Source organism: Salvia hispanica, chromosome 4 (genome assembly GCF_029641045.1).
Source record: "Salvia hispanica isolate PSC_SH4W2 chromosome 4, Shi_PSC_v1, whole genome shotgun sequence".
Classification (NCBI taxonomy): Eukaryota; Viridiplantae; Streptophyta; class Magnoliopsida; order Lamiales; family Lamiaceae; genus Salvia; species Salvia hispanica.
Genome location: NC_142695.1, coordinates 53162968 through 53286228, shown reverse-complemented (window position 1 = coordinate 53286228; position 123261 = coordinate 53162968). Strand labels below are relative to the sequence as shown.

General features: G+C 35.5%; 12 protein-coding genes and 2 pseudogenes across 21 annotated transcripts; 3 read left to right on the top strand and 11 right to left on the bottom strand.

Annotated features, from left to right (window-relative positions):
* Nucleotides 1-13011: 13011 nt before the first annotated feature.
* On the bottom strand, nt 13012-15295 carry LOC148929426 (protein NRT1/ PTR FAMILY 5.5-like). 3 transcript variants are annotated; one of them, XM_089069958.1, is made up of 5 exons: nt 15152-15295; nt 14991-15046; nt 14669-14705; nt 14388-14602; nt 13012-14270 (listed from the first exon to the last, which is right to left on the bottom strand). In XM_089069958.1, exons 3-5 carry the CDS (start codon nt 14691-14693, stop codon nt 13125-13127), a joined length of 1386 nt encoding a protein of 461 aa, XP_088926084.1. In that variant the 5' UTR covers nt 14694-14705; nt 14991-15046; nt 15152-15295; the 3' UTR covers nt 13012-13124. The 3 variants fall into 3 exon arrangements, with proteins under 3 accessions (XP_088926084.1, XP_088926083.1, XP_088926085.1); XM_089069957.1 differs by having other exon boundaries at nt 14991-15256; XM_089069959.1 differs by lacking the exons at nt 14669-14705; nt 14991-15046; nt 15152-15295 and having other exon boundaries at nt 13012-14292; nt 14388-14524.
* A 3703-nt stretch (nt 15296-18998) lies between these two features.
* Nucleotides 18999-21470, bottom strand: LOC125197022 (protein NRT1/ PTR FAMILY 5.5-like). Of its 2 annotated transcripts, none has more exons than XM_048095713.2 (4): nt 21277-21470; nt 20621-20674; nt 20344-20558; nt 18999-20265 (listed from the first exon to the last, which is right to left on the bottom strand). In XM_048095713.2, the coding sequence occupies exons 2-4, from the start codon at nt 20649-20651 to the stop codon at nt 19129-19131; spliced, it is 1383 nt and encodes a 460-aa protein (XP_047951670.1). In that variant the 5' UTR covers nt 20652-20674; nt 21277-21470; the 3' UTR covers nt 18999-19128. The 2 variants fall into 2 exon arrangements, with proteins under 2 accessions (XP_047951670.1, XP_047951671.1); XM_048095714.2 differs by lacking the exon at nt 21277-21470 and adding an exon at nt 20780-21233.
* A 2316-nt stretch (nt 21471-23786) lies between these two features.
* On the bottom strand, nt 23787-25697 carry LOC125197070 (protein NRT1/ PTR FAMILY 5.5-like). 2 transcript variants are annotated; one of them, XM_048095769.2, is made up of 4 exons: nt 25561-25697; nt 25448-25484; nt 25163-25377; nt 23787-25071 (listed from the first exon to the last, which is right to left on the bottom strand). In XM_048095769.2, exons 2-4 carry the CDS (start codon nt 25470-25472, stop codon nt 23896-23898), a joined length of 1416 nt encoding a protein of 471 aa, XP_047951726.2. In that variant the 5' UTR covers nt 25473-25484; nt 25561-25697; the 3' UTR covers nt 23787-23895. The 2 variants fall into 2 exon arrangements, with proteins under 2 accessions (XP_047951726.2, XP_047951725.2); XM_048095768.2 differs by having other exon boundaries at nt 25448-25674.
* A 378-nt stretch (nt 25698-26075) lies between these two features.
* On the bottom strand, nt 26076-27676 carry LOC125197072 (uncharacterized). Its single transcript, XM_048095770.2, has 3 exons — nt 27561-27676; nt 26990-27457; nt 26076-26911 (listed from the first exon to the last, which is right to left on the bottom strand). Exons 2-3 carry the CDS (start codon nt 27426-27428, stop codon nt 26226-26228), a joined length of 1125 nt encoding a protein of 374 aa, XP_047951727.2. The 5' UTR covers nt 27429-27457; nt 27561-27676; the 3' UTR covers nt 26076-26225.
* An 806-nt stretch (nt 27677-28482) lies between these two features.
* LOC125194085 (protein NRT1/ PTR FAMILY 5.5-like) lies at nt 28483-30883 on the bottom strand. 2 transcript variants are annotated; one of them, XM_089069749.1, is made up of 5 exons: nt 30675-30883; nt 30515-30557; nt 30197-30248; nt 29912-30126; nt 28483-29820 (listed from the first exon to the last, which is right to left on the bottom strand). In XM_089069749.1, the coding sequence occupies exons 3-5, from the start codon at nt 30219-30221 to the stop codon at nt 28669-28671; spliced, it is 1392 nt and encodes a 463-aa protein (XP_088925875.1). In that variant the 5' UTR covers nt 30222-30248; nt 30515-30557; nt 30675-30883; the 3' UTR covers nt 28483-28668. The 2 variants fall into 2 exon arrangements, with proteins under 2 accessions (XP_088925875.1, XP_088925874.1); XM_089069748.1 differs by having other exon boundaries at nt 30197-30233.
* A 489-nt stretch (nt 30884-31372) lies between these two features.
* Nucleotides 31373-32228, bottom strand: LOC148929425 (uncharacterized). Its single transcript, XM_089069750.1, has 3 exons — nt 32038-32228; nt 31827-31963; nt 31373-31718 (listed from the first exon to the last, which is right to left on the bottom strand). Exons 1-3 carry the CDS (start codon nt 32162-32164, stop codon nt 31377-31379), a joined length of 606 nt encoding a protein of 201 aa, XP_088925876.1. The 5' UTR covers nt 32165-32228; the 3' UTR covers nt 31373-31376.
* Nucleotides 32229-33016: 788 nt separating this feature from the next.
* On the top strand, nt 33017-33662 carry LOC148929424 (uncharacterized; annotated as a pseudogene).
* A 4723-nt stretch (nt 33663-38385) lies between these two features.
* Nucleotides 38386-40353, bottom strand: LOC125194087 (protein NRT1/ PTR FAMILY 5.5-like). Its single transcript, XM_048092109.2, has 3 exons — nt 40092-40353; nt 39807-40021; nt 38386-39635 (listed from the first exon to the last, which is right to left on the bottom strand). Exons 1-3 carry the CDS (start codon nt 40132-40134, stop codon nt 38475-38477), a joined length of 1419 nt encoding a protein of 472 aa, XP_047948066.2. The 5' UTR covers nt 40135-40353; the 3' UTR covers nt 38386-38474.
* A 3633-nt stretch (nt 40354-43986) lies between these two features.
* LOC125192451 (uncharacterized) lies at nt 43987-73585 on the bottom strand. Of its 4 annotated transcripts, none has more exons than XM_089057145.1 (4): nt 73356-73583; nt 73220-73273; nt 72320-72939; nt 43987-44500 (listed from the first exon to the last, which is right to left on the bottom strand). In XM_089057145.1, the coding sequence occupies exons 1-4, from the start codon at nt 73393-73395 to the stop codon at nt 44123-44125; spliced, it is 1092 nt and encodes a 363-aa protein (XP_088913271.1). In that variant the 5' UTR covers nt 73396-73583; the 3' UTR covers nt 43987-44122. The 4 variants fall into 4 exon arrangements, with proteins under 4 accessions (XP_088913271.1, XP_088913270.1, XP_047945982.2 ...); XM_089057144.1 differs by having other exon boundaries at nt 73214-73273; nt 73356-73582; XM_048090025.2 differs by lacking the exons at nt 72320-72939; nt 73220-73273; nt 73356-73583 and adding exons at nt 45193-45827; nt 46245-46304; nt 46385-46637.
* On the bottom strand, nt 48301-49285 carry LOC125191751 (glutathione S-transferase T3-like). The gene is made up of 2 exons (XM_048089164.2): nt 49233-49285; nt 48301-49136 (listed from the first exon to the last, which is right to left on the bottom strand). The coding sequence occupies exons 1-2, from the start codon at nt 49234-49236 to the stop codon at nt 48649-48651; spliced, it is 492 nt and encodes a 163-aa protein (XP_047945121.2). The 5' UTR covers nt 49237-49285; the 3' UTR covers nt 48301-48648.
* A 1544-nt stretch (nt 73586-75129) lies between the features above and the next one.
* LOC148929423 (transcription factor MYB10-like) lies at nt 75130-76763 on the bottom strand. Its single transcript, XM_089057147.1, has 3 exons — nt 76494-76763; nt 76003-76132; nt 75130-75755 (listed from the first exon to the last, which is right to left on the bottom strand). The coding sequence occupies exons 1-3, from the start codon at nt 76630-76632 to the stop codon at nt 75299-75301; spliced, it is 726 nt and encodes a 241-aa protein (XP_088913273.1). The 5' UTR covers nt 76633-76763; the 3' UTR covers nt 75130-75298.
* A 12090-nt stretch (nt 76764-88853) lies between these two features.
* LOC125192663 (uncharacterized) lies at nt 88854-90439 on the top strand. The gene is made up of 2 exons (XM_048090284.2): nt 88854-89141; nt 89774-90439. The coding sequence occupies exons 1-2, from the start codon at nt 88962-88964 to the stop codon at nt 90275-90277; spliced, it is 684 nt and encodes a 227-aa protein (XP_047946241.1). The 5' UTR covers nt 88854-88961; the 3' UTR covers nt 90278-90439.
* Nucleotides 90440-106689: 16250 nt separating this feature from the next.
* LOC125196395 (nucleolar complex-associated protein 3) lies at nt 106690-111971 on the top strand. 2 transcript variants are annotated; one of them, XM_048094889.2, is made up of 13 exons: nt 106690-107008; nt 107093-107262; nt 107358-107527; nt 108128-108336; nt 108438-108540; nt 108682-108845; nt 109189-109327; nt 109514-109690; nt 109758-109885; nt 110135-110455; nt 110882-111021; nt 111110-111207; nt 111287-111971. In XM_048094889.2, exons 1-13 carry the CDS (start codon nt 106851-106853, stop codon nt 111758-111760), a joined length of 2451 nt encoding a protein of 816 aa, XP_047950846.1. In that variant the 5' UTR covers nt 106690-106850; the 3' UTR covers nt 111761-111971. The 2 variants fall into 2 exon arrangements, with proteins under 2 accessions (XP_047950846.1, XP_047950845.1); XM_048094888.2 differs by having other exon boundaries at nt 106691-107008; nt 107355-107527.
* A 6131-nt stretch (nt 111972-118102) lies between these two features.
* LOC125196281 (auxin-responsive protein SAUR71 pseudogene) lies at nt 118103-118747 on the bottom strand (annotated as a pseudogene).
* Between the last annotated feature and the right edge of the window lie 4514 nt (nt 118748-123261).

The following is a 123261-nucleotide window of genomic DNA, read 5'->3' as shown; positions in this document are numbered from 1 at the left end:
GATTATAAAAGATTTAATTATCCAGTAAATTAAATACCAACAGAATTTAATTAAGCCTTTAATCTGCACTAAGGCTAAGGATAATTAATGAAAAACCATAACTTAAATATCTAAGCGATAATTACGAACTAAGTTTGTATATGGTCTCCATTGATTGGTCCACAACTTATGAAGCTGATTTCTAATATTATCGCCACCCATGCTGTGGGGACATTAATCCTAAGAAATAGCGAGTTCATATAGGTGGACTTCTCATTTGTAAATAGTATGGACTAGAAAGTAGTTTCCAATATTATCGCCACCCATGCTGTGGGGACAATAATCCTAAGAAATTACAAGTTTCAGAAGTTCAAACAGAATTTACGAGATAGCTTGGTCTTGTTATCAGCACATGAGCATTGTTATGGAAGTGTGTTGTAGAAACGAGATTCTGTAATGCTAAATCTGATGGTCGTGCTTAGGCAACATTTGGCGGCCATGCCGTGCTGCGGTCTCTGGACTATTCGTCGGTGTTGTGACCAGTAAAAATGTTAAAATTTTAATGCGTATTGACCTCTGCTTGAGGGTACAAAATTTTAATTTTACAGTTGTGAGAACTTGAAAAGTTTTATGGTTTAATCTACTCAATTTCTTCACATAAGTTTATGACAAATAGTAAATATTCTGTTTTGCAGTGCAACCTAAATCGTCAACATGTCTATTAATCCTCTTTCTGCAATTCTTAAAGAAAATAAACTCGAGGGCCAAAATTACATAGAATGGAAACAAAATTTGGACATCGTTCTCACGGCTGATGAGTACAAGTTTGTGCTCACTACTCCTCGGCCCCCAGTGCCGGCGGCTAACGCCGCGCAGGCAGCGCGAGATGCCCATAGACGGTGGCACAAGGCGAATGAGATGGCTAAGTGTTATATGTTGGCCTCTATGTCAACAGTGCTTAGAAATCAGCATGCCGCCATGACAACTGCCACCGAGATTTTGGAAAATCTCACGAATCTCTTTGGTACTCAGAATCGAACGGCTAAGTCTCAAGCCTTTCGGAGTATCATGTGCAAGTCTATGAAGGATGGCTCGTCTGTGAGGGACCATGTCCTCGAGATGATGAGCCACCTCAATCAAATTGAGGTATTGGGAGGCGTCATTGATGCCGAGTCCCAAGTTACTATTATCCTTCAGAGTCTGCCCCCTAGCTTCCGGCAGTTCAAGCTCAACTTTGAGATGAACAAAAGGAATTACACCTTGGCTGAGTTGTTGACTGAACTTCAGTCGGCTGAAGATCTCATGAACCAAGCTAAGGCTGCGATGGTTAGTTCGTCACATCGTTCCTCTGGCCCTAGGCCTGGCGCAGGAAAGAAGAAAGTGACAAACCAGGTCGCACCCAAAGATGCTAAGGGAAAGAAAACGAGGAGGTCGGGAAAGAAGCAAACCGAAAAGTGTTTCAAGTGTGGAGAGAAGGGGCATTGGAAGCCAGATTTCCCTAAAAGGAGCAAGGCTACAGGTATGCACCAGGCTCTAGTTGTTGAGTCATGTTTGGCTTCGACTTCTTCTCATACTTGGGTTATTGACACTAGAGCTACTGATCATATTTGTTTTGATCCTGACTTAATGCAGGTGACAAGACGGCTATATGATGGAGAGATCGAAGTCCAGCTGGGCGACGCTACTAAAGTGGCGGCCGTTGCAGTGGGAGACATTTATTTGCGTTTTAGTAGTGATAGATTTTTGATTATGAAGAATGTTTTGTTGATACCTTCTTTTAGAAGAAATTTAATTTCAGTTTCTAAATTGGTTTTTGATGGATATTCGATTTCTTTTAATGACAGTTGTGTTATTAAGAAAGATGGTTCTTATATCTGTCGTGGTATCATGGAAAACAATCTGTACACAATCATATCTACACAATTTAATAATCGCAAATTAGAACTCAATAATGCATCGAAAATTTCTGAGAAAAGAAAAGAACCTTCAAGCTCAATGAACGAAACGTACTTATGGCACCTTAGACTTGGTCATGCCAACCAAAGGAGGATTCAAACTCTCGTGGATCAAGACCTTCTTAAAGGCCTAGATACTGAATCATTTTCCACGTGTGAATCCTGTTTGGAAGGCAAGATGACTAAGAGACTTTTTAGGGTGAAAGGTAATAGGGCCAAGGAAGCACTGGAACTCGTTCATACTGATGTGTGTGGACCAATGTCAACCGAGGCAAGGGGCGGCTATCGGTATTTCATCACTTTTATTGATGATTACTCAAAAGTTGGATATGTTTATTTGATGCGCTTTGAGTCTGAAGCTTTTGACAAGTTCAAGGAGTTTAAGGCTTATGCTGAGACGCATCATGGAAAACGTATCAAGAGCCTGCGATCTGATCGCGGAGGCGAGTACCTCAGTGCCGAGTTTTTGGACTACTTATCAGTAGAGGGAATTGAATCCCAAACGACTGCGCCGGGCACACCTCAGCAGAATGGCGTAGCTGAAAGAAGGAATAGGACCTTGTTAAACATGGTCTGATCGATGATGAGTTATGCACGACTGCCCATTTCGTTTTGGGGACATGCCTTGCTTTCCGCAAGTCATATCTTAGACAATTTACCGTCAAAATCTGTTCCTGCTACTCCATATGAGTTGTGGACTGGGCGTAAGCCCAATCTAGAACATCTCAAGATATGGGGGTGTCCAGCTCATGTTTTGGAAAAGGATCCAACTAAGCTGGGCTTAAGGACAGAGGTATGTTTGTTTATAGGGTACCCCAAAGGTTCGAAAGCTTATGAATTCTATAGTCTCCGAGACAAGAAAGTCATTGTGAGTACTCACGCGACATTCTTAGAGGAAGACTTTGTTATGAATCATAAACCCAGCAGTGAGGTAGCTCTTGAAGAGCTTACTTCAGTCACAAGTTCCATTAACCAAGAACAAGTACCTGTAGTACAACCAATTCCCGAACCTTCAACTTCTATACCTAATATTGTAGTGCCGCGTCGCAGTGGGAGGGTCTCTCATGAGCCCGAAAGGTACATTGGTTTGGGAGAATCTATGGATCACTCCTCGGACAGTAGTGTACCAGATCCCTGGAATTTTGCAGAGGCGCAGGCGGATATCGATCATTGCGAATGGGTGAAAGCAATGGATTCAGAACTACAATCTATGATAGACAAAGACGTCTATGATTTGTCCGTCCTACCCGAAGGCTGTACTGCCATTGGGAGCAAGTGGATATACAAACGTAAACGTGGACCCGATGGACGAGTTAAAGTCTTTAAAGCAAGACTAGTGGCTAAGGGGTATACCCAAAAGGAAGGTGTCGACTACGACGGGACCTTTTTCCCCAGTGGCCATGCTCAAATCGATCCGGATACTGTTGTCTATAGCAGCTTACATGGATTGGGATGTGTGGCAGATGGACGTTAATACTGCGTTCTTGAACGGTAGTCTTGAGGAGACCATCTACATGGAACAACCCGAGGGTTATGCCGTCAAGGGCAAAGAGCACATGGTTTGGAAGCTTAAGAAGGCCATTTATGGTCTCAAGCAAGCATCTAGATCATGGAATCAGTGCTTCGACCAAACTGTTCATAAGTTTGGATTCGAGAAATGCCCTAACGAAAGCTGCGTGTACAAGAAGGTAGAAAAAGGGAATATGGTGTTCTTAGTTTTATATGTAGATGACATTCTTCTAATTGGAAACAATAAAAAGATGTTGTCATCAGTTCGAACTTGGTTGTCAAACCAGTTCGAGATGAAGGATATGGGAGATGCGGGTCACATCCTAGGTATCAAGGTCCTTAGGGATCGTGAGAAAAGGACGTTGTGCTTATCCCAAGAACACTACATCGACACTGTACTTAGTCGTTTTAGCATGCAAGATGCCAAGAAAGGTTTCTTACCTTTTAGACATGGCATCCATTTATCTCAAGAGATGTGTCCCAAGACAGCATCTGAGATAGCAGAGATGAGAAGGATACCATACGCTTCGGCAGTTGGTAGTCTCATGTATGCTATGCTTTGTACAAGACCTGATATTTGCTTTGCTGTTGGCATGGTAGCAAGATATCAATCAAATCCTGGCCAAGGACATTGGACTGCAGTAAAGAACATACTCAAGTACCTTAAACGGACTAAGGACTATGTTCTAGTTTACAAAGCAGGCGAGCTGTGCCCTTTGGGATATACTAATTCAGACTTCCAAGCTGATCAGGACTCGAGGAAATCTACTTCTGGTTATGTGTTTACCTTAGGAGGTGGAGCCGTAATTTGGAAGAGTGTAAAGCAGAAATGCATTGCAGACTCTACCATGGAAGCCGAATATGTGGCCGCTTCGGAGGCTGCAAAGGAGGCTGTATGGCTCAAGAACTTTCTTATGGACTTAGGTGTGGTTACGAATCTGCCCAAGAGCATCATCATTTATTGTGACAATTCTGGTGCTGTGGCTAATTCGAAGGAACCAAGAGCTCACAGAGCAAACACATTGAGAGGAAGTATCATATCATCAGAGATATAGTGCAGAGAGGAGACATAGAAGTGGTCAAGATTGCGTCAGAGAACAACCTGACAGATCCTTTTACTAAGGCATTGGAGGTCAAACCGTTTGAGCGCCATGTGGAAGGAATGGGAGTTCGACTCGCTCGAGACCTCAACTCGCTTTCAGTATAAGTGGGAGAATTAGACGTAGTGCACATTTTTTTTGTATACTCGAAAGCTGTTTTGAGTATAAGTGGGAGATTGTTAGAGTTTGTATACTAGAAATCACCTTTCGAGTGATTGAATACTGTTAAAACTCTCATTTTATTTTCCAAATGAATAAACAGATTATTTTTGTCATAATGTTGTTATATTTTACATTTAATGGATGTTAATTGCATATTTAAATGTATAAGTAATTTAACAAAGTCTAAGTCTTTGTTTTAGTAGACCGGTTGTGGGCGTCGTCCACTTTAAGGTAACACGGTCAGTTCTAAACAAAGAAAAAGAATAATTTCACAACCTAGATAGGCTTAGACTACCTATCGTGAAAGGTTGCAATGTCAGTCCGATTATTTCTAAGCCTTACTGAAATAAGATGACGTTGGTGTGGTATAGCACTGAATGGATCTAACAGCGAGACAGTCTTTATGCTATCTACTGAAAGACGAGGTCTCGTAAATTATTTCTCAATCAATGTACGTTAGCATTGAGCATACGGTATTGATTATGCACTACTTTGACTTACCAAATGGTGCGGGTTTTTCGCAACCCAATAAGCCTGGTATATCGGGTAGTGGTGATTAATATCTAGCGGTGCTAGGATTGCTATTATGTTGAATCGTGCGCGAGGTGAGTCTCGTTTGATAACATCCTCAAGAGAAGCTTGAAATAAGGTTTTATTATTCGGAACCTAGCTAGTTGGAGTTTAATTACTCTATGAATAATAAATAAGATTTTCTTGCCGAGTCCTCTCTTGGAATAAATAAGATATTAGTTAATTAAGTCCATAGCAGGCAATAATTAATTAATGGATGTTTCTATCTTAAGCGCGAGAAATAAATATAATTTATTGGAAACCCAAAGTACTTGTAATTTCGGATTTGGATGGGGAGTGCAGTATTACTTCTGTAGTGGCTGCTCGTAATATTCCAATTTTAAGCTAATATTAAATTGGGTTTAATTTAATTAGTAAAAAGCTAATTGGAGGAGCCCATATCCAAAGCCTTCCATAGATCCCTGTCTGGGCCCAATATGTGACTTATTATAAATAGGAGAATAAAGGAGACAAAAAATACACTTAATTTTTTCTCAAAATTTTCGGCCCTCTCTATTCCTAGTAGAGGTCGAATTTTTCTCCTCCGTGGGAAAGGATGTCTGTCTTCTCTATTTAAGTCTTAGTGCGCTGGTGAGATCAGCCCACCCTGATATCAGTTCACAGTCCGGGAACCAGTCAGAAGATCCGTGGTTTTGTACTGAAGATCTTCACGTGGAGAAGGCGCTAGCCATCTTCGATTCTTTGGAGAATCATCAAGGTATAATGGCTAAACCTTAGAATAGCATGTTTTAGGTTTCTATTAATTTAAAGCATGTTATTATTTGAGTTATCAACATGATACGTGAGATAATTACGCGAATAGAATTTGTCTAAATAATCCGCTAAATAGACCTGATTATTATGTAATTGATTTCTGCATGCGCTTCCGCTGCTAGTTCCTTCAGAGTTGGGGTTGAAACGTGTGAAGTCCTTTTATGTATGGAGTGAAAAAATGGATAAAATAAGGAAGCTGTCAAAAACATCTGACTGGGTGAGTTGTGATTGTCAAAACACCCGACCGGATGTTTTGTCTAGAATCCGCAATTCGCTTGAAAACGCCCGGACGGACGTTTCTTCGGATGGGAAACGCCCGACCGAGCGATGTCTCTGTCTCTTTATGTGCATTTCCAGCCAGAACGCCCGGGCGTGTATTTCTTCGCCAAGAAAACGCCAGGGCGAGCAAAACTTCTCTATTGTCCCGTTCAATTCCGTTTAAGCTCATTTTAGACCTGTTTTTGCATCAAAGCTTCAACACACTTGTTAGCTCTAAAAATAGCAAATACGTGGATGAAACTGTGCCTCAAATAACTCAACAACTTGTGTTAATCACCCACCTAAACATCCTAAGCTATGAGTTTGTTAGACACCAACTTAATTTTAATCAATATTTAATAATTTTAATCATATATTGATTGTATAACATGATTTATTTCTGAATTAAATATACATCTAATGTAGGACTAATATAATTTTCATTTATTTATTTGAAAACAATCATAATTAACTAGAAAATTTAAACAAAAATACTCTTATATAAATGCTTCAAACGGGTGAGTTGTAGTTGAAAATAATGGATAGCGAGTCACAGACGTATTATAGTACGGAGTATAACGTTTTGATAAAAAGTTTACAAATAAACCCTTTGTCCAGAGACTACTGGAGATATTTTTAAAGTCCAAGGATTATGGGCGAGATAAATCTATAGTCCAGGGACTATTTTTGTAGTTCACTCTATTTTGTAAACTGGACTATTTAAAAGTTAAATAAAATATTTTAATATTTTTTTAATAATAAAATAATAGTATATCAATATTCAAATATCCTCTATTGATTGTGAGATTAATTTTTACAAGTATTAATATCTCAAAAATATTTTAAAATTATTTAATTATAAAAAGTTGAAGAAGAATTTTTTCTTGCTTATCACAAAATTAAGTGATAATGTTGAAGGTCAAATTACATTTAAAATTCGTCAAAAATTAATACTATAGTAAAGATATCTATAAAAGATTATATGTTAAGTGCATTTGTCTTTTCAAGAAAAGGAAAAGACACATCTAACTCGAGTTGTCGGTAAAAAAAATGGTCCTCAAAATTTAGATTTTAATCATTTTTTATTTTTTGAAACATTTCAGCACATATTTTATTACTCCTATTTAAAACTACTTATTACTCTCTCCGTCCCCTGATAATTGTTCACTTTGGTTTTGACACAGATTTCAAAAAATAGAGGGAATATCTTTGTATTCACGAACTTTGTCAAAGTACCATTTTAGGTGCGTGAACTTTGAAAATATCATTTGAGATCCGTGAATTATGAGGTAATATCAATCGAAGTACTTTTTACTATTTCCAAATTTTTTGGGACTAAAATACCCTCAACGCCTTGAAGGATATATATTTTTGTACTCCTACTAAACTTAGTACATACTCAAATCATTATAGATATTTTTTTTTATAAATTTTCTAAATATAGTTTGACATTTAATAGTATTACTTAATTGTGACATGCCCTAAATATTCCTTCTTCAATTATAATTTAAGAATTTTAAAATATTTTTGTGATATAAATACTATGTAAAAATTTTATGTCATATTTTGATTTAACTAATCTAAGGTCGTACTATTTTGTAAACTACACTATCAAAATATGACATTAATTTACTAGTAATCATGTCTTAAAAATATTTTATAATTCTTTAACTATAAAAAAAAATGAAGATTGCATGTCATAAAATTAGAAAATTCGTAAAAAATACTATATAGTAAAGATACCTAAAAAAAATTGAGTATGTGTTAAGTTTACAAAAATATATAACCTTCAAGACATTGAGGGTATTTTGGTCCAAAAAAATTGGAAATAGTAAAAAAGTACTTCGATTGATATTAACTCGTAGTTGACAGAACTCAAACGATATTTTTAAAATTTACGGACCTAAAATGATAGGTTGACAAAGTTCGTAAACCATAAAAAAATGTTCCCTCTAAAAAATAAAATGAAAAGTGGATTGAAAAAATTAGCGTAATAGATGTCTCAATTGTATATATTACTAGTTTTATAATAAAATGTAAGTGGAATTCGGGACGAAGGGACAATGTGGCTAGTGGGTATAAATATTAGTTATAAATACTCCATCTGTCCCATTGAAGATGACTCACTTTCTATTTTAGGTTGTAGCACTCAAGATGACCTATTACCTCAAATGGAACACCTTTTATCTCTATTGTATTCCCTTTCTCTTACTTTACTCTTTTTTACTAACACAAAACCCGTGCCGCCCATGGAAGTGGTCATCTTCCTTGGGACGGAGGGAGTACTCTGCAGGTGCAGCGCCTAACAAGTGTTAGAGCATCCGCATCGCTGTCTCGATGCGGGCTCGGACTCGTCTCGGCGAGACGAGCCTCCATTGAGACAGCGATGCGGCACTCCCGTTGCGTCCCGTGGCCCTCCGCCTCGATGAAGCTGGCGAGCCAGCTCGCCACGCGCCAGCGCCAGGTGGCGAGCTCTGGCGCGTGGCGCGACGCCCACTTGCCGGCCCGCGAGTGGGCGTCGTCATGCTAACGCAATAAATAATTTTTTTTAAAAAATTGATTTTTCAAAAAAAAATCAAAAAATAAAATTTTTAAACGGTAATATTACCGTTTGAAACGTCGGCCGTAAGGGAACAAGACGGCGAAGGCAGCTAGAGCTCGCGCAGGGAGGGGCCAAGCCGAATCAAACCAAGCGGGCTCCCAAGGCTGGCCGCCGACCTCCCTAATGTCCATGTACTTCACCGCCACGATAGCTGACACTTCTCGCATGGCGCCTGACCAATATCAAGCCCATCTTGCCGGCATTGCGTATCTGGCAAGACAACTTGGTATTCCGCCTCAAATGGGTGTACCGCCACCGCCTTCAGAGATGATTCACCGGCGGAGTAATTTTTATAATTTAATTGTGCAATTTTTAGTTTCTAGTATTTTATATTATGCCTTTTTAATTTTTTTAAGATTTTAATTATGTGTTTTTTTATTTTTTTAAAATTTTAAATCGTAAAAAATTCTTTTATTTAATGCAGTTTGTTTTTATTAATTGAATTTGTTGGAAATAAAAAAAAATGAAATTGAATGAATAGTTAAGGGATGAGATGGTTAAGAAATGGAGGGTCGCAGGTGCTGTCTCTTAGTTAAGAGATGGGTGGAGCCCATGAATAGTGAAGTGATGAGCCGTAATTGAGACATAGATATGGATGACCTTAGTCCGTAAACCTCGCCATGGCTCCGGCCCCACACCTTTTCACAGTCGGCAACGATCTTGTGCACCCGGGGTCCAGTAGTGCGCAGCTGGTCGTAGTCGCGATCATGGCTCCGTGAACATTGCAAAAAATTGTAAGAGCATCCGCAGCGGTGCTCGTCCGTCGCCTTGTCCGTCCGTGCCGCTGGACAGAGCTCGTCCGTCCGTGCCAGCGGCACGGCGCTGCTCTTAGCTAAGAGCACGTCCGTGCCGCTGAGCAGCCATACGTGGCGTGTTTTTATTGGCCAACGGCACAAATTCGATTTTTAATTTTTTTTTAAATTCATAATTAATTCAAAATAATACCAAAAAATAAAAAAAAATATTTTTGGATTCCCAAAAAAATAGAGCCGTTTATAGACGTTTTTTTTTGGATTTTTGTGATTTTTTTTTTATCCCAAAATCATCTATAAATACACACATTCATCATCCACTTCTCACATCAAATTATCTCTCATTCATACTTTTTCATACTAAATCATCTACATCTTCCTCTCTCACCCAAATTCTCTCTAAAAAATTCAAAAATGGATTTCACCAATCTCATTGCGGAAGCGGAGCGCGAAGAACAAGAATATTATGAAATATCGTGCCGCCTATGAGGCCTATGTCGCCGCCAATACCCCCGCCCCTCCTCCTCAACCAACTAGAGCAAAACGTCGCTACATCCCTCGTGATCGAGAGGGAGCCCATGAAAGGCTCGTTGCCGACTATTTTTCCGACCAGCCGCGGTATCCAGAAGATTACTTTCGACGCCGTTTTCGCATGTCAAAACGATTGTTTATGCGTATTGTCAACACATTGTCCACCCGCGTTGAATATTTTCAAGAAGGTGCAGACGCAACCGGTCGGCAAAGTCTCACGGCGTTGCAAAAGTGTACTTGTGCCATCCGACAACTTGCTACTGGGCAAACGGCTGACCTCTTCGACGAGTATTTACATGTCGGTGAGTCAACTGGAATCCTATGCCTCAAGAATTTTTGCGACGGCGTTCGTTCTGCTTTCGGCGAGGAATTCCTTCGGGCACCCACCACCGACGATTGTCAACGGTTGCTTCGTCTTCACGAAACAGTCCACGGTTTTCCCGGTATGCTAGGCAGCATTGACTGCATGCATTGGAAGTGGAAGAATTGTCCGACTGCTTGGAGGGGGCAACACTTAAGCGGGCACAAAGGTGGCGGCCCAACGCTTATCCTTGAAGCGGTCGCCGACTACCGCCTATGAACTTGGCACGCATATTTCGGTGTTGCCGGATCCAACAATGACTTGAACGTGTTATATTCTTCACCACTCTTCGATGATGTTTTGAATGGTGTAGCACCGGCGATCGACTTCACCGTCAACGGAAATGCATACCACATGGGTTACTATCTCGCCGATGGTATCTACCCAAGGTGGTCGACTTTTGTGAAGTCGTTCAGCAATCCACAAGAGCAAAGACGGATTCTTTTTGCGCAGCGTCAAGAGTCTGCTCGGAAAGACGTCGAAAGAGCTTTTGGTGTCCTTCAAGGCCGATTCAACATTGTGAAGTCCCCTTCTCGGCTTTGGTACGTTAGGAATATCGCCGACATCATGTACACGTGTATTATCTTGCACAACATGATTATAGCTGACGAAGGACCGATGGCGGCTAACTTTTACGATGAGGATGAAGCCGGAAGCTCAACCGCGAGGTCTCCCCCACATCGAGGTGTGCATACGACGGTGAACGAGAGGATGGAAAGAAGACACACAATGCGCGATACAAGAGCCCACACTGAGCTACAAAAAGATCTAATCAATCACATTTGGGCGAAATTCGGCAACGAGTAGTGTAATTTTTAATTTTTAGGATTTTAATTGTGTAATTTTTAATTTTTAGGATTTTAATTATGTAATTTTTAATTTTTAGAATTTTAATTATGTAATTTTTAATTTTTAGGATTTTAATTATGTACTCCCTCCGTCCCAAGGTATTAGACCAACTTTCCTTTTTGGGATGTCCCAACAAATTAGACTCATTTCCTTTTTTAGCAAAAAGCATCTATCTTATTTTATTCTCCACCTACTTTTTTCTCTCTTCTCTTCCCTACTTTTTCCCTCTCTCATACTTTACTCTCTCCACTTTAACTATTTAAATATCAATTCCTTAAATCATGTGCCCAAAAGAAGTGAGTCTAATACTCCGGGACTGAGGGAGTAATTTTTAATTATTTTGTAATTTGTAATAGTATTTCGGATATTTTTAATGCATTTTAATATTGTGGAAATGTTTTTATTTAAATTGAATAATAGAATGGTGAGACCCTTGAGCTTGTCCTTAGCTAAGGACAAGCAGTAAAAATGGGTCCGGGCCCACTTCCGTGCTCTTAGCTAAGAGCACGGATGAGGATGCTCTAATACTACTACTCCCTCCGTCCCGGCTAAGATGACACATTGCTTAGTCGGCACGGGGTTTTAGGAGTTATTGGTTAAAGTGTTTAATTGAAGAGAGAGAAGGTGAGTGTAAGTATTAAAGTAGAGAGATAAAAAAAGATGTATATTTTAATAGGAGTGAGAAAAGTGGTTGAGTGTATTGATTGGAGAGAGAAAGTTACCAAAAAAGGAAATGTGTCATCTTAGTTGGGACAAACTAAAAAGAAAAACGTGTCATCTTAAGCGGGACGGAGGGAGGGAGTATAATTGATTATTACAAGTATAAAGAATGGAAAGTATGAGTAGATAGTATAGCTAGGCGATAGCATAGCTTTAGTAGTATTTTTCAATCCGTAGAGACTGTTAATATTGCATTCGTAAAGCAATCAAATGAATGTACGAATAAAATGCTTTTGTATTTTAAATTAAATTTATTATAACTTCATCCCTTTCATAATAGATACTCCTATCATATTTGGATGTTGTGTGTGTTAATTGAAGACATAAAACATATTTTTATATATTGATATGAGAAATTTAAAAATAAAAATAAAAATAAATGTGACATTTTTTAAACAATGCAATAAATACAATCCAAAAAAAGGACAAACCACATAAACAGTGTGATCAGAGCAATGCATCACAACTTATCTTGCATTCAAATGCAAGTATCTAATTTGAGGATGAATATAGAACAACATTTTGAACAATACTCATTGATGAGGAGAATGTCAAACAAAGGAACAAATCTGGTAAACTTACTAGCAAGTTTATTATACTACTCCTACTTAGCTAGTACAACACAAGAAAGAAAGAATCTATTTATCTATTGATGCTATTCTAAGTTTCCTTTAGTATAGTACCTTAGTTGGAGTAAGAACCTACTCAAAAGGTTCCATTCATAACATGAGAGCTACACATAAATTTTCCTTCCGTATAGTATTGGATAATAACACGAGTAACGACAAAACAATACTTAAAAATCAAGAGCACATCACCCATAACGAATAACGATAAACCAACCTTAAAAAAGACAGATTTCTATTAAATTCTTAAATAAATATTGATATGAGATAAAAAAACACTCAAACGAGATTTTATAAAAAAGATTAAATTAATTCGCAACTTTTGAAACAAAAACCATTATTATGAAACAACTGAGACATAGTAGTAATACACAAATTAAACAGATGATGTCACCGTGGCCTGCGGCCCCACATAGTAGCGCACCACTGCGTATAGAACTAAAGTGGCTGCACTCAAAACCGCGAGTAGCCAATAATAGCGGTCCAAATGACTCCGGTTCAAGGTGAAGTGGAACCAGCTGGTTAGCTTCCCCACAACAAAAACCAAGAGCACACCACACATGAACCCCAGCCCAGACACCCCCTTGCTAAAGATCTCCATGCACCCTCTCTCCTGCCCAGATACCCCCTTGCTAAAAATCTCACCGAACCGTCTCTTCAACTCCTTCAGATCATCGCTTGTGCCTTCTTCATCAAACCCCTCCACACTATTCTCTAACAACGTCTCCGAGCCTTCGAGCAACACGAACTGGAACAACAACCAATACACGCTCATTGGGACATCTTCCTCCGGTTTATCCAGCAACCAGTTGCTCTTAACAACCCCGAGTCTCTGTCTCTCCATCCCTGCAGCCACTATACAACATATGACCCCCAACATCTTAGCCTTTACAACCCAATGTCCTTTGTAACTTGCCAGCCATGCCACCAACTTGCCTAACCAAGTCTGAGCCAGCAGCAGCACCTGCGTAGGCACCTCCCACGATCCTAGGTGCCGGTCCAGGTGCTTTGCCTGCTCCACAAAGTACGTGTTGCCGGTTGAGGTAATGATCCCACACACGAAGAAGGTCAACCACATTGGTATCATGGGGCAGGAGAATATTCTTTCCATGTTTTCTATCCGGCCCTCATTTGGCCCATTGAATTCGAATTGGAAACAACATAAACCGGTGAGAAAGGATATGCCAGCAATAGTAGTGCAGACCGCTGGGATTCCAAACCGGTAGGTCCATGGCTTTATGTGAGGGAGCGCGATGGCTCCTGCTAAGCCTACAATGGCCACCGTACCCCCACCTGACACCCTCAGCCAACCTATGGCCACACCACCAGATTTTTCTGGTTGTTCTTTGAGAAATGATTCCACTGAAACGTTGTTGCCAGCTACTCCGACAGCTATCAACGCCATCCCCGTGTAGAGGAGAGCCTTTTGTGTGTTGCCTATGCATTCCTGCTTGTATTGATTGCACGTGCCCGTTGATTTGGCAAGAACCGGGGGAGCTGACATGAACACTAACCATATTCCCTATACAAGTTACAAACCCATCCTACATCAGATGAATAAGAGAAGTTGGAAACAGTTTATAAGTGCTATCCAACTCCAATTAATTTGAGGCTTTTTGGGAGTGACTGAGTTTCTGACCAGAGTGTAGGAAGAGCTGGAGAGCACGAGCATGCGGAAGTTTCCAAGAAAGGTGCAGACGGCATAGAGGAAGAGAGGTTGGAGAAGCAAAGAGATCCCATTCCAGACGTTGAGGATTCCAGCAGCGTGGGTGTAACTTAGCCCCCAAACTTGAGTGAGATAGTCTTGCATCTCAAACATGGCGTAGAGCACCAATATGTCAGCCCACTGCAATGCTGCAAACAATATGGAGTATTCAATTTGGATCCAACGTAAAAAAGTTAGTTTTACTAATAATTTACCAGATATTCTGACGGCGCTCTTCATACTTAAAAGCCTCTGCACCAATGATTACTGATTAGGATTATCAATCAAGAAACACATATTCTATATTTGATGAACCATAAGCCCTTGTGGTGGTTTATTTAAAAAAAATACTATAAAAATTATATGAAATGCTTAAATGGTTCCATCAGCTGACTAAAAGGCTGAGTTTCCAGATAAGGTTGACTGGTGGAGTAATTTTTTAATCACAAATAATGCATAACAAACCAAAACAAAATCTTGCATTTTCAATTTCTCTACAAACAAGATAGTAGTATAAAAAAAAGTTCAGTTCTTTACCTAAAATTCTCACTGAACTTTCTAATATTTTTGACACAGTCACTCTCCTGTGTATTCTGCAAAGCCAAATCAGCTATTGGTTCAGAATCAAGAAAGAGGATAAGAAGAGTGTTATAATCAAGAAACACATATTCCATATTTAAATAAAAGAGTAATCAAACCCTTTTTAAGTGAATGCTTAATGTCTCAAGCTCTCTCCTTCTCCCTGCCAAACACACACAGAGAGAGGTAGAGAGAGGAGCAAAATGCTATTCTCTTCTCTTTCTGATTTCTAATATTGGAGGCATCAATTTATATATAGGACATATGCATACCTATTACCATGTGCAGATTAAGTTGAGGTCAAACTGAAGGGGTAATCCGGAGGGAATATATAGGAGTACCACAATGCCACCATATTTGGAATGTTTCATATTGCTGTGGCCCCCTACCACTCATGTCTATTCTTTTCCAATTAGTATCTCAATACTTTTTATCTTCAAGACACTTGTCACAAACTCACCCAAGAATACCACTCCAAGATTCGAAAGGGACGAATTCTATCAAGTGTAACTTACTCCTACACTATATGAAGATGAGGATTGTAAAAATATGTAGGAGATATTTGAATTCATATTCTATAAATGACAACCTCACCACACCGACTGAGTAATAATAAGTGCATTTGTCTTCTCAATTTCCTCTCTTCTTTTAGCCATGTATAGAACTCGTTGTTCTTGGAGAAGTGATAGGTTGTACCAAAACTTATGCAGCATTCAAGTATAGTATCTCGTTTGAAGATGAATATAGTATTAACTTTATTAGGATAATAGACCTAATCAATAACAACATTTTGGACATTACTCCATATGAGGGGACTGTCAAACAAGAGAAACAAATCTGGTGATCGTACTACTACAATTTTTATGTTCTCGTTAGATACCTTATGAAATTATCTTTAATTTGATATATGTTGTGCGAAAAAATAATTTAAATCGAGCAAATTATATGCGTTTTAAAGTTATGTGATATTTTTCAAAAGTTAGTTACAACTAATTTGTTGTAAATTGTCCTAAGGCCATGTTTGGTTGACGGGAAAGTAAAGTTGGCAAAGAAAATGATTCCTGGGAAAATGAATCCCGGGAATATGATTCCTAGTAACTTTACTTTCCTGTGTTTGGAAAATATCAAGATTTTAAATTTATATTTAATTTAAACACCAAACTAAAAATATACTTATTATTTTTTATTTATAAAAAAGAATAATAACATAAATTCTTAATAAACTATTAATTACAAATAATAATTATATTATTATATTTATTATTACAATGGATAGTTTAAATACGGATTATTTATCATAATATAAAATAATACATATAATTATAGTTTGAAATATTATACTCATTTATAATAATAATAATAATAATAATAATAATAATAATAATAATTAGTATTATAATTATAATATTTAAGGATGTTATAAGTGAATAAATTTAATAACTGAAAATTACACTATAACTTTATTGATTAATTATTAATTTATAATAATAATTATTATTATTTATCATACGATTTATATTATATAATTATATTTAAATTATTTAATAAATTATTAATTATTATTATGAATTATTATAAATTAAGTTATAATTATGATAATTTTAATCATAGTTATTTATTTTCTAAAATTAAGTAGTATGATTTATATTTTTAAATTATTTTTAAAATATTCTAAATAATAATAATAATAATAATAATAATAATAATAAAACTATACTATATTGCATTATATATGTAAAAATCCTAAAACTGGGAAAAAGAATAACTAAGAAAAGCTAGGATTCAGAATCCTGGAAAATTGTACTAACTTTCCTTGTTCTCGGATTCTAATTACTCTCCCAGTTTGATTAAAAACTGAAACAAACACAGGAATTTAAATTTAAGGAATCAGATTACTTTCCTAGACAGAATCCTGACAACCAAACATGGCCTTATGGACTTTTTTATTGATCGTATTGATATTTTGGGGCTGATGATCTAGGCCCTTGATTTGAATATCTAAGGGCTATTATTTATTATAGTTAGCAAATAAGGATTCGTTTGATAAAAAAGATAGGATATGAGAAGATATGTAAAATAAGATAAGAAATACGGGCTTCATGTCAAGATATGCAAATATATGATTTTTTTTCGTTGTTGTTTGATAGAACAAAAATTATCTAAATTTATATAGTATATTAAATAACATGGCTTAACTTGACAAATTGGTGGGTTACATAAACATGGTTAAAGTTATAATTTTGGTAAGATTGGGGAGGGCCCTTGTTTTATATTCGGTTTTGCGTTAAGCTTAACTATGATATCAATTATCAAACAATTAGAAATGTCCATATATAATTATTTATCTTGACATTACTAACTTATCAAACACGCCCTAAGTATTGAGTTAGCAATATAACACTCCTCATAGTAAAGATATCTATAAAAGATTATATGTTAAGTTTAGTACATAAATATATAATCTTCAAGGCATTGAGGGTATTTTGGTCCAGAAAAACTTGAAAATAGTAAAAAAGTACTCGGATTGGTATTAACTCGTAGTTGATGGACCTCAAATGATATTTTCAAAGTTCAAGGACCTAAAATGATAGTTTGACAAAGTTCGTGGACCACAAAAGATGTCCCCTCTTTAATTTAATACTCATACTATTATAATAATCGTTCCTGAAAAATAATTTCATTTTGTTATTTTGAGTACCATGAAAAATAATTTCATTTCAAAATTTAGAAAAGTTTTTTCTTGTAGTTACCAATTTTTTCTCCATCTATTTTTCTCTTTTTTCTCTGTTTCTCTTATTTTATTTAATTTCTAATTAAAACATTTATCATTTACATATAAAATTATTTGTTATAAATAGATAGATTATTATTTTTATAAAAAGTGATATACAGTGTTACAGTCATTGCTATATATTCCATTTGTCACATTAGAAATGAAATGCTTTTTTTTGGATCGTCCCGTTATAAATAAAATGTTTCCTAGAATGGAAACAACTCTATCCATACTTTTGCATCTCCCTTCTTTAACTCTCTCTTCATTATCTCACAAAACAACAATACATAAAATACCGTGTCGATTCCCAAATATTGCATATTTAATGGGACAAGGGAGTACATATTATTAACTATTGTATGACTATATTCAATATTAATTTTAAATGCAAAATACAAGGTTAGAGCATCTCCAACGGTGCTCTTGCCGAAGAGCATGACAACATGGCAGAGTTCCATTGGGCAGTGATGCCCAATCGCCCAATGCGTGATTGAGCGTGTTTTTATTACGTTAATTTTTTTTAAATCATAAAAAAATCAAAAAATAATTCAATTTTTTTTCGGATTCCAAAAAATATAGCCGTTTTTCAATCATTTTTTTTTAAAATTATTTTAATTTTCTTTAATCAAACAGTAGTGATTTCAATCAATCTTTCTCATCAAATGTCAATTTTTACTTAAGATAGATATGTTTATGTTTATGGTTAAAATTCTCAATTTTGTAGCCTATATATATAAGCATGTTCTTATGTCTTCAATTAGGAAGCAACAAAATTTATCAATCATGTAATTTTTTATTTTTTAGTAATATGTAATACTATTATTTTGGGTATTTTGAATGCATTTTAATATTGTGGAAATATTTTTAGTAATTAAAATATTAAAATTGAATAATATAATGATGAGAATCTTAAATAGTGTAAGAAAAGCAAAAAATTAAAAATGAATAAAGGTGAGTTCGGACCCACATCCGTGCAGTTGACAAGAGCATGAATATGGATGCTGGTAGTATTCGAAAACAGGAAATTACACATAACAGCAGAACAATACTCCCACGTCAAAAACAAGAGACTATCGCCCATAACGATAACATTTAAAAAAAAAATCTAAGTTAGATACCATGACAGATTCATACGTATTTATAAATACTTGAATAAATACTCCTATTGATATGAGCCATATGAGGTAATGATATGAGGTAAAAACACGCTCAGCATACATAAGAAAACAATTAAATTCGCGGACTTTTTAAGCAGAAACCATTGGTATTATGAAATATTACTAATCGAGACATGATAGTAATACACAAATTAAACAGAAAATGTCAACGCAGCAGCAAATAGGCGCGCACCACGCCATATAGAACTAAAGTTGCTGCACTCAATACCGCGAGTAGCCAATAATAGCGGTCCAAATGACTCCGGTTCAAGTTGAAGTGGAACCAGCTGGTTACTTTCCCCACAACAAAAACCAAGAGCACGCCACACATGAACCCCATCCCGGACACCCCCCTGCTAAATATCTCAGCCCACCCCCTCTCCCGCCCCGACACCATCTCACTACACCATTTCTTCGACTTGTTCGCATCAGCTTCACCGCTTGTCCCTTCTTCATCAAACTTCGCCACACTATTCTCCAACAACGTCCCCATGCCTCCCAGCAGCACGTACTGCAACAACAGACAATACACGCTCATTGGGACATCTTCCTTGGGTTTATCCAACAACCCGTTGCTCCTCACAACCCAGAGTCTCCTGCTCTCCATCCCTGCAGCCGCCACGCAACACAGCACCCCGAATATCTTAGCCTTATCAAACCCATGCCCTCTCCATTCCCACGCTACATACACCAAATGCCCAACCAACTTGCCTAACCAATTCTGAGCCAGCAGCAGCACCTGCGTAGGCACCTCCCACGATCCTAGGTGCCGGTCCAGGTGCTTTGCCTGCTCCACAAAGTACGTGTTGCCGGTTGAGGTGATGATCCCACACACGAAGAAGGTCAACCACATTGGTAACTTACGACAGGAGAACACTTTGAACATGTTTTGTACCCGGTCCTCTTTCGGCCCAACGAGTTCGAAAGGGATACAACAATCACATAAACCGGTGAGAAAGGATATGCCAACAATAGCAGTGCAGACCGCGGGGATTCCAAACCGGTAGGTCCATGGCTTTATGTAAGGGAGCGCGATGCCTCCTACTACGCCTACAATAGCCACCATAGCCACACCTAGCATCCTCCACCTACCTATGGCCACACCACCAGATTTTTCTGGTTGTTCTTTGAGAAATGACTCCACTGACACGCTGTTGCCAGCTACTCCGACAGCTATCAATGCCATCCCCGTGTAGAGGAAAGCCTTTTGTGTGTTGCCTATGCATTCCTCCTTGTATTGCTTGCACGTGCCCGTTGATTTGGCAAGAACCGGAGGAGCTGACATGAACACTAACCATATTCCCTATACAAGGAAACAGTTTATAAGTGTTGTCCAACTCCAATTAGTTTGAGGCATTTTGAGAGTGACTGAGTTTCTCACCAGAGTGTAGGAAGAGCTGGAGAGCACGAGCATGCGCCAGTTCCCAAGAAAGGTGCACACGGCGTAGAGGAAGAGAGGCTGGAGAAGCAACGAGATCCCGTTCCAGATGTTGATGATTCCGGCAGCATGGGTGAAACTTAGGCCCCAAACTTTAGTGAGATAGTCTTGCATCTCAAACAAGGCGTACAGCACCAATACGTCAGCCCATAGCAATGCTGCAAACAATATGGAGTATTCAATTTGGATCCAATGTAAAAAAGTTTTACTAATAATTTACCAGTTATTCTGACTGTGCTCTTCGGAATCATACTTGGGATTTACTCAGAAGCCTCTGCACGAATGATTATTGATTAGGATTACAACAATTTTAAATAGATCCAATGTGAATGTAGGAGTACAATTTTATTGGAAATACTACCAACCTAATTATTCTTACCAAAGCACTATAAAGAAGGGATTTGGATCCCCTGATGCGAGTTGGGATCACGTAATACTTTTCTTACACCATCTCCTGCTCCACCCCTCACAAACATAAGTAATGGGCTTACCATCATATTTTATGTTTGTGAGAGGTGGAATAAGGGATAGTGTAGGAAAAGTCACGTGATGCCAACGATATAATATTTTATAAATGAATTATTATGGCGTACTTGAGCCATAGCAAGAAAGACCCAAGTTGCTTTATTTTAAGAAAAGATTTGAGATGCAAAATGCTTAACTAAAAAACTGAGTTTCTAGATAAGGTTGTGTTTTTTCATACAAACAATGCATAAGAAACAAAACAAACTCTTGCATTTGCAATTTCTCTACAAACAAGATCTAAAAACAGTTGATTTCTTTACCAGAAATTCCAACTTAACTTTCTATGACAGTGTTATGTTATAATCATGAAGCAGAACAATGGAGGATATTGAAAGAAAAGAGTAATCTCACCTTTTTTTAAGTGAATGCTTCACCTCTGAAGCTCACACAGAACGGGTAGAGAGAGGAATAAATGATATTCTCTTATCTTTCTTGATTTCTAACATTGGACATATGAATACCTATTACTTGTACCCGTTCACGCCGAACTTCAGTCAACCAGCTGCGGATTGACTTGTGGTCAAACTGAAAGGGGGAAATCAGGAGGAAATCAGGAGTAGCAGAATGTTTGGAATGGTCAAACGGGAGTCAACCTTACTTCCCCCACCACTCATGTCTATTCGTTTGTAATTATCTAAATTTTTTTTTTCTGCTTTTACTTGTAGCCCAATAGTAGACTTACTCAAAAACTTCAAGATGCTTTAAATTGGTTGAACCAAATTTCTTAAACATACATACTCCTACACTACGTTGCAGTCGACTACAAGGTAGTCAGTCCCTTCATTTCTACTGCAGTCGACTACATGGTAGTCACTCCCTTCCCTTGTCTCACAATACAAGTCGCTCTTATTATAATTTTAAAAAATATAAAGAATAATATAATAAAAAATGTCATGGATATGAAATTCATTTTTTTATATTATTAATTTAATAATAAAATGTGAGTGAAGTGAATTAGTGAAATGTGAGACCTACTTATCATTTATGATAAAAAATAAAATGGGACTCTTATTATTAGACGAACCAAAATGATAAACTGTGAATCTTATTATATGATGGCGAAAATAGCAAGAAGATTAGAAATGTAAAACATTTAAGGAATATTTGAAATTCATAATTACTAGAACCTAAGACCATCCACAACGCTATCTCTTAACCCGTCATCTCTTTATTATTCATGGGTCTCACTATACTTTTTCACTCCATCTCTTAACTAAGATATAGCACCTACATCCCTGCATCTCTTAACTATTCATTCAATTTCATTTTTTATTTTTATTTTCAACAAATCCAATTAATAAAAAACACACTTCATTAAATAAAATAAAATTACAATTTAAAATCCTAAAAATATAAACAACACATAATTAAAATCCTAAAAAAATAAAAAAAAAATGTTTTGAGATGAAGAATGTAGAGTGTTTGAGTGAGAATAGAGAGTTTTTTTATGGTGGATAATTTGTGGGAATGATTTGGTATTTATAGTAGTGATTGGAGGTTTTAAAAAAATTGAAAAAAAATTACAAATTTGAAAAAACGGCTATAAACGGCTAGTATAATTTTTGGAATTTTTTTTATATATTTTTAAATTTTTTTGAATTTAATCTGAAATTTAAAAAAAATCTAAAAAAATCAATTTTAACGGATATAAACCATGCACGAACCACAGCTCGCCACGTCGCCAAGGCGCGTGGCGAGACGTCTCGCCAGCTGCCTCTTCGGAAGGAGACGCGAGACGCAACGGAGACGAGATGGCGACGAGACGGAGCTTGATCGCTGTCTCGCTGCCATCTCATTCCGAGATGAGATGGAGACACCCACGCGATGCGCTGTGGGTGCCCTAACCAGTGGTAACCACTCCGACGGAGTAATAAAGTGAAAAAATTGACCTTAAAACAATAAGTGCATTTGTCTTTTCAAGAAAAGGAAAAGACACATCTATCTCGGAGTTGTCAATAAAAGAAATGGTCCTCAAAATTTAGATTTTAATCAATTTTTATTTTTTGAAACATTTCAGCAACATATTATAGTACTCCTGTTTAAAACTACTTATTACTCCCTCCCTCCTTTAATAATTGTTCACTTTGATTTTGACACATATTTCAAAAAATAGAGGGGATATCTTTTATGGTCCACGAACTTTGTCAAACTATCATTTTATGTTCGTGAACTTTAAAAATGTCATTTGAGATCCGTCAACTATGAGTTAATATCAATCAAAGTACTTTTTACTATATCCACGTTTTTTTCGATCAAAATACATATTTTTTATACATTGATACGAGAATTTTTTTTTAAAAATGAAATATGACATCTTTAAAGAATGCAATGAATAAAATCCAAAAAAAAGGACAAACCACATAAAATGCATCACAACTTATCTAGCATTCAAATGCAAGTATCTAATTTGAGGATGAATATATGAGCATTAACTTACTTTAATAGGATACACCTAATCAATGAGCAACTAAGGCACATTCAGAACAACATTTTGAACATTACTCATTGATGAGTAGAATGTCAAACAAGAGGAACAAATCTGATAAACTTACTAGCAAGTTTATTATACTACTCCTACTTAGCTAGCACAACACAAGAAAGAAGAATCTATTTATCTATTTTTGCTATTCTAATTTTCCTTAAGTACAGTATCTTAGTTGGAGTAAGAACCTACTCAAAAGGTTCCATTCATAACATGAGAGCTACACATATTTTTTCCTTCCGTATAGTATTGGATAATAACACGAATTACACATAACGACAAAACAATACTTAAAAAATCAAGAGAACATCACCCATCACGATAAACCAACCTTAAAAAAGACAGATTTCTATTAAATTCTTTAATAAATATTGATATGAGGTAAAAAAAAACACACAAATGAGATTTTATAAAAACGATTAAATTCGTACCTTTTGAAACAAAAACCATTATTATGAAACAATTGAGACATAGTGGTGATACACAAATTAAACAGACGATGTCACCGTGGCCCGCGGCCCCACATAGTAGCGCACCACTGCGTATAGAACTAAAGTGGCTGCACTCAAAACCGCGAGTAGCCAATAATAGCGGTCCAGATGACTCCGGTTCAAGGTGAAGTGGAACCAACTGGTTACTTTCCCCAAAACAAAAACCAAGAGCACACCACACATGAACCCCAGCCCAGACACCCCCTTGCTAAAGATCTCAATGCACCCTCTCTCCTGCCCAGATATCCCCTTGCTAAAGATCTCACTGCACCGTCTCTTCAACTCCTTTGGATTATCGGCTTCACTGCTTGTGCCTTCTTCATCAAACTCCACACTATACTCCAACAATGTCCCCGAGCCTCCCAGCAGGACGAACTGGAACAACAACCAATACACGCTCATTGGGACATCTTCCTCCGGTTTATCCAGCAACCCGTTGCTCCAAACAACCCCGAGTCTCTTTCTCTCCATCCCTGCAGCCACTATACAACATATGACCCCCAACATCTTAGCCTTTACAACCCAATGTCCTTTGTAACTTGCCAGCCATGCCACCAACTTGCCTAACCAAGTCTGAGCCAGCAGCAGCACCTGAGTAGGAACCTCCCATGATCCTAGGTGCCGGTCCAGGTGCTTTGCTTGCTCCACAAAGTACGTGTTGCCAGTTGAGGAGATGATCCCACACACGAAAAAGGTCAGCCACATTGGTATCATGGGGCAGGAGAATATTCTTTCCATGTTTTCTATCCGGTCCTCATTTGGCCCATTGAATTCGAATTGGAAACAACATAAACCGGTGAGAAAGGATATGCTAACAATAGTAGTGCAGACCGCTGGGATTCCAAACCGGTAGGTCCATGGCTTTATGTAAGGGAGTGCGATGGCTCCTGCTAAGCCTACAATAGCCACCATAGCCACACCTGGTACCCTCAACCAATCTACTACGGCCTCACCACTAGATTTATCCTCGCCACTAGATTTATTGTCTGGTTGTTCTTTGAGAAATGATTCCACTGACACGCTGTTACCAGCTACTCCGACAGCTATCAATGCCATCCCCGTGTAGAGGAGAGCCTTTTGTGTGTTGCTTATGCATTCCTGCTTGTATTGATTGCACGTGCCTGTTGATTTGGCAAGAACCGGGGGAGCTGACATGAACACTAACCAGATTCCCTATACAAGTTACAAACCCATCGCACATCAGATGAATAAGAGAAGTTGGAAACAATTTGTAAGTGCTGTCCAACTCTAATTAGTTTCTGACCAGAGTGTAGGATGAGCTGGAGAGCACGAGCATGCGGAAGTTTCCAAGAAAGGTGCAGACGGCATAGAGGAAGAGAGGTTGGAGAAGCAAAGAGATCCCATTCCAGATGTTGAGGATTCCAGCAGCGTGGGTGTAACTTAGCCCCCAAACTTGAGTGAGATAGTCTTGCATCTCAAACAAGGCATAGAGCACCAATATATCAGCCCACAGTAATGCTGCAAACAATATGGAGTATTCAGTTTGGATCCGATGTAAAAAGGTGTTACGACTATACTAACAATTTACCAGATATTCTGACGGTGCTCTTCATACTCAAAAGCCTCTGCACGGATGATTACTGATTAGGATTAGCACTCAAGAAACACATATTCCATATTAAAATAAAAGAGTAATCAAACCCTTTTTAAGTCAATGCTTAACGTCTCAAGCTCTCTCCTTCTACCTCCCAAACACACACAGAGAGAGGTAGAGAGAGGAGCAAAATGCTATTCTCTTCTCTTTCTGATTTCTAATATTGGAGGCATCAATTTATATATAGGACATATGCATACCTATTACCATGTGCAGATTAAGTTGAGGTCAAACTGAAGGGGTAATCCGGAGGGAATATATAGGAGTACCACAATGCCACCATATTTGGAATGTTTCATATTGCTGTGGCCCCCTACCACTCATGTCTATTCTTTTCCAATTAGTATCTCAATACTTTTTATCTTCAAGACACTTGTCACAAACTCACCCAAAAATACAACTCCAAGATTCTTTTCAAACAAAGAGACCTCAGAGGAGGTGATGGGAATTCTGACTTTATTAGGATGACCTAATCAATGAATAACTAAGGCAAAATCAAATCAATAACAACATTTTGAACATTACTCCATATGAGGGGACTGTCAAACAAGAGAAACAAATCTGGTGAAGTTGCTAGTTTTCTCATGACATTTCTGTTCTCAGTCAACCCAACAATCACAAAATAGTGGAGAAAACAGTTTGAAAACTACATAATTTAAAATCTACTAGTAGTAAATTAAAAAACGAACCATACATAATTTAAAACCTTAAATTACTTCCGAATCACTTTGCTTCTAACAAAATCAAGCAGCTCTTGATGAAATTTCCTATTCTCTTTGCTCATATACGTATCTCGCGCTAGCATCCTCGAGTACTCCTTGATCAGCATCGCTTCCGCGATCTTTGAGTACTCAGTGAGTTGAGGGTCTTGGGCGGGTGCAATGCTCGCCTTCCCCTTCCTCTTGGCCGCTTTAGTCCCCATGGATCGACTCCTTGGCGTCGCTGGAGAGGAAGCATCACCCATTGAGTCCTCCACATTGCTTCTCTTCGAGCCACTAGAAGCCCCCTCGGAACTGCAGCAAAGCTTCTTCCTGTCCCAAAGAAAATCCCAGATATCCTCGTACTCGAACATCCTTCCTTCATTGCGGAAGAAAGCTTCCTTCGCCTGTTGGTACTTGTTTTGACAGCTGGCAAAGATGGCGGCAAATTTGGAGACATCCTTATACACCCGGTCCCAGTGCTTGCGCAGCTGGTCGGAATCACGATCAGGTACCCCCGCAGCATTCAGCTCTTTGAACTTTTCGGCGACGCAAAACCAGAAAACTTCGCTGCTGCTGCTGAGGTCGACTGTTCCTTCCGAGACGAGGATGTAGGCGCATGCCAAAAAATTCGTCTCCTCAATTGTGAAACTCTCCCCTTCAGTCGCCACACTTCTACACCTTTTGCTTCTCGATTCATCTGCTCAAATCAAAATGAACGAATATGAACGAATAAACTTATGATCTACTGAGCTTGTGTGGTCGTGTTTGGATTTACCGATTGCAGCGCTGGTAGAATACTCGACTTTAGTTCTGTTGGAGCAATACTTGTTGTGGATACGGAGCATCTCCCAGACATCGGCGAACTCGAACTTCCTTCTTTGAGTGGTGAAGAAAACTTCCTTGGCCTGATAGTGAGCGTAAAGCTCGCCATGGCTCCGGCCCCACACCTTTTCACAGTCGGCAACGATGGCGCCAAATTTGGAGATATCCTTGTGCACCCGGGCCCAGTGGTGGCGCAGCTGGTCGTAGTCGCGATCAGGGACCCACGCCGGCTTCATCTCTCTGAACTTGATGCCGAGGCAAAACCAGAAAACTCCGTGGCTGCTGTCGAGGATCGTCTGCTCTTCGGAGACGATCAGGTAGACGGAAGTCAAAAAATTTGTCTCCTCAATTGTGAACTTTTCCCCTTCATCTTCTTCTTTGTCAGTCGCCATACTTCTGCGCCTCTTGCTTCTCGATTCTTCTGCACAAAATCAGCGGCCACAAAAAGCTCAATAAAACAAGCAAAATGAGCGATTTAAACTTTAATAAAACGAGAAGAAGAAGATCTATTGAGATTGTGTCACCCAATGCTGCTGAAGATAATTGATTTCCCTCCCAAAGCAAATGAAGATAATTGATTTCCCTCTCAATTCGAATGAAACCTAATCGAGTTTTCTGAAATTCGAATTTAATTCAGTTTCCAATGGGTTTGGGCCTTGATATATCCGGCCAACGTTCTGAAGGATAAAATTTATTTTTATAAAGCATTGTAAAAAATTGTAAATAATTGATCAATACATGTATAAAGAATGGAAAGTATGGAGTAGATAGTATAGAACTATAGATAGGAGATAACATAGCTTTACAGCATCCACAGTGGTTTCTAGATCGAGCGCCCGATCGCGCGTCCATTGCAGGCGCTCGATTGGCCCATTGCAACGCGACGCCCGAGCCCGGTCTCGTAGATTTTGTAATTTTTTTTTATTCTTTATTAAACCAATATAAATACTTTATCTCATTCACTTTTCACACGTTTACACACTTGCACACAATACTCATTATTTTGTAATTTTTGTTTATTAAGTAATGTATTTGTTTTTTAAAATTTGTGGTGTTTAATATAATATATTTTGGTTTTTAGTAATTGAAAACAAAAATAAAAAACAATAATATTAAAAATCATATGCAAATTAAGTTTAATTGATAAGGCGGACACTAGGGCGAAACCATTTCTTTTTTTTTTTGACAAAAAATAAAATATCTAATTATCTACTTTACTCTCTTTTTATCGTTCTTACTTTTTTCATCCTTCCTATACTATTTAACACAAATTTTTTATTTTTGTGCTCAATGATTTTGATTCTAACATAATTAGGGCTGATGAAGTATGGGATAATAATACAAAATTACACATAACGACCAAACAATACTTTAAAAATCAAGAGCACATCACCCACGATAAATCAAAAGATTGATATGAGGTAAAAAACAAAAAAGAGAGCAAAATTAGATACCATGACAGATTTTTATTAAATTCATTAATAAAATTGATATGAGGTAAAAAAAACACTCAGCTATCATAAAACGATCATCCCCCTACTTCCCGAAAGAGATTTTACAAAAAAGATTAAATTCGCACCTTTTGAAACAAGTGAGACATAATAGTATAATACACAAATTAAACAGATGATGTCACTGGGGCCCGCGGCCCACATAGGAGCGCACAACGGCGTATAGAACAAAACTGGTTGCACTCAAAACCGTGAGTAGCCAATAATAGTTGTCTAGATGACTCCGGTTCAAGGTGAAGTGGAACCAGCTGGTTAGTTTCCCCACAACAAAAACCAAGAGCACACCACACATGAACCCCAGCCCAGACACCCCCTTGCTAAATATCTCGAGGCACCCTTTCTCCCGCCCGGATACCTCCTTGCTAAAGATCTCACTCAACCGTCTATTCAACTCCTTCGGTTTAGTTTTACTGCCTGTGCCTTCTTTGCTTGTGCCTTCTTCATTAGACTCCGCCACACTATTCTCTAACAAAGTCCCAGCGCCTCCTAGCAGCACGAACTGGAACAACAACCAATACACGCTCATTGGGACATCTTCCTCCGGTTTATCCAGCAACCCGTTGCTCCTAACAACCCCAAGTCTCTTTCTCTCCATTCCTGCAGCCGCTATACAACATAGAACCCCCAATATCTTAGCCTTTACAACCCTGTGTCCTTTGTAACTTGCCAACGATGCCAGCAACTTGCCTAGCCAAGTCTGAGCCAGCAGCAGTACCTGAGTAGGAACCTCCCATGATCCTAGGTGTCGGTCCAGGTGCTTTGCTTGCTCCACAAAGTACGTGTTGCCGATTGAGGAGATGATCCCACACACCAAGAAGGTCAACCACATTGGTAACATACGGAGGGAGAACATGCTTGCCATGTTTTCTATCCGGTCCCTTGTTGTCCCATCGCATTCGAATGGGAACCAACGTAAACCGGTGAGAAAGGATATGCCAGCAATAGTAGTGCAGACTGCTGGGATTCCAAACCGGTAGGTCCATGGCTTTATGTAAGGGAGCGCGATGGCTCCTGCTAAGCCTACAATAGCCACCATCGCCACACCTGATACCCTCAAACAACCTATGGCCACATCACTAGATTTGTCGGTTTGTTCATTGAGAAATGATTCCACAGACACGTTGTTGCCAGCTACTCCGACAGCTATCAATGCCATCCCCGTGTAGAGGAGAGCCTTTTGTGTGTTGCTTATGCATTCCTGCTTGTATTGATTGCACGTGCCCGTTGATTTGGCAAGAACCGGAGGAGCTGACATGAACACTAACCAGATTCCCTATACAAGTTACAAACCCATCGCACATCAGATGAATAAGAGAAGTTGGAAACAATTTGTAAGTGCTGTCCAACTCTAATTAGTTTCTGACCAGAGTGTAGGATGAGCTGGAGAGCACGAGCATGCGGAAGTTTCCAAGAAAGGTGCAGACGGCATAGAGGAAGAGAGGTTGGAGAAGCAAAGAGATCCCATTCCAGATGTTGAGGATTCCAGCAGCGTGGGTGTAACTTAGCCCCCAAACTTGAGTGAGATAGTCTTGCATCTCAAACAAGGCATAGAGCACCAATATATCAGCCCACAGCAATGCTGCAAACAATATGGAGTATTCAGTTTGGATCCAATGTAAAAAGGTGTTACGACTATACTAATAATTTACCAGATATTCTGACGGTGCTCTTCATACTCAAAAGCTTCTGCACGAATGATCACTGATTAGGATTAGCACTCAAGAAACACATATTCCATATTTGATGAACGAAAAAATAAAAATAAACGAAAGACCCAAGTTGATTCATTTCAAGGAAATATCTGATACGCAAAATGCTTAAATGGTTCCATCAGCTGACTACAAAGCTGAGGCTCCAGATAAGGTTGATTATTTTTTTCATCACAAATAATGCATAACAAAACAAAACAAGCTATTGCATTTGCAATTTCTCTACAGAAAATATCTCAAAAAAGCTCAGTTCTTTACCTTAAATTCTCACTGAACTTGACACAGTCACTCTTCGTGTATTCTGCAAAGCCAAATCAGCTATTGATGTCAGAATAAAAAACAAGAGGATAAGAAGAGTGTTATAATCAAGAAGCAGAACAATAGTAGTATAAGGAGTAAAATCAAAGAGTAATCAAACCCTTTCTAAGTCAACGCTTCATCTCTCAAGCTCTCTCCTTCTCCCTGCCAAACACACACACAGGTAGAGAGAGGAACAAATGCTATTCTCTTCTCTTTGTGATTTCTAATATTGGAGGCATCACTTTTTATATATATTGGACACATGGATACCTATTGCCGTTCACACCGTAGCTGCCATGAAATTACAGAGTTCAGATTGACTTGAGGTCAAACCAGAGTGGAAAGCTGGAGGAAATAGGAGTACTGTAATTTGGAATGTTTTATATTGGTGTGGCCCCCGCCCATGTCTACCACATGTCTATTCTTTTGCAATTACCCAATTACTATGTCAACAACTTTTTAAAACAACTCCAAAAATACAGCTCCAAGATGCTTTTAAGTTTGAAAACAAAGAGGCCACAGAGGAGTTAAGGGATATTTTACAACCTCACCAACAAGAGAAACAAATCTGGTGAACATGCTACAAGTTTTCCTGTTCTTAGTCAACCCAACAATCAGTGACGTGATTCGGAAAATTAATCTTCTACTTAAGGTAACAAACACAAAATAGTGTAGAACAGTTTGAAAATTACTACATAATTTAGTAAATTAAAAAACGAACAATACATAATTTAAAACCTTAAATTACTTCCGAATCACTTTGCTTCTAACAAAATCAAGCAGCTCTTGATGAAATTTCCTTTCCTCTTTGCTCGTATACTTATCTCGGGCTAGCATCTTCGAGTACTCCTTGATCAGCATTGTTTCCGCAAACTTTTGAGTACTCAGCGAGTTGAGGGTCTAGGGCGGGTGCAACACTCGCCTTCCCTTTCCTCTTGGCCGCTTTAGTCCCCATGGATTGACTCCCTGGTGTCGCTGAAGTATCACGCATTGAGTCCTCGGCATTGGTTCTCTTCGAGCCACTAGAAGCCTCCTCGGAACCGCAGCTAAGAGCCTCCCAGACATCCTCGTACTCGAACATCCTTCCTTCACTCCGGAAGAAAGCTTCCTTCGCGCGGTACATCTTTTGACAGCTAGCAAAGATGTCGGCAAATTTGGAGACATCCTTCTTCACCCGGTCCCAGTGCTTGCGCAGCTGATCTGTATCACGATCAGGCACACACGCAGCCTTCATCTCTTTGAATGTTTTGGCGACGCAAAACCAGAAAACTTCACTGTTGCTGTCCAGGACCACATCTTTCGATTCCACAATGTAGGCACATGCCAAAACATTCGTCTCCTCAGTTGTGAAACTTTCCCCTTCTTCTTCAGTCGCCGCACTTCTACTCCTTTTGCTTCTCGATTCATCTACACCAAAATCAAATCAAAATGAACGAATAAACTTATGATCCAATTGAGCATGTGGTCGTGTTTAGATTTACCGATTGCAGCGGCGGGAGAATACTCGACTTTGGTTCTCTTTGAGCAATACTTGTTGTGGATATTGAGAAAACTCGAATTTCCTTCTTTGACAGGTGAAGAAAACTTCCTCGACCTTATAGTGAGCATAAACCTCGCTATGGCTCCGGCCCCACCCCTTTTCACAGTCGGCAACAATGGCGCCAAATTTGGAGATATCTTTGTCAGTGGCGGAGCCAGAAATTTGGGATTTCTTTAAATAGTTGTTCAACTTTTTTTTGTCGACATTGTAAAAAATAGTTGTGGGGGAGATGGATAATGAAAAAAATTAGAAGACTGGTAATAGAAACTATAAATCACTAAAATTACTTAGTTGTGAGAAATCAACAAAATCAACAAACCCTTAAACGAAAATAAATAATACTACTATATGGAGTAATACTTATGAGATTTAAAAATGTAGAACTACTCTTTATTCGTACATTAATTAATTAAAGTTTAAAAATGAAAGTAAGCAACGATACTATAGTAATCTATTGAAAAATATTTTTTTCTTAGATTTGTATAAATTAAATTTAAAATAAAAGAAAATAAACATAAAAAGGATTTAATCATAAAAAGAGTAAAGGTCAAAATTGGTCCTGAACATATGGTCATTTTACGTTTTCGGTCCTAAACATTATCTTTTGGATTTTTTGGTACTCAACATATAAAAATTTGATCATTTTGGTCCTCCGTCAACATTTGCGTTAAAAACTAATGGTCAACGGATTTAATCCCGATTTTGACCAAGTTAAACTTTTAATTCTGATTTTTTACTCCTAATTAATTCCCTAATTATTTTTATAAATATTCTTTTACCCATCATCTCCACCACTCCAGCTTCTTCGCCGCCGCTGGCCGCTACTCCGACGACGCCTTAGATTAGACAAGGAGTTCAACTGGATTGACAAAGTTGTGTATTCTTCCCTTCCGATCTCAACTGCATTTCCGGCATCATCAATGGCTAGTATTGATGATTCGACCGAATTCTTGCCCAATCCATCCCCCTCTCTGTCGCCGCCCATTCCCCTCCAGTTGTGTGGCTTCCAAACCCTAAACCGGAGACTCCGTTCAAGTCCGAGGAGACACCGGTGAGCAGTGGCGGACGCAGAAATTTGTTAGAGTAGGGGCTATATATTCAAATTTTGTATGGGATAATAATTTTCTTATACTTTTCTATTTTAGTAGGGGCTTTTACACTCACACAAATTATTAATAAAATTATAAGATTTTATAACTAAAAAAGTTAAAAAAAAAATTGGGGAAGGGCTTAAGCCCTCCCCCACCATAATGTGTGTCCGCCAGTGCCGGTGAGTTACAATTCTCCGTTCAGTTTAGTCTCCGCCACCCCAACCACCATTTCAATTTACTCGAGGCACCAGAGATCGCAAATTTCCAATTACCGCCGTCTTCACCGTACCTGAATCCAACTGGCGATTTCCAAAATCGCGACATCAATAGCGCTGATGATAATTCTAGATCTAGCGAGGCATCATCGAGAGGCGACGGCGGCGTCACGATGCGGTTGAGGAGCGGTGTCTTGTCTCCGATTAAGTACTATTTGCGCTGGATCTATGGAAGGAGATCGAAGAAGAAAAGGAGGTAAAAAATATTAGTAAAGAATATTTATAAAAATAATTAGGGAATTAATTAGGGAGAAAAAAATTAGAATTAAAAGTTTAATTTGGTCAAAATTGGGATTAAACTCGTTGACCGTTAGTTTTTAACGGAAATATTGACGGATGACCAAAATGATCAAATTTCTATATGTTCAGGGCCAAAAAATCCAAAAGATAATGTTTAGGACCAAAAACATAAAATATTCATATGTTCAGGATCAATTTTGAGTTTACTCTCATAAAAAAAAGTAAATAGAAATTGAATAAATGGAGGTTATGGGAATCGAGCTCAGGCCTTGATTGTGGTAGGCCAGCTGTACCAACTGCACTACTAATGTATCGAAAATATAGGCCTGGACCCACCGTAGCTACGCCCTATTCCTTGTGCACCCGGGCCCAGTGGTTGCGAAGCTGGTCGTAGTCACGTAGTCACGATCAGGGACCCACGCCGGCTTCATCTCTCTGAACCTAATGCCGAGGCAAAACCAGAAAATTCCGTGGCTGCTGTCGAGGATCGTCTCCTCTTCCGAGATGATCAGGTAGACGGAAGTCAAAAATTTTGCCTCCTCAATTGTGAACTTTTCTCCTTCTTCTTCATCTTCTTCTTTGTCAGTCGCCATACTTCTGCGCCTCTTGCTTCTCGATTATTCTGCACAAAATCAGCGCTCACAAAAAGCTCAATAAAACAAGCAAAATTAGCGATTTAAACTTTAATAAAACGAGAAGAAGAAGATCTTTTGAGATTGTGGTCGGCTTTAGATTCATTTACGATTTACCCATTGCTGCTGAAGACAATTGATTACCCTCCCAAAGCAAATGAAGATAGTAGTAATTGAGTTCCCTCTCAATTCGAATGAAACCGAAGAGCATCCGCAGCGGTCGAAAAAAAATCCGTCCGTCCTTGCCGCTGGCAAGGATCCGCTGATGGGAGCTGTCCGTTCGTGCCAGCGGCACGGCGCTGCTCTTAGCTAAGAGCACATCCGTGTCGCTGAGCACCCTTACGTGGCGTTCTCTGATTGGCCAACGGCTTAGCCGTTGGCATATTCAAATTTTTTATTTTTTATTTTTAAAAAATTTGAAATTAATTTAAAAAAAAATATTTTCCCACTTCCAAAAAATTATATTCATTTTTTACCCACTTTTAATTTACTTTTCAATTTTTTTCCCAAAATTCACATTTTCATCTATAAATACCCCCACTTCAACACAAAAAAATTCCTATAACACTTTAATTATGAGAATTTTTAATTTGTAGGATTTTAATTATGTATTTTTATTTTTTAGGATTTTAATTATGTAATTTTTATTTTTTAATATATTTTTTTATAATGTCGAAATGTTTTTAGTAATTGAAATATTTAAGTTGAATAATAGAATAGTGGGACCCTTGAGCTTGTTTTTAGCTGAGCACGGATGTGAGTGTTGTGCTCTTAGTTAAGGACAAGGAGTAAAAGTGGATCTAAGCCCACTTCCATACTCTTAGCTAAGAGCATGGATGATGATGCTCTAATCGAGTTTTCTCAAAATTAAATTTAATTCACTTTCCAATGAGTTTGGGCCTTGATATATATCCGGCCCATGTTCTGAAGGACAAAATTTCTTATCATAAAGCATTGCAAAAAATTGTAACATAGGCGATAGCATAGCTTTAGCCCAGCACTCCCTCCGTCCCCGATAATTTGTTACCATTTGATCCGGCATAAATTTTAAGAAATGTAATAGAATGTGGATTTAAAAAGTTAGTAGTATGCGAGTCCTACTTTTTTATATTGGTTTTATAATAAAATGTGAGTGAGAATGAGTTAGTGGAATATGGAGTCCACTACCAAAAATGGTAAAAGTAAAAGCTGACAAATTTTTAGGGATAGACGAAAAAGAAAATAGGTGACAAATTTTCAGGGACGGAGGGAGTAGTATTTTTCAATCCGTAGAGACTATTATTGCTTTCGTAAAGCAAACAAATAAATGTACGAATAAAATGCTTTTATATTTTAAATTAAATTTATTTAAATTTATTACTCTCTCCGTCTCAGCCTAAGCGAGACATTTCATTTCCTATTTTACATTATTCTCTCTCTTACTTAATCTTCTCTTCACTTTAACAGTTTAACTATTTATCATCATTTTTCCAAAACATGTGCAAAAATGAAACGTCTCGCTTAGGCTGAAACAGAGAGTATACCTTAATCCCTTTTATAATAGATGTCATATTTGGGTGATGACATAAGATTTTAAAAGATGTTGTGTGTGTTAACTAGAGAGAGAAACTATATTTTTATATATTGATATGAGAAAAAAAATAAAAAATAAAATACTCCCTCCGTCCCATAAAGATTGTCCTACTTTGACCGAACACGGGTTTTAATAAATGTAATGAAAAGTGAGTTGAAATAGTTAGTTGAATGCGAATCCTACTTTTATATATTAGTAGTAGTTTTATAATAAAATGTGAGTATGAATGAGTTAGTGGAATATGAGGTCCACTACCAAAAATGGTAAAAGTGAAATGAGACAAACTTTGTGGGACGGACTAAAATGAAAAAATTGGGACAATCTTTGTGGGACGGAGGGAGTATGATACTCCCTCCGCCCCACAATAATTGTCACTATTTTTCATTTTGGTCCGTCCCAAAATACTTGTCACGCTTCATTTTTACCACAAATGGTAAGTAGGTCTCACATTCCACTAACTCATTTCACTCACGTTTTATTATAGAATGAACTACAAAATTAGCACCTATGTATGACTGATCGAACGCTGGAGGTACCCATATTTCAAAAAATTCACCAGACGCCTCTACGTAAGAGTATAATATCATTTGAAGTCTTTTTTCATTATTTACAGTCTTCCATGCCCTTCTCACCCTCCTTTTTTTTTTCCTTCTGAAATGCCACTAAGGACATTTCAGTCTTTCTAACATTTCATCATTGCATTTCATTAATATAAATAAATTTGAATTTTAAGAATATTGTAAAATATATTATTAAAATATTAGTTTTTATATATATATACATAATTCTAATAAATTATAAATACTAGAAATTATAATACACATATTATCATCGAATGTTTTAATGGTAATTAAATATATTTTATTCTCCAATTATTTTTCTTAAGAAATACTAATAAAGATTAAAGTATACTAATAATACCTAAATTATTTTCCCCACACTCTTATAAAACTAATTTGTACTAATATGTGAAATAATGGAAAGACATTAATGCCCTTGGAGTGGCATTTTGGGAATAAATTAAGGATGAGAAGGGCATGAAAGACCATAAATAGCGAAAAAAAAAAGAATTCAATTGATATTATATCCATATGTAGAGACATCCGGTGCATTTTTTGAAATATGAGTTCCTCCAACGTTCAATTAACTACACATATGGGCTAATTTTGTAGTTTATACTATAAAATCAATATAAAAAGTGGGTCTCACATTTCACTAAATTTTCCAACCAACTTTTTTTTATATTCCTTAAAACTCGTACCAACACCAAGAGTGACAATTATTATAGAACGGATGAAGTATCTTTTGAAGAATGCAATGAATATAGTCCCAAGAAAAGGACAAACCTATACATAAACATAAACAGTGAAGAAGTCAGAAAACTACATCACAACTTATCCAACATTCAAATGCAAGTATCATATTTGAGGATGAATATGGGAGCATTAACTTTACTAGGATACACCTAATCAATGAGCAACTAAGGCACAATCAGAACATTTTGAACATTACTCATTGATGAGGAGAATGTCAAACAAGAGGAACAAATCTGGTTAACTTACCAGCAAGTTTATTATACTACTACTACTTAGCTAGCACAACACAAGAAAGAAGAATCTATTTATTTATTTTTGTTATTCTAATTTTCCTTCCATATAGTACTCCCTCCGTCCCAAGGAAGATGACCCCTTTCTTGGGCGGCACGGGATTTTATGCAAATTTATTTTGTGTGTTGAGAGGAGAGAGTAAAGTAAGAGAGAGTGAATAAACTAGAGATAAAGTGTTTACATTTTAAGTAATGGGTCATGTTAGTTGAGACAAACTAAAAAGGAAAGTGGGTCATCTTCAATGGGACGGAGAGAGTATCTTAGTTGGTTGTTGGAGTAAGAACCTACTCAAAAGGTTCAATTCATAACATGAGAGCTTGTTCTTGCCGTGCCTAACCAGCATAAAATCGTCGTAAAATAATCTGAAGGAAGGAATTTCCTATTTTTGTTTGGATAAACAAGAAGATTCAGTTGAATGATATGCAATCTTGTGTAAGAATGGGATATATTTGGTGGATTTAAGTCAGAAATTGAATAAGTTTTATACAAATAAACATAATTGAAAATCAGATTCTAATTATGTTATTTGAATTTAATACTAGTATTATTATTTTCTTCATCCCTAAAAAATTGTTTAATTTTGCTATTTTGAGGGTCAACAAAAAATAATTCCATTTTTAAAATTAGATACTTTTTTTTTTCATACGTTACCAATTCTCTCTCTCTCTCTTACTTTATCTATTTTTTCCCATCTCTCTTATTTATCTTTTTTTTTTATAAACAGACATTATTATTTTCATAAAAAGTAAATACAGTCATTACTTGTTCAGATTATTGATAGTAATTTGTATGACTAGTCTATATGCAATATTAATTTTAAATGCAAAATACAATGTTACTACAATAACACGAAATTACACATCACCCATAATGATACTTAAAAATTAAGAGCACATACTTAAAAATTAAGAGCACATCACCCAACATATTATGATCGATACACAAACTAAACAGAAAATGTCACTGTGGGGCTTGCGGCCCCACAGAGTAGCGCACCACTGTGTATAGAACTAAAGTGGCTGCACTCAAAACTGCGAGTAGCCAATAATAGCGGTCCAAATGACTCCGGTTCAATGTGAAGTGGAACCAACTCGTTACTTTCCCCACAACAAAAACCAAGAGCACACCACACATGAACCCCAGCCCAGACACCCCCTTGCTAAATATCTCGAGGCACCCTTTCTCCCGCCCGGATACCTCCTTGGTAAAGATCTCACTGAACCGTCTATTCAACTCCTTCGGTTTAGTTTTACTGCCCGTGCCTTCTTTGCTTGTGCCTTCTTCATTAGACTCCGCCACACTATTCTCTAACAAAGTCCCAGCGCCTCCTAGCAGCACGAACTGGAACAACAACCAATACACGCTCATTGGGACATCTTCCTTGGGTTTATCCAGCAACCCGTTGCTCCTAACAACCCCAAGTCTCTTTCTCTCCATTCCTGCAGCCGCTATACAACATAGGACCCCCAATATCTTAGCCTTTACAACCCTGTGTCCTTTGTAACTTGCCAACGATGCCAGCAACTTGCCTAGCCAAGTCTGAGCCAGCAGCAGTACCTGAGTAGGAACCTCCCATGATCCTAGGTGTCGGTCCAGGTGCTTTGCTTGCTCCACAAAGTACGTGTTGCTGCTTGCGGAGATGATCCCACACACCAAAAAGGTCAGCCACATTGGTATCATACGGAAGGAGAACATTCTTCCCATGTTTTCTATCCGGTCCCTATTTGGCTTGGTGAGTTTGAACCGGAAACAACATAAACCGGTGAGAAAGGATATGCCAGCAATAGTAGTGCAGACCGTTGGGATTCCAAACCGGTAGGTCCATGGCTTTATGTTAGGAAGTGCGATGGCTCCTGCTAAGCCTACAATAGCCACCATAGCCACACCTGGTACCCTCAACCAATCTACTACGGCCTCACCACTAGATTTATTGTCCGGTTGTTCTTTGAGAAATGATTCCACAGACACGCTGTTGCCAGCTACTCCGACAGCTATCAATGCCATCCCCGTGTAGAGAAGAGCCTTTTGTGTGTTGCCTATGCATTCCTGCTCGTATTGTTTGCACGTGCCTGTTGATTTTGCAAGAACCGGAGGAGCTGACATGAACACTAACCAGATTCCCTATACAAGGACAAAAGTGTTGGGTTACAAATCCATTTATACATCAGATGGATAATGGAAATTGGAAACAGTGCTATCCAACTATAATTAGTTTGAGGCCTTTTGGGTTACAAAGATGGAAATATCAAACTAATGTGTAGTCGACTGAAAAAAAAGGCCTGAGTTTCTGACCAGAGTGTAGGATGAGCTGGAGAGCACGAGCATGCTGAAGTTTCGAAGAAAGGTGCTGACGGCATAGAGGAAGAGAGGTTGGAGAAGCAAAGAGACACCGTTCCAAACGTTGAGGATTCCAGCAGCGTGGGTGAAACTTAGGCCCCAAACTTTAGTGAGATAGTCTTGCATCTCAAACAAGGCGTACACCACCAATATGTCAGCCCACATCAATGCTGCAAACAATATGGTGAATTCAATTTGGATCCAATGTAAAAAAGTGTTAGTACTATACTAATAATTTACCAGATATTCTGACGGTGCTCTTCATACTCAAAAGCCTCTGCATGAATGAAATGACTACTGATTACTACTAATTAGGATTAGCAAGCCTCTTCTCCTCCTTGATTTCTAATATTGGAGGCATCACTTGTTATATACAGTATATTGGACTGTTCACACCGTAGCTACGACGACATTACAGAGTGCAGATTGAGTTGAGGTCAAAGCCAAGGGGAAATCCGGAGGAAATAGGAGTAGCACAATGCCAGAAGGCATATTTGGAATGTTTCATATTGGTGTGGCCCCCGACACTTCCCCTACCACCACTCATGTCTCAATATGTTTTTATCTTGAAGCCCAAGTTGTCACAAACTCACCCAAAAATACAACTTCTAAGATGCTTCAGTTTATTAAACTCATATTGCCCCCAAAAGTTTTTATTTTTAAGAAATGGGGAAGAGTAATTCAAAATAAACCCCATATACATGGTTCATTCGTCATGTAAGTGTTAAACATATTGTACTGAAAAAATTAACCTCCCTCAGTTCCAGTTAATTGAGTCATTTCTCTATTTTAGAAAATACCATGATAACTGAGTTATTTTTATTTTTGGCAAAAAGTAATTTTCGCTTTTACTTATTCTCTATTCATGTTTTTTGCTTTATTCTCTCTTACTTTATTTACCACCCATTTTATGCATTATTCATTAAACTTTGTGCCGAAACGAAATATCTCTATTAACAAGGAACGAAATGAGTAATAATCACCTCTCAATCAATTCTTGAACTTTCAGCTTCAGTGAGGAGATAAGAAATTGCATCACAACTTATGCAGCATTCAAATATATATCGTTTGAGGATGAATATAGTAGTATTAAATTTATTAGGATAACCTAATTAATGAGGAACTGAGGCACAATCAATAACAACATTTTGAACATTACTCAATATGAAGGGACTGTCAAACAAGAGAACAAATCTGGTGAGCTTACACAAAGTTTATCGTGCATGCTCATGGCCTGCTTCTTCTCTTCTGTTTGTCACGAGATTTCTGTTCTCAGTCAACACAACCCTCAGTGATGTGATTCGGCAAGAAATAGTAGAGAACAGTTTGAAAATTACATAATTTAGTAAATTAAAAAACGAACAATACATAATTTAAAACCTTAAATTACTTCGAATCACTTTGCTTCTAACAAAATCAAGCAGCTCTTGATGAAATTTCCTATTCTCTTTGCTCATACATATATGTATCTCGCGCTAAGTACTCCTTCTCCTTGATCAGCATCGCTTCCGCGATCTTTGAGTACTCAGCGAGTTGAGGGTCTTGGGCGGATGCAATGCTCACCTTCGCCTTCCACTTCCTCTTGGCCGCTTTAGTCCCCATGGATTGACATTGACTCCTTGGCGTCGTTGGAGAGGAAGTATAAGTACCCATTGAGTCCTCCACATTGGGTCTCTTCGATCCACTAGAAGCCTCCTCGGAACCGCAGCAAAGAACCTCCCAGACATCCTCATACTCGAACATCCTTCCTTCAGTCCGGAAGAAAGCTTCCTTCGTCACGGTACATCTTTTGACAGCCGGCAAAGATGGCGTCAAATTTGGAGACACACCCGGTCCCAATGCTTGCGCAGCCTTCATCTCTTTGAATGCTTTGGCAACGCAAAACCAGAAAACTTCACTGCTGCTACTAAAATTTAGGGTTAAATGTTGATTTTGTCCCAACTAGATGATAATTGAAAATGTCCAACCATTTAAATACATACACTTCCTCTACCCATAGAAACTTTCTACTAGATGTTTACACGAAAATGTTCAACCATTTGAATAAATACTCCCTCCATCCATATAAAATATGATTATATTTTTACAATTTTAGGTGTCCAAAAAAAAAAATCTTATTTCACAAATTAAATATTAATAAGATGCAAACAATCATAATTCTAACTAAATGCAATTTTAAAGGTGAATATCTCAATCCACAACAATTCAAAAAATGTACTAATACATTCCCAAGAATACAAAAACAATGCAATGTGAATTGTGATTGTTGGAATCGGAAGATAAATTATCATCCATCTTCATCATGCCAGAGTTTGCAAAACATGATGACCTACAATTATACTCAGTGGCGGACGCATGAACTTTTTTTTGGCAGGGGCTCCACAGTAAACTTCAGATTCAAATTTAAAGTCTCCTCATGAGTGGAAAAAGTACGTGGAACATGTGTCTTACTTTTATATATAGAGTTTATAATAAAATAATGCTTTAATAAATAGACGGATTCACTTATCCGGAAATAAAGTGAATCAGACATAAGTTGGTGACATATCAAAATGACAAAATGTGATATTATTTCACCAACAGATGAGTATTTTGTTTAAATAATAGTTGCACTGAGCCTACAAGATAAAAATCAATTTTAAATCACTAATCTTATACCCCTTCCGTCCTACTTTAGGTGGAACACTTTTTATTTGGTATAAGATTTTATATAGTTATTCTACATAAATTGTGTAGAGAAAAAATAAAATAGAAATAATGATAGTTACATTTTAATAATGTGTCAACTAGAATGTGATGATGGAGTATAAATTTAAACCACCAACTCTGATCTGATTTTTATTGTGAATTTTTTTGTAATAAAATAATAAAAAGAATTGTTAAAAACCAATTTTTGTATATTAAAATTGAAAAGAAAAATATACAATTGAACCGTCACAAAATTGTTATGTTAAAATAATGAAGAAATGGATTTTAAGCACATTTCCAATTTATTAAACTATATAAATTAAAATACTAATAGTAATTTCTAAACATAAATATTGTCACATTAACAAAAAAATACCATGGAGTATAAATTTAAAATATACTGTGCCTATTTAACTTAATGTGTGACGTCACATTTTAAAGTACTATTCCCTCCGTCCCGGCTAAGATGACACATTGCTTAGCCGGCACGAGATTTTAGGAGTTATTGATTAAAGTGTTTAAATGAAGAGAGAAAATGTGGATGTAAGTATTAAAGTAGAGAGATAAAGAAAGATAGATATTTTAATAGGAGAGAAAAAATGGTTGAGTGTATTAATTGGAGAAAAAAAAAATTTCAGGAAAAAGAAATGTATCATCTTTGTTGGGACAAACTAAAAAGGAAAACGTGTTCTCTTAAGCGGGATAGAGAGAGTAATATTTTAAGCATTTATGTACCTGCAACTATTTTTAATAATAATAATATTATATTGTTACATAACTTTTTAGTCGTCTTCTTCCCGAGAGTTACGGCAGCTATTTTTATCTTCAGCAACTTCCAATTTTCCAATTTTTTCAGCCCCTTCTTGTCATTAACATTTGGCAATTTACTCTTCTGTGGTAGAATCTTAGGAAGGGCTTTTGATAAGATTTAATTTTTTTCAAAAATCTTAGAAGAAGAAAAACATTAAAAAAAAACTTTTGGAGAGGGCTTAAGCCCCTCACCACTCCTTACTGGGTCCGCCGCTATTATACTCCTATTACTCATTTTTTTTATATTCCACTTATATGCCGTTGCCATCCCATCGTAGAATTTGGGAGAACTCGTTGTTCTCTTAGAAGCAATCATCATCAATCAATTCCTAGACATCAATCATAATCCCATCCAAATGTATCATTTGACGATGTACATTAAATTTACTAGGAATTAACTAATCAATGAGCAACTAAAGGCACAATCAATAGCAACATTTTGACATAACTCAATGATGAGGAGAATGTCGACAAGAGGAATTAACAACTCTGGTAAGTTTACTAGCAAGTTTATTATACTTCGGTAAATAAATTTCTACTAAATGTAACAATTGCCCTTAACTATTTACGGGTCCTATTCTATTATTTAATTTAAAAATACAATTAATAAAAACATTTCATTAATAACAATACCTCATTAATAATCCGAAATTAACATTACGAATTCCTAAAAATTAAACCTTACATAATTAAAATTCTAAAATTAAAAATTGCATAATCCAAATATTAAAAGATACAGTACATTTTCAAATCTTAAAAATTGAAAACTACTACTACGGCTGCGGCGGCTGGACCGGTATGCCCAATAGACGTCGGAGGCCTTTAATCATACAGAAATGCGTATCTAGTTGATCTGGAGTCATTCGGCTAGTATCCGCGTGGAGCAGCTGGTTCAAAAGTCCGAATAAATCATTCGGATCTGGAGGTGGGGGAGGAGGTGGGGCTTGGGTCTGTCTTCGTCTGCGGCTAGCATTCATCGTCTTCCTCCCAGGTGGACGACGTCGCAAACCGGTTCTGGACCCACTCGCACTGGTGTCGGAACCTTTCCAATGAGCTCCAGCAAGCTGGCTTGCGACCTCATCCTTGTCGGGTTTGGCTTGCGATCTCAATCGTTTGGAGGTGGAGCCCGAGGAGGATTCGATTCCACCCATCTAATAAATAATTAATCATTACAAACATAAAGAAAGGAATTAGATAGAGAGTATTTTTGCATTAGTAAAGCAAAATAAATAAATATATATAGGAAAATTTTGTAGGTACAATCTATGTTCATTACAACAGCTAATTAACCCAGCTTAAAGCCTAAATTGAACCAAACAAATATTGGAGAATCTCACTACAAAGATCCTAAATTTTAAGCAATTAACACTGCAATAATTACAGTCCAAAGAAAAGAACAAAACAATGAATAAACAGCGAGGAGATCAGAAAAATGCATCGCACCTATGCATTTCTAATGTACATGACGAATATAACTTCACTAGGATTAGTAGGATACCTAATCAATTAGAAACTAAGGCACAATCAAAGATTAATGCAGAAAATAGCAACATTTTGAACATGAGTCAATGATTAAGTGAATGCCAAACAAGAGAAACAAATATGGTGAAATTGATAAGACAAGAACACATTTTTTAGCTTAAACCAAAACCATCATCCATCAATCAAGACACCCTAATGTGTGTAACCTCCAAAATTAGAGTGCCTATGCATTGGAAAGGAACTTACTGAAAGTTTTATACCCTAAATTACTTCTTAATTACTTTTCTAACTAAATCAAGCAGCCCTTGATGCCATTTCCTAGCATCTTTTTGTACGCCCTGTTCAATATTGCATTTCTCACCTTTTCCATTCTGGCAGAGTACTCTTCGAGTTGAGGGTCTTGTGCGGCAGGTGCAATGCTAGCACCACTCGTAGAGTCCTGTTTGGAGGTGGAGACTCTGGCTCTCTTCGGGCCACTAGAAGTCTCAAAACCGCTGAAAATCTTGGGATTGCTTCGCATAATCGCCCAGACATCCTCATACTCGAACATCCTTCCTTCGTCGCTGAAGAAAGCATCCTTAGCCTGTTGGCGAATATCATCCAAACTATGACCGGTACCCTGCATCTTCTGACAATTGGTAAAGATGTCAATGAATTTGGAGACATCCTTCTGCATTCGGGCCCAGTGTTCGCGCAGCTGATCGTCATCACGGTAATGTGCCCCCACCGGGATGAACTCGTTGTAGTTTGTGGCGACGTCCCACCAGAAATTAGCCCTTTGGTCTTTTGAGACGTCGATGTAGATGTGCGCCAACAATTTCGTCTCCTCGGTTGTGTACCTTTCGTCATCTGAGATTTCGAAATCTGAAATTTCGTAATCTTCAAAAATATAGTTTGATCCTGTCAACTGATAAGATGGGGTATTATCCGTCTCCACGGGCCAACTCTCCGGTCTAGCTGGATCCTGCCCTTTTTGGCCAACAAAATTGTCGAACCCTACTTGTATATTTGGGTCCAGCAAGAAAATGGGATTATTAGGATCCATTCAAAATAAATAAATTGGAGTTCAAACTGAAAGTAAATATGATGGATTTATAGATTTGAAGAAGAGTCTCAACAATTAAACAATCGAAATCGAACTTCGACTAAGCTTAGATTTGGAGAAGAGTGAAAATTCTCAACAATAAAACATTCGAAACAGAACTCTGAATAAGCATAGATTTGAAGAAGAGTCTCAACAATTAACCAATCGAAATTAAACTTTGAATAAGCTTTAGATCTGAAGAAGAGTGAAAATTCTCAACAATCGCACAATCGAAATCGAACTTTAAATAAGCTTCGATCTGAAGAAGAGCGAAATTTCTCAACAATTACACAATCGAAATCGAAGTTTAAATTAGGATGAGCAAATACCTTTACGAGAACGGTGCTCGGAAGAGCTATGAGATCTACGACTTTTGCTCGTCAATTCATCTGCACAATAATCCGAAGTCAGAAAAGCTCTACGCCGCGAAACAAAACATCAAAATGAACGATAAAACTTAATAAAACACCTCGCGGAGAAGAAGATGAGCTCTTGAGCTTTTGATCATCTTTGGATTTACCCATCATCTGAAGATTGACTGATCCCACTCTCAAACGAAACGAAACCTAATCGGTCCTTCTTAAAATCAAAGTAGAAAAATATCATCTGCAATGGGTGGTTGGGAAGGTGCCGCGCCGCCCGAGGCGCCGTGCCATCGGCGCAATGCATTTCAGCGCTGGGAGGGACTGTCCGTGCCATCGGCGGGGACGACCTTTTGTGCATTTTTCATTTAGTTTAAGTTTTTTAAAAACTTATGATGCACTTAACTAATTATTTTACAAAATTCTATATTACTCTATATTTTGTTATGAATTGATAAGTACAGGCTATAGTCCCTCCATCCAAAAAAATAGACTAATTTTATTATTTTGAATCAATTTTTCAAAATTAGACAAAGTCTAAATATATAATATTTTCAGCAAATTATAATAAACTTACAAATAATTTATAATATAAATTCCACAATCTACTAAAAGTCATTTCACTACCTTTTTCCTCCCCCTCTTACTTTTTTCCATCTATTTCTTATTTTACCAATTGTATATTAAGACTCGTGTTAATTATAAAGTTGTCTATTTTTTAAGGACGAGAGGAGTATAATTTAATAAAACTATGTTACCATTAAATGTTACTCCATCCATTCCACAATAGGAGTCACTCTTAATATGGACACGAGTTTTAAGAAATATAAATAAATGAGTTGAAAAGGTTAGTGGAATATGAAATCCATTTTTTTATATTAGTATTAAAATGTGAGTGAAATAAGTAAGCAGAATGTGTAAACTACTTATCATTTATAGTAAAAATGAAGTGCGACTCTTGTTGTGGGAGACCAAAATAGTAAAGTGTGACTCTTATTGTGACACAAAAGAATTATTATTATTATTATTATTATATTATTATATTCTGTATATCAATTTTAAATAAATAAATAAAATTAAATTAAAATTATTGGAGTAGAGGTGTGTAATATTCCATTAGCCAATGATTATTTAAGTTCGAGTTCAAGCTCAAAGCTCGACTCATTCGATGTTTTTTACTCCTTCCATACATAAATATAGAATTTTTTTTTGTTAGTCTCAAAAAATAGACACTTTTTCCGTTTTGATTTGTCACATAAAAATAATACTACTCATAAATAATGTCCGAGCTCGAATTTGTTAAAAGTTTGTGAAAGGCCGAAAAATTTCAATATACGATCTTGAATCTTTTATCAACATATTTATCGTGTGTTTATATATTGGCTTTCTCGTGCTTGATCGAATGTTTATATATTGGCTCGATTGAAGGTTTATGAACATTAACATTACGCAATTTGAAGGCTCACGAATTGTTCGAGAATAAAAGATCCAAACATTGTTCGTGAGCCCACCAAACTAAGCACCTTGAGCTTAGCTCAATAAAACTATCTAGCTCGAAGTGAGGCTCAAGCTTGGCTCGTAGGTTCAAGAGTAAAGATGACATGATTGAAAGAGCCAGTTAGCTCATCATCCATCTACTTCATGCCAGAGTTGGCAAAAGACTGCTGTACTGTTTTATGTTCCACTTAAGTGCTGTTGCCATACCAACGTAGAATTGGGGTTTGAGTTCTTGGTCGTGCATCATCCGAAGATAGATTTGCGAAGAACAACTTTTGTTCTCTTCTAGTGTTTGCTGCATGAGATTTAACAATTCAAATCCTAGATGGATAATCATAGGATAATTAGTCATAGCCAATCCTCTTCAACTAAAATAATCTCACAGTTCTATCATAAATTATATCTTGATTCTGTTTGATCTAGGAAACCGAACACCACCTTCGTGTGGTGACTAGAGAACTCTCGTTGTTCTTGGAAAAGCAATCACCATCAATCAATTCTTAGACATTCAGCTTCTGTGAGGCGATTAGAAAAAATGCATCATTCAAATGTATCTCATTTGAAGATGTACATTAAATTTACTAGGACACACCTAATCAATGAGCATCTAAGGCACAATCAACTACAACATTTTGAACATAACTCAGATGAGGAGAATGTCAACAAATCTGGTGAACTTACTAGCAAGTTTATTATAGCTAGCACAAGACATTCAGTAAATTAATCTTCTACTAAGGGTAACAAACACAAAATAGAGGATCACAGTTTAAAAATTACTACATATTGATTTTTAAAATCCTAAATTACTTCCGAATCACTTTGCTTCTAACCAAATCAAGCAGCTCTTGATGCAATTTCCTATCCTCTCTGCTCATCAACGACGTATCTCTCTGCTCGTAGAGTCCTCGGAGACTTTGGTTCTCTTCGAGCCACTAGAAGCCGCCTCGGAATCGCAGCAAAGCTTGTTGTCGATCCGGAGCATCTCCCAGACATCCTCGTACTCGAACATCCTTCCTTCACTGCTCTCGAAGGCCTCCTTCGCCTGTTGGCGGATATAAAGGTGAGCGTAGCGCCTGCCCAACTTGTTTCGACAGCTGGCGTAGATGGCGGTAAATTTGGAGACATCTTTATGCACCCGGGCCCACTGGTTTTGCAACTGATCGGAATCACGAGCAGGGGACCCGTCCGGCTTCATCTCTCTGAACTCTGTGTAGACCAGAAACCAGAAAACGCCGTGGCTGTCGTCGATGATCGTATTTTCCGACACGTGGATGTAGGCGATCGTCAAAATATTCGTCTCCTGAGATGTGAACTTTTCATCATCTTCTTCTTCAGGCGCCATATTTCTGCGCCTCGATTCTTCTGCACAAAATCAGCAGTCACAAAGTGCAAAACATCAAAATGAATGAGCGATTAAGCTTTAAAAACACGAGAAGGAGATGAGCTGTTGAGATTTACCCATTGCTGCTGCAGACAATTGATTTCCCTCTCAAAGCAAATGAAGATTTCCCTCTCAAATCGAATGAAACCTAATGGGTTTGGGCCATGATATGTATCGGGCCCACTTTCTGAAGGATAAAATATCTCAATTTGGCTTTTACCATTATAAAATACTACTGAGAAAATGAAAATAATGAATCATTACCGAAGAATGGAAAGTAATTACTGCTTAGATATATATGTACATGTATCACTCTTAAATTTAAATTAAATTGGATTAAATTAATTTATTATTTGTTGGAGATTTAGGGATTACAAGAAGGAATACAGAAAAGAACTGAAACGAAAATTACAAATGGAACTCGAAACTACAAAGTGTAGAACAGGAAAGAGCCGAGTCGAGGAGTCCTCTTTCCGCAAGACGAGATACGCCCCGGTAGTGCTCTTCGGATTGGCGTTTCGTCCCAAAAGATAAAACGGCTACGTCTCTGATGAAGCAGCACCGCTATCAGCAGAGCTCCGGCGAACTGGATGGAGGAGAGAGGGCAGAGCTTCGACAGAAGAACAATACGTGAGAGAGAGCTTATGATGCAGAATGCTTTCTAGTGTTTTTTTAGTGTGTAGAATGCATGGAATGGCTAGCCTATTTATAGGCTCGGTCCACTGCAGGGGGTCAACGGCCATAATGGCCGTCATTAAAGCTAGACCGTAACGGTCGTCGGTTACGAGCTGTAACGTTCGGGCGTTACAAGCCGTTACGCGCTCAGAGCTAGAGAGGCTGAGTCTAGAAGCTTCTAGATTCGTTCACGACGTGGACTCTCACGTGTCAGCCACGTTGGCTTACCGCGTCATACTGACGAGGTGGCATCCCGCTTGGCTCGCTGACGTGGAAACGGTGGTGGTCTAAAAAGAACTAGACCCACTAGACTTGGGCCAAGCCCGCAACTAGGCCCAAGCACCAAGCCCACGACCAGGCCCAAAGAACACCCAAAGACCAATTGCCAAGATCCAAGTCCACGGACACGGGCACGGGCTCGGGCTCGAGGCTCGCGGCACGCGGCTCGCGGCGGGGCGGGCGGCGCGCGCGTGTGCGCACGTGTGGGCTCTTACAGCCCATCTTAGTCCACTATAATTATTACATGTAATAATCCTTCTTATTAAATACTAGTTTAATAAGGTTGAAACTTTCAATGTGGGATAATTAACTCTCTTAATTATTCCCTAATCTCCTCTCATAGCTCATTAAGTTTGCAATTTTTGCACAACTTTAAACAATTATTTCTCACTCACCGGGAATCGGATTTGAGAAAATAAATATACCACGGTCATCTACTCCGAACGTAGATCGACACTATATCATTTAATTTTACAAAATTAAATGTCTCGTTGAAATTATAATTGGTCAAAGTCCATTGACCGGGCATAGATTCCAACAATCCCCCACATGAGTGGAAATAGCCAAATGCAAATGCATGCAGACACAAGCTCAACCCTCGAGAGGTATATAAGCATAAGGATAGGTAGCTTTTAGCTTTGAACCTTCCATAGTCAACGCCATCGGATACACAGGTAGCCTAGTAGCGCGATGCTTTGAACTAGCCCCCCACGGCGTGCACCGAGACAATGGTGTTAACACTTAAACACCTCAACCTCATCCGTTCTCACGTTTTGTGTCCTTTGCGGCCTTGGACACCACTTTGGATTCATAAGTGTGTAATTTGAAGCGGCCACACTTCACACTTACATAGGTGATTCCTACTCGAGTATCTTGCCCTACTCGGTCTCTTAGAGAACTCAATCTCCTTGAGATCCTTAGAAATCATTAAAAGTCATAGACTTATCTGTTAGGTTTGGTATACTGAAAAGCATGTTTCGAGCAAGTTTCGCTCGAATAGAATCTTGCTTGTATACGTAAAACTCTATAATCCACTTTTAACCTGATTCAGTATTATTCGAGCAGTCTCGCACGAATAGAATCACTATTATTATTACATTGTGTTTGCTTGTGCATTTATAAGATGTTTTACAAACATTTAAATGCATAAGAAGTAAACAAAGTCTAAGTCTTTTGCTTAGTAGACCGGTTGTGGGCGTCGTCCACTTTAAGGTAACACGGTCAGATCTATGCAATGCTTTGCAAAAGAAAAAGAAGAATTTCACAACCTAGATAGGCTTTGGCTACCTATCGTGAAAGGTTGCAATGTCAGTCCGCATATTTCTAAGCCTTACTGAAATAATTTGACATTGGTGTGGTATAGCACTGAACGGATCTAACAGCAAGACGTGTCTTTATGCTATCTACTGAAAGACTAGGTCTTGATAAAATATTATTTCTTAATCTACATATGTTAGCATTGAGCATACGGTATTGATTATGCACTACTTTGACTTATCAAATGGTGCGGGTTTTTCGCAACCCAATAATCCTGATATATTGGGTAGTGGTGATTAATATCTAGCGGTGCTAGGATTGCTATTATGTTGAAACGTGCACGAGGTGAGTCTCGTTTGATAATGTCCTCAAGAGGAGCTCGAACAAGGTTTTATTATTCGGAAAACTGGCCAGTTGGAGTTTTATTACTCTATGAATAATAAATAAATGATTCTTGCTAAGTCCACTCTTGGAATTAATAAGATATTAATTAATTAAGTCCATAGCAGACATTAATTAATTAATGGACATTTATATCTTAAGCGCGGGAAATAAATAATAAAAGTGGAAACCCGGATTACTTGTAATTTCGGATTTGGATGGGGAGAGTTCAATATTACTTCTGTAGTGGCTGCTCGTAATATTCCAATATAAGCTTGTATTAAATTGTGGGTTCAATTTAATTAGTAAAAAGCTAATTGGGCGAGCCCATATCCAAAACCTTCCATAGATCCCTGTCTGGGCCCAAAAGGAACTTAATATAAATAGGAGAATAAAGGAGACAGAAAAACACAATTTTCATTACTGAAATTTTCGAAAATATCAGCCCCATCAGCTGTAGGAATTTTCGAATTCCACTCCTTTTCCCAAAAGGATTTCTTCTGTCTTCTTTATTCGAGTCCTAGTGTTTTGATAAGATCAGCCCACCCTGATATCGAGATACAGTTCGGGAACCAGAGAGAAGATCCGTGGTCTAGTACTGAAGATCATCACGTGGAGAAGGCGCGAGCAATCGTCGATTCTTTGGAGAATCAAATCGGTAACTCTAAACCGTAGAATTCATGTTTTAGGATTTACTTTCTTTGAGCATGAATTATTTGCGTTCTAGCATGCAATTATCTGTTTAACATGTGAATTGATTAATCGCATAATCGGTCAAATAGATCCTACGTCTGATTTATTTGTTTTGTACAAGTCTTCCGCTGTGCAAGGGGCACCAAACCCCAGCAATTGGTATCAGAGCCAATTTTTGGCTCTGATTATGTGAATTAATTTCATGTTATGTGAATTGCTTGAATGCATGTTTTCTTCGCCGCGTGTTTGTTTGTTTGTTGTTTAGTTTTAATTGACAAAACGTAAAACACGAAGCATCGAAGAAACTAATTCGGTGGAATCTAATTCATTTATAAAGCAATCATTGCAATATTGCAATGATTACTTGGATTAGATGAGTTTTGTTTATTATTTGCCTTACGTGAACTAAATTTCCAAGTCGGCAAATTCAAGAACTGCTGCGTGTTCACCGCCTTCGGTAATAGATTGTCGGGAATTCGCGACAGCTGCGGAGAATTGCTGCGGAGAGGTGTCGACGCAGCAGCGTCGGAGATCACCGGGCAGCAGCGCCGGCGGCTGCAGAGACGACGTCGCACAAGCGACGACGCAGCAGCAGCGCCAGAGGCGTCGCAACAGTGAACAGCAACACCGGAGCAGCTGCGACACGGCGGCAGCGACGTCGGAGATGTCGCAGCAGCAGCAATGGTGGTTTCACGAGGCAGCAGCACCGCTGACGCCGGAGACGCGACAGCAGCTCCAGCGGAGCGACGTCGACGCAGCAGCGTCGGAGACGTCAGGCTCGGTGGATGCGTGAGACGGAGAGGGAAGGCTAGCTTGATGCAGGCGGCGATGGCGGTCTGAGTGGGAGCCCTTCGTGGGCAGTTCCCGGGCTCGAAAGACAGCGACCTTCGTGAGCAGCCGGCGTCGGAGAAGTCAGGCTGGCCAAGCTGCATCGGCAGCTCAAGCTCTCGAGCTTGACAGTTTGCGTGAAGCATAACAGCGGCTGTGATTCGAGTGGGAGCTCTTCGCGGGCAGTTTCCCGGCCTCGAGTTTGACGTCGCATTACCTCGTTCCGTGACTTCGCTTTCCAAATTTGATTAGGGTTTCCTAACCCTTGCATTAATTTTGGAAAGTATTCCGGATTAATTTGGAAATAAGATTTGAATATATCTTGTGGACTTTATATATTATATAAGATTTGATTTTGTATTAAATCATGGATTAATTATAGATTTTATCCTTATTTTATGGATTTGTAGGGATTTAATTCCTAGATGAATCCTAGTTAAATTTGGATAATGACAATTTAATTTTTATTTATATCCTATGGATTAATGTGGATATATCCTAGACAAATCCTAGTTGGAATTAGATAAATATAATATTATTTTATTCTTATCCTATGAGTTTATATGAATTTTTTCATAGATAAATTCTAGATGGATTTGAATAATGATAATATAATATTTTATTCTTATCTTATAGATTTATATGGATTTGTTCCTTGATAAATCTTGGATAGATTTGAATGATTATAATATAATATTATCTTATTCTATGGATTTGTATGGATTTATTCCAAGATAAATCCTAGATGAATTAGGATAAACATTTATATTAATTTATTTATTCCTATAGATTTGAATAGATTTAATTCTATTAAGACAAATCTTAGATGGATTAAAATAAGTATTAATCCAATTTATCCTTATCTTATGGATTTATATCCTAGATAGATTAGGATAAAGATGATATATAAGAAATCCTTATTTAATTGAATTTAGATAAATTTATTTATCTAAGAAATCCTAAGAAATGTTTAATATATTCTGGATGTCTATTCTAAATAGAATAAAGATTTGTATAAATCTTGGTTGATAGGATTTTATTTTTATCTTATGGATAATGATGGAACTGATTCTATCTAGTAATATCCTAGTACGATTTAAATAATGATAATCTTAGATCAACGTTATCTTGAATTGTAGGATTGATTTTATCGAAATAAAATCTTGAATAATCCTAAATGGATTTAGATAGTTAACTCTATCTTGATAAATCCTATCAGTAATTGGATAATTATGATCCAATATAAAAATTAATTATTTAATTGATTCTCCCTTGACTAGATTAAATAATTTTCGATAATTATCCTGTGTGTTTAAATGCCATGCATTAAATGGATTTATCTGTTTATTTGGTGTTTTTCTATTTTAAGTGGATTATCTGCTTTATCTGCTTATGTGATAATTATGCAAAAACCATATAAAATATCTAAGTGATGATTACAACAAGTGCGTTGTATATGGTCTCCATCGGTTGGACTGCAAAATTTTGTGAAGCTGATTTTCTAATATTATCGCCACCTACAGAGTAGGGACAATAATCCTACGAAAACAGTAAGTTCATAAGGGCGGACTTCTCACATAATAAATAGAATGAACTAGAAAGTGGTTCCCAATATTATTGCCACCTGCAGAGTGGGGACAATAATCCTAAGGAACTGCGAGTTTCAGGGTTCAATCAGAATTTATGAGATAGCTTGATTTTGTTATCAACACATGAACATTGTTATGGGAGTGTGTTGTAGAAATAAAATTCTGTAATGCTAAATCTGATGGTCGTGCTTAGGCAGCATTAGGCGTGTCAACCTCCAGAGGAGGAAGCTATTGATGCGTCGGTGTTGTGACCAGTAAAATTGTCAAAATTTTAATGCGTATTAACCTCCAGAGGAGGATACAATTTATTAATTTTGCAGTTGTAAGATACATAATTGTTTTGTGGTTATTTGTGATTATGTATTGAGCATGAGTATGTGATAATAAGTTTATTTGCCAAATCTTCATTATGTCATTTAATATTTGTCTGCGATCCTTAAAGAAAGAAAACTCGAATGCCTAAATTATGTAAACCGGGAACGAAAATGGATAAGATTCTCATCGCGGAAAGCTTGGAGTTTATACTCAATGATTCATGTCCTCCATTTCCTCGACATAATTCCACGAAGAATGTTCGAGAATGCATTATGCATGTACTTGACGAGCTCTTTGAGGAATAAGGTCAAGCTATTTTCCTTTAAGTAGCTCGACAAGTCTTGGTAAATGACGATGAAAGATGGATATAAATAGAATCTGTCCAGATGATTCGATTGGAATATCCTAGAGTGACAGAATGTTTTGAGGATCTTTTGATCACTCAAATAGTTTCTGACACACAAGTCATCGCCTAAAGTAATAAGAAATGACTACAAGAAGGTTTAACTGAAAAGTAGAAAATCTTCAGAATAATAGTCGTTATGTTACTATTAGAGGAAAGTAACATGATTGATGACAAATTCATAAAGGCTGCATTTTTCTTAAGTCCTAGTTCATTTGAGCAAAAGACTAGATATGGAAATGGGGAGCCTGAATTGTCATCAAAGTTTGTTTAAAGCGAGAAAAGATGCTTTGTGAGTTGAATTGACCTATTTTATAGGAGGACAATGACTTACATGACAATGCAACTTCTAAGTAAGAGATCTTGATCCAGTTAGGTTTTTGTTGCAGTGGGAGCTATTAATGCTCAACTATTGTTTTATGGTTGATGCTTAAGGCATCATAGTATTAAAATGATGTAAGTGCGACAAGGTTGAGTATTCAACAACACATCAACTTCTTAATCATTGAATGATAAAGTATTTATGGCTCTTAGTCTTAAAGCCAAGAAAATACTTAGCTATTGTTCAAACTGATCTAGACTATCAAGATTTTAACAATTTGTTTGTTGAATAGCTTGAAAGTCGACAATGTCTGTTTGATGCACTATGAGTTGGAATCGTTTGATTCAGAATACTTATAGAATTGCAACATAGAAAGACTAGCAAGTCTCAATGGTTTACACCATAAGGAGACGAGCAAAGGGTTATGATCAGTAGTGGGAGTCTAATCTCCATTAACGAATCCAAGCATTCATCTAATGAATGGGATAGTTATGTAAGAAGGAATCGAAGTCTTTCTAAGATAAGTTTGATTATGTGATGAGTTGTACTCATTAAAATCTTATCATTGGTGGGATAAACATTAAAGAAACTGCCAACATCAGTACCTTCTACATAACACGAGTTGTGGACTAGAGCTTCTCTAGTCTAGCACATCTCAAGGTGTAATGTTGTTCCAACACATGTTGGAGAGTTGTCCAAGAAATTGGAGTTGAGTACTGAGGCATGTTTTAAGGTTTGTCCCAAATGATGTAAGGTTATAAGTTCTGTAATCTTCAAAGATATAATTCTTGTACGAAGATTAAGAAATGAACTACAAGCCTAACAACGTGATAACTCTCAAAATAAAGAGAGAGATATCGGATTTTCCACATTACCAAGAAGTCATACCATTAGAAACTTTTGCACTAATAAAATCAACTTCAGTACCTAAGATTGTAAGAACCATATCGTAGTGGGAGCGTTCCACTGGAACACAACAAGTTCTTGGGTCTAAGAGTGTCGTAAGACTCGGTCTTAGATTAACTTGAACATAATCCCTTTAACTACAATGTAGTATTGGTTAATTTGGATAATCATCTTTGAACAGGTGATAGATTCCATATTACAATCTAAGATAGACAACATGTTTTACAAGACTTGCAATATTACCTACAGGCTGTGTCAATCAGTGGGAGCAAGTATCTTTGCAAGTGTAAATGTGGATCTCAAATGGCTAGACAATGACAATGGGTTATGCCCAAAGAGAATTATCTTCTCGCTATCGTTGTGCCAGGATTTATTTGATCCTATTGTCTATTAGAACTTACATAAATTAGAATGTATGTATTATGATTGTCAAGACAGCCTTCTATAAATAGAAGTCTTGAGGAAATCATCTACTAGAACATTCTAATGGGATATGTAATTAAGGGCAAGAAACGCATGATTGGAAGCTTATATAGACCTTCGTGGTCTTAGGCAAGCATCTAAATCAGAGTATATGTGTTTTATCAAAATTATCAAATATTTGGAATTTGACTTATGTCCTTAACAGTGTTGTAAGCACAAGGAAGTTGAAAGTGCATTATGTATGGTATTATTGGTACTCTACGATGATGAAATCTACAAAAGTTGCAAACAACTAAGACTGGCATCTGGCGTAGGAAACTGGTTGTCTACCCAGTTTAAGATAAATGATTTAAGAGAAACTAATTACATTCTTAGCATCTAAGTCCTTTTAAGATCGCTAGAAAGAATGTTGAGATTCTCTTAGGAATCCTATATCTACACATTGCTTGGAACATTTAAGCATTAGAAATTCCATGAAAAGGTTTATACCTCTCAAGATGGAATTGTCTTGTTTCTAGTCAAGTGTCGTTTGACACTTAGTGAGATCAAGAATTATGAGACTAGTTCGGAGATAGTTGTCTCATATATGCTATAATGTGTACTAAGTTTGATATTAGTTGTTCTTATACATAGCAAGTATATATCATATTAACCATGGCAAAGGATTTTGATTGAGGTAATGAATATACCCTAGTGCTTGAGAAAGACTAGTAACTATATTCTAGTTTACCAGTCATTCATGTAATGTCCTTGGGGTTACACTGTCTTAGTTTTATGACTAATCAGTGATCGAGTAAGTCATCCTCTGAATATGTGTTTACCTTAGGAATATCTTCCTAATAGCTTTAATCGTAAGTTTGAGTATGCCTATGAGTATTATTTTTTGATTACTCTAGTGAAGGCTAACTCAAGGGACACACGAGTTTATTAAGCTAAACAATCACATATGGGGATGAAATTAATTAAAGATCAAGTACGCAGCAAAGACATTATGGTGAAAAAGATATTATCAGAGAACAACCAAGCAGATTTTTCTTTCACTTGGTGAAATGAATGGTAGTTCGATATATCTAAAATCAATACCTGCTTTGTGTATAAGTGGGAGAGTTTTTGGCAGTGGGTATACTCGAAAGCATGTTTTGAGTATAAGTGGGAGATTGTTAGGTTTGGTATACTGAAAAGCATGTTTCGAGCAAGTTTCGCTCGAATAGAATCTTGCTTGTATACGTAAAACTCTATAATCCACTTTTAACCTGATTCAGTATTATTCGAGCAGTCTCGCACGAATAGAATCACTATTATTATTACATTGTGTTTGCTTGTGCATTTATAAGATGTTTTACAAACATTTAAATGCATAAGAAGTAAACAAAGTCTAAGTCTTTTGCTTAGTAGACCGGTTGTGGGCGTCGTCCACTTTAAGGTAACACGGTCAGATCTATGCAATGCTTTGCAAAAGAAAAAGAAGAATTTCACAACCTAGATAGGCTTTGGCTACCTATCGTGAAAGGTTGCAATGTCAGTCCGCATATTTCTAAGCCTTACTGAAATAATTTGACATTGGTGTGGTATAGCACTGAACGGATCTAACAGCAAGACGTGTCTTTATGCTATCTACTGAAAGACTAGGTCTTGATAAAATATTATTTCTTAATCTACATATGTTAGCATTGAGCATACGGTATTGATTATGCACTACTTTGACTTATCAAATGGTGCGGGTTTTTCGCAACCCAATAATCCTGATATATTGGGTAGTGGTGATTAATATCTAGCGGTGCTAGGATTGCTATTATGTTGAAACGTGCACGAGGTGAGTCTCGTTTGATAATGTCCTCAAGAGGAGCTCGAACAAGGTTTTATTATTCGGAAAACTGGCCAGTTGGAGTTTTATTACTCTATGAATAATAAATAAATGATTCTTGCTAAGTCCACTCTTGGAATTAATAAGATATTAATTAATTAAGTCCATAGCAGACATTAATTAATTAATGGACATTTATATCTTAAGCGCGGGAAATAAATAATAAAAGTGGAAACCCGGATTACTTGTAATTTCGGATTTGGATGGGGAGAGTTCAATATTACTTCTGTAGTGGCTGCTCGTAATATTCCAATATAAGCTTGTATTAAATTGTGGGTTCAATTTAATTAGTAAAAAGCTAATTGGGCGAGCCCATATCCAAAACCTTCCATAGATCCCTGTCTGGGCCCAAAAGGAACTTAATATAAATAGGAGAATAAAGGAGACAGAAAAACACAATTTTCATTACTGAAATTTTCGAAAATATCAGCCCCATCAGCTGTAGGAATTTTCGAATTCCACTCCTTTTCCCAAAAGGATTTCTTCTGTCTTCTTTATTCGAGTCCTAGTGTTTTGATAAGATCAGCCCACCCTGATATCGAGATACAGTTCGGGAACCAGAGAGAAGATCCGTGGTCTAGTACTGAAGATCATCACGTGGAGAAGGCGCGAGCAATCGTCGATTCTTTGGAGAATCAAATCGGTAACTCTAAACCGTAGAATTCATGTTTTAGGATTTACTTTCTTTGAGCATGAATTATTTGCGTTCTAGCATGCAATTATCTGTTTAACATGTGAATTGATTAATCGCATAATCGGTCAAATAGATCCTACGTCTGATTTATTTGTTTTGTACAAGTCTTCCGCTGTGCAAGGGGCACCAAACCCCAGCATTATCCTCACCACAAGGCAAGTTTTCAACACTCTATTGCTCTTTAGGGAATAGATGTAGATGAGTGTTTCACACGAACTCTCATAGCTTAGTTTTCCCATTGAACCAAGTTCTTGGGATCTCCAGTCATCATGGTTGGGTTACCACTATGACAATTCTTTAGTTTGTGGATTTCAAACCCATTCCCTCTAGCAACTTATTCATTTGATCACGATTTAACCCTTTGGTTAGCGGATCCGCTAGATTATCTATTGACTTCACGTAGTCAATTGTAATCACGCCTGTTGTGATCAAATGTCTCACGGTGTTATGTCGTCGTCGAATATGTCGAGACTTGCCGTTATAGAAGCCATTGTTCGCCCTCCCGATAGCGGCTTGGCTATCACAGTGAATCAACACTGGAGGCACCGGCTTACACCAACCTGGAATATCCTCAAGGAAGTTCTTAAGTCATTCGGCTTCTTCTCCAGCTTTATCTAAAGCTATGAATTCTGATTCCATAGTTGAACGGGCTATACATGTCTGTTTCGTGGATTTCCATGAGACAGCGCCACCCCCAATAGTAAAGACGTATCCACTTGTTGAAAGTGAGTCCTTATTGTCGGATATCCAATTCGCATCACAGTACCCTTCAAGTACCGGGGGGTATCTCGAAAAGTGTAGCCCATGATTTTGAGTATGTTTTAGATATCTCAAAACCCTTACAACAGCTCTCCAATGCTCTTTTGTTTGGATTACTCGTGTAGCGACTCAACTTGTTCACGGCACAAGCAATGTCCGGTCGAGTGCAATTAGTTAAGTACATAATGCACCCAATGACCCGTGCATATTCTTCTTGTGCAACGGGTTCGCCCTTGTTTTTGCTCAAGTGAACATTGAGTTCAATTGGAGTCTTAACCGGCGCGCCATCATAGGCATTGAATTTCTTCAATATCTTCTCAACATAATGAGATTGGGTTAAGATGATTCCATCGGATGTTCTTAGAATTTTCATTCCAAGAATTACATCGGCTAGACCCATGTCTTTCATGTCAAAGTTTCTCTTTAACATGGCTTTTGTCTCGTTGATCACTTGAGTGGTACTCCCCATGATTAACATGTCATCAACGTAGAGACACACTATAACGTACCCATTATTAGTGCTCTTAATATAGACACATTTGTCACACTCGTTGATTTTAAACCCATTTGATAACATCACATTATCAAACTTCAAGTGCCATTGCAACGGCGCTTGTTTTAATCCATAGAGAGACTTAACCAGTTTGCATACCTTCTTCTCTTGTCCGGGCACTACAAACCCTTCGGGTTGTTCCATATAGATTTCATCCTCTAGTTCACCATTTAGAAACGCAGTCTTAACATCCATTTGATGAATCTCAAGATTGTGCAATGCAGCAATCGCGAGAAGCACTCGGATAGATGTAATCCTCGTTACAGGTGAATAGGTATCGAAGAAGTCATGTCCTTCCTTTTGTTTAAAACCCTTTACTACTAATTGCGCTTTATACTTATCCACTATTCCATCGGCCTTAAATTTTCTTTTAAGCACCCATTTGCACCCTAAAGGTTTCGCACCTTCGGGCAAATCGACCAACTCCCAAGTGTGGTTTAGCAAAATTGAATCAATTTCGCTTTGAACAGCTTCTCTCCAATGTAACCCGTCTGGGCCATCGAAGGCTACTTTTATTGACGTTGGCTCTTCATCCAACATAAAAGCAATGTAGTCAGGACCAAATGTTTTTGGTGTTCTGACCCTACTACCACGTCTTAGTACTGCATCACTTGGATCATGCCTCACTCGCTTGCGCGATTTAGGCTCTTCATCCGCGGATTTAGAACTAGTGGCTTCATTCACTGTTTTAGAACTAGTGGCCTCATCTTCAATTCTTGTCTCGGAATTGACTGGGACTTCTTCTTTGTCCTTGCAAGGAAATGTATTTTCGAGAAATACGGCATTCCTTGACTCGATTGTTGTTCCTACTGTAATAGTCGATATTTCAGACTTGTGAACAACAAATCTATATGCACTGCTGTTAAGTGCATATCCAATGAAGATACAATCGACTGTTTTAGGGCCAATTGTAACTTCTTTGGGCGGGGGAACCATCACCTTGGCCAAACACCCCCACACTTTGAGGTATTTGTAGGATGGTTTCCTACCTTTCCACAATTCATAAGGAGTGACGTCTTTTCCTTTGAGTGGAATTTTGTTTAGGATATAGTTGGCTGTCAAAATAGCCTCCCCTCACATGTTCTGGGGTAATCCTGAACTTAGTAGTAACGCATTCATCATCTCTTTTAGAGTTCGATTTTTGTGTTCCGCTACACCATTAGATTGTGGTGAGTATGGAGCAGTTGTTTGATGAATTATACCACTTGCGTTGCATAACTCCTCAAACGGGGCTACATACTCGCCTCCTCTATCACTTCGAATCGCTTTGATTTTACAACCAAGTTGATTCTCAACTTCGTTCTTATAATTTTTGAACGCTTCGATTGCTTCATCTTTACTTCTTAAAAGATAAATATAGCAATATCTTGTGCAATCATCTATAAAAGTGATAAAGTACTTTTTACCACCTCTAGTTTGCACCATCTTTAAATCACATACATCCGTGTGAATTAATTCAAGGGGTTTTGTTTTTCGTTCAACTGAGTGAAACGGTAACTTAGTCATTTTTGCCTCAAGACATATTTCACATTTGTCTTGGGTATCTACTTCAATTGCCTTTAGTAAATCTAAATTTACTAATCTTTTTACGGCTTTTGAATTTACATGTCCCAATCTACAATGCCACAAATTTGAAGACTCGGTCAAATAAGAGGAAGTAGATGCTTTATTATTATTGTTAGCCAAAGGCTTTGGAACAAGGCGCGTAGCCACACTAAGCTTGAAAAGTCCGTCGGTTACAAAACCTTTTTCGAGGGACTTCCCAAACTTGTACAAAACAAACCTATCAGACTCAAATACAAGTTTAAACCCCTTATTAACTAGTATTGATCCTGACACTAGGTTCTTGCGGATGTCCGGGACATGTAGCACATCCTTCAAAGTGATCGTGACTCCAGATGTCATCATGAGTATCACATTGCCAATGCCGAGGACCTCGGACGATGCTTGATTCCCCATGTTGATCTTCCTCCCTTCAACAGCAGTGTAGGAGGCAAACTTGCTCCTATCGGAGCAAACATGAGCAGTAGCGCCGGTGTCGATGTACCAGCCGCCCTTGTTGTCAACAATGTTGACTTCTTCAGTGACCACGGCAACGAGGTCATCTTCATTCCAGTCCTTGAACTCTTTCTCAACGACGTGGGCTGCCGGCTTCTTCTTCTTGCTGCGGCAGTCTTTGGCAAAGTGGCCAACTTTGTCACACTTGTAGCACTCGCCTTCAAATTTCTTTGCAGGCTGCTTTCCCTTCCCTTTGTCTTTCTGATTTGGGCGGGGGCGTTTGTTGGAGGGTCCGCCCCGCTCCAACAAGTTGGCTTTGGCGTCAAGTGGGCTAAAGTCCTTAGCCTTTTGGTCGATCTTGCGCACATCCGCTTCAATGCGCAGCTTCACGATCAAGTCTTCAAGACTCATCTTCTTTCGCTTGTGCTTGAGATAGTGCTTGAAGTCCTTCCAACTAGGAGGAAGCTTCTCAATGAGTATGCACCGCACAAAGTTGTCGGGCAAATTCATCCCTTCAGCCACGAGTCCGTGGATGATCATTTGGAACTCTTGAACTTGTTCCATGACCGGTCTAGAGTTGACCATTTTGTAGTCCATGAACTTGGATACTACAACATGTTCCGTACCGGCAGCATTGTCTACACTATACTTCTTTTCTAGGCTTTCCCACATCTCTTTTGATGTGGTTACAAGGGAGTATACATTGTACAAACTATCATCTAATGCACTTAGAATAAAATTTTTACAAAGATAATCTCCTTTGCGCCATGCTTCATAGTCCGCCATGACCTCAACACTTGTCTCTTGATCACTTGGCGCGGGCGGCTCGTTCTCCGTGAGGAAGTTGGCGATGCCCAATGTTGTCAAGTAGAACAACATCTTTTGGTACCACCTCTTGAAGTCAACTCCTCCAAACTTAGGTGGTTTTTCGGCGGGTGGCATCATTCTTGGTGCCAAAGGTGCCGCACTTGGTCCTTGGAAGGAACCAATTCCGTTGCCCCCGAAGGAGCCAACAACATGGTTGGGCATAGAGCCCCCACCATTCATGTTGGGCGTAGAGCCCGCCATGGTCGCATTGGTCCCGAAGGAACCAAAGCCCGTGTTGAACCCGAAGGTTCCAACACTCGCATGAGACCCGAAGGCCCCAGCAGTCGCGTGAGACTCGAAGGTCCCTGCATTCGTGTGAGACCCGAAGGCCCCAACACTCGATCCATTAAAGGATCCGAAGGAACCACTAAATGTGGAACCAACCGACCCACTCGAGGTGGATCCACCAGTGAGCCCCTGGGTAGTAGTATGCACCCAAGGGGTTGTTGATGAAGATGTGATAAGGCTCGTTTCATGCATTGGTTTTGGGTTAAAATTATATGCTTTTGGGGGAGATAATGCACAAATTTTGAGCTTAAGTGTGCAGAAATCTGCTGGATCCGGGAGTTTGTGTAAATTGACCTGGCAGATGCAAAATAGCTGAATTTGAAGTAAAATACCAGAAGTCGTCGCTCGGACCTAGGAGAATCAGGAAGTTGACGACAGGAGTAGAAATGGAGCAAAAGCGCTGAAAAAGTCATCTACCTGGTCAAGGAGACAGAATGGCAGAATGGAGCTGAAGCGCAGAAAAAGTCATCTACCTGGTCAAGGAGACAGAATGGCGTGCTGACATGAAGATCCTCAATTATTGCAAGGGTAAAATGGTCAAATACCGACAAGAAGTTGCCTAGGGTTGAAGTTAAAGCCACTCTATAAATAGAAGCTTTCCACAATGAAGAGGGGGCGCTTAACGCTATCGTAGTTTAGGTAGGAAGCTCTCATAGGCGCTTAACGCCATCGCTCTTTTAGTTTAGTTAGATAGTTTGCTGCTTTCTTAGCTTAGTTCAATGGTTTCATCGGAGAAATTGACGACTTCACCGTTGGATCTCGACTCATTTCCAGTTTTATGAAGCTTTGGTGTTTATTTTCATGTTGATGATGTTTTTACTTATGTTTCTTGGATGCTTTTCGCAATTGGTAGCTTAGATGTTTAGATCCATGTTGTTTACATGATTTCCAGTAGTTTAGAGGTTGAGATTTAGTTGTTCACGTGCTCGATTTTTGAGATCCGATAGTTTAGGTGATGCATGCAAGGTAATCTGTGTTCATTTCGCTTTCTGCTTGACCCAGTAGCGTAGATCTGGTAGTTCTAGCTTGAATTTCGTGTTTACGTCTCGTTTTAAGTATGCTCTGTTTTATTTCGTCAATGGTGTTGAAGCTCTGTTCTATGCTCTGTTTTTACTTGGTTGTTTGGAGAAGATGAAGTAGGAGTTAGTTAGAGAATCATATCTGCTTTTTGCTTTTGCTTTTGGTTTTCCAGTTTTTCTGTCAGCCCAACTAGTTTGAGAAAAATGGTCCCCACTTTACTTTTACACTTTGTCTGCCTATTTTAGGAAAGCCTTTAGCTTGGTTAGTAAGTTTCAATTGTTTTGTTTAGTTGCTTTCATGATTTATTAAAATGATAAAAAATATTTTCGTGTTTAATTTTCCTTCCGTACTTTTCCCGTCTCCTAGGTCAGGTAAATAGAGTCCAGTTTAATTCCGCCAGGTCAAGTAGATTAGAGTTTTAACCCACTCAATGAATGCGTGGCAGCAGCCGACCCCTTTTCCGCTTGTGTCATAGAAATGATCTCGAGTAGGTCCATGGTCTCTGTGGTTCGACCCCGCTCTTGCCGCTATACTTCGTAATATTAGTTGCAAAAGTGGGAAAATTATAAATCTTGTTGAAAGGAGGGACACGTGCACATGACACACGTGCTAAAACCCGACCCTTCAAGATGGATACAGCCCGGGAGTTGGCATCATCGTGGTGGATGCCATGGTGGAGGAAATGATGGCGGCGGTGGTGGCCGGAGTGGTGGAAGCGGCGGTGTTGGATTCAGTCGACATCTCCAGCAAAGGTGATTATAGTTTCGAAAGTATTAGTTTCAGTTTTAGGTTATATCTCGTCTTGCGATTGTTGGAGATTTAGGGATTACAAGAAGGAATATAGAAAAGAACTGAAACGGAAATTACAAATGGAACTCGAAACTACAAAGTGTAGAACAGGAAAGAGCAGAGTCGAGGAGTCCTCTTTCCGCAAGACGAGATACGCCCCGGTAGTGCTCTTCGGATTGGCGTTTCGTCCCTAAAGATAAAACGGCTACGTCTCTGATGAAGCAGCACCGCTATCAGCAGAGCTCCGGCGAACTGGATGGAGGAGAGGGCAGAGCTTCGATAGAAGAACAATACGTGAGAGAGAGCTTATGATGCAGAATGCTTTCTAGTGTTTTTTTAGTGTGTAGAATGCATGGAATGGCTAGCCTATTTATAGGCTCGGTCCACTGCAGGGGGTCAACGGCCATAATGGCCGTCATTAAAGCTAGACCGTAACGGTCGTCGGTTACGAGCTGTAACGTTCGGGCGTTACAAGCCGTTACGCGCTCAGAGCTAGAGAGGCTGAGTCTAGAAGCTTCTAGATTCGTTCACGACGTGGACTCTCACGTGTCAGCCACGTTGGCTTACCGCGTCATACTGACGAGGTGGCATCCCGCTTGGCTCGCTGACGTGGAAACGGTGGTGGTCTAAAAAGAACTAGACCCACTAGACTTGGGCCAAGCCCGCAACTAGGCCCAAGCACCAAGCCCACGACCAGGCCCAAAGAACACCCAAAGACCAATTGCCAAGATCCAAGTCCACGGGCACGGGCACGGGCTCGGGCTCGAGGCTCGAGGCTCGCGGCTCGCGGCTCGCGGCGGGGCGGGCGGCGCGCGCGTGTGCGCACGTGTGGGCTCTTACAGCCCATTTTAGTCCACTATAATTATTACATGTAATAATCCTTCTTATTAAATACTAGTTTAATAAGGTTGAAACTTTCAATGTGGGATAATTAACTCTCTTAATTATTCTCTAATCTCCTCTCATAGCTCATTAAGTTTGCAATTTTTGCACAACTTTAAACAATTATTTCTCACTCACCGGGAATCGGATTTGAGAAAATAAATATACCACGGTCATCTACTCCGAACGTAGATCGACACTATATCATTTAATTTTACAAAATTAAATGTCTCTTTGCAATTATAATTGGTCAAAGTCCATTGACCGGGCATAGATTCCAACATTATTAAGTGGTAGGAGTATATCATTTTATAGTAGTACTAAGAAATAGATGAATGCATTTTTATTGATAAATTCATATGTGATTTTGAGATTAATTTGGAAATAATTACAATATAAATGTTAATCTTTTCTTAAATTCATAAAATAAAAGGTTATTCTTTTATTATTAGAGAAGGGTTGACATACTATGGAATGATTTTATAGTCAAATACTAAAATGTGCAATTTTGTACATGAAAATTTATCTTATGTTTATCACTTTTACGAGGGTGTTATAATACTAACTTTTCTTAAATTGCTAATTTATCAGCACAGTGTATCAAAAATGTCATTACGATCATATTAAAATGTCAACAAGATGTATTAAAATATCAACTAAGTTTATGTTGATATTTTAATGTAATCGTGTTGATATTTTTAATACTACATTGATGAGTTAACAACTTAAGAAAGTTAGCAACGGATCACACCTCATACTAAATATATATAGGCTATGAAAAACTTTCGGTATAATCCATGGACTTCATTATAACAGCTAACTTCGAAGCCCGAATTTAACCAAACAAACATTGGAGAATACAACTACAGAGGCCCTAAATATTAACCTTGATAAAGTGCATGTGTTCTTGCTGTTGTATGTGGATGATATGCTTATTGTCCTTGCATTAAGTCTATTAAACATGTGCAAAGTGTTTTGTGTGAAAATTTTGACATGAAAGATCTCGGTGATGCTAAAAAGATTTTGGGGATCAATATCCTTAGGAATAGAAAGTCCTCTTCTCTGGTCCTTCATCAGGAACCTTATGTGCAAAAAATTCTTGAAAAGTTTAATATGCTTGGTGCTAAAATTGCTTCTATTCCTTTAGCTGCTCATTTTATGCTGAGTAAGGACTTTTGTCCTACTACTGAATCTGAGGTTAAAGCTATGCAAAAGATCTCTTATTCTAATACTATTGGCTCTGTGATGTATCTTATGGTTAGTACTAGACCTGATATTGCCTCTGTTGTTTCTTGCTTGAGTAGATACATGTCTAACCCTGAGCCTGTGCATTGGGAGGCTCTCAAATGGTTGCTTAGATACCTGAAAAATACTTCTAAGTATGGTTTATGTTTTTCTAAGCATGATTAAGGTGTTGAGTTGTGTGGTTTTGTTGATTCTAACTATGCAAATGATAAGGATAAGAGGAAGTCCACAACTTCCTATGTATTTCAGGTTTGCAGGTCTTGTGTTAGTTGGAAATCACAACTCCAACACATTGTAGCTCTGTCTACAACAGAATCAGTATATATAGCCATTACAGAGGCTATGAAGGAGGCAATCTGGTTAAAGGGAGTTTTCTCATAACTCAATTTTATTAAATCTGCTCATGTGCTTTATTCTGATAATCAGTCTGCCATTCAACTTTGTAAGAACCCTGTTTTCCATGATAGAACTAAGCATATAGATGTTAGGTTCCATTTTATTAGGGATGTTGTGGAAAAAGGTGAAGTTCTTTTACAAAAGGTGCATATTGATCATAACCCAGCTGATATGGGTACCAAATGTCTTTCTGTGGATAAGCTGTTGTCATGCATCAGAAAGTCACACTTTGAATTTGGTTAGCATGTGCATTGCATGTCCCGGGGAAAGACCTTGTTGACTCTTTGAAGTCACAACAAAACTAATTGGTTTACCATCTGGTGTTTTGTTAGGCAACCTGACATCTTCTATCTAATGAGTTTTGTGCTTTTTGGTGATAGGAATGCCTTGTAGGCAACGATGAAGCAACAGTAGACCAAGGCTCTCCCTTGTTTCACTAGAAGTAGTCCAAAGGTGGAGAATGTTGATTTATTGGACTCCTTGCTTTGGGCTTCTATTATTATTCGGTTGGGCTGCTATTTTGCTGAGCCCATAAGAATGTGTGTTGGCCCAAATTAAGTCTGACTCGTTTACTTGCCAGAGCTACTGGATGAGAGCCATGTGGCAACTCCACACGGATCCTGCACCACAGCCGTTAGATGTGAGGTGTGTTTGTTAAGTGAGAGAAGACCTTATGCATTCTCTCATTCGATTGTATACTCTCTCTCTCTCTCTTGCTTTCAGAAACCGCTTCTGCTATCCCTTCTCTCTAAGATTCCGGCGAATCTAGCCGGAGTTCTTCTTCAAGCTTTATGTTCCATCGATGGTTCTCAGTTCTTAAGAGTTCTACCGGTGTAGATTGAGTGTTAGGCAACTTCTTCGGTTTCCTTCTCTAATCTAGGGTTTGGTCTTTTGTTTGTGACCAATCCCGAAGTGCTTGGAGTGTCTTGTGAAGGTTTTTGTGTTCGCGGTGAAGTTCTGAGTTGTGCGTGCTAGTCCGTGTGTGAGAAGGCTGTGGTGATCGTTGACCGGTGAGATCTAGGGTTCCACTGATCTTTGGTTCGAGTTCGTTCAACGGTGTTCTCCTTTGTGACTTGCTGTGAGGATTGGGGAGGTCTGAGGCCCAGTGCAGTCACTCCTGTGACTTGAGCCACTCGTGGCCCGATTCTCTGTCTTAGTCTCATTTGTGTTTAGATCCTTCGGGATCAGTTTCTTGTGTGACTAATTCTTCTACTAAGTGTGCAGGTACAATCAGAAAGGATGAGATCTCAAGAACCAAGGAGTGCTTGAGATTAGTCTAGGGTTTCTGTTTGTAACTTTTGTACTTAGTGTGTAATCGTGATACTACGTCTGTATTGGCTTGTACCTCTGAGATTAGCCATCTCAGACCCAATCAATAAAAAAGGTTCCAATAATTAGTGAATCCTAAGCGGTCTGATCCCTACAAGTTTGAACAGTACTCAATGATTAGGAGAATAGCTGGCGAACTTGATGAGACAAGAACATTAGCTATAGACGTTGGTAGGCATGGGGACTTACTGGAAGTTTAAAACCATAAATTACTTTTGAATTACTTGGCTTCTAACTAAATCAAGCAGCTCTTGATGCCATTTCCTATACTTTTCGCTCATAGACGATGTAACTCGTGCTAGCATCTTTTTGTACGCCCTGTTCAGTATTGCGTTTTTAGCTTTTCCATTCTAGCAGAGCACTCGTCGAGTTGAGGGTCTTGCGCGAGTGCAATGCTTGGAGCCGCCACAGTCTTCCCCTTCCTCTTGGCCGCTTTAGTGTCCATTGGTTGGCTCTCCAACGTCTCCTCCATCGCAGTATCAAGATCGATGGAAGCACCACTCACATTGGTCGGCTCGTCCACCGCTGCGGCTCTTCCGCGCATTGCAGTAGGCGCCGCGGCGCCCCCACTGTGGATACTCTAACTACAAAGCTCCTAAATTTTAAGCAATTAACACTGCAATAAATACAGTCCCAAGAAAAGAACAAAACAATGCATAAAACAGTGAGGAGATCATAAAAATGCATCATATCATCCATATCCCTGTCTTCATACAGTCTCACCCCTTAACTATTCATGGGTCCACTGCACTTTTTACCCCATCTCTTAACCATCTCATCCCTTAACTATTCATTCAATTTCATTTTTTATTTTTATTTCCAACAAATTCAATTAATAAAAACACACTTCATTAAATAAATATAAAGCTACAATTTAAAATCCTAAAAAAATTTAAAAAAAGACATAATTAAAATCTTAAAAAAAAAGATATAATTTAAAATACTAGAAATTAAAAATTGCACATTTAAATTATAAAAACTACTCCGCCGGCGAATCATCCCCCGAAGGCGGTGCACCCGTTTGAGGAAGAATACCAAGTTGTCTTGCCAGATACGCAATGCCGGCAAAATGGGCTTGATATTGTTCAGGCGTCATGCGGAAAGTATCAGCCATCGTGGCAGTGAAGAAGATGGACATTAGGGAGGGCGGTGGCGTGCCTTGGGAGCCCGCCTGACTTGATTAGTAGGATACCCAATCAATTAGAAACTATGGCACAATCAAGAATAATGCAGAAAATAGCACCACTTTGAACATAAGTCCATGATTAAGAGCATCCACAATGGTTTTAGGCCAGCCATAGGCTAGCCACTTTCTCTCTCTGCCACGTCATCAGCACTAAAATTCCACCTGCCACATCATCATTTTAAGCAAATAGGCTAGCCACAAGCTAACCGCAATAAAAATAATTCAATTTACGGAATTAAATTTATGACAAATTACGGAATTAAATTTACGAGACATATACGGAAAAAATCATTAGTTTCATTTAAATAAAAAAAGGTACATTGATTAAAAAAAATTACATTAATTAAAAAAAAATTACATAGTAAAAAAAACCGGGCTTCCACACACGAGCCCCGCCTCTCTCTACTCCTCGTCGCCGTCGCCGCCACCGTCCTCGCCGCCGTTGCCGCTGCCACTTGGGACCTCCATCTGTGCCCTCGAACCGCATGTCCTCGAGCATCGAGTGAAGAAACCTCTTCTCCATGGGGTCAGTTGTGGCCTTCCAATCTTGTAAGACCTTGTACATCAGCTCCCGCGTTTTTTGACGCGAGAAGAAGGCGTACGCGGGTGAGGGGGCTGCGGACTGGACCTCCTGGGGCGATAGAGAGAGAAAACTCGTTAATACAAGTGGTGCAAATGAAAATGAAACTAAAATCGCGTATATATAGTGTTTCAAAAATTTTCAAAAAAAAAAAAATAGCGCTGGCTGATCGCGAGCCTGCAATGGCGGCCATCTCATCAGCGAGCGCATCGGCCAGTGCTCGCAAATCGGCGTGGCTCGCCTATTTTCTCGCCGAAAAGGCGTTGGCCGATTCCAATGGTTCGGCTAGCGACGCGAATCGGCTAGCCGATGCGCTAGCCGCCATTGTGGATGCTATAAGTGAATGGCAAACAAGAGAAACAAATCTGATGAACTTGATAAGACAAGTAAACATTTTTTAGCTTAAACCAAAATCATCATCCATCAATCAAGACACCCTAATGCGTGTAACCTCCAAAATTAGAGTGCCTATGCATTGGAAAGGAACTTACTGAAAGTTTTATACCCTAAATTACTTCTTAATTACTTGGCTTCTAACTAAATCAAGCAGCTCTTGATGCCATTTCCTATACTTTTCGCTCATAGACCACATATCTCGTGCTAGCATCTTTTTGTACGCCCTGTTCAATATAGCGTTTCTTACCTTTTCCATTCTGGCAGAGTACTCGTCGAGTTGAGGGTCTTGTGCGGCAGGTGCAAGGCTAGCACCACTCGTAGAGTCCTGTCCGGAGGTGGAGACTCTGGCTTTCTTCGGGCCACTAGAAGTCTCAAAACCGCTGAAAAGCTTGGGCTTGCTTCGCATAATCGCCCAGACATCCTCGTACTCGAAATTCCTTCCTTCATCGCTGAAGAAAGCATCCTTCGCCTGCTGGCAAATATCATCCAAACTATGACCGCTACCCTGCATCTTCTGACAATTGGTAAAGATGTCAACGAATTTGGAGACATCCTTCTGCATTCGGGCCCAGTGTTCGCGCAGCTCATCTTCATAACGGTAAAGTGCCCCCACCGGGGTGAACTCGTTGTAGTTTATGGCAACGTCCCACCAGAAATCAGCCCTTTGGTCTTTTGAGACGTCGATGTAGATGTACGCCAACAATTTCGTCTCCTCAGTTGTGAACCTTTCGTCGTCTGAGATTTCGTAATCTTCAACATTGTTGTTTGATTCCGTCAACGGATAAGATGGGGTATTATCCGTCTCCACAGGCCAACTCTCCGGTCTAGCCGGAACCCGCCCTTTTTGGCCAACAAAATTGTCGAACCCTGCTTGTGTATTTGGATCCAGCAAGAAAGGGATTATTAGGATCCATTCATTATAAATAAATTGGAATAAAAATTGAAAGTAAATTAGTACTCCTATATAGATAAATTTGAATATGCTTAGATTTTAAGAAAAATGAAAATTCTCAACAATTAACCCATCGAAATCGACTTTGAATAAGCTCAGATCTGAAGAAGAATGAAAATTCTCAACAATTAAATAATCGAAATCGAAATCGAAATCGAAATCGAAATTTAAATTAGGATGAGCAATCACCTTTACAGGAATGGTGCTCGGAAGAGCTATGAGATCTACGACTTTTGCTCATCGATTCATCTGCACAAAATCGGAAGTCACAAAAGCTCCACGCCGCGCAATAAAACCATCAAATTGAACGATTAAACTGAAATAAAAGCACCTCGCGGAGAAGAAGATGAGCTCTTGAGCTTTTTACCCATCCGCTGAAGATAGATTGATTTTCCTCTCAAACGAAACCTAAATCGCCTCTGCTCAAATCAAATTAGAACAATACCATCTGCAATGGGTTGTTGGGAATGCGCCGCGACGCCCGAGGCGTCCCGGCGCGGCGCAATGCATTGCAGCGCGGAGTGACGGGACGGGACAGGACGAGACGCGACAAGTTTTTCTGCATTTTTTAATTAGTTTAAGTTTTTTAATTACCTAGGATGTAATTAATCTAATTGTTTTTCAAAATTATATTTCTCCATATTTTGTTATGGATGATTATTTCGAAATTATAGTATAGCAGTTTACTCCCTCCGTCCCAAGATAAGTGACCTACTTCTTTTGGGCACGGGATTTAAGGAATGATATTTAAATAAGTTAAAGTGGAGAGAGTAAAGTATGAGAGAGGGAAAAATAGAAGAGAGAAGAGAGAATAAAGTAGGTGGAGAATAAAATAAGAGATAACTTTTTGCTAAAAATGGAAATAGGTCACTTATAGTGGGACAACCCAAAAAGAAATAGAAGTCACTTATCTTGGGACAGAGGGAGTAAAATTTAATAAAACTTTAAATTAGCAATATATTATGTATATCAATTTAAATAAAAAAATCAAACTCATTCGAAATGATAGTAGAGGCGTGTAATATTCCATTAGCTTATGAGTACTTAAGTACGAGCTCAAACTCAGACTCATTCGATGTTTTTAACTCCTAGCTTCCGATATTTTTTCTTTTCATCGTCCCATAAAATAGACACTTTTTTTATATTGGTTCGTCGCATAAAATAGTTCATTTTTAGATATGGTAAAACAAATTCACTAATTAGATGCCTTAAAACTTATATTGTACTCACCTAATTACCAAAAGTGTCTGGACAAAGGGAGTATAAATAATGTTCGAGATTGAATTTGTTCCGAAAAATATTTAATATACTACTATATGATTTTGAATCTTTTATCAACATATTTCTCGTGCTTGATCGAACGTTTATATATTGGCTTTCTCGTCTGAATGTTTATATAATGGCTCGACTGAAAGTATATAAACATGCACGATTATCAGGCTTGCGACATTGTTCAAAAATAAACGAATCCAAATATTGTTCGAGAGCCTACCAAACCAAGCACCTCGAGCTTAGAGTGTGGCTCATTAATTGTTCGATTAAGCTCAGAACGAACTTTTTTCGAATCGAGCCTCGAATATCCAACGAATAGCTCAGTTCGTTAATTTACTACCCTAGTTCAAGACAAACGACTTAGTATTTGTTTCAGGGGCGGAGCCGGCATGTATGGAGCAGGCCAGCAGGGTCAAATGCCCCCCCTTCATTCCTTCAACATTATTGTATTTTTACATATAAATTCTCAATAATATTAACAAAATACTTTAAATGTCCCTTTCAAATGACATTATTGTATTTTTACATATAAATTCTCAATAATATTAACAAAATACTTTAAATGACCCTTTCAAATGTATAAAATTTTTCTAAATAATATATTTTTGCTCCTTCTCAAGTGAAATCCTAGCTCCGCCCCTGATTTGTTTAAAACTTGAAGTTGTTTAGAACAAGTGAACCAAATTTATAGTTGCGGTATTAAACAATGATCACATGCTTACTAGTAATTACAGTATTTCATAGTAATATTTCAATCAAAGGTTCTATTTTGTCAAAACATTAACACAATATTAGTATTAAGTAAAAAAACTCGTTGACTAGTAAGCAACAACTTGAATTACTTTAAGTTTCATTTCAATATCATCACATCATCAAATTAGAATTGGATACAAATTTGATGAAACTAAATAGTATGTCACCTAACTAGTTTTAGAAAAAAGGCTAAAATTTGAACTTGCGTTGGTTGGAAATTAGCGCAACCAAAACAAAGGAGAAATATCGTTAAAAAGTGAAACTGTCCAAATTTGGTAGATAGGTTGAGTTGTAGATTCCAAGATCAGTTGCAGATTCAGGTTGATGAGCAGCTAGTCCAAGTTCATTCTCCAAGATTCTCAACCACTTCCCAATTTCCACTTCTTGGACAAGCTGATCATTCCCTCCACCATCCTCTTTGGTGGGGTGTAACTGTATGGGGTCCAGTGAGTCCAGCACGTGCCAGAGGTCGTCGTCATCGTCGTCTCCTCCTCCTCCGGCTGTTTCCGGCTGTTTCGGATTGGACATACAAGAAGATGATGGAGACTCTTTGGAGAGTGGAGGTAGTTTGGGGGTGGTGGTGGTGGTGGTGGAATCATCTTGATCATCGGTTTTCTTGTTGGCTCGTTTCTTTAAGTGCGTGTTCCACACGTTCTTGATCTCGTTGTCTGTTCTTCCCGGCAGACAAGACGCGATCTTGGACCACCTGATCATCATCATCATCCTGGGTTGTTAGATTACAATAAATCAAAGATTGTGTATCTGTCCCATGTTATTTGAGTCGTTTCTTTTGGACATGAGATTTAATAAAATTGTGTTGAATAGTTAAATACATAAAACATAAAGTATGCGATAGATGAGGAGTGATCAGGGAAATGACTTGACTCAAGTAACGTGGGACAATCCAAAATGGAATATTACGACGACGGTTAGTGAGTTACTATCAATAGTACTTGTTTCCAATAGAATTATGGAGTTGGATGATTGTATTTTCTTCATCTGGTGTGAAGTTGCCTCGTTTGACGTCAGGTCTTAGGTAATTAATCCACCTCAATCGGCAGCTCTTTCCACATCGTAGTAGACCTACACACCATATATATAATTAAATTAATCACCCAACAACCTCTCTAATTAATTTAATTATTTTCCTTGATTAATTTACCAGTAGCCAACTAGCTGCCTACTTCCTCATAAAACTAATTCTTAGTTTAATCCCAACGTTTTCATCTAATCTGCCTAACAGAATTGGAATATCAAACATATATTCAATTCATGTTTACATTGTTCTCATCAATTCAAAATGCAAGAATTAATGAAATCACATCCTCTCCAAAAATTACTAATTAGCATTACTGAAATTTATCTATTGGTTGGATCATAACTCTAAGTAAAATAAATATGAATATATAATCATGAGGACGAGGATGGAGACGACGATGATTACCGGCTTGTTTAGGGAGAGCGCGCCAGTTACTGTGGCCGTGTTTTCCGATGAAATTCATAAGCCTCAGATCCTCTGCCGGGCTCCATGGACCGGTCCTCACCTTCGTCTTATCGCAACACGGGGCTCTGCCTCTACCCATTCTCTCTTCCTCTCTTCCTCTCTGTCTCTCTCACAAGAAGAAGAAAACAAGGTAGGCTTTTAGAGAAATGAGAAAACTATCCTTGCATGGTGGATTCATTCATTCCTATATATATAGGACTAGTACACATACAGAAACAAATGTTTTCCTACTTAATTTTACTGATTTTCTAATTTACTAGTATGCTTTATTTGATTGGACGATAATTAGAAAGACTTTAATACCCTAAAATTCGTCAATGCCCTGTCCAAGATTCTCTAGATTATCACACATCACCAAAAAACAAAATTTACCTAGCATATATGAGGTCGGGGTTATTATATTCACATTTGGACTATTATTTTATAGTAGTATACTATTTTTATTCTAATATCAGTGTAGATACCCATTTTTAAAATGGGTTGATTTTTAGTTTTGCCTATTTTCAAAATTAATCAATGTACTTAGGTAAGACTAGTCATTACTCATGATTCCAAGGCTTACAATAGTGCCAAATGTTTGAAATTTATAGATTAGTAGATCCACCACTATTTTTTCCATTAAGAAATTAATTTTTCGAAGACAAAAACTTGTGTACACGAGTGTACACTTAATTGATGAAGAGACTTTTGTCTCATCGAAATGAAAATTTATTAATCATACATTACTTTGTTATTTTTTGGAACACTTAATAGTTTAGTTTTGCACTTAATATTCAATTATGAAACAATTGCATATTCAACTTGTAATCGTGTCTTTAGTTAACAGAAAATTATAAATATCTAATTTTTTGGGGATGTTGTTTGATTTTAGAAACTAGTTACTTGATATATTGGAATAAAAATATTTCCAATAATTCTTAAAAGACAAAAAAGCAAAACAAAGCCATTCTCCTAAGTTTTGGTGAATTGCGTAAAGCAATATTGTTGGTGACAGAGGGAAAAAAATTGTTTTTTTCCTAAATAAATCTTTATTCATTGCGTTATGGTGCACTTGTGTAATAAATCGAATGCAGTACGCCCCCTCAAGTAATTAATTATTTGTCTTTTAACAAAAAAACAAGACTACGTAAAATTGATAGAATTAAATAATATTTGCATGGACGCACCATTATATAAGTTGGATTGACAATATTCCTATTTTGTATTATTCATGATTCATAAGATACCTTAGAAAGAAAGTTACTTTTGAAAATTTGAACCAAACTGGAATATTGTTAAAAAAATCAATGGAGACTTGATTCATAGATTAGGAGGTGATGTCCAAATTTTTCTTTTTTAGCGGGGCAATTACGTGACAAAGATGTTCTTCACTAATACTACTTTAATTATTTTTTCATTCTATCTATTTCTTATTTTATCAATTATGCATTAAAATTTATGCTCAGCTAAGTGTGTATTCTCTTGTGGGCTAACTACCATAATAGATTAATTTTGTCACAACTTTGAAGAATATTAGATACTACTATAAAATTATTTTATTTATCATATATACTGTCAAATATATTAAATTGTTTATTAAAAGCAAGAATATCATAATATTATGCTAAATTGCTAATACTGTAGTTGTTAATGCCAACCGTGATTTATTTTTAAGAAAAAATTGGGCATCTTTGTTTTCAAATTGGTATTAACGTCTCTTGGTGTTGTATCCTTAATCAAACATCCCCTATATGAATGTATAATAAATTTCTCTTGTGTGGAATTGTGTTGTGCTTTAATTCATAAACATTAAGTGTGCATATACGCTTCTAGTTTACACTAAATTAAAAGGTCACGTCATTGGTATTGACCTAAATAAAAGTGTATAAAAACAATCTTTACAAATAAAGCTACATTAATAAACTTGATTTAATCAATTAAAGACTAAATGTTTAACTATAAGTAGAGTGAATAACACTTTAGTGACCGGTTATATACACTTTTCAAGAAAGGGATTTGCAAGACTGCTATAGCCTGTATTATGTCACTTAATATTTTGATTTATGATTGGTAAATTATCACCACTTCATCATCTTAGGCTCTTATAGTAGTATAAATTATATAATGTGTTCACTTCATCTGTTATGTAGTCAACATCAGTACAAACAGAAACTTTATTATATTCAATTCAAATTAATAATAGATACACTCAACTTGGGTCATCTGCAACGCCGGGGTCACGTTCTAGGGGCACAGAACATGTCCGAGACACGTTGGAGAGCGCTTCACAGGGCAGGTGTCATGGTTTCAAGCGAAGGACAATGCCGCAACGTGATGTTCTGCCACACTCCCCTCGTTTCTCGACTAATGGGGAGACGGCGTGGCACCCACTCACAGGGAGTACAATACTTAGCTTCATTTTTTACCGTTTATATAATATGTATATCTATATATAATAATTCAAAATTTTAGAATTTGAAATAAAATTTACCTTCCCACTTCAATATTTCCAGTTGCCAACATATTTAATCCAATTATTTATTACTGTTTTTTTAATAATTCAATGTCATCGGCTCCTGCCAATAAATATCACATTCAACTCATATTTTTACACAAGAACATCTAATTTTTTCAATTTCTCTCACAATCTCTCATATTCCTACACTGTGTCTAATATAAACCAAAATTAATGACGTTATTGGTTCACTTTCTCATATCGGGCGGCACTCAGATCCAACTGAAATGCGGGACACGAGTACGTAGAAGCATCATGTATAAAGTGTTGTAGAAAGCCTTGTATGAAAACACAAGTAATATGATCCAATCTTGACAAAAATGTGTACTACTATACCATATTATAATTTGTAAGATAATTAGTAGTAGAAGTAGAAGTGTAGAACATTATGATTTGGTGAAACTAATGGTCCACATCAGGTAAAAAAGAATCGCAAATGTCTTTGTGATTTAGGTGACCGGTTCACGTTATTTCTCATTATACTAATTACAAAATTTAATAGGTCACTAGTTAATTATAGTAATAATACTATTGATTTCTTTGTTACATCTGCTTTTAACAATACGTGTTAAACGTTTTCATATATATAACTGACGCAAAAATATTTTTGAACAAAGTCTTGATCAGTTAGGAAGGAAGCCAACATTTATTTTGTGATGTTATGTGTACCTAATTGTGACATCTACAATTTTGGAGCTACATTTTTCTACTAAATAGGTAAATAAAACGTCCCAATTCCTCCCACTATTAATTTTATATACTCCTATTATTTTGTCAAATGGATTCACACATTCATGAATCTGGAGGGTACAGGTTTCAATTCCTTACAAATAATTATCAATTGCTCTCTTTTTAATTGTCCTAATTGTGGAATTGCAATTTACATTGTATTAGAAATTCCATAATTACATATTCACTTAATAAAATGCAAAAATAAGAATGATAAGCTAGTTGGATAGGCTGTGCCGAATTTAGGACTAGTGTTCAATTATTTTTATTCGAAAATTCTCTCTTTATTTTGCTACTTCTGATTTAGGTTTCAAGAAGTAGTTGATATTGAACATCTTTTAACTATAAACAAAGATAAACTTGATTATGACATTGGAACTAAGAATCTCATTTGTCAACCTCGGTGTGATTTTATAATATGAAAACGTTTAGGCAAACTAATCAAATGAGTTACTAGTCTATCTTATTTTTTCAATTCGATCCCACGATTAAATTATGGATCCAACAAGTAAACATTTTTAAAAATAATTTATGCAATTGCGTCGCTTATATATTTCATTTTAGTATATAATTTATTTTATTTTATTGATATTTTTAGAATAATTACAAAACTAAATAATTTAGTTTCCTGACAAAATTAACTAAACGCACGTGTAAAAAAAATTAACTAAGCAAATAATACATTTACCCCTGACGTGTGGCTGATGTAAAGCCTCATTTTGTGCCAGAATTAACTTAATTTTAAATAATTCGGCTGATGTGTTACAAGTTTTTCTTGGGGTAGGAAATCTACTTAGAAAAATGTCTACTAATTTTCATGATTCGGTAATAATTAAAATTCTAGTTGCAATTAAATCTTTTGCGACTAATCACAATGTATAAGTCACCAAACATGTGTATACTTTCACATTCCAACACCAAACTAGTGCAAATTAGGGACACATATCATATTAATTAATTTTCTAAGCGAAAATCATCTAGATTTAAAACCAATTGATGGCTAGTGCAAGGATATAATAAAGATAATTAAATCTTGGATTTTGAATGTTAAATTTATTTCCACCATTTTTTGCTCTACCCTTTTTTATAGTATAAAATAAATGCGTAAAACCAAAAAGTGGTGACCAATATAGTAGCAACACAAACATAGTTCAAAACAACAAGAACTAATTAAATCAATGAACAGACAAAAAACAAACGTTCTATCATAAATCATTATAGTAAAAAAAAATGAGTCAACACAAGAAAACAAAAGCAAATAAACAACACACGTCCTAATGTTATCCGCTTACAAAGAACTCACGAAGATAAAACGACTAGTAATTTAAAAGATTGAATGTATGTGTAATCCATGTTGATTTGCACTCGTCATTAGAAAGGTTAAAAAGCAGGTGAATTTTGATCTGTTTTACCCTCTAAGGTTGGTAAGACTATGTTGAAATGGACTGTGAACATCAGCAACAAAAGGGAAGTTTTGTCAAAAGTAGTGAAATCATGTGAGATTTTTCTAAGTAGATGCAGAATGTTGAAATTCTAGTACGTTACTAATCATATTTTTATTAAAGTAAATGACTGAGTCAGTGAAAAGGATGTAGTTTTTGACCCCATGATTGATTATTGTGTCAATATATTCAATAACGTACAACAATTTCGTGACTAGTTATGAAAAAAAATAGAAAATATTATCTACAAAAGATGCTACTATCATTACATAATCTCATTTGGTCGTGCGTTTATCGTTTCTATACCACATACATACGCACACGTGTAATAGTAGTATACTTATCAATCAAAATTCATAATAAACCAATAAATAACTTAACAATCAAAAGTCTAACTTAACAAAGTGTAAAACAATTTAATTGCATCATTTTCACCGTTGAAATATAAATAGCACACATAATGTTTAATTTTTTATTTGAATATTGTTATACAATTTCAGTTTTGGGGGATCAGATTTCGGTTAATTCGGATTCTATTAACATGCAAATTCGATTTTGACAAAATAGCGAACCGAAAATCAAATGCTAATCCCTATTTTTTAGAACTCAGCAAACAAAATTGATTTACATGAATGACAATGTTGAGAAAAAATAAAAAAATGATACTATAATATTTTATTTTCAAATCGTAAGAGACTAGCCAAAAAATTGGACCACATTTTGTATGTTACATGACTATCCCTTAAAACTTACTTAAGTTTATTAAATTTTACTTAACATACAAAACACAATTTTCTCATGTGTGTGCTCAAATCAAATAGGCAACACAAAACACAACTTTCTAACCACATTATTGGTAATTGATCTGACCACTTCATGTGTCCATACATTGACCTCATCTCATCGACAATATTTTGTAAACAATAAACATTCTAAATCGAATAAATATGTTCATCAATAAATATTATTTTGGATAATTGTATGATAGCTCCACCATAAAATAAAAATGATTATTGTAGCAATTTATCGTGATAAGAATTGATCATCACAAAAGGCCCTATAATTACCGGGCCCACTTGGTACAGATAATTGAGCCTTGATGGGCTCATTACTTCTTAATTTATTTAGGCCCGTGTGATGATATTGTTAATTCATTTGTTATTATCTGATTTTTCGAGAAATTGACTAATCCACCAAATTCAAAATCAAATTGACCTCATATCCAACATATACGTTATATCTCATGTATATTTAATGACTTAAACACATGATATATTAGTTATATAAAATATTTTATCAATTGACATTATTTGACAATACTTATCAGCACTATCATGTCAAGTTAACAAGACTAGAATTCGGGTCATTTATATTACTCATTTTGATAAAGAAATATATCAGACATGCAATAGTATATACTCTCTTCATTCTCAAATAAGAGTCATATTTTTCCATTTTCGCATGTCCCACAGTAAGAGCCATATTTTACTTTTACCATAAAGGATAAGTAGACTTCACATTCCACCAACTTATTTCATTCACATTTTATTTTAAAATAAATATAAATATAAGTGAGATCCACATTCCACTAACTTATTCAATCCACTTAATTTACATTTCTTAAAACTCATGCCCAGACTAAATAGGACTCATATTGTGGGATGGAGAGAGTACAATAAAGTCTTGGTTATGAACAAGCAAAATTGTGGTTAAATTTTGATAGGATTGAAAAGAGAGGAAATTGTGGCTAATAAAAGGATTTAGAAATGAAGTATATCCATCTAGGCTACTACTATTAATTCATGAAAATTAGATGCGGTTAAATTTTGATAGGATTGAAAAGAGAGGAAATTGTGGCTAATAAAAGGATTTAGAAATGAAGTATATCCATCTAGGCTACTACTATTAATTCATGAAAATTAGATGCACATAAATGGCTTTACTAAAGGAAGGAGTAATAATTTACATAGGTGCTGGTTTAAATGAAATGTCTAGCAATTTATATCGAGTGGTGTACTTATTTTTATTAATTATAGTCATTGAATGGGATGTTTGGTTTGAGAATTAGGCAAAGGCACAAAGCCAAACCTCATTAAAGACTGCGTGTTTATTGTATTTTGTAAACTTCTCAATTTAAATATTTATAAATTAATAAAGAAATAAGTCAACCAAACTAAATTCCCTCATATTTTATTCATTTACTTCATATATATTTTGTGTCTCGAGTATATGGTTCCAATATTAAATTTTGGAATTTTCTAAGTCTCCTCGTCTTTAACAACTATGACCTTTTCTAAACTTGAAAGTGAACAATATTATATTTGTAAATTCCACATTTTAATGATAAAAGAAGTGTAAAAAAATAAATTCGATTAAATTATACATAATTTCTCTAAATAATACTAGAGTTACGTGTTTGGAAGGGAAGGGTATATTAACACTTTACTTGTTAATAGTACCATTTATTATTGAACCTTTAAGTAGATTCTCTATAATGCCACGATGTTACGTGCATGAATATGCATTTTATTCACATTTAAACATACATCAGCTAACGGATTGATGTTTGATTGTGATTAGGTAGATATTCGGGTGCGGGTATCCCTAGAGTGTATCGGATCGGGGTCGGGAGTAGGATTTTCTAAAAAATTGGGTTCGGATACCAGGTTTTTCGACTATGACTAGTTACGGAAACCATTTTGACAGACGAAAGTTTAATAATGCGGCCAACAAAGATGCGTGACAACAAAAAAAAAAACAAAAAGCAAACCACAAAGACAAAAAAAACAGCTACCTATGAAAGAAAATTAAGCAGAAAGACATCCTGCTAATGTTAAAAGCATAAAATAAGGAACAAAGTAACACTACAGAAGAAACAAAAAAAAATGGCAAACAATAAAACTCGCCTATAAATCAATCCAAAGATAAGACTCGCATATCCCTACGTTCACTGTGCTAGTCATTCATCAAATCATCAATCTCTAGCTATAAGCATACAAGATAGATTTTGAGGTTTTCTTTGACAATCTTCTTACTTTAACCAAATTCCCACTCATTTATATAGTCATATAAGTAAATTCCAGGCACCAATTTTAGTTAGACTCAAACGTGAATAATTGTTTGATTTCTTTGATTAGTATAATGAATAGACCAATTAATAACGTGATTAAAAAAACTTAAAAAGTATTAGGCGTAAAAATTAATTATAATAATTTTATTGTGTAGCATTCGAAATCAGTTTTGTTTGGCATACCACGTCGCATCCAGTTTTAATGACAAAGTCTTCAAGGCAGGTAGTTTCACTTCGTCTTCCATTTGATTAGAATCCAAGAAAATTGATTACTAAACCACTTTCTTGACAAGTTATTTTCTGTCTTTAATGCAAATTTGGTTTCATACATATTTTATATTCCTTTTCATTAAACGTTATCTGAAAATTCATGATTTGATAGCTAGGTATCTTATAATAAAAATAGTATTTCCACACATTTGCCATATCATACATTCATCTTAATTACTTTATCTTTTGCAGCTAATGAAGTCTAGTTCAAGTGACAAAGTTAAAATTTGAGTTCGAATTCTGCAATATATTTTTCATCTTGTCGTGGTCTTGTCTTACTGTATTATTGTGTATTTCTATTTTGTGTGGTGATAAAGTGGTCTTGTCTGTATGCACTACACATAGTTAAGATATATAGTACAACATTTTTTCGATAAAATGGTGAGTTTTTTTATGGGATTTATTTTAGATACTCAAATTTAGAAGTGAATTACAGGTCGCTTTTTAGTTTTTGGACATTTATTTGATATTATACGAACATGATAAGTGAGATATGTCAAAGTTATACAAAAATAGAGTTTGATGTTTATGGACCCAGTGTTGTTTTTGTCTTTCTTGTGTTGTTGCTTTTTCACAGTATTGTCGTGTGGATTGGGGCTATCCAATTTGTCTTTTTTGATCGCCATTAGCTTAGTTAATTAAGGCTTTGAGCATTGGCTCGAATTGTCGATATTGCGATATTTTTTTGGTATATTTACGGTATAATAAGTCTGTTATATGTGGTATACCGATATTTGGTTCTTTTTTCTTGCCCTTATTGTTATATATTTAAAATTCAAAACGTAACAATAAATCATGTTTAACTCAAATAATTTATTGCTTACCACGCATAATCTATAACAACCAGACTTTTGAATTGACGGTTGTTTTCACAAAACAAATAAGAATCTTTTAGCATACTTTAATGTCATATATGTTTCTTGACCTACTCATCGCAATATTTCTTCGTGATAAAAAGCTAATTCATCTCACTAGAGTTTGGCTCGCCATATGATGATGCTTTATACGATATTAAGCGAAACTTGGGCAGTGTGAATCGATTTTCATTATCGATTTTTATGTATGATGTGATATTTTATGAAAAATGTTGAAAGTCAAGGGATCTTAAAGGACAATGTTGAGAGTTGGGGAGTAATTTTTTAGATACATTATTATTGTACTTATGATTTTTGTAAATAAAATAAAATGTTGATGGATGTGAAGTTGTGAACCGTATACATTTTTTCATTTTCTTTTTTTATAAAGTTAAAAATCAATAGTAACGCTCATGAAGAGATATATTGAGTAATTGAACAAAGTGAAAGTACCAATTGGGTCAAAAGGAAAACCATATTTGGAATTAATGTGATTTTGGGCAGCAGCTTCCATTACTCTCTGTCAAGCCAAATATAAATATACTTGACTAAGAAAAGCTATACAATAAAATTCTTTGAATGCTGAATACTTGTAATTATGTCCATGCTCCATGACTCTTCATCATCATTCACATAAATAATCCAACCCCATATTCAATGCTAAACCCATGTTCTTCATCTCTGGTCAAACCTATTTTTAATTTTTCACCTAAATTATACCTAAACCCCAAACTATTTTGTATCATCAATTTATTCGCACTACCGGGCACTAATATTTGACTTAAATGCTGCAATTTAATGCTGTATAATCTATTGCCACTGAAAATACATTTATTCAATCTATTTTCTGTAATATAATATTGGAAGAGTATGAAGAAGTGGAATTCAATTGATTAGAGGATTTCCTTCCAACGGGTAGATAGATTTTCGAGTAATCTAATGTACTATGTAAATGTGAGGTGTGTTTTATAACAAAAATTTTAAAATTCAATTGAATCGTAACCATGGTTTTAAGAATAGGACCAAACCGGCTCGATTGGTTTGACCGCAAACTCGTATGTTGTCTCGTTTGTTTGGATGAAAAACACTTATTAAACTTAAAAAATACCGACTGAGTCGACCGTGAATCGGCTGACTATCGAACTAGTTTTTGAGTCGAAGACTTTGAGCCCAATTGGAAGATGAGGAAGGAAATCATTTAAGATTTGAGCCCAATTGAGAAACGAATAAGAAAATGTTATTTTGGCACTTAGTAAAATGGACTAGAGGATGGTACTCGAAATTTACGTTCCACCTATTGGAATAGTAGATAAATCGCTTTTAAACTCCAATTTCATTTTTTTACAAACATGAAATTTTCAATATATATTTAGGTGGGTCTTGAATTCAAACCCTCTTAGGAAAATTAGGACTAATTGTTATTTAAAGCATTAATTGTAATTAAATTTCATTTATAGCATTAATTTCAATTTTCAACATTATCAAACTTGCAACTAATTTCCTATGGTATTACAACTATTCGTTTGGTTGGTGCATGAATGGTCGTAAATGCCAAGATGAAGAATTTAAAGTGTTTAATCGACAATTTTAATAAGGTAGTGAGAACAAATTTTGCTAGAGCTATGACAATATTGGTAATATTTTTTTCTTGCCATTCAACTAATATTATAGATTATATATATCAAGAACTTTGTGTTGTCAGCTAACAAAGCCTACTCTTGTTATAAAAGACTGGAATTTAGCCATAAACTTAACATAGTAACGATTGTTGTGAGCCATACCTAGATAATTAAACGATTTCACAAAATTCAGATGATATAGAAAATAAATTAAAATTGAAACTATAAACTGAAATTCATTAAAAGTTTAGACAATAAAGCTACATCTAACCATATATTTACTCCCTAATGTTGCCATTTTTTATAAATGAGCATTTAGTAATGATTCCTTAATAATTACTTAAAAACCCCATATTTATAGTTGAAAGAGAAGCAAATAACCAATTTAGATGGACGTTGTTATAATACAATGCCCATTTAAATTAGTCTTAATTCTCAAATGAGCTTTTTAATCAATCTTTATTGTTATCGAGGAGTTTTATATTATACGATATGAAACATAAAATTGAAAATAATTCAATTAAAACTATTCACTCTCCACGTTTCAATTAATGTTTGTCAATATTATTTTTGGACAATTTGGATAATTATACATTTCTATGCTTTAAATTAGGTACACCACCCCCGGTCAGTACCATCACAAATCAGTTATGCCCTCACAACAATCTGCATAATGAGTTGGTACCAATTTTCAGCTTTAGAAGAATAAGTTGTCATATAAAGTGAAATTTTGGAAGTTAAAAGCTATCTTCACCAAATCTAAATCGAAAGAATAGACCTATAAAAGTGCGTGTGGTGAGGAAGGTCACCAAATAAAAAAAAAAGGATATTCATCTTAAAAGCCATAAATTTTGATCAAATTTGACTGTGGGTCATTCTTCGAATTTGGCGGATCTACGAAATACTCCATATTTTGTCATATTAGCACATAGTATTATTAAACACCGAGTTCAAGAATTAGAGCGTTGAAACGATGTCGCTTAATTTACGATTGAGACACTTAGGTTACATGGCTAGACAAATATGTTCAAAATCTGCCAAGAAAAAACTATTTGGGTCGGGCTAGGAAAATTGCACACTTTTCAAAAATTCGTTATTTTTAATATATCAATTTTAAATTGTGAAAAATGCCAGAATTAATCAAAGTTTATCCTACTCCCTTCGTCCTTTAAAAATATGAACTATATACTTGTTTTTTTAGTCTATCTTTTGAAACTATGAACTTTTTAAATTAGTCTTATGAAGCACTACCTACAGTGTGAATCTCTCTGTCATTGATACTACTTTGACTACCGTATCTCTTACTTTATTTTACTTACCAATTATGCATTAAAATTTGTGCCATTTAAATTTTATAAATTAAAGGTTAAGAGAGTAATATTTTAGACCAATATCCCATAATTGAAATTGAAATTGATGAGAGCCAAACAAGTCTTAGTATTCAATTAATAGCGAAAACAAAAGGTGATTAATGATGCAATAAACCTCATAAACACAAAAGGAAGCTAAATAGAGCGGAAAATAGCAGTCATTAATGGCCTATCCAAGGAAGCCAAAAGGCCTTGGTATTTAATTCACAGCTGTCCTTTTATGTATTCTCTCCACATTTATTGCCTCAAACCATCAATAATTATTACTCCAAATCAAAAACACTTATTCAAAACTATTTAATTACAACTTTCCCAATTCCCACACATAAAATCAATATACATTCAATTCTTCATTATGGCAATTAATTTAATTAATTATAGGTGCTGATTAATTTAGTTCATCATCTTAATCTCCTTCTCCTCCTTATATTTATATCTCCACAAACTCATTCCACCCAAACATTTCCATCACTCCTTCCTTTCTCTCTCTCTCCAAATCCCTAAATTCTGCTTCCAATCGAAGAGAGAAGATAGATATACTCTGTAATTTCCGCCCTACGATGGCTGCCGATGTCAGTTCCTTGGTGAGATTGATCAACGGCGGCGACGCTGCCGATTCGCCCAAACCGACGGCTCCGATCACCCGCGACTTGCTCGCTGGATGTACGACGCTTGATTCGAAGGAGCTGGACCTGGACTTGCAGGTCCCCTCCGGCTGGGAGAAGCGACTTGACCTAAAGGTACAATCGCTTTATGCGTGACTTTTTCGTTGCTGGTGATTTTGTTGATTGATTTGTTGTTTTGAGTGTAATCGATTGGTATGTTGAATTTTGGTGGATAATAGAGTGATTTTGTTTTGGATTATCTCGATTTTGGAATTTGGTGAGTAATCGCGATTTTGATCGTTCGTGAGCTGATTAACGGAAGCATTTAATGAGTTTAATTGATTGGCGTATGTTGAATTTTGGTTTGTTTGGTGGTGGAGAGTAGAGTGAATTTGTTTTGTATTATCTCGATTTTGGAATTGCGATGATTAATCGGATTTTTTTATCAATCATGAGCGAATTAAATGAGGCATTTAATGAGTTTAATTGGTGTTAACTTATCCCCAATTATGCGTGTTTTTGAAGGCGTGATGATGAAAATATGTGCCGTTATTTTTCTTGGGATTGTGGAGCCATTTCTGCCATGATTGAAGCTCTTTGGTTTAATTGCACATTCATTGCCTTCCTCTCTCCCTTGCGTTGTAATTAAAGTTCAAATGATCGTCCAATTATATGATTTGAACATCACTGATTCACATAATCATCTGTTTATGATTAAATGAATGAAATTAGTGATTCTGGCATTGATCAATTGTTAAATTTTCCAGTCAGGAAAAGTGTATCTGCAGAGATGCAATTCATCAAACTCATCATCATCTACAACAGAAAACAAGCCTCAACAGAGCAAGGCAGCAGCCAAGTTACAAGACCTCAACTTCCCTCCATCTAAGAAGCAGACGCTGAACCTCTTCGACGACGAGGTGCTGGACTTGAAGCTCGTGTCCCTCTCATCGTCCGCCTCTCCGTACCAGAGCGTGTGCACCTTGGATAAAGTGAAGTCCGCCCTCGAGAGGGCGGAGAAGGAGACAGTGCGAAAGCGCTCCATATCCATGTCCAAGTCATCCTCCCTTCCCTCGAACTCGTCGTCCTCGATCAAGGACAGCGACCTCGATCAGGAGGAGAGGTCGTCGTCGTTCGCAGCCGGCTGCCCTACCTGTCTCCTCTACGTGCTCATCTCCAGCACCAATCCAAAGTGCCCTAGGTGCAACTGCAATGTGCCACTGCCTATGTCTGCCAAGAAGCCTAGAATTGATCTCAACATATCCATTTGAGTTCAATCAATGCTTGGTTGGAGCCATATTTCAAATTTTATTGGTTCCCATTTTTTGTAAAGATAGAAAATAGGTTGTTTCATAAGCTTTTTAAAGAATTAGTATATAAATATCTTTAGCTAAGATGATCAAGTTGAATGCACATTTCCCTTTGAATCTAAATATACATCATCAATGCATCAAATTTACAATAATTATGTTATGTTGAAATCTTGAGAAAAAAAAGAGGAAAATGTGTTATTTAACTTATTCTGGCGTCAAAGGGGGGAGTAAATGCGCATTAAAAAGGGAAATTACGGCATCAAGTAATTGATTTATACACCTAACAAATAATAAATGAGAATTATTTCTTCCTACCATCTTTGAATACACACACCTACTTTGTCATAAGAGTTTTTGTCAGCAAAAAATAAATAAATTGGAATTAATGCCTTTTGAGTTGAATGTGCTTTGTTGTTGGATTTGGAGATAGATTTTTAAGTTCCCCAGCTGTGTCAAGAGTAGCAATTGATTTTCTTCTGTCTCATTTAATATACTCTGCCTCTCATTCAATTTTGCACAGAATTCATTTTCATCCTGTAAATTTGTTTTACCAATTCGTAGAGGGATAATCAGATTAAATAACCTGCAAAATTATTTAATTCTTCCTATATTGATCATGTGAAGTAGTATCAAAATTTCAAATAGTTTAGTGGCGTTGATATGATAGTATTTTATAACGAGATATGATAAAATTGTGTGACATTATTATGGTGGCATTAATATGCGTGAATCCATAGGAGTTATTTAAATTGGGATTTAATTGAGTCAAATGAATGAACTCAACGCTCATTTATGCAAGTGAATGCCTTAGGACGACATTATAGAGCAATTAAAGTAAGAGTTAGGACAATTTAAATGCCGTCACACATGAATTGGAAAAGTCAGAAAATTTGGATGTAGACAATAAATGTATATTTATATTTATTAAAAATAATATCAACATATATACAATTGTGAATTCTATTATCTGACTAATAAAGTCCAACTATACCTTACCTTGGAGTATTTTTTTTGTCCTGTATTATTATGCCCCAGTGTAATTCTTACACGTGCGTGAGGAAACAGTTAGGCTATTAAAACTATTGACATGAAATTTAATCCCTTGTTTTAAACCATGAAAGTGTACAATTTAGTAGTATTATCAGACTTTTAATTTAATTTATTTAAAATCACATCTATTTTTGCTGACTAGTCTATTGACTGTGATGTGGACTAAACTGGATATTTTACCTCTGATTTAAATTATGGTCTGATAAAAAGTGAGTTAAATATGCTTTACATATGGAATTTACCCCTTATTTTAAATTATGAAAAAGTACGATTTAATACTTCATACTTTCAGTTTCGTTTATTAAATTACAAGTTTTATTGTTGCTCACTAAGGCATATCGACTGTGATGTGATCACGTGAAACTAAAATGCAAATTGCCAAACTTTTATTGGTATTCAAACTATCAATAGTTCGGATATTTATTTGTAATTATGTATAGTTTGGAATCTTTTGGTTAAAAGGTCAATTGTTCGGATATTATTTAGTCCTAAATATATGTATTTGATTATTTAACCTTTGTGGGTACTGTATTAGTGGTTGGTGTCCAAACTTTTTTTCCCCCGATTAGTGATAGATTAGATGAGTGATGTAAGAATTGGATGAGACCACGAAGTTTAAAGTAGACTGGACGCTCTGAGATTATGTGCTTCACTTTTTTGCTATTCGCATAGAGGTTGATTGCTGCAAAAATTTGGATGTTAGTTGGGGTATCCGTTGTGACCTTGGTATGCCATCAAAGATTCATTTGTGACTTCTATTGGTTGTCACTTCATTTATATTTTGCTAGCGAGAACATAGTTAGTGTTTTTCTTTCTTCTTATTCTTCAAATTGGATCAATAATGGTTCTCTAATTTATAGATGGTAAACATCTTAATATTAATTAAGTTGCGCTTCATAGTCTTATACTCACATTGTAACTAGAGCCTGTGGCTCGTTTAGTTTTCTATTTTCCTTTTCTGTTAAAACTTTTAGCTTACAACTTGATATGAAATTATATACTACTAACTTTTTTTAAATGTATTTTGCATGTATTTTAAAATAAAAATATATATTAAATTTTTATTTAAGAATAACCTTTATTTAGAAACATTTTGTTGGGCTTATTCTCAAGCTTTTGTGGTTGAGCTAGTTTGTGCATAAAAATATATATAGTCTAGCATAGATAACTTAATTTATGTCTTATATAGTTTGGTCACCTAATAAAGTAGATTAAATAGACTTTTATTCTCATATGTGCAGTAACAACACGTGTGAAACTATATATCGAGTTAATGGTTATAATTGATTCAGATATCTGATCTTTCAAAACACACGTTTTATTTATTTACATTTATTTATTTATACAGCGCGTGGCACCATAAAGAAAAAGGAAAATTGCAGGGGTCCTAATCATAAGTTAATTTCTTGGAATATACATTTGCTATCTGAATATAATAATGTAATTATATTATTATATCAATATATATCGCTTTCAAAATATCTAAACGAAGAGAATTTTCTCATTTCAAGATTGGAAATTTTGTCTGAAAAGGCAAAATCGAAGACCAATTACCGCAAATCCCAAAATTAATTGCTCCCTTCTTATTTAATTTATGTCTGAATTTGGCATTTCCCCTCGACCTCGTTTTCTTCTTTTTTGAACTTACTCATACCTAATTCATACCACTAAAATTTTATTATATCTATATATATTGTAATGTAGAATTTTAGATCTAATAAAGTCGTTTCAATTCGTCAAAAGGCAATCTGAGAATTTAGATTTCCTTCATTTAAGGATTCTTCTTGCTTTGATTTGTACATATCCATGAATCCAACTTAAATTACAATTTTCACAAAGAATGAATTATTGCAAACAACTTAGGTAAGTTTGTTTTTTCTTCTCAATGTATAATGATATTGTGATTTATCTCACTTTTGGTGCTAACTTAGTATTCATTACTATAGATTGTGAACTAATATAACTCATATTCACAAAATTATGCTGCCATTATTTGGTTACTTGTCTATTTTAGTAGATATATATAAATTCATAACTCTAATTAATGCTTAATTCTATTTCATTATTTGTTTATATTTAATAGATCAACTATAATTTAAAATTTAACATTTTAAAATGTACTATATTATAGAATGAAAATCTAGAAAAAAACAATCTTAAGAGTCTTGTGCATAGCCATAATGTGGATCATCGACCTCCATCTTCCAAAAACCGAAATCAGATCGATCAAACCGTAGATCTTCACAATCTAAGGACTATAAAATGCTCCACACTTTTTTACTTTTGTAAGTTTAAATTAGAGACTTGTTTAATTCAATTACTATATATAAATAAGTGCAACCAATGAAAAAAATGTTGAGAAGTAGCATCAACCAACAGCTTGTCATAAATATTTCATATGCATAAATGTCGAAAGTGACAGGAACACTTACCATGAATCAGAATTATCTTAATATCAACGAATTTAATAGAAAAATATAAAATGAGATTAAATATGGGACAAGCGTGTAAATTGCAAATCGATGCAGTGAGTGAGTGTCAGAGAAGGAGTAGTCCTTTCTCTGTTGCATATATTTATTTCACATAAATAAAAATCCTGCTCCAAATGTAACTGTTGAGCTCATTTTTCCCAAGGCTTGCAGAATTAATGATTGAAACACAGTCTATCTACTTATACTTGTAAAATTGGACATCTTTATTAACATATTCAAGTAATGTAATAAAATGCAAACTCTAAATTTTTTATAAACTCTAAATTAAAATCTGGATTATTAAAAAATATCAACAAATGACAAAATAAAACATTTTCTGTTGCTATTATTTTATCATTTGTTGATATAATGGTCCAGATCATACTTTGAAGTTTGTACAATATACTCCCTCTGTCCCATTTAAAATGCAACGTTTTCCTTTTTTGATTGTCCCATTAAAAATGAAACGTTTCCTTAAATGGAAACAACTCTATCTCTACTTTTTCATCTCTCTTACTTTACTCTCTCTTCATTAACTCACAAAACAACACTACATAAAATCCCGTGCCGATTCTCAAATGTTGCATTTTAAGTGGGACGGAGGGAGTATAAGTTTGCATTATATCACTACCTACCTATTGAATATGACAATATGTTATACTATAATACAGAAAGTTGCTAAATAAATCACGAAAGATAGATCAAATTCTAGCTAGACTATCTTTTTTCAAAATCTGAAAACAATTATCCATTTTCTGGCGAAATATGTGATGTTGTGCCAAGAAGTGAATTGACATAATCATAACACTTCCATGCCCATGTGTTTATTTGAATTTGGTTATCATATAATCGAATATTTCGCTGGAAATTGGCGGATGAGATAATTGCGGAATTTTCAGATTTTGAAAAATATTGGACAAATCAGAATTTGATTATCTATCATGATTTTGACAATTGTTCCTAAGTAATACTTGTAATATCCGTGAATAATAAATACTCCTATAAATTCTATATGCAGCACTATTTTTATATAGGTATACATAGAAATGTGTATCCATATTACTTAATTGTATTTGAATTTGTATTGAATTGTTTCATGATCAACTTAATTATCGCATTTACTCGACTCATTGATTATATACCTAACTTGAAATAAATTCGATAATAATAATGACAATTTTTGTGTATTACTTTTTGTTTTTGTAATATGCATTGGATAGCTATTAAAATAGCATACCTACCAATTCAGATGAAACCGTAATGTTAAATATCATTTATTGCCTTTTATGTATCTCTGCCAATTTATGAAGCGTTCACCCTACTTAAGTGTGTCAGTTCAATCAAATGTCTTCAACCTCCAACCTTCCCCATCTCTCATCTTCTTTCTCTTTTTTTTTATGTTTTCTAATTTGAAATGTAAAATTATTTGAGATTGTGTTTGTATTAATTTTAACACTAAAACATTATTTGAGTAATATGTGTTCTAAAACGTTGGTTGATATCAGTTGTAAGTCAAATGAAAAATGTAAAATAAGAAAATTTTAATGCAACTTCAAACAAATGTAGATGGGGTCGTCTGACCCCACTACTATCCCATGAGAGTTTAGCCTCCGCCTTAAGTGCAACACTCACATACCTCACTTCCACTTCCAATCTTACAACATATTATCCGGTTAAGATCTCTTAAATACTCGAATAATAAAGTTTTGATATTATCGTATGGTGTGCTTATGTATCATGTATGACTGGTGATTTTGTGTATTTGAGTTGATTTATAAGAGAAATTGTTAGTATACTCAATAAAAAGATTTGTGTTTTAGTAAAGGGGTTGACATCTGTCACGTTCATGGTCCTTTTTCTCATCGCGACACATGTGTCATCTTCGGCATCATCCCTTTCATTTTCCGAAGGTCGCTCGGCGTGATCTCACGCTCACCGGTGCAGGCGGAAACTTTGTATCAAACCTAAAACAACCTCAAAAAGTGAAAAATGTTTCTCTAGCCGACTACGACAAACAATATCAACGACGACCTTCATTGTATCTGACCCTACTACTTTTATACATCCTGAATTCGTCACAAAGCACAACATACTTAGATCTATAAAGATATCAGTGAAAAGTGTTTTTGATTATATTTGAACTTTAATTGTGAAACAATTATTTACTATTCCCTCCGTCCGTCATTAAATGTCTCATATTTGACTGGCACGTGTTTTAAGAAATTATTTGACTTTATGAAGTAAAGTGGGTAGAAAAGTTGGTGGAATGTGAGACCTACTTTAATATATTGGTTTTATAATAAAATGTGATTGGAATGAGTTAGTGGAATGTAAAATCCACATATCAAATATGGTAAAAATGAAAAGAGACATATATTTGCGTATGAATAAAAAAAGGAGACATTTAATAGCAATCATTTTGAATCTTTGATAATGAAAAGAGAGTATATTTCACAAAACAATGTGCAAAAATGTTTATTTCATGGGACGTGATTTGGCGGTTTGTTCGAAAGGTGTTACCTTGTTAGTATCTTTAAAAAACAAAAAAAAAAAAAATTCAAATCAAATTATGTGTACCTATATTTTACCTGTCATTATGTATAAAGTACTCCTTAAATGTGCGGTGTGCTTTAAAGGTAGTGTGAATTGAACAATATATGATCTCATTAATTATTATAATGTTTGGAATGAATGGATAATAAATGACTCCGAAATTAAATTTTATGTACAACATAAGCATTTTTAATATTGAGGGAAACATTTTATAAATTAGGTTATAGTTATAGATAGAAGCTAATAACAATAATGACTCTATTAATACTATTTTAGTCACTTATGATCATTGCGGCTATGATTATAATTATTATTTTGATCACCCACCAAGTTTACTTTCAGATAAATCATTCCCAAAATAATATGTTGTTCTGTCATTGAAAAGCCGACGACCCGACATAGTTTCCTAGTCTGCACCAATCGAATTAATAGTCTTCATATCAAAATCAAATCAAGTCATATATCATTATCTGAAATGATTAACTGACTTTGTATGTTTGTAGATGGAATGTAGAGAATTAATTAACTAATTCTATGGAGATTGGAATAGTACTGGATTAAAGATTGGTGTTCAAAATATTCCTAGCTACAAGGTTAAGTGAGAATTTGGTTGAAATGAGAAGATGGTCGGGGGTTGCAAAATGAATCCTAGAGTCGAAGACCATCGATGAGGATTTTTTTGTTGTCATTATCTCCGTTTCTTGTTGGCTCTGCGTTTGTTGGAGGTCGTGCTCGTTTGGCTTTGTAGAGCTGATTGTGCTAGTTTTTTTTTTTTTAATTTTATTATTCATTTTTTGTATTGATACTCATGTTAGTTGATGTGCTCTTCTTTCTATGTCGTCTTGCTATGGCTAGGAATTTGATGTGTTACTGATTGTTACTCATCGTGATGATTAGAGTCTTCTGTATCGAAAAATATACAAAAAGAATAAAATATAGAAGCGAAAAAAAATAAAATATTATTTTTAAAATAAAATAACTTAATTATAATAGAATGGAGAGAGTTATACGAAATTTTATTGATGATTAAAATTACTTAAAGTAAGTTATAGTCCTAAGAACAATGACTTCTTAAAACGCAACTTTTTTCTGAAATTCACATTGAAAAATAGCTTACACAAGTTTAATCAAATTAATATATATACATAATGTTTGATTAGATTAGAAAAATATGCTAGTATAGGCTGTGATGTAATCAATTATTAAATTATCAATCCCAAACTGAGACCAATTTTCAACCATTAGATCAGAAGATCTTGTGGTTAATATAATGCCAATATAATATATTTTAAATTTAATTAATTATTAATTAAATAAAAAGAGTATTAATGTCAAATCTTATATGTAGTAATTATAACTAACTACTTTCTCTCTCCTTAAAATCATCTCAAATCTTTAAATTTACGTAACTCTCTCAATTTAAATTATTTTTTCGCAAAAAATATATCAAATTAAAGATAATTTAATAAGGATTCCAACGAGATCTCAATTGCATATGTTCCGACGATGTTTGGGTGATGAAATTTGATAAATTATATTTCAATTTTCGTACATGTTGATAAGCAGTTTTTATTAACAAATGCAACAAAAAATCTCAATATATTGTAGGCAAAATCTCAATATTATGCATGTCCAATCTCAATAAAAATGTGTTGATATTTTCTTGTCCTTGTATTGATATTCTAATGTCATATTGTTGATATTTGTAATACATAATGTTGATATAAAAAAACACCCACGAAAATTATCATATGATAACATAATGACGATATTATCCTTTTGTTGATATTTTGTCTACTATTTATTGAGATTTGTGAGCTTTAATCTCATCCACTTATTTTTAAATTCAATGGTGAAGATTTAGTCTTAATTTTGGATTAGGGTGCTATAAACATTAGAATAGGACCCAGTATAGCCTCTTATTTATTGAATTTACAACTTCTATTAAAAAAAATTCATCACCATGCTATTAAATTTAAAATGTTTTTTTATATGTTTGGGTTGACTTGTTCGTACGACGATCATGCACGCTGTACTACAGTAGTTAGATGTATTTATTATGATTAAATGTATCGACGACCTTTAATTTATATGGTAAAAGATTACATTTGATTATGTTCAAATTTGTGCTTAAAAACTCGATCTATTTATTTTGGGTTAATTGAAATCCTCTTTTTTTTTTGTTACTTAAAAAACATAAGAGATGTGTAATTTTAGTGATATTAGATGATTAGTTCCATCACACTATGCATTACTTCTCTTTTTCTTTATTGATATTAGGAAATAAACCCCAAAAAGATTGAAATTTTCTCGAAGTAACTGATATCTTAGATAAACAATGAAGTACAACTTAATTAGTAAAACAATTTATATTCAATCAAAGATGGATTCATCATGAATTTATAATAACGAAAGTAAATGAGTAACATTTTGATTTTCTTTTCAAAAAAATTATGCCATATTGAACTTATCATAATCATGAAGAATGGTGCTCACCATTGGAATATGTATAATTTCATAAGCTTAACATTACAAACACAATATTTGAAATATTTACTTTGACGATGATGGTTGTTGGCTACCTTTGAAGATTAATTAATGGTCACACGTGCAATAAAGGTTGCTAATGTTTAGTTTTTGGATCAGAAAAGGGAAAAAGTTTAAAGAATTTCCAGTTTGTAGCTTTGTAGTACTTGTATCTCTATTGCTTTTCCAAAACTCTACCATTGCCACTACCTTCTTTAGATTGAGTGGAGACAAAATAATTGACGTTATAAATAACTCATTTAATTCTTTCTTAGTAGTAGTAGTAGTAGTTTTTTTTATTTACATAGGGTTTGGGTTAGAATGGAGATGCATAAACTTTTTAACTCATTGTTGTTGCTGATTTTGTTGCAGTGCGTTAATTTATTTATTTATTTTTATTTATGTTTCATTTTTTTTGTGGGGCATGTTTAGCTGCTCACCAGCGAGTACTCGATTTGATCAAGAAAAAATATTTTCATAAGTAATACCGTTATGATGGGTTTTGAAGTATGATGCTAAACAACCACATTATAATGTTATATCATTCTTATGAATTAAAATTATTGATTGTTTATTAAAATAGAATAAATAAATAGTATTTAAATATTAAATAAAACCCTTAGTTTTTGTGCAATCATATTAATGTGATTGCATAATTTTATTATTTAGGAATTATCATCAGTAAAATATATCACCTCTCAAATGTAATTTTCCCGAAATGTTACCAAACAAGTAGTTATTTCTTATCTAATTCAATATGTATTCAATTCTTAGTATCAAATAAAAGGAGTTATTAAAGGCACATAAATTTTTCTCATACACATGAGAGAAATTTATTTCGAAAGTGGTAATAACTATAAGTAAGCTGTCAGTCCTTCAAATTAAACATCTGTAGCAATAGTAGTCTTCTCAAGAAAGTGTAACTACAATATACAGCAATTATTCTGATAAAAATTGTCATTAATGTTATATATTGTCTACTACACATTAAGCCATCTCTGCAATATTCAATTGAATAGTTTATGTGCTATTTTCGACATGTCTTCCAAACACGGTACATAATTAATTAAGGTCGAATTATAATCGAAGAACTACCCATGAAATATTGTGGGTCCGAATTATATTAAACTTGCACCGTCTAAATAGATGAGTAATTAATGATCTCTTGCTAGTAGTTATATACTATGTTTATTATTATCGTGAATAATGATTATCATGTGAAATATCATATATTATCATAGTACTTAGTATTTGGAAGGGTTGATTCCTCAAATGTTACTAAAATATAGTGTTTATATATTCAAAGAGTTTCAAACAAAATTTGTATCACAAGTAGCTAGGTACTCAAGTTTCAATTTATTTTAATTACATTTTTTTACCCTTTCAAATTGTTTATCTTCATATATTACTAGTATATAGACTGTAATCTGTATGTTTTAATGCGGTCTCTTGTTATACAAAACTCCAAAGTTTCAAAGATAGGAGGATTTGGGTAAATCATCCCAAAATACGTGTATCATGTGTGAGAGTGCATTTTTATTTTTTGCTAGTGCTACGTCGGTTAGAGATGCTCAAGATTTAAAGTTCAACTTAAATTCGAAGTTCTTAGTTACTTCAACTGGGTGAATCCTATCGATGGAATAATTAAGTCCTAATTTAATTCATTGGTTGATTGTATCATTAACCATTTCTTTTTGTTAGTACAAGGAATTTATCATGAATCCACTAACTTCAGCTGCTTTTGTTATTGTTGCATTCCGGTTTCGAACCGGAACCGTGATATTTAAATGGAAACAGAACCGCCACTTTTTGAAATCGTGGGCCTGTTCCGATTCAAAAATTCCAGAACCGCCGGTCCGGACATTGCCAAGTTGGAACCGTGAAAAACCGCCGAAAAACCATGAAACCAAACCTGAACGAAAAAACCGCATGAAACTGGCGGTTCGGAACCGATCCGAACCGGATTGCAAAAAATTACCGGGAAACCGTCAGTTCGGAACCGTGACCGCGAAATACGCTCAAGGTTCGGTTCCGAAACCTTGGGCATGTCTAACGTCGGTGTGATGCATTAGAGCTATATATTTGTCATTTTTTTTACAAAGATCTGAATTATATAATTTATATCGATTATAGTTCGATTGTACGTATAATAATATAGATATATGGACATAACAATAGTTTTAACTACCAATGACTATATTATAATTTGAAATAATATGTTGAGTTCATCAAGCAAGAAGATGAATGAGTTTAATTTTCCCTCCTAATAATGAACGAGTTTTATTTGAATCCTCTCTTGTGTTAGAGATATTTATTGGTGGCCAATGGGCATGCATTTAAGCAAGAGAATAGTAAAGTGTGGATATAATGAAGATGAATGAAATAGTGGAAGAACAGAAAACTTGTTGTGTGTGCAACTAAATCAATTTATGATGAGGAATTGAATGCATGGTTGGTTGTACAATAAAATCTCATGCTACATTCTTAAATGATAGGGAGCCCTGCAATCACCCATCAAGCAACCATAAAAATAGCATCCATTAATACCTCCAATTAATTCTTAGGTCCCTCTCAATTTAGCAATCTCTGTTTAACCATCATTTCTTCATGGCCCCCCTCTCTCTTCTTTATCTCAATCCATATTAGCCCAAAATACACCATGTCTTTCGAATGTTTGAGTAGACATCACCTAAAATATGTAAATTCAAATTCAAACTCTCACAATGTTCCTTTATGAACTCATCATGTTATATTTAATCATGTTGGGAAAGAAAACAGATCACGAGACAAGGAAAGCAATCTGTTAACGACGATCACGGATCTAGACAAGAATAGCTGATACTATTTTCTTATCGATGTAAATATAATTCAGAAATAAAAAGTATCCTTATGCTTTAAAAACAATCTCACTTCCTAATGAGCTTAATACGGTCTAACATTTTAACGGAGCAGACCCCTAGGGGCATGGCCGCGTTGATGATCATGTTCTGATGTTAAGATATTGTGGTTCGGCTCAATAAGTCCACCCATTTTTTTGTTAATGATGAATATGTGAGATTATTTTGAATATATAGAAATTTTTGCTATATCAGAGTTCAGTTTTCATTTATTATAGTACTCCTACTATTTATTAATTTGCCTTCATTTTTTGACATGTTTTGGCCCGATTGTGTGGCTGGGCACCAAAATTCAGTCTGACCCCTCATGTTTGCTACCTCCAGGTAAATGCAGTATATATGATATGTGACTCACACTATTTTTAATATTTTTGCTAAAATAAATATATTCCATATATGTCCCATTTTTTTCATTTGATCAATTCTTCGTCATTACAAATTAAATCTCATTTACTTTTTATTAATATATGATTAAAGTAAATTCTATATTTTACTATTTACTTATTTCACTAACATTTAATAAACTAATAAAATATATAAAAGTGGAATTCATATTTCGCAAACTTTATACACGTACTACATCCTTTCATATTTCTTAAAACTTGTCCTGAATCAAAATGTGACACATATGGAGTTATAATTATAAAATAAATCATACAACTAATTAATAGATGGCATTTGTCGTCATGAATGAGATCTACCAATATATGTACATTATTTATGTGGTGTGACTTAACTTAAGGTCTTTATTTCCATATATGTTGTTAGCCTACTAAACTAGGACACTATACAAGAAAGTTTAGACATGCTGAGAATCTAAGATCACAAGACACTATTTGCTGGCTCATTGCTTACGTACACATGCATACAAATTTCTTATATTATAGTAAAAGTTTATTTTATTAGGTGAGATTGGGAGAAATATTACTTCAATCAATTTAGGGCACTTCAATTACTCTGACTTCATATCGCATGACGAAGTAAAACAATAAGGAAATACAATAAAGGATTCTACGAAATAGTTATAAGTAATTAAGTAAAGAAATCCAACAAAACATGACCAATTGAGAGGGCATTCGGCACAAAAAATTACGTATCTAGCGGATTGTTTGATGGCCACATCTTCACCATCAGGACACTTCGTCGAACCTACGTACTCGATAAGGAGGAAACGGTTTTATCGTTTTCAATAACGACATCGTCTTTGCTACTCTATTGTTTCAATTATGTCACACCAAGTTTCTAACATTTGCTGAGTAATTTACATACATGTTTGGAAATTGATATGCATAACAAGAAAATTGTATTAGTTCAGTTATTTAAAAAAAATGACATTTTTTTATAAACAACAAAATGTTTCAACTGCGAAGCAAGCATGCAGTCTATATCAAAGGCAGCACAAAACTCAACCAGAGAGAAAGCAAAAAATTAATAGAGATACATAAAATAAGAAACAACACAACCAACTAAAAGAGTGAATGAGATTATGAGAACATAGTAGAGTTTAAACTATGATCCATCATAAAAGACATTTACACCACCGATACATATAGGTGTACATTAATTTATACTCCATGTGAATTGAATTATTGAAATAACATTTTTTCTATTATTCTTCATGAAAAAATTGCCAAGTAGTAGTAGTATTATAAATGTGTGTTGACTACAAGATCAAATGAGACCCGACCAAGTACAATATAAATATTAAATATGATCATTTAAATCCCAATTTGTTCATAGCCGCATACATATGCCGAACATATGTAATTACTAATTAGTTGAATAAAAGCAAATTAATTATTTTAAAGTTGAACAATAAAAGTTGTTACGTGCACGAAGGCCTTCATTAATAAATGGAACAAGTTGTTCGATCATTAAATCCTTTCATTAATTGCGATGGCTAAAATGTCTCATGAATTTAAAGTTTGTTGCTTACTTTTCCTTGAAATTTCAATTAAATTTCGCGTCAATATCTATGTTCGTTTAATTTCCTTTAAAAAGAAAATCTTAAAAAAGTGGGAAGAGGTACGCATAATTTATGGTTGGAAACCTATTTATGATAGAAAAGAGTGTTTACCTAAGTCTTATCGAAAGAGATGTCCTATGGTTTTTTTCTCGTGGTGTAAATTAAGGCATTGAATGTACCATTAAATTATATACCTAACACAAACCACTCGCAATTAAGAGTTGGTAATTAACCATGGACAATGACTCCAACTTTAATTACTCTAAATCCATTTTTTTTATAATTAATAAAAATAGTTGTTAGTTGTGGCCAAATTGTGGTTGGTCATGGTAAAATACTTATATTTTAATCTCTTACTAATTCATAACGAAGTTATATGATTAGTACTCCTCACCATTTAATTTTAAAATAGATTTAGGTGGAGTGAATATAATGATTAATGAGATCTATTAATCTTCCACATAAAAATGATGAAATTAGTCATTTTTTCACCAACTTTGATAGGACGACGAAGTTCTTAACACGCTGTTTCTAAATTTAATATCAAATGTTCATTTTTTGTAGGTTTTTTTAATTGAAAGATGTATATTTGATGTAATAACTATTTAGAAAAATAGGAGTGACGAATAATCATTTCTCAGAGTGCTATTATTTATCAAGTTGGTTAATGTTGATATAACACTCATTTTTGCATCTATAAAAAATTAATGGCTTTGATTGAGAAACCACAACTTATTTTTCGTTACTAATAATTTGTTAATAATAAGACTATACATGATACGGAATATTTTTTTTTGTAAATTATCTTAAAGGAAAGTATTGACCCACAAGAAAATTGAATGTGATAGAGGCAACCCAACTGGCCATGGGCCATTAAGTAATAAAAATCTCAAGTCCAATAAGTGATTAACGAAAAGCCCATGTGCATGAATTTCGTGATAGACTTCTAATATAAAAAAATTCACTCAAAAATTAAAAATTCGACGATTTTATAAGATCTCTTTACCAATCCATATGCTCAAAAAATACAAAGTTTCAACCATACACTATTACATTTGTTTAGTTCATTCATTGGTAGCTACTAGAGCCCCACTCCCGTCATCCGCGAATAGTACTCTCATTTCTTTCCAGCATCGGTATTAAAAAATATTAAGAAAAGTAGGTGAAAAAAAGTTAGTGGATATTAGTCTCACTTGAATATATTAGTTTTAAATGATATGTTAGTGGAATGAGTTAGTAAAATGTGTGGCTTCTTTACCATTTATAGTAATTATGAATCGAGACTCCTATTTACGGATGAACCAAAATAAAAAAACGGGATCCCTATTCGCAGACGGATGAAGTGCATTGCATTACCTCAATAAGAATAAAAGTACGATAATGTTTTGTATACGGATGACACAACAAAGAAAATGAAAGCTTTTAATTTAATACTCCATTTGTCCCATACTTCTGTACGTGTTTAAAAAAAATAATACTATACTTTCTCTCCCAATAAATTTATTTTGATAGTTGATTGATAACTCCAACCTAAAATGAAAACTATTATGGTAGCAATTTATTAAAAATGATCATCCCAAAAGTCCCAATTTAGAGTACTGATTATAGTAAGTAGCAATTTATTAAGAAAGTCCCTATTTAGTGATTGTGTTCTACCGTTTACTGGGCCCACTTGGTACTAATAGTTGGGCCTTGATGGGCTAATTATCCTAATTCATTGGTTCTTATCATGTGATGGTGAATACTAGAATGATGAGTGCGATTTCATGATATCAAGAAAGCATTAAATAAAAATAGGCAAAACACATTCGTAGGTTCTTGTATTTTAATAAAAATATTTATTAGGTCCTCATATAATTTTTTTCATTTTAATAGGTCCTTATACCTTTCTCATAAATTTCATCACATCCTCGTATAATTTTTTCGTTTTAGTAAGTCCTTATACTTTGATTATAACTTTTATTAGGTCCTTATACAAATTTTTATTTTAAGATATTCTTTTACTTTTCTCTTAGATAATAATTTATATTTAATTAAATTTAATGAACCTTTTAATTTTATTATTTAACTTGTCTTATGATTATAAATATTTAGGGAAACGTATCTTTCAATATATATATAAAAAATAAATTGAAAATTCGGATAGTTATTCTATAAAAAATTCAATTTTAATCTTCAATCATCACGGTTAATCTTTTTATTATTCTCTACAACTTATTGAGATTATTAGATAATAAGATGATATTATCTTTATAGACTATGCTAAGTTAAATAATGGAATATTAAAAAGTTCATTAAGTTTAATTATATTTAAATTATTATCCAAGATAAATGTAAAAAGTCCATAAAATAGAAGATTGTACAAGGACCTAATAAAAGTTATGATAAAAGTATAAGGACCTACTAAAATGAAAAATTGTATGAGGACCTGATAAAAATATTGTGAAAATTATAAGGATCTATTAAAACGAAAAAATTGTACAAAGACCTAATAAATATTTTGATTAAAGTATAAGGACGTAAGAATGTATTTTGTCATAAAAATATTACTACTTCATAAATTGCACTAACAATTAGGCCTTGATGGGCCCATTATCCCAATTTTATGACATAATTTCTTTTTGGGCCGTTCCACAAAGCATATTCTATTCAATCATTTCAGCAGCTAATCATCATCGTATTAATGGAAAGCATTAAATAAAAATATCACTACTTCATAAATGGTTTTTCCCAATTTTTTTCACATAATTATGTCATTTACCCAATTATTGGATTGCTTTATTCAACTATTTGCTTAATTTCACGTCTTTGTATCATTCTAGTTTACAACACATTCAAAAAAGTGAAATTATTATTTTAATGATGTATAAAACATATACAAAATTGAACTTTTTTTTTTCAGTATGTGACTCTGTAAATAAAATTTCTTAGCCCAAGCCCACTAAACCCTAAACCCTGTGTCCCTTTTCTTCTCCGACGCGTCCTCCTCTTTTCTCCTGGGAACGAATTGCTTCCTCTTTTCCGACGAATCCTCTCTTCTTTTCTTCTCCGACGAAGATAATAGCAAAATGGGGAAGAAGAAGCAGAAGATAATACTACCGCCTGACCTTCCTCCAGAAGTTCCCGATGAAGAAGTTGAAGTTTCTGACGAGGATCTCGATTTTGTCCACCAGCATTCAGATTATGCTAATTTTATGTCCAAAATTGACACTCCTTCTCTCACCAAGTAAGTTCTTGTCAATCAATCGCGTTCTTATCAATTTAGGCATGTTAGTTGAGTAGCTGATGCAATTATTTGTTCGAACCCTAGGCATGTTAGTCGAGTGGCTGATGCCAATGAAGGAGCTCTGGAACTGTTGTATGAGAAGAAGTTGAGGAAGAAATTGGAAAATAAAGAGAAAGAAGAGAATACGTTGGAGGTTGATCCGATTGATGCGCTTCCGTTGAAAACGGCGGATGGGCAGTTATACTACAGAAGAGGTTTTTTGTTTTTAATATTTTTTTTTGGTATTTGATAAATGGATTAAGCTTAATGTGTAGCAGTGATAGTATTTTTAAATTGTTTTTTGCAGTAGTGAAGGAGCCGAAAGAGGCTGCAGAAGAGTCTGGGGAATCGATTAAGGACCCTGCTCTGGTGAAGCCAACGAAGGCAGAGAAACGGTTGAAGACTAAGAAATTGAGGAAAGAGGCGAAGAAACAAGCTAAGGAGGAGGAAGTGCAGCAAACTCCTCAGGAAGAAGTATTGGTGCGTGTGTCTTTATTATGTGTAATCTGTTGATACAGTTGAGTGGATTATTCAAGTGGAGATAGAATTGGAAAGAAAAAAGAGGTGTTAAAAATTCATATTCTTTCTTGGTTGATTCAAGATGCAAACCAATAACTTTAAAGTGTTGACATGATAAAAGCTTACGATGTTATGAATTCCATAGGATTGTGAAGTGCAAACACTTTCTTAATCTTTTAGCCAAACCATCAATAAGATTAGTAGAGTTTTGATAATGATGCAAGGTTTTGTGTTTCACTAATGCAACCATATAATTTCTGGGCTCTTTTTCAGCATGCATGTTTTGTTGTTTCTTTCTTTTGATTTGAATGTTCTGAATTGTTTGAGTTTATTGATTACTCTATGTTATTCTCGTATTTACTAGTAAAGAATCTGAATTGCTGTATGTGACAAGAAAATTTGAGTTATTTACTTTTAAGAGGTGACTGCTTGGTATTTGAGTAGCTGGTACGGGCTGTATCTGAATAAAACTGAGCAACCAATAATAGGGTAACAGATCACAGCAAAACAGTGTAAATATTAAGTTGCAATCATTCATAACATAATATATCCATATTTCAGGATGAAGTGAAAAAAGATCTGACAGCTGAAGAAGCAAATGAGAAGAAGAAATATAAGTTTGCTGAGTTGGGTACCACTCTACTTGCTGATCCAGAGTCCAATATTAGGCTTTTAAAAGAGATGCTGGAGATTTCAAAAGATGGAGACAGTTCCATTGTCATACTTGGGCTTAAATCTTTGTTGGCTGTCTTCAAAGACATCATTCCAGGGTGAGCATGTTGCGAAAAATTCTGTTTTCTGCCTACTTCAGTTTCTGTTGCATCAGTGTTTGTGTTGCATAGGTGTTACTCTCTATTTTCCAATATTGCAGTTATCGGATCAGGCTGCCTACTGAAAAGGAACAAGAGATGAAGGTTTCAAAGGATGTTAAGAAGATGAGATTTTATGAGTCCACGCTTTTGTCCGCATACAAGGTTAGGTTTCCAATCTTTAGTATTATTGCCCAGCGTCAAATAACCTTCTCATTACCTTTCTCCGAAATTCCGATAAATCAGTAGTGGACTACGGCACAATTATACTCCTGTACTGACTATGTTCTGTGTAACTATTTTCAGGCTTATGTTCAGAAGTTGGTAGCACTGCAGCAACAAACAGCTTATCAACTTGTGGCCACCCGTTGCTTATGTACTTTGCTTGCAGCAGTCCCACACTTCAACTATCGTGAGAGCTTGTTGGCTGCCGTTGTTAAAGATATAAGTTCCCAAGATGATGTTATAAGGTATATAGAGTTAAAAAAAATCCGTTTTATCTAATATAGTTACTTATATTCATAGCTGTTTTTTCCCTAAAAAATGTTAAAAGTATAAGGTACTCCGTAGTTTATATGAAGTATTTGATTGCATATAGTTTCCTTTTTAGGTAATTTATGTCAATTGTTGCATTCTCTTTTCCATGAACATGGGTGTGATATTATCCACATGACAATCCAAAAATCATCTAATGAAATATAAATTGTACTACTTCTTTCTCTCATCTGATTGATTTTTAGCATCTTTCTTTTATTCTATAACTTTCAACTACTTTGCTTGATACTGACATTACTTTTTCCTTGATTTTGATAGAAAACTTTGTTGCTCGGCCGTGAAGTCACTTTTCACTAATGAAGGCAAACATGGTGGTGAAGTTACTGTGGAAGCTGTAAGAAGGATTGCAGAACTTGTAAAAAGCCACAACTGCCAACTGCATCCAGATTCCTTAGAAGTAATAATCTATCCTGTTTGATGGACTTTAGGTGTCTTTGCTAACATATTATGTTGTTTATACTATATATACCCTAACACAGAATTTAAAATGCCTACAAACCAGAAAGAACTTTTTTGTTTATCGATATAATTTCATTTAGTTTTGGTTCCTTGTAACGAATCTATTTACCATTCAACCTTGTAGGTTTTCTTGTCTCTGTCATTCGATGAGGATCTTGGAAAACCGGAAAGATCTGATATGGATAAAAAAGCAAAATACAAAAAATTCAAGAAGAGAAAAGGTTCGGATGAGTCAAATCAGAAACCGGAAAATGACAGGAAGAAGAGTAGGAAAGAGATGATGTCAAAGACTAGAGAGGAGGTATATATCCGACTTAAGTGTTTTGTGCTTGTTTGTTATGTTATCTCTGACATTTGGAGACTTGCAGGTAAATGCAGACTACAAAGCCGTTTCATCTGATCAAGATCCCCAAGAGCGAAGGAAAATGCAGTCACAGACTCTCTCTGCTGTATTTCAGACAGTCTTCCGCGTACTAAAACATACTGTGCAGCCAAAGTAAGCTTCCTGTTTTAGGAGGTGAAGATGATCAGCAGAGTTTATGATGGAACTTTGTAGTTATCTTAGTTATATCAATGCACACCTTAGTCTCCTTGCATTTAATGAAGTTTTATGTAAATTGTTCCGAACCACTTCAAGAGAGCCAAATTGTTCCATGTTATGCTTGTTGCAGTCTGTAGTTTTGAGCTATTTGTTTGATTAGGAAATTACTGCCAACCTTATGTCCACTTGTATTTTGATGCACAGATCTGAAGGTTCGGTACATGGTGCATTTGGAAGCCATCCCCTACTCGATCCTTGTTTGAATGGAATTGGAAAGTTTGCTCATCTAATTGACTTGGATTTTATGGCTGATCTCATGCAATGTCTGAGAAAACTTGCTGGGAATGGCAATAAGTCCGCAGATTCTTCCGAGAATTCCTCTTGTCAGCTAACAGTGTCGGAACGGTTACGGTGCTGTATTGTTGCTTTCAAAGTGATGAGGAACAACCTAGATGCTCTGAATGTTGATCTACAGGAGTTTTTTATCCAGTTATACAATCTTATACTCGAATACCAGCCAGGAAGGTCTGTACATATCGCTCCGAATCAATCATAACTGTTACTGTGTTTGCCTGCTTTTGCTTTGTTGGTTTTAGCTGTCCGTCTTTTATTTCTTCATTTATTCATTAAGTTTGAATCTCCCAGAAATTGATCATCCTCAGGCATCTGTTTTTTTGTGTATGTTAGTAAAATAGGAGTATCACTTAGTTTGACCTACTTCTGATGCATTGCTTTATCTGAAATATCTTTTGAGGTTGTTGATTTGCATCTTAGGATACTCTAACGTGGAAGTGGATATAATATCAGCTCCAGTTACATTGTAACAGTGTAAATTCTATTGTTTGTGGCTTATTTTGTTGGACTCGAGTCATATTTTTGTGGCGCGTTTTGAGTTTTTTGTATTTTCGGCTTAATTTGCATTGGGGACTTCATCATTAGTTTCTGAAACAGGGATGATGGGGATTTGTTGGCTGAAGCCCTGAAGATAATGTTGTGTGATGAAAGACAGCATGATATGCAACGAGCTGCTGCATTTATAAAGCGGTTGGCTACATTTGCGTTATGCTTTAGGCCGGCTGAGTCCATGGCTGGTCAGTTTTCAACTTTGGAATACTGAAATTATCATTGTTGAGTACTGTTTCCATAATATTAATTTCTTATTCGGGAAACAAATTGCAGCACTGGTCACTGTGAAGCATCTTCTTCAGAAGAATGCTAAATGCCGTAATCTGTTGGAAAACGATGCTGGAGGTGGATCTGTTGCTGGTGCCATTGCAGTAAGTCTTTATCTTGATAGTTTTTGCACATAGCTTCTTGCATTTCAGTTAATGCTGATAATTGTTCGTATAATCGCAGAAATTCCAACCTCATGTGCTGGACCCGAACCTTTGTGGCGCACTAGCTTCAGTCCTTTGGGAGCTTAACCTTCTGATGAAACACTATCACCCTTCTGTTTCATCAATCGCGACCACTATCTCAACCATGAACGCCAACACAAACCAGGTCTTTCGTGTCCATGCCTCTCCACAACAAGCGTACACGGAGTTATTAAAGGAAAACGAGTCATTTGCCACACCTAGTGCCATAAAAAGAACCAATAACAAGCGAAAGGTAAGCGACAGCGTGCCTGTCCAAGGATCAGACCTAAATTCTTCAGATGAAATTGATGAAAATGCAATTAGAAGTAAACTTTCCAAACACTTCTCATTGCTACGCGATATCCAAGAAAACGAGAGGTTAAGATCCGAGATGGACCGCACAAGACAGTCTCTAAATCTGTACGAGACGTACAAGACGCAGAAGAAGAAGAGGAAGACTAGATCAAATTAAGATAACTACATTTTCATAGATGTGGTGTAGTAAGAAGCAGTTTTGTAGTGTTAAATTATGTAGACTGTCAGAATTTTGGTCCAAAAACACACAATGATACTCAAATCTTTCATAATTTGTGACAATATAATTTGATTGAGGGAGATTGTATTTTTTCTACACAAAGTGAAGTGATGGGGGATCTATTCACATGTATCTATATCTTTTGACATGTTTGGCTTGTTCGAAAATGTTTAGATTGAATATTGAAAATTTCATTCTTGAAGACAACCAAAACAAGATTTGATTGCATGTGGTGGCAGCGTGAATCAAGGGCAAGAATATGAGAAAATTGGTTATTGATTGTGGTTGACAGTTGCATCTCTATTTATTATTATTAACCTCTGAAACAGCTTCTTTTCATACCATTCTTGTTAATTACTTGTTTAACTATTATCGTCCCAAAATTTTGGGAGGCTTCCATTGCACCATAAATGAGCTAATCGCGGAATTCAAGAGATATCCATGTTATCAATCATTGGTAGAATTGAACTAAGTAGATCTCTCTATTTTTTATTCTTTGGGATGGTGGGAATTATTTGTAAGAGGCGAAATACAATTTGGACATTCGAGTTTTCAAGAATAAAGTTCGTACGTATTCGAGGGCAAATTATTATAAAATCACGAAGTTTGGATTTATTCTCAATTATCATATGGTCGAAAATTCTGATCGAGTATATGTAATATATTTATGTAAATTTTCAACTAAACGGTGTCCATTCCTTTATGACTAAACAACATTATTTAACTTATTGACGGTAATGTTCATGCATATTAGATACTCTCTCTATCTCACAATAAGAGTCACATTTTACTTTTACCATAAATGGTAAATAGGTCTCACATTCTACTAACTCACTTCAATCACATTTTACAATAAAACTAATACTCGCTACATCTTATAATAGGAGTCACATTTGATGTGGGCACGAGTTTTACGAAATGTTAAGAATAGTGGATTGGAAAAGTAGTGAAATATGTGGACCACTTTTATATGGTAAAAGTAGTTGGAGGTTGCTTGTAAAAGAAATGATTTTAGTGGAAATGTGGACCTACTTACTATATATATGGTAAAAGTGAAATGTGACTCTTATTGTGTGACAGACTAAAATGACAAAATGTGACGAACAGAAATGACAAAATGTGACTCTTATTGTGGGACGGGTGGAGCATAAAAAAGTGGGTCACATGTTCCACTAACTTGGTCAACTTACTATTCTTTACATTTCTTAAAACTCGTGCTCACACCAAATGGAGTATTTTTGGATCGGGATCCCCTGCCGTGCAAAATGCCACAACAGGGGATGCTGTGCAGATCAAAACCATCCATTGCTGAAATTAAAAAAATATATAAAAATAATACAAATATGTAAAATTAATACAAGATGTGGATCTACACCGCAGAACCTGTGGAATTTTGCAAAAGGGGATCCCATCCATATTTTTCTTGATAGATTTTCAAAAATTTTGGACGAGATAGATTTTGTGGATTCTTATGTTTCCAACAATTTTGTCATGTTACTGTATACATCGTCTAAGTTCGTGTGATCGTGTCCACTAGCCGTGTAAGATACTACTAAGATGGTAATGTATTCTTCTACTTGTAATTATGGATTATTGATAGTTTGATTAAGCTACGGCATGTCTTGCTAATTAAGTTTAGGATGGATGCAAGGACATTCTTGATTATGATGACTCAGCAGAATCCATAACTGCAATCATTAGTGAAAGATTTTTAAAATTTAAGCAACTTCATTACAATCTTAATAATGATATCGTATTAGAAAAAAAAATGGTTGTGTTTTACTCAATGACCATATTCACCAATCTTGTTTCTTACAAGAAAATGGTAAAAATTACTTTACTTACAATTTTGAATGCAAACCCACATGATATATAGGACAAATATAATTTGTGCGTAATTAGTGAATTATTGGGAAAAAAGAGAGAGAGAGATCATGTGATGTGACATAGCTCCATATCAAATCCCAAACTGGCCAGGTGACGAATATCGGATAAAAATAAAATAATCCAGGTTGTAGTGGGTCTAAGTAACTTTAATAATTTATAGGTTTGATTTTCGAAATCAATTGATTGATTAATTAGTTAATTAAAATCCAAAATCATGTGGGTCATCCTCTAAAAAAGCACTTTGCATATGAAGACGATTCGTTCCACCACTTGGCATGTCTGTTATAGATAATATTTTGCAATTTTTTTCTATCTCAATGTTCTAATTAAAGTTTTAAAGTACAATCGAACAGTCACATTCTTCTGTTAATTAGTTTATTTTAGTTTGTATGAAATGTAACGGAAATAGCAGTGGGAAAGTGTAACTAATATAATGATTCATGATTAGAAGTCCTCTATGAGAAGGGAAAATACATTGAAAATCTTCTCACATTGACCTTAATTATCAATTGATGAAACTTAAATCTGAAATTAAAGTATTCCAGAGTTAACAGATTCTTAAGTAAAGGGAGAATCCTCTTCATATTTATGTATAAAATCGATGACTTCGATCATTACATACAATCTTAGTTAGGATCTTAAAAATAATCTTATCGGAAGTATCCCAACATGTTCATACTTAATCAAGCATAAAGATGTTATGAACTTTCACTAAATTCTGTTTTTGCACAAAAACTTTAAAATTTGTCTATAAATTATTAAACTATTGATTTATTCTGGATTTACTACAAAACTAGTTATTCCCTCCGTTCCTGAAAAGTATGAACTATTTTCTTTTTAATCCATCAATGAAAAGTATAAACTTTCTAATTTTGGAAACTACTTTCTCTCTAACGAGGTGAGACTCATTCTCCATTACAATACTTTAAAAAAAATCTTTATATGTCTCTCTTAATTTTTCAATTATGCATTAAAACTCGTGCTAAATCAAATTTTTAAAATCTTTGGGGAGATATGGATTATTAATTTGTTACCCCATGATTTTTGCAATAAATTTTGTAAAAATAAAATGTCAATTATATTTTTAATTATTAGAATCATATTAAATGCATTAGAACATATACCATTAAATATATATCAAATGAGGATAGAGCTCATATAAGATGTTCTATAAGTTATTTAAGTACTATCACTTTCTAAAAGAGGATATATATAAAAGTTGAATGAGAGTTGCTGTCTTTAAATTAGGTAATACTATGAAGTCATCAAAATCCTAAACTATCTTTTATTTTATAATTTTATTTTGATTTTAAACAATGAGATTAATTATATTTCACATGAATTGAGAGAGTATAATTTATTTGTATATAATCGAAAGTATAGGGAATATCCGGTCAAATTATAATTTATATTGCGCGTAGTCAAAGTTGATGCTGCATGCTAGAGTTTTAAATGATCATAATATTTAGGATATATTTGAACATTTTAGTACTAAACTTCGTTAAAACAAAATTTGATTTTCTTGGAGGTAGAGCAAAGTTTATTTAAAGTAAGCTTATAATTAGGATTGTGAATTGCACAATTCAGGTTATCACCACGCTAATTACGGCGGCTATACTCAAGCATTCATTGAATCTATTATAAAGTCTTTATGATCATGCTTCTTTATCTAAAAAAAATGGATTATTTTAATTAGTTGTAGTTAAAAACGTTTTTCTACGTACCTATATTGATAAATGATAGTGATAACTCCTTAGCAAATGTTAATTACAAATTAGAAACGTCTATATTAATTGTTTTAGGCGGAGAAAAAAGAGAGCTATTACTACTAGACAATACACCCTAACAAAATAATCAAATTAAATCGTTGGTTAAAATTTTGTCTCAAACCTGGTTTTGATAGAATCCCAGTAATTAATTTCTTAGCCAGTCATATTTTATTTAAAATACACATACATGATTGGTAAAAAAGAAAAAAAGAATCTTAACTTTTTTTTTTGTGATTCAATGAAAACGTCAAAAGAGTTTTACGACTATTCATTTTCTTTTAAATATTTTTATTTTTCAGAAATTTATATGCCGTTATATACATGGGGCTAATTTATTTACGATTTCCGCACATTAAATTCAATTACATTATAAAACAATTAATTTCCTCTCTTAGAACAAGTAAATTAATTTTCCTTTCCTCCCTTAGAACACACGCCGAAAATTTTCTTTTTAATTAATAAGTTATATACTTTATACATAAGGCTTTATTCCTTTAATATAACTATCCAATGTATTCATGTTTAAATATATCCTTTTGAGAGTTTTATCTTCTCCTTGCGATTCTATTAACTTAACCTTCATTATAGAGATGCATTTGTTGACTATTTCATTAACATAAAAATGTCTTCTTGATTTAGTGTTGGCACAAAGATAATAATCAATTTAATAGATGAACTATTATGAATATTTTTCGGTTGCAATGATAAGATACTTAATCTAAGTAAAATATATGGTTAGTATTTCCTTGTGAGTCTAATCTTTGCTATGACAAAACTAATTTTAATTAATTCAATTTAGATCATTTCGAAACAGATCTATTGACGCCCACTCCACAACCCCTAGCTCTAATTTATCATTATCTTCTCTTGCGAGATTCTATCTATTCAACTTTCACTGTGGAGATGCATTTATGGATTATTCCGTTAATGTAAAAGTATACCTTCTAGATTCACTGTTGGCGCAAAGATAATGGTCAGCTTGATAAATTAAATGTTACAAATATTATCTTGTTGCAATGATACCATGCTTAATCTCAGGATAACATATGGTTAGTATTTCCTTATGGGTCTAATCTTTGTCATGACAAAATTAATTTTAAGTAATTAAATACAAATAAGTAATTTTGAAACAAAGTTATATTAAAAAATTTAATTTTATAGTGATGATCGGCGTCGACTCCGCAACTCTTAGCTCTAATTTATCATTATCTGCTCTTGCGAGATTCTATCAATTTAACTTTTATTGCGGAGATGCATTTATTGGCTATTCCGTTAAGAGAATTACATATTTAGGACCTATACTTATCACGACGTACATTTGCGGTCCCTATACTTGCAAAATATCATTTGCGGTTCCTATACTTGTATTTATGCACGTTTTAAGGTTCTTTTCTTTTTTTTGACATTTTTAGGACTAAAATACCCCCAAATAAATGAAGGACAAATTTATATACTATTTTCTCTCCTTTTTCTTTCTTCTTCATTTTTTCTCTTTCTTCTTTCTGTAAATGACTTGTATAATTAAAAGAAAATTTGAGATGAGACATATTTGAAGAAGGAAATTAGACAAATCAAAAGTTCAGCTAAGAAATTTATTTTACATTATTTTGTTAGAATTGCGAAGAGAAATTTTTGATGTGAGAAAAGGAAATAAGATTAACAAATCCATAATTTTAGTTCTAATTTTATTATAGATAAAGGAAAAAGAAAGAAGGAGGATGAAAGAGAGAAAATAGTGTACAAATTTTTTCTTTGGGGGTATTTTCGTCCAAAAAAATATCAAAAAGCGAAAAGAACCTTAAAACGTGCATAAGTACAAGTATAAGGACCGCAAATGATATTTTGCAAGTATAGGGACCGCAAACGTTCGTTGTGATAAGTATAGGTCCTAAATATGTAATTCACTCTTCCGTTAATGTAAAACTATACCTTCTAGATTCAATGTGGGCCTAGTCAATTTGATAGATTACATATTATGAATATTGTTCGGTTGCATCATATGATACGTAGTTAATCTCAGTATTACATATTACGAATATTGTTCGGTCGCATCATATGATACGTAGTTAATCTCAGTATATGATACGTACTTAATCTCAGTATCACATATGATTAGCATCCCTAACGAGTCTCGATTATTGCCATGCCAAAACTAATCTTAATTATACAAATCACATAAATGTTTCAATTTAATAGTAGTAGTGATTGGCGCCCACTCCACAGGCCCTAGCTCTAATGTATGATTATCATTTTCAACCATATCCGTACAACACAATGAGATATTCCTCCACCAAAAAAAACATTTTCCTAACGTGACGAAACTACCCTCGCCGAAAATGACCATTTCACCCCTCCATTTCGGAATCCGATGCTCCGATATCGGAAACAACAAAGCGCCACCGCTAGCCACGCGGCGGCGCTATTCTCCAAAATTCAGTCACCGTTACTTTCCGTTTTCCTCGCTGTACGAACCGTACACACCATCGGTATCCCCATTTTTTATACTCGTATATACATACATTCTCCTGTATTATTATACTCTTTCGCCGATTTCAAAATTTTCCAGAAAAAAACTTCAAAATTCAAAATTCAAAACTCAAACACGAAATTCACACATCAGAGATGAAGAAAAATACGTTTAATTTCTGTTTTCCGCTGTCGTAACTTTTCTACATCATCAGGCACAAAAAAAAACACCTTCAACAAAAAAAAAAGCCCTAGCCTCTCCGCCTCTCAACTCTGTTCACAACAAAGTATATACAATCGAGAAGGCAGAGAGAAAAACGCCGGCGCCGATCTAGTATAATTAAAATTCATCGGTCGCTACAACTGATCGGTGAGCGAATTGAGCAGATCCTGCGCGTCGATTCCGACGCGGAGCGCCTCGAGCACGCGCTCGAAGATGAGGACGTGGCAGGGGATGCGCAGCACGCCTTTCTGCTCGTAGCCGTACTCCTGCGCCGATCGGTTGAGCAGCGTGACGAAGATCGGGTGATTGAGCAGCTCCGCGCTCACGACGAACCGCTCCATCTCCTCGCCGACGTAGACCGGGAGGTGCCCCTCCGGAACGCCGCCCTTCCGCAGCGAGGAGGAATTGCAGCGGCGCGATTGAGATCTGAGGAGGCAGTACTGCGAGGAGTCGCCGACTCTGGATAGTCTCCTCATGAGCTTCTTCATAGATCTCGGAAATTGGGGGAAAATGGTGGAAATTGAGAGAGCGGTTTTAGTGAGAGAAAGTGAGGGTGAGGGGAGAGAGAGAGGGGGAGAAGGGGTATAAATAATGTTGAACACAGAAAGGTTATTGAGAGGTACAGATATGCGTACTTGGCAGGTACAATTATTGTTTGCTGAGAGACTCTCTTTATTTTATTTATTTACCTAATTTCAATTTAATTTAATTAATCTGGTAAAGAACACACACATGTTTTCCTGGAGTGGGGATAGCAATTGTCACGGAGTGGAACTAGCGATTTTGCGGGAAAGATAAATCTTGTGATACCGTGACTTGACGGACTCGCTCTCTCGTTAGTATCGCCATGGCCAAATTGATTTCACCTACTTTAGATAAGGATGATTTACCAGAAAGAGATGAACTTTTTGTTCAAATTTTGTATTTATTTTTAATTAGTTTATGGTAAAATTTTGTTAATGAAATTTTATTTGATATGGAGCTCAGAATTTCACGTGGATATCGCCGTTGATGAGTTAACTAATGTTATCTACTCATAACGAGAACAACATCGTTCGACTGAAAAGTACAAATGTAATGTGTTTATGTGTGTGCGATTAGAATTTTTTTTTTGGTAATTACCAAGGGTATCCATCGGTAGTCCAGTGACTATTCCTCGCGCTGATTTGTAGGCACCTTAATGGGTGGGACAGCTGGCCCAAAGATTTTTAAAGCTGCTCCACTGAGAAAAAATGACCACTTCATTAAATCTCATACTGATAAAAAATGATACTTATTATGAAACAAAGGGAATATGTTAAATCTCCCCTACTGAGAAAAAATGACTAACTTATCATAAAACGGGGTGAGTATGTTAAATCTCATACAACGACCTACGTATTATGAAACGGGGGGAGTATATTAGTTGTTTTATTCATTTTTTGAAATTATAGAAATAGTGAAAGGATCAAATTTTGGTTTTCAAAATTGAAGTGAATTGTAAAGTTAATGGATTTAATTAGTAGAAATAATACTTGAGATATTAAAATCAAAATAAATAAGTATATAAAATAAATAATGTAATGTGAATTGATAGTGGTCTCATGGATGATGCTCGACGTGTATATATATATATATGGGGAGTACTAGGGTGCCCCCTTAATTAGAGTCACAACGTACATTCAATCTGGTGCTGCCATGTGGCACAAAACATGCAATATTTTAAACACAAAAATGCAATCTAGTTGTACATGCATTTTCGCAGATTGCATTTTTGTTGTATGTAAATTGCATTTTATAGTGTTGAGTTTTGCATTTTCACATAAATTGCATTTTTTATTGTTAAGTTTTGCATTTTCACATATAAAAATGCAATCCGTCTATATATAAAATGCAATTTAAACAGTCAATATCTAAAATGCAAAACTTAACAATAAAAAATGCAATCTGCATATAACAAAAATGCAATCTGCCGAAATTAATTTATAGCTTCTACAAATGCGTATTGCATTTTTCTGTGTACAATATTGCATTTTTCGTGCCATGTGACAGCACGTGGTTGGATGTACGTTGTAACTTTAAAATTAGTTGTTATACTAGTACACCCCTATATTATATATACTGTAAACATTTTTGTTTATATTAATGCAAGAAAAATTAGTAATACTACTAATTTTCATAAATATAGTGACAAATTTGACTTGGGACTAACTTGTTTAAAATGTTCATTCGCGACTTTAGGAAATTTCATAAATTGATTAATTTATTGACCAAAAATTGAGAGTATTACAGGTACCGATAAACTGTCAATTTAATTAAGTTTCTCCCCAACCTCCTTTGTCGAATCACGAATGTGGTCAATGGCCACACTCTTTGAATGAAGTCATGAAATTAAGCATGGCTAATTTAGTTTTAACTTCTAATTATGTAGCATATTTACAGCCCCACCAAATTCTTATGTTGATGATAAATCGTTTAATTAATTGTTGATGGAACGACATCGAGTTTTTAAAATAGGGTGGTGATACTAAACATAGTTACATACATCTCTAAAAATGAAATACTCCCTCCGTCCCACTTAAAATGCAACATTTGTGAATCGGCACGGGATTTTATGTAGTGTTGTTTTGTGAGTTAATGAAGAGAGAGTAAAGTAAGAGAGATGAAAAAGTAGAGATAGAGTTGTTTCTATTTTAGGAAACGTTTCATTTTTAATGGGACAGACAAAAAAGGAAAACGTTTCATTTTTAATGGCACAGAGGGAGTATATTTTTAAAAAATATATCTGATTATTTACACTATTGATAAATTATTAAAACAGAATAATATAATTGTAGTTTTATTTTTGCTTTTATATACTTTTGGTGGATTGAGTTTAATTTTTGCCTCCAGATAATTATAATGGAAAACGAGAGATAATATGGACATTTCTAATTGTTTGATATCATAGTTAAGTTTAACTCAAAGTCCAATATAAGACAAGGGCCCTACCCAATCTTACCAAAATTATAACTTTAACTATATTTATGTAACCCATCAATTTGTCAAGTTAAACCATGTTATTTAATATACTATACAAATTTAAATAATTTATGTTCTATCAAACAATAAAAAATTATATTTTTGCATATTTTGACATGAAATCCGTATTTCTTATTTTATTTTACATATCTTCTCAAATCTGATCATCTTTTAAATCAAACGAGTCCTATGTATATTTAAAAGCATTTGAAGATTAATTATATCATTACTTTTTAGAGGTATTTATTTTATAATCGTGTGTTGAATACAATAATATGCCAGAAAAAAAATGTAGAAACATGTAGTTATCCAGAAAACACTAAGTAAAACTTTAAACTAAAAAGATGAAAAAATTATGGTAACTTAATTTGAGAAGATAGTATATAGTCTTGCAATCCATATACATTATGAATGTAGTAATGATATTTCAACTACACAAATTATATATATTGGCAATTTGACATTATAAAAGATAACCTAATTCTAGGCTAGAATATGATTAATTAAATTGGTATACATTATAACATTATGATAAAATAGCATTATACAATCATCGCCACGCGTCAGTATATTTTGTTGGTCTAATTTAGATCTCATTCAATTTCTACGAAATTTAAAAGGGGTGGTCACAGTCACATAATTAAGTAAATTAGAATAGTCCAAAGTTGAATAGAAAGAAATCGCTTCCATAACTGTCGGTATTTGAATTTAAAGAAATAATGTGACTTGCCCACATCATGATTCATGACACACACTTAAATAAGTAAGCATACATGTATTGAGATTTTAAAATGAAATAGGATGAATGTAGAGTCTATAGTATTTATGATAATTTATCAACGTATCTACCCTATTATAAATGACAAATAGTCCTACTAGTTAGCTAGACATTTTTTACAATATATTTACGTGTTAGAATAATTTGGCAACGTATCCACCCTATTATACATGACAAATTTATGTCTGTGATTAATTATAAAAATGAGATTGGTTTTGGAGTACTATTGGAGCTAATAGTATTCCCAAACCAATCCCACTTTTAATTAATCACAAACAAAAAATTATTATGTATAATTAGCTCCAACAGTACTCAAAAAGACTAAAACCAATCCCATTTTTAGTTTTTGAAAAAAAAAAAAGCTTATCTTTAGATTTACACTGAACCCAAATCCAAAAGGTTTTTAAATTTTGTGAGTAAAAAGGGGTATAATATAAGGAATTTTCTTGTAAATTTGAATTTAGTGTAAGTGGTTAGAGTAAAATCTAGTATTTAATATGACATTTATACTAAAATGAGTTTGAGTTTAGTGTAAATTGTTGAAGATGCTCACTTAATTAGTTCTTGCCATTTTTTAATGTAATATTATCAGATTTTTAGTATTTTGTATAAATTATTGTGCAAAAAACTCTGTTAATATTATTTTGACATCCTTCACTTGAGCCCGAATATAAGTAGCAATTAACACCCAATGACTAAATAAATTTTTTACCTTAATTTGCTTATATGTTATGAACAATAATTGTATTAGATTAAGCCATAGTCCAATGGTGAGAGACAGTGTCCTAAACTTGATACAAAATTATTTAATGTAATGATTCTGACAGTTGAGTCTTGGGGAATTCTCAGATCCAATTCAGACTCAAAAACGAAGTGTATTCACATTGATATAGGCACAAGGGCGCCGACGAAATTATTAGAGTATATATATTCAACTAATTATTTATCATCCCAGTTATAATTTATTTTAAATCAATCATTAGCACTAGCATATACGTGGTTTACAAGAACATAATCATGTCACGTTGGAGGGAACTCTATATTTATTAATACATAATACGCGTATATGCGTTGTAGTTTCATGATATTAATTTAATTTCCACAATTTAAAGTTTGTGATAATCATTTAATATTACATTTATATTATCAAATTAAATTTAATACTACATAATACGCGTATGTGCGTTGTAGTTTCACGAAACTAATTTAATTTCCATAGTTTAAATAATAATATTAGTGTGTGATATCATTTAATACATTTTTCATTATATACCGTATTAAATTAACGTTGTTAACTCTAAGTATGGAAACTTCG

Excerpts from the sequence above, each read along its gene's own strand:
- LOC125194085 (XM_089069749.1), bottom strand. The coding sequence starts at position 30,221 with ATGAAGAGCACCGTCAGAATATCTG. Across the intron at positions 30,127-30,196 it reads GAGCACCGTCAGAATATCTG|CATTGCTGTGGGCTGATATA; the intron begins GTAAATTATTAG and ends TATTGTTTGCAG. Across the intron at positions 29,821-29,911 it reads CCAGCTCATCCTACACTCTG|GGAATCTGGTTAGTGTTCAT; the intron begins GTCAGAAACTAA and ends TAACTTGTATAG.
- LOC125196395 (XM_048094888.2), top strand. The coding sequence starts at position 106,851 with ATGGGGAAGAAGAAGCAGAAGATAATACTACCGCCTGACCTTCCTCCA. Across the intron at positions 108,846-109,188 it reads TCCCAAGATGATGTTATAAG|AAAACTTTGTTGCTCGGCCG; the intron begins GTATATAGAGTT and ends TGATTTTGATAG. Across the intron at positions 109,328-109,513 it reads TGCATCCAGATTCCTTAGAA|GTTTTCTTGTCTCTGTCATT; the intron begins GTAATAATCTAT and ends TCAACCTTGTAG.
- LOC148929425 (XM_089069750.1), bottom strand. The coding sequence starts at position 32,164 with ATGCTCACTATAAGGTCGAGGAAGTTTTCTTCACCTGTCAAAGAAGGA. Across the intron at positions 31,964-32,037 it reads TTCTCCCGCCGCTGCAATCG|ATGAATCGAGAAGCAAAAGG; the intron begins GTAAATCTAAAC and ends ATTTTGGTGTAG. Across the intron at positions 31,719-31,826 it reads TCCTGGACAGCAACAGTGAA|GTCTCCAAATTTGCCGACAT; the intron begins GTTTTCTGGTTT and ends GTGAAGAAGGAT.
- LOC125197022 (XM_048095713.2), bottom strand. The coding sequence starts at position 20,651 with ATGATTCCGAAGAGCACAGTCAGAATAACTG. Across the intron at positions 20,559-20,620 it reads GAGCACAGTCAGAATAACTG|CATTGCTATGGGCTGACGTA; the intron begins GTAAATTATTAG and ends TATTGTTTGCAG. Across the intron at positions 20,266-20,343 it reads CCAGCTCTTCCTACACTCTG|GGAATATGGTTAGTGTTCAT; the intron begins GTGAGAAACTCA and ends TTCCTTGTATAG.
- LOC125197070 (XM_048095769.2), bottom strand. The coding sequence starts at position 25,472 with ATGAAGAGCACCGTCAGAATATCTG. Across the intron at positions 25,378-25,447 it reads GAGCACCGTCAGAATATCTG|CATTACTGTGGGCTGATATA; the intron begins GTAAATTGTTAG and ends TATTGTTTGCAG. Across the intron at positions 25,072-25,162 it reads CCAGCTCATCCTACACTCTG|GGAATCTGGTTAGTGTTCAT; the intron begins GTCAGAAACTAA and ends TAACTTGTATAG.
- LOC125192451 (XM_048090025.2), bottom strand. The coding sequence starts at position 46,442 with ATGATGGGTAAATCCAAAGATGATCAAAAGCTCAAGAGCTCATCTTCT. Across the intron at positions 45,828-46,244 it reads CGAGCACCGTTCTCGTAAAG|GGTTCGACAATTTTGTTGGC; the intron begins GTATTTGCTCAT and ends ATATACAAGTAG. Across the intron at positions 44,501-45,192 it reads ACTCTGCCAGAATGGAAAAG|ATGGGTGGAATCGAATCCTC; the intron begins GTGAGAAATGCA and ends ATTATTTATTAG.
- LOC148929426 (XM_089069958.1), bottom strand. The coding sequence starts at position 14,693 with ATGAAGAGCGCCGTCAGAATATCTG. Across the intron at positions 14,603-14,668 it reads GAGCGCCGTCAGAATATCTG|CATTGCAGTGGGCTGACATA; the intron begins GTAAATTATTAG and ends TATTGTTTGCAG. Across the intron at positions 14,271-14,387 it reads CCAGCTCTTCCTACACTCTG|GGAATATGGTTAGTGTTCAT; the intron begins GTCAGAAACTCA and ends TAACTTGTATAG.
- LOC148929423 (XM_089057147.1), bottom strand. The coding sequence starts at position 76,632 with ATGGGTAGAGGCAGAGCCCCGTGTTGCGATAAGACGAAGGTGAGGACC. Across the intron at positions 76,133-76,493 it reads CGCTCTCCCTAAACAAGCCG|GTCTACTACGATGTGGAAAG; the intron begins GTAATCATCGTC and ends TATGGTGTGTAG. Across the intron at positions 75,756-76,002 it reads CATAATTCTATTGGAAACAA|GTGGTCCAAGATCGCGTCTT; the intron begins GTACTATTGATA and ends GATGATGATCAG.
- LOC125194087 (XM_048092109.2), bottom strand. The coding sequence starts at position 40,134 with ATGCAGAGGCTTTTGAGTATGAAGAGCACCGTCAGAATATCTG. Across the intron at positions 40,022-40,091 it reads GAGCACCGTCAGAATATCTG|CATTGATGTGGGCTGACATA; the intron begins GTAAATTATTAG and ends TATTGTTTGCAG. Across the intron at positions 39,636-39,806 it reads CCAGCTCATCCTACACTCTG|GGAATCTGGTTAGTGTTCAT; the intron begins GTCAGAAACTCA and ends GTCCTTGTATAG.
- LOC125192663 (XM_048090284.2), top strand. The coding sequence starts at position 88,962 with ATGGCTGCCGATGTCAGTTCCTTGGTGAGATTGATCAACGGCGGCGAC. Across the intron at positions 89,142-89,773 it reads AGAAGCGACTTGACCTAAAG|TCAGGAAAAGTGTATCTGCA; the intron begins GTACAATCGCTT and ends TAAATTTTCCAG.
- LOC125197072 (XM_048095770.2), bottom strand. The coding sequence starts at position 27,428 with ATGGCGACTGACAAAGAAGAAGATGAAGGGGAAAAGTTCACAATTGAG. Across the intron at positions 26,912-26,989 it reads TTCTACCAGCGCTGCAATCG|ATGAATCGAGAAGCAAAAGG; the intron begins GTAAATCCAAAC and ends TGATTTGAGCAG.